The 123,323-nt window shown below is 42.3% G+C and overlaps 2 protein-coding genes across 4 annotated transcripts; both read right to left on the bottom strand.

Annotated features, from left to right (window-relative positions):
• Positions 1-20,757: 20,757 nt before the first annotated feature.
• Positions 20,758-24,812, bottom strand: RABIF (RAB interacting factor). Its single transcript, XM_073616070.1, has 2 exons — positions 24,617-24,812; positions 20,758-21,360 (listed from the first exon to the last, which is right to left on the bottom strand). The coding sequence occupies exons 1-2, from the start codon at positions 24,725-24,727 to the stop codon at positions 21,115-21,117; spliced, it is 357 nt and encodes a 118-aa protein (XP_073472171.1). The 5' UTR covers positions 24,728-24,812; the 3' UTR covers positions 20,758-21,114.
• Positions 24,813-55,524: 30,712 nt separating this feature from the next.
• KLHL12 (kelch like family member 12) lies at positions 55,525-121,122 on the bottom strand. 3 transcript variants are annotated; one of them, XM_073616072.1, is made up of 13 exons: positions 120,991-121,119; positions 106,536-106,599; positions 98,356-98,571; positions 96,720-96,873; positions 66,048-66,265; positions 65,494-65,643; positions 65,292-65,406; positions 62,567-62,673; positions 61,260-61,455; positions 60,140-60,298; positions 59,947-60,045; positions 59,672-59,858; positions 55,525-58,783 (listed from the first exon to the last, which is right to left on the bottom strand). In XM_073616072.1, exons 3-13 carry the CDS (start codon positions 98,551-98,553, stop codon positions 58,657-58,659), a joined length of 1,710 nt encoding a protein of 569 aa, XP_073472173.1. In that variant the 5' UTR covers positions 98,554-98,571; positions 106,536-106,599; positions 120,991-121,119; the 3' UTR covers positions 55,525-58,656. The 3 variants fall into 3 exon arrangements, with proteins under 3 accessions (XP_073472173.1, XP_073472174.1, XP_073472175.1); XM_073616073.1 differs by having other exon boundaries at positions 120,964-121,102; XM_073616074.1 differs by lacking the exon at positions 106,536-106,599 and having other exon boundaries at positions 120,991-121,122.
• Between the last annotated feature and the right edge of the window lie 2,201 nt (positions 121,123-123,323).

Here is a 123,323-nt window from a genome sequence, read left to right on the forward strand (position 1 = left end):
GTACCAGGCCACATGCCCTCAACATTGGGAGGGTGCTTTGGGGTAGCCCCCCAAAACACCTTGTCCCCATGTTGATGAGGACAAGGGCCTCATCCCCACAATCCTTGGCCGGTGGTTGTGGGGGCCTGCAGGCGGGGGGCTTATCGGAATCTGGAAGCCCCCTTTAACAAGGGGACCCCCAGATCCCGGCCCTCCCCCCTGTGTGAAATGGTAAGGGAGTACAAAAGTACCCCTACCATTTCACAAAAAAACTGTAAAAAATGTTAAAAATGACAAGAGACAGTTTTTGACAATTCCTTTATTTAAATGCTTCTTCTTTGTTCTTTCTTCTTCTATCTCCCTTCATTTTCTTCCTCCATCTTCTTCTCCTTCTGGTTCTTCCTCCGGTGTTCTCGTCCGGCATCTTTCTTCGTGGCGTTGGCGTCTTCTTCCCTTCTTCGGGACCACCCCTCTGACGCACGGTGACTTGACGGGACTTCCCTGTAGCGTCATGGGAATGCCACAGGGAAGTCCCGTCAAGTCCCCGTGCGTCAGAGGGAGGGGGTCACCGGGTGGCCCCGCCCCCCCATTATTTAAGTACCGTCAGAAGAGGAGAAGCGTCACACAGCGGGAGCCTCCCTCCATGCCATCATGGATGCGGAGCGGCCTGAAAAGAAGATGAAGACAAGAAGATGAAGACAAGAAGATGAAGAGAAGAAGATGAACAGGGAAGCGTCACACAGCGGGAGCCTCCCTCCATGCCATCATGGATGCGGAGCAGCCCGGAGAGGAAGGGAAGAAGACTCCGACGCCGCGGAGGAAGATGCCGGACGAGAACACCGGAGGAAGAACCAGAAGAACCAGAAGAAGTGGAAGATAGAGGAAGAAACCGAAGGAAGATAGAAGAAAGAAGAAAGAAGAAGCATTTAAATAAAGGAATTGTCAAAAACTGTCTCTTGTAATTTTTAACATTTTTTACACTTTTTTTAGTGAAATGGTAGGGGTACAAGTACCCCCTTATCATTTCACACAGGGGGGGGGCCGGGATCTGGGGGTCCCCTTGTTAAAGTGGGCTTCGAGATTCCGATAAGCCCCCCGCCCGCAGACCCCCAAAACCACCGGCCAGGGTTGTAGGGATGAGGCCCTTGTCCTCATCAACATGGGGACAAGGTGTTTTGGGGGCTACCCCAAAGCACCCTCCCAATGTTGAGGGCATGTGGCTTGGTAGGGTTCAGGAGGGGGGGCGCTCTCTCGTCCCCCCCTCTTTTCCTGCGGCCTGCCAGGTTGCGTACTCGGATAAGGGTCTGGTATGGATTTTTGGGGGGAACCCACGCTGTTTTTTAAAAAAAATTTGGCGCGGGGTTCCCCTTAAAATCCATACCAGACCTGAAGTGTCTGGTATAGATTTTGAGGGGGACCCCACGCCATTTTTTTTTTTTAATTTTGGCCGGGGTTCCCCTTAATATCCATACCAGACCTGAAGGGTCATTTTTTTTTTTTTAATTTTGGTTCGGGGGTTCCCCTGTGGGGAATTCCCATGCCGTTTTTATCAATGAACTTTTATGTGTATTGTCGGACCGGCAATTCATTAATAGCCGCGAGTAGTTTAAATTAATTTTTTTCCTTTGAAATGTCATTTTGCTGTCAGACTGTTCTAAACACGGGAAACATGCGCCCCTTTACAGGCATACTATAGACACCCCCCAGGTACGAAATTTAAAGGGATATTACATTTTATTGTTTCACTTTAAGCATTATTAACCACCTCAATACAGGGCACTTACACCCCCTTCCTGCCCAAGCCATTTTTCAGTTTTCAGCGCTGTCGCACTTTGAATGACAATTGCGCGGTCATGTTACACTGCACCTTAATTAAATTTTTATCATTTTTTTCCCCACAAATAGAGCTTTCTTTTGGTGGTATTTGATCACCTCTGCGGTTTTTATTTATTGCGCTATAAACAAAAGAAGAGGGACAATTTTGAAAAAACACAATATTTTGCGATAAGCGTATATTGATTGGTTTGCGTAAAAGTTATAGCGTCTACAAAATAGGGGATAGATTTATAGCATTTTTATTATTTATTTATTTTTTACTAGTAATGGCGGCGATCTGCAATTTTTATTGTGACTACGATATTGCGGCGGACACATCGGACACTTTTGACACATTTTTGGGACCATTCACATTTATACAGCGATCAATGCTATAAAATTGCATTGATTACTGTGTAAAGGTGACTGGCAGGGAAGGGGTTAACACTAGGGGGCGATCGAGGGGTTAATGTATGACCTAAGGAGGTGATTCTTACTGTGGGGGGAGGGGACTGACTGGGGGAGGTGACCGATCGCTGTCCCTATGTACAAGGGACACGCCATCGGTCTCCTCTCCTCTCTGATAGGACGTGGATCTGTGTTTACATGCACAGATCCACGCTCCTGCTCTGTTACCCGGCAATCACGGGTGCCCGGCGGACATCGTGGCCGCCGGGCACGCGCACCGGGTCCCGAGTGACGCAGCGCGCGCCCCCTAGTGGCTCGGGAGGGCGAGGACGTCATATGACGTCCTCCCAGAACAACAGAAGCCTCGTCCAGCCGTCATATGACGGTGGGCGGTGGCTTAGTGGTTAAAATCACTGCTCCCGAAGAAACAGCCGTTTTTAAAACTTTCTTTTGCATTGATCCATGTCCCCTGGGGCAGGACCCAGGTCCCCAAACACTTTTAATGCAATACCATGAATATATGCCTTTAAAATTAGCACTTTTGATTTCTCCCATAGATTTTTAAAGGGTGTTCCACGGCATTCGAATTTGCCGCGAACACCCCAAATTGTTCGCTGTTTGGCAAACTTGCTAACAGCAGATATTCGAGTCGAACATGAGTTCGACTCGAACTCGAGGCTCATCCCTAGCCAAGATCGGTAACTGAAATCAGACGTAGAAGACACAGCAAGTCGCAGACAAAAGCTAAACACACAATGGTTGATCAGCAGGGCTGGCTTGCAGTGCACAGGTTAACCACTTGCCGACCGGGCCATAGCCGAAAGACGGCTACAGCGCGGTCGGCTAGTTCTGGGTGGACGTCCATGGACGTCCTCCCAGAATACTGCTCTCGCGCGCCCCCTGGGGCGCGCACCCGAGAACTTCCGTGACCGCCGGGTCCAGAGGACCCGGCGCATCACGGTAAACGGCCGCTGATCGCGGCCGTTTACCATGTGATCGCTCCGTCAAATGACGGAGCGATCACATGTCAACAGACCGGCGTCATGTCATGACGCCGGTTCCTCCCTCCCCTCTCTGTACCGATCGGTACAATGTGAGGGGAGAGGGGGAGGGATCGGATGGCAGCACCGCTGTGGGCTGCATGTGTAGTGCCCACAGCGGTGCTCAGTGACAATTGCTGTCACATCCATCCATCCCTCCATGCTCAGCCATCCCTGCAATACTCTGCATAATACCCCGCAATACTCTGCATAATACCCTGCAATACTCTGCATAATACCCCGCAATACTCTGCATAATACCCCGCAATACTCTGCATAATACCCTGCAATACTCTGCATAATACCCTGCAATACTCTGCATAATACCCCGCAATACTCTGCAATATACCCGGCACTACTCTGCAATATACCCGGCACTACTCTGCAATATACCCGACAATACTCTGCAATATACCCGGCACTACTCTGCAATATACCCGGCACTACTCTGCAATATACCCGGCACTACTCTGCAATATACCCAGCAATATACCCTGCAATATACCCTGCACTACTCTGCAATATACACAGCAATACTCTGCAATATACCCGGCACTACTCTGCAATATACCCCGCAATACTCTGCAATATACCCAGCAATATACCCTGCACTACTCCGCAATACTCTGCAATATACCCGGCACTACTCTGCAATATACCCAGCAATACTCTGCAATATACCCCGCAATACTCTGCAATATACCCTGCAATATACCCTGCAATATACCCTGCACTACTCCGCAATACTCTGCAATACCCCGCAATACTCTGCATAATACCCTGCAATACTCTGCATAATACCCTGCAATACTCTGCATAATACCCCGCAATACTCTGCAATATACCCGGCACTACTCTGCAATATACCCGGCACTACTCTGCAATATACCCGACAATACTCTGCAATATACCCGGCACTACTCTGCAATATACCCGGCACTACTCTGCAATATACCCGGCACTACTCTGCAATATACCCAGCAATATACCCTGCAATATACCCTGCACTACTCTGCAATATACACAGCAATACTCTGCAATATACCCGGCACTACTCTGCAATATACCCGGCACTACTCTGCAATATACCCAGCAATATACCCTGCAATATACCCTGCACTACTCTGCAATATACACAGCAATACTCTGCAATATACCCGGCACTACTCTGCAATATACCCCGCAATACTCTGCAATATACCCAGCAATATACCCTGCACTACTCCGCAATACTCTGCAATATACCCGGCACTACTCTGCAATATACCCAGCAATACTCTGCAATATACCCCGCAATACTCTGCAATATACCCTGCAATATACCCTGCAATATACCCTGCACTACTCCGCAATACTCTGCAATACCCCGCAATACTCCGCAATTTTTAACCAGTTCCCGCCCACAGTCATATGACGTCCTTGACTTTGAGCGGGGATATCTGAATGATGCCTGCAGCTACAGGCATCATTCAGATATCAGCTTTTTTAGCCGGCGATTTCCTACACCATAAGAATGATCATAGCGGCTGTTCCACTGCTTGATCGTTCTTATGGGAGGCGAGAGGGGACGCCCCCCCCCTTCCCGCCACCCTCCGGTGCTTCTACCGACTCACCGCTACGATCGAAGCCAAGATCGTTTTTTTTTTTTTTTTTATTTCAGGCACAGCCTAGAGGTGAGATGTGGGGTCTTATTGACCCCATATCTCACTGTAAAGAGGACCTGTCATGCCATATTCCTATTACATGGGATGTTTACATTCCTTGTAATAGAAATAAAAGTGATCAAAAATTTTTTTTGGGGGGGGGAAAGTGTCAAACTAAAATAAATAAAGTAAAATAAACAATAAAAAAAAAAAAAAAAATTTTAAAGCGCCCATGTCCGTGTGCTCGCATGCAGAAGCGAACACATACGTAAGTCCCGCCCACATATGAAAACGGTGTTCAAACCACACATGTGAGGTATCACTGCGAACGTTGGAGCGAGAGCAATAATTTTGGCCCTAGACCTCCTCTGTAATTCAAAACATGTAACCAGTAAAAAATTTTAAAGCGTCACCTATGGAGACTTTTAAGTAGTGACGTTTGGCACCATTCCACTAGAGTGTGCAATTTTGAAGGGTGACATGTTAGGTATCTATTTACTCGGCGTAACTTCATCTTTCACATTATGCAAAAACATTGGGCTAACTTTACTGTTTTGTTTTTTTTTAAAGCACAAAACTGTTTTTTTTCCCCAAAAAAACGCGTTCTAAACATTGCTGCGCAAATACCGTGCGAGATAAAAAGTTGCAACAACCGCCATTGTATTCTCTAGGGTCTTTGCTTAAAAAAATATATATATGATGTTTTGGGGTTCTATGTAATTTTCTAGCAAATAAATTATTATTTTTACATGTAGGAGAGAAATATAAGAATTGGCCTGGGTGCTCCAGAACGCCTGGAGGTGCTCCGTGCATGTTGGGCCTCTGTATGTGGCCACGCTGTGTAAAAGTCTCACACATGTGGTATCGCCGTACTCGGGAGTAATAGCAGAATGTGTTTTGGGGTGTAATTTGTGGTATGCATATGCGGTGTGTGAGAAATAACCTTCTAATATGACAATTTTGTGAAAAAAAAAAGAAAAAAAAAAATCTTGATTTTGCAAAGAATTGTGGGAAAAGATGACAATTTCAAAAAAACTCACCATGCATCTTTCTAAATACCTTGGAATGTCTTCTTTCCAAGTAGGGGTCATTTGGGAGGTATTTGTACTTTTCTGGCATGTTAGGGTCTCAAGAAATGAGATAGGCCGTCAGTACTTCAGGTGTGATCAATTTTCAGATATTGGCACCATAGCTTTTGGACTCTCTAACATTCGCAAAGACCAAATAATAAACACCAAGTTGTACTTATTTTTACCAAAGATATGTAGCAGTATAAATTTTGGCCAAAATTTACGAAGAAAAATTACTAATTTGCTAAATTTTATAACAGAAACAAAGAAAAATTCATTTTTTTACCAAATTTTCAGTCTTTTTTCTTTTATAGCGCAAAAAATAAAAAACCCAACGGTGATTAAATACCACCAAAAGAAGGCTCTATTTGTGTGAAAAAAGGACAAAAATTTCATATGGGTAAAGTGTTGTATGACTGAGTAATTGTCATTCAAAGTGTGAGAGCACCGAAAGCTGAAAATTGGTCTGGTTAGGAAGGGGGTTTAAGTGCCCAGTGGTCAAGTGGTTAATATAGAGTACCCTGATAGGGGCTGGGGTGGAGCCATGCTTTGAGGAGAGATTATTTAAGCAGCCAGGTGAGAGTGGATGGCCTCTTAATCTGAACACATGGAGAGGTAAGCTGACAGACAAACACTGCATAACCATGACAATTCTTTTTTGCTTTGACCACTTGAATCAGTTCCTTTATGGCATTGATCTTTGCCTGGGGCAAGAATACCTTTTTCTGGTCTGTATCTATGATCAGACCCAAATATTCTAATCACCTTGACCGTTTTAAGGAAGATTTCTCTAGTTTGAGAATCCAACCTAGGTATTCCAGGTAGTTGACTGTGGTGACCATACTTTAGTCTAAGCGGGCTACCGACTGGTCTATCAAGAGCAGATCGTCTAGGTAAGCTATAAACGTTATACCTTGGCCCTTAATCTGGCTAGAGGAGGGGCCAGGACCTTTGTAAACACTCGAGGTGCAGTAGCTAGACCGAAAGGCAGAGCTACAAACTGAAAATGAAGATTTTCTTCCTTGAAACGTAGATATTTCTGGTGAGCGGGGAAAATAGGCACATGGGGGTATGCATCCTTGATGTCGATTGACGCCACAAGTTCTCCTCCTTGTAGGATGGAGACTACTGATCGGATTGACTCCATGCGAAAAGAGCGGATATTTAGGAACCGGTTTAGATCTTTGAGATCTAGAATGGGTCTGACATCTCCATTTAGTTTTGGCACTGTGAAAAGGTTTGAATAAAACCCCAATCCCTTCTCTTGCATGGGGACCACCGAGATCACTTTTTGAGACAAAAGACTCTTCAGTGCTTGAAAGAGAGACTTCTTTTTCTCTGGATCCTTGGGAACATTTGATCTGAGAAAACAAGGAGACGGGGACTCTCGGAACTCTAGCTTGTACCCTAGAGTTATTGAGGAAGTCTCGACACTCTTCCTGCCAGACCCTTGAGAACTGCAGAAGTCCCCCCCCCCCCACTGGAGCGAATGGGGGCGCCCCTTCATAAGAAGGTTTTAGTATTTTGTTTTGTAGGTTTCCTCCCCCAGGACTTCTTTTTTTCCCCTGGGGTTGACCCTGAGGTTTGAACTTGACGGCGGAGGCCGTCGTGACTACCTGGAGGCTAATGCCCGTGGCACTGAAGAAGGAGCTCGTTTAAATGAAATATGTTTACTGGGTACTTTTTCCACTAGAAATTTTGTGGATGTATTTATCCAAATCATCCCCAAAAAGCCGTTCACCGTGGAAAGAAAAACTAGCCAGGAGCTTTTTGCAAGGTGCTTTGGCTAACCAATTTTTCAAGCATAGTATTCTACACATATGTACCAGCCCAAGCATAAGGCGCAAGGCCTGAAGAATAGAATCTCTCATAACGTCTATTGCAAAACATAAGGCACCTGGTAGCTTGGCTAAATCCTGGGCCTGCTGATCAGGGATAACCTTGAGCACCTGTTTAAACTGGTTTTTCAAGGATTGACATACACCAATTGCTGCCACCGCAGGTTGAGTCACTGAACCTGCCAGAGAAAATGCGTTTTTTAACAGGAATTCCAATTTTTTATCCGTTGGATCCCTAAGCATTTGAGCATTGTCTACCGGACAAGTCAAACTTTTATTCACAGAGGATATAGCAGCGTCAATTGCTGGTATCTCCCACTTTTTAGTGAATTTTTCCTCCATAGGATAAAGTGTTGAAACTTTTTGGGAGGAAAAAATGCTTATCTGGGTAATCCCACTCAGAATACATAAACTGTTCCAGCAATGAATGGACAGGAAAGGCATGCACAGCTTGAGGAGGCTTTAGCGAACCCAAACAAGAAGTGGGCTTATCAACCGACTCAGTTAAGGGTAGCATAAAAATGGAGCGGACCAACTCAGTAAGAGATTGCACCATCAATCTTTCAGATTGTGAAGCTGAAGGAGGTCATTCCGCATTTGACCCCTCAGAAGAAGAGTCATCAGCCTCTTCACGGTTCCCTGAGGGAAATTCGTCTTCTCCCACCCCCAGTTCCACTGTTTGAGGGTCCTGGGTAGTGGAAGGGGACTGACGTGTTTTGTCCCAATCTGGGAAGATGCGATTAAAGCCGCTAACCTTTCCTTCAATCCTATCATAGCTGAGGAAAAAACCTCTTCAGTAATATAGACAGGGGCTGCAGTGTTGGAAACAGTTGCAACATTTGACAGCCCCGATAGCTCACTCTGACCAACCACCTCAGATCTCTCAGGGGAGGATGCCATTGTAGAGATGAGACTAAGCTTCTTATGCCACGTACACACGAGCAGACTTCTCGTCGGACTGAACTCTAAAGGACTTTTTGACGGAGTTCCAATGAAACGGACTTGCCTATACACGATCCCACCAAAGTCTGATTGTTTCAAACATGATGACGTACGACCAGACTAGAAAAGGAAGTTCAAAAGCTAGTAGCCAATAGCTGCCCTTGCGTCGTTGTCGGTCCGTCGGACTAGCATACAGACGAACATTTTTTTCGATAGGAGACGAGTCCGTCGGAAAGATTTGAAACATGTTCTATTTCTAAGGTCCGTCAGATTTTTCGACAGAAAAGGTCCGATGAAGCCCACACACGATCGGAATGTCCGACAGATTTGTTCCGTCTGACCTTTTCTGCAGGAAAGTCCGGTCATGTGTACGCAGCATTAGAGCTTGAGGGAGACACTTTTGAGCCCTTTTTTGGGGTGTTTCTACCTCCCCTTCTGACCATAGCCTGATGCACAAATGCAGAGGTACTACCAGAAGAAATTGCACCCACTGCTTGAGCCAATAGTCCAGCAATCTCAGTAAATGTGCCAAGGGAATGCCTGTGTCACCACTTACATGCCCCCTTCTGCTCGTGTCCCTCTGTCAGCTGCAGTCAGCAAAATGGAGCCTTTTAAATGCACTCCCACGCTGGATGTTGCCGCACGCTAACGCAGCGCCAAGCCACACCCCTCCGTCTTCCCACTGCGTCCCCCTCCTCTTTTCAAAAAAGTTTTCCTGCATGATCGCGGGCCTCCGATTAGACGGGATCAGCATGTGTGTGTGTGTGGTGGGGAGGGGGGCGAAGAGGAGGAGAGCTGGTGACAAACTGCCATGCAGAGGTGGTGGAGAATGGAGCGGCATCCGCCGATTGTTCTGGCTTCCCCTACCTATCCAGGGAGAGCTTCTGCCCAGGTAGGGGGTGTTTTTAGAAAAACATTCCCCCCCAACATCTTACCGGAGGCCTGGGACTGCTAGTCCGAGGGAAGTCTGCAGCTTCTGCTGGCACAGAGCGATCTAAGGAAAGCATGAACAAGGTACGTGCTCTATACAGCCCCCAGTGGTGACTTTAGGCATGACAACTTACATTTACCCATAAGAAAATTTAAAATTCCTTAGAAATCTCCACTTACCTCATCCCGCCGCAGGGATTCTGTGGTAAAACCAACAGACCCAATCTTCACCCCTCAGGGTGGGCCCCTTTTTTATCGGGGGTTCCACTCCCCTGGACCCATAAAGCACCCCGCAAGGAAACTTTATGGCTGAAAAAAACCAAAGCACTGGACCCCGGGGTCCAGCTCTCTAAAAAGAGAAGCGTTACGGGCTAAACCTTGTTTCTTCCACCACGAGGCCTGGGTACCATTCAATTCGGCCTTAAAAGACACTTTGAATGGATCCGGTTGCATAGCTTGCCCCAGCAAAGGAATATTCCAGTGGAGCTCAGCATAGCACTTTACTTGTGACCAACACCTAAGACACTGGCAAAAAACTGAGGTACTCCCAGTAGTGGGAGGGGTTATATAGGGAGTGGACTTCCTGTCTTAGGATGTGCCAGTGTCCATCACCTAAAGGTGGCCTATAACCCGCATAGTAACTACTATGGCTCTCTAGAAGAAAATTATTTTGGGTAGAGTGTTGTATGACCGCGCAATTTTCATTCAAAATGCGACAGCGCTGAAAGCTGAAAAATGGCCTGGGCAGGAAGGGGGTGAAAGTGGCCAGTATTGAAATGGCTAAAGTCCCAAATATTTTTTCTATGTATTAAGTCACTGTTCAGGATGCTGGTACAGAACAAAAGCTCCTATTGATTTATTTTCCATAACCCAACAACATGTCTCCATGGATTGCATTTTGAAATAAATGTTTTTCTTATAAAAAACACAGCAGTTAAAAATCTTACTTTTTGTTTGTAATGCAGAATCATTCTTGCAGTGATACACATGCTTTACATTTAATTAAACCTGGATAACTTCTTAACATAGAAAAAATGATTCCATACTCATAAAACTACCCCAAAGCAGATCTGAGGAAGCAGTCCCCTAGCTTAGCAAGAGTTTCAGATGCTGGCTTAAACATACTGACTTTACTGTCATGTCTTAGAAACTTTTCATATGAGGGCACTTTCGGACAACGCACACTCATTCCTTTTTCCCCTCACCCCTGATCTAAACTATCCCACCTTCCCAATCCACAAATACAGTATACAGGGGGTCCCCGGGTTACAAACAAGTTAGGGACTGTAGGTTTGTTCTTAAGTTGAATCTGTTTGTAAGTCGGAACAGGTCAATTTTTTAAGTGTAGCTCCAGCCAAAAAAACTATTTTTGAGCTTTTTGGATAGCATAGGGAAGGGTTAACACCCCTGTAACATTTGTTTTGCTGTGTGTGCCCCTGTTCAGAAGATTTCACCTCACTTTCTGTCCCAATGACAATTGGATTTTGAAAATTTTGGGTTGTTGTGGAATAAAGCTTTGGTGATAAAGCATCAGTGGAGGTACCTTTTCCCCATAATAGCTCTTACAGGAGTGAATTTCCCTTCCTAGGGGTCGATTTCCTCTCACTTCCTGTTGTTTCCCTCCGTTTGTAAGTAGGAGTTGTTTGTAAGTCGGATGTTTGTAACTAGGGGACCCCCTGTATACTTACCGAGATCCGACTGCCTCTGCCTTTGTTTACATCCAGTGGCACAGAGCAGCCTCTCCTGGCGTGCAGAGGGAGCCTTTCAACACTTAATGTAAACAAAAAATGGAGACTGTGGCTGTCTGATCACAGTAGGTATACACCATAGGAGAATGGGATTATTTAGGTCAAGACAAAAGGGCCAAAATTATCGTGTACTTCTTCTTTAACCACTTGTCGACCACTGCTATACGTCGGTATTCGTTATACGGTACGATATACGTCGGCACAGTGGCATCGGTGGGCAAATGGACGTATCTGTACACCCCCTTTAATTGGCGGGCTAGTGGGCGCACGCCACGTACAGTGTGACTGCGCCCTCGGGCTCCATGTCCCGCGATCGTGTCATGGGGCCGCACAATGGGGAGATGCCTAGGTAAACAAAGCATTTCCCCATTCTGCCTAGTGACATGACAGGGATCTACTGCTCTGTCATTGGGAGCAATGATCGCTGTCATGTCAGTGGTAGCCCATCCCCCCCACAGTTAGAATCACTCCCTAGGACACACTTAACCCCTTGATTGCCCCGTAGTGTTTAACCCCTTCCCTGCCAGTGTCATTTACACAGTAATCAGTGCTTTTTTATAGCACTGATCGCTGTATAAATGACAATGTCCCAAAATAGTGTCAAAAGTGTCTGATGTGTCTGCCATAATGTCGCAGTCACGATAAAAATCGCAGATTGCCACCATTAATAATTTTTAAAAAGCCATAAATCTATCCCCTATTTTGTAGACGCTATAACTTTTGCGCAAACCAATCAATATACGCTTATTGCGATTTTTTTCCCCCAAAAGTATGTAGAAGAATACACATTGGCCTAAACTGAGGAAAAAATTTGTTTTTTATATATTTTTGGGGGATATTTATTATAGCAAAGAGTAAAAAATATTGCTTTTTTTTTTCAAAATTGTCGCTTTTTTTTTGTTTATAGCGCAAAACATAAAAACCGCAGAGGTGATCAAATACCACCAAAAGAAAGCTCTATTTGTGGGAAAGAAAGGACGTCAATTTTGTTTTGGTGTAACGTCACACAGCCACGCAATTGTCAGTTAAAGCGATGTAGTGCCGAATCGCAAAAAAGTGCTCTGGTCAGGAAGGGGGTAAAATCTCCCGGGGCTGAATCGGTTAAAGCAGAACATCACCCAACATCCTCCCCTACTTCTACCATATTTGGCTTGTGGTTTTTTTTTTTTTGGGAGCCCCCCCCCCCAAAAAAAACAAAAAAAAAACCCCACAAACCAAATATGGTAGCAGTAGGGGAGGAGGAGGAAAAGAGGAACTTCCATTTTTGGGTGAGAAGGTATCTGATTTTGGCAGGTACTCGCATCCCCTTCCGCTCTGACCTAGGAGATCGGAGCAGAAGTTCACCCTCCCCACCTCTCATGACATGTCACAGGTCCCAGGGGACTGCAGAACCATTCGCGAGGTGCAACACGGCTCGTGCATGCGCAGCTGGCTACCTACAGTTAAGATGCCGGTGCTCCGAAGACTGACAAAAAGCTGAGGACATGTATTTGCAGCTGCTGACTTTAACTCTTTAAATCACTGATGATATGTTCTTACTATCTGAATATGCATGCAGGTACCAATAACGATATTTTAACATTGTCATGAGATGCACGTAAAGATTTCCTAGCATTGTTAAGAGATGCACCTATTCGCACCCTACATTTGGCTCCTGGAGATGTCACCTGACCTTCTTCATTCTATACCCACTTCAGCTCCAGCAACGTACTGATACGTTGCTGAGGTTTGAGTAGTTATATCGGGATGATGCCTGCAGCTTTGGCAGTCATCTCTCTTGCAAAAGCAATTCTAGTGGCTAACTAGTTCCTGAATTGCTTTTACAAGCACCAGGAGAAGATGCACCCACTACTGCCACCTTCCGTGGCTGTACTGGGAACTCCTTTTCAACTGGGTGTCCCGATCAAGCAGCCGGTGCTTACGCTAGCTGATTATAGAGCTGAAAATAGACCGGATTGGCTTTGTTGGACTCTATGATATAGTAACCCGGAAGCGATGACAGCACTTCCAGGTTAGAGAGGGGTAGAGAAGGAAGTGCCACCTGAGTGTAGTATTAACAAATGATGTTTAATGACACCAGGTAAAAACACACTTACAGGATAAAAACATATAAAAGGCTCATCTGTATAGGTATGTGGTCCTCGGTGTTCCCTCTGATCCTGTGGTGGTGACGCTGCAGGGATGCTGGGCTGCAGAAGGTGGATTACCAGCCGGGAGCTCCTTCTGTGGCCATCAGGAAGAGACTAGGGGCCGGCGTGGAGCGCACGTGGGGCATGCATGACGTCACAGGTCGTCCGTCTGCTTCTGGGTTCGGTATCCAGGGGAGGGATCGTCCAGGACGATCCCTCCCCTGGATACCGAACCCAGAAGCAGACGGACGACCTGTGACGTCATGCATGCTCCACGTGCGCTCCACGCCAGCCTGTCCCCTATGGACTAAGTTGCTCAGCCTTTTATATCTCCTGTTATATATGGACTTGTGTGTTTGCGCTTACAGTTACCAATACTCTGTTTGTCAGCACTTCCAGGTTACTCTAATGTATACAGTGCCATTTTTAAAAATCAAAAGCATTTGATCACACCAATCCTGGTGTGATCAAATGGTTTAAGGGCAGAGGAGGGATCTGAGGTCTTACGACCCCAGATCTCTCCATAAAGAGTACCTGTCACATGCCTATTGCTGTCACAAGGGATGTTTACATTACATTCCTTGTGGCAGCAGTAAAAGTGATTAAAAGGAGCAACAGTGTAAAAATTTTAAATAGAAATATTTGAAAAAAAAATGTAAGTGCCCCTGTCCACCCGTGCTTGCGTGCAAACGCGAACACACGCATCAGTCCCACACATCTGAGGTATCACCACAAACGTCAGATTATGGGCATGAATTCTAGCACCAGACCTCCTCTGTAAATCTAAAGTGGCAACCTGTAAAGACTTTTAAAGCATCGCCTATGGATAGTTAAATTTATGTAATTTGTCTCTGGTGCATGGGCGTATGCAATTTTAAAGCGTAACATGTTTGGTATCTTTTTACTCGGCGTAACAATTTTTTTATATTTTACTAAAACATTGGGTTATGTATTTTTTTTTTTTTATTAAAAATTAAGCTTTTGAAAAACCGCTGTGCATTTCCCATGTGACATAAAAAATAGCAAAACTCACCAATTTATTCTCTAGGGCCTCTCTATTTATATATATATATATATATATATATATATATATATATATATATATATATATTTATATATATATATAAAAAATATGTAATTACTGGTTGTTACATGTAAACAAAAAGTGCCAGGAAAGACCTGGTCTTCAAGAAAAAAGAAAAAATTATATTATATATAATGTGATCCATATTTTCAGTGAAAGAACAGCGCTTGCTTATGAAACCTTGTTGACAATGATAAAGATATAAAGAGAGATGCACAAATACCATTTATCTTACAGCGAGTACAAGTACCAATTCTTTTTTTTTTTTCTTGTCAAAAGAAGTTTATTGAGTATACAATGTTAAAAAGATACATAAAGTAAGTTTACAAGGATCTATAAAGTAAGCTCATTGTTTTACAGTAGGGTTTATATAGGTAAATATCATGAAATTTCAAATATTAAACATTGGGTTCACGTAAACCTAAATTAAAGATATATATCAGTTACTTTTGTAGGTATTTAAATGATTTATACCTACTATACATATTGTTTACAAGTAGAGTGTATATAGGTCAAATAAATTCTGATAATGAGCTTTAATCGTAAGGTGGAGAAAAGGAAAGAGAAAGAAGAAAAAGGGTTGAAAGGTAGAGGTATGGTCCACAAGGTTGTCCCGCTCGTCAGTTTATTATTCTTTTTAGTTCTCTTTGAAGTCTTAGAATGGGTGTCTCTGTAAGTCACTTAATCTGTTACCATGGCAACAGGACAGAGTCATTGAAGTTTGACAGGAACTGTTGTTTTATCCAAGGATGCCAAAGTTTTTCAAATTTTGGAATTTGATTTTGATCGATGGCTACCATCTTAGCATGGGACATTGTATTATTCCTTCTGTGAATTGTTTCTGCTAGTACCAATGTAGGAGATTTCCATGCCTTGGCCACTGTTTGTTTTGCAGCCGTTATTAGTTGGATCATAAGTTTGAATTGAGAGAGTGTTAACCATTCCGGTTTTAGATTAAGTAAAGTTAAATATGGATCTGGTTGTATTATTTTTTTAAATATTTTAGATGCAATCACGAAGACTTCCTTCCAGAAGGTTTGGATTACTGGGCACGTCCACCATATGTGTAAATATGTGCCTATTTCTGGGCATCCTCGAAAACAAAGAGCTGAGGTATTAGGTGAATATTTTGCCACTCTAGCGGGTACAAGGTACCAGCGAGTTAGGACTTTATAATTTGTCTCCAGTGCTAAGATGTTGGGTGAAGATGACTTAGATGTGAGCCATATGTTAGACCAATCCGTGTCTTCTAAAGTTCGTCCCAGGTCCTCCTCCCACCTCTGAACATAAGAGGGTCTATTAAGATTTGCTACTCCATATAATTGATTATAAAGTGATGAAATTGTACCTTTAGCAAATGGATCTTTTGTACAGATTGATTCAAAAATGGATAATTGGGATAATGGTGTATCCCCCTTTAGGAATGGTGTATAGAAATTTTTGATTTGGAGATATCTAAATATCTCAGAGTTTGGTAGATCATATTTTTCTCTAAGCGATGGGAATGAAAGTAATGATTTAGATGCTATGAAGTCATTTAGTGTCTGAATGCCTGATGTTGTCCAAGCTTTAAAAGAATTTGGGTAGATCCATGCCGGATAAAAGGCCGGATTTCTGATAAAAGAAAGGAGAGGATTGTGTGGAGATTGTAACTGATATTTGGTTTTTAGTTTATCCCAGAGAGATAAGAAGTGTTTAGTTATGGGATTATGAATTTTAAAGCGGTCTTTAGGATCAAGCCATAATAAATTTGATATTAATAGAGGGTTATTTTCTGAAGCCTCTATAAATACCCATAATGGGATTTCCTGTTTTGCATGGTATTTGGACAGACTGGCCAAATGTGCTGCTCTGTAGTAGTTAGTAAAATTAGGGTATCCCAGGCCTCCTTTATTTTTGGGAAGATGTAGTGTGTGTATAGGTATACGTGGTTTAGAAGAGCCCCATATAAACAAAGTTGCTCTTTTTTGTACTATTCTCAAAAAATAGGAAGGAATTGGAATAGGGAGGACTCTGAATAGATAAAGCAATTTGGGTAGAATAGTCATTTTGATTGCATTAATCTTCCCTATCCAGGATAAAGGAAGTTGCGACCATTGTTTTATTAGATTTGTGATCTGTCTTAATACAGGAGGATAATTGGTTGAGAATAAGTCAGAATGAGATGCTGTTAAATGAATTCCAAGATATGGGATTGATTTTTCTGCCCATGTGAATGGGAGTGCAGCCCTAGCCGGGATCAATTCCATGTTTGTGAGTGAAATATTAAGCACTAGGCATTTCTTAGGATTAATCATAAGGCCGGATAGGGCTGCAAATCCATCAAGAGCTGGTATTAAGTTAGGACCAGAGACCTGTGGTGACCAATTCTTTTTTTTAACCACTTTAAGACCAGCCTCGTTTTGGATTTTAGGTGTTTACATGTTTAAAACAGGTTTTTCTGCTAGAAAATTACTTAGAACCCCCAAACATTATATATGGTTTTTCTTCTAACACCCTAGAGAATACAATGGCGGTCATTGCAATACTTTTTTTTGCACCGTATTTGCGCAGCGGTCTTATAAGCGCACTTTTTTTGGAAAAAATTCACTTTTTTGAATAAAAAAATAAAACAACAGTAAAGTTATCCCAATTTTTTTTTATATTGTGAAATATAATGTTACGCCGAGTAAATTGATACCCAACATGTCATGCTTGAAAATTGCGCCCGCTCGTGGAATGGCGTCAAACTTTTACCCTCAAAAATCTCCATAGGCGACGTTTAAAAAATTCTACAGGTTGCATATTTTGCGCTACAGAGGAGGTCTAGGGCTAGAATTATTGCTCTCGCTCTACCGGTCGCCGGGATACCTCACATGTGTGGTTTGACCACCGTTTTCATATGCGGGCGCTACTCGCGTATGCGTTCGCTTCTGCGCACGAGCTCGTCGGGACAGGGGGGTTTAAAAAATTTTTTTTTTTATTTTTATTATTTATTTTACAATATTTTATTTATTTTTACACTTTAAAAAAAAAAAAAAAATTGTGTCACTTTTATTTCTATTACAAGGAATGTAAACATCCCTTGTAATAGAAAAAAGCATGGTAGGACCTCTTAAATATGAGATCTGGGGTCAAAAAGACCTCAGATCTCATATTTACACTAAAATGCAATAAAAAAAAAAAAAAGTCATTTAGAAAAATGACATTTGAAAAAATATGCCTTTAAGAGGCGTGGACGGAAGTGACGTTTTGACGTCGCTTCCGCCCAGCAGTGTCATGGAGACGAGTGAGCGCCATCTTGGCCTCATTCGTCTCTATAAACAGCATGGCAGAGGACGCGATCGCCTCCGCCGCTACCGACGGCTCCGGTAAGCGGCGGAGGGCACCGGATCGCGGCGGGAGGGGGGGGGGCCCCTCTCCCGCCACCGATAAAAGTGATCTCGCGGCGAATCCGCCGCAGGGACCACTTTTATCTGAAAGCCGGCCGCCGCACGAAAACGGGGATACCGGGGTTATGGCAGCTAGCTGCTGCCATAACAACGATATCCCCGTTCAAACTTAGGACGTACATAGTCGTGCGGTGGTCGGGAAGCGGTTTAAATTGCTGATACCAATTACCAATACCTGCCAGCAACTGTTTTGTTTACACTTCAGCTGTCTGCAATAGTACAAAGCTAGAGCTGCACGATTGTCAAGAATCGTTATCTCGATCTTGACTAAAGTGTTTTCCCGATTCTTTCTATGCAAAGAATTCTCTCTGCTCTTCTGAAGCCACAAAAGGAAAAAAACAGGCAGTCTGCCAAGAATCAAAACATTCTTTATCAGTTGAACTTAAAGTATAAACATTGTAACAATTTGTCAATGACTTAGCCTCGGTTCACACTGGGACGACTTGTCAGGCGACCTAGGTCGCCTGACAAGTAGCGTCCCGTTCAGTACAATGGAACCGTTCTAAGGGGAGCGACGCAAGTCGCTCCGACTTAGAAAAAGGTTCCTGTACGACTTCGGGGGCGACTTGGGGCGACTTGCATAGACTTCTATACAGAAGTCGTTTTGCAAGTCGCCCGGGCAGTCGTGTGCAGGTCGCCTCGGTGAGGCGACCTGCAAGTCGTGCCGCCTCTGGTGTGAACCGAGGCGTAGGGGGGAAGTGAAAAAAGTTTAACTACTTAAACACTGAACCTTTTCCTGACATTTGTTGGGAAAAAATTACTTTAATGAATTTAAAAAAAAAACAGTAAAGTTAGGCCATTTTTTTTTTTTTTTTTGTATGATGTGAAAGATTTTACATTGCGAGAATCTTTTTACGTTGCGTAATCTTTTTATTCTAAGCAAAAAAATTGTGATTCTCATTTTGGCCAGAATCGTGCAGCTCTATACAAAGCATTGAAAAATTACAGTGAAACCTTGGTTTGCGAGCATAATTCGTTCCAGAAGCATGCTTGTAATCCAAAGCACTCTTATATCAACGCGAATTTCCCCATAGGAAATGAAATAATGGAAACTCCGATGATTCGTTCCATAACCATTTATTCATATAAAAATGATTACGGCAAAAAAAAAAAAAACAGTATAAAGTGTACTGTAAACATAAAACTGCACTTCAAAATACAGTACTGCCTAGTAGTAAGAATACTGTACCTCTGTGTTGCAAATGTTTTAAAGGTAAAAAAAAAAAAAATGTGCACAGTGACAATGTTAAGGAGTCTGGTGCTCACCTATTTAAAGCCTCTGTGTATAATGTATGTAGAGTAAAGCCGCTGGTGTACACAGCTCTGTATGCGGCCAGAGGTTGCTGCTTATCTATTTAAAGCCACTCTGTATACAGTACTATATGTTCAGTAAAACTGCTGGTGTACGGTACAACACTGTATGTGGCCACAACTGTTGACATCACCTCCGAGTACGCCCGCTCCTGCTGGGAGTGTCTCCAGGAAGCGCTGGGAGCCACCAAATCTCTGACCACATACAAAGCTGTACTGTATGCTGTACACCAGCGGCTTCACTGTACACAGCGGCTTTACATGGATGAGCAGCAGACTCCTTTACATTGTGAGTGCAATTTTTTTTTTTTTTTTACATAAAAAAAAAACGCTCGTATATCAAGACAGCGCTCGCAGATCAAGCCAATTTAAAAAAAAAAAGTTGCTATTCTTTCAAAACACTCATAAACCAAGGTTTCACTGTATTTACAAGTAAAATAAATGTATATATTTTTTTCATTTTGTACTTTTTTTCAATGTGAAATGTGTAAATATATGTTACTGAACAAAGCAAACAAAAAAAGTTTTAATTATTAATAGTTCAGTTTATAAAATAGAAATGGGAAAAAAAAATCAGCAGGAAAATAATAATTAAATGGAGGGTTAATAAGGGGTTAAACAGAGGAACATTTAATTAACTTGATAGGTTGCTTTAAACTGACGAAATCCCCAGATTAAAGTTTATCCCTTTGATCTGTAGATGTACAAACAGAAAGATATAAAAAACATGGTTTCATTTTGTCTTTCTGTTTTAGGCTAAGCAATGTTGTTAACATTGTCAGGTTGCTTTATTTATTTATTTTTGACAGCTCCAATTGCCAGGACTTTGTTTACACTTCAGCTGTCAAAGGAGAACCCTGCTGACAGCTGAATGAGTCATCAGTTGTTAAGGACAGGTGGCTCTGCCCCTTAACTACCAGTAATTGCCAACTTTTTTTTTTTGTACAGATCAGTGGGGGAATCCCGCTGACAGCTGTAAGAACTGAGCCAGAAAGTATCGGTTTCAGGCATTGGAGCATGAAGATGGATAGGAAGTCACTCCTAATCACATACCTGTCTACTGGACAAAACTATATTTAAAGCCTGGTGCACTTGGGGATGAATATCAGCCAGTTCAACAGAAACTGGCCGACGTTCAACCCATGTGTATACACCAGCCTGGCTGGCTTCTGTCGAACAGGCATGCAGGAAAACCAGCGCTGACCGGTGTGCTCTGAATCCCTGCCAGAACACAATAGCTCAGTGGTGAGATCGCTGTACTAACATAGGATAGTTAGTACAGTAAGCATTTCCCAAGCTCCTTAGTTTTTATATTCGTTCTGCGCGCTGGGTTAAACAAAAATAAACTGATAGTGTGTACCAGCCATTGGAGTAAATTCAGTAGAAGTGTTGCGGGTGGATAGGATATGTATTGGATCAGTACTACTAGGTTTACAGTGGTCTTTCAACATACACACAAAGACATGCAAGTGTCAAAACAAGTTAAATCTTGTAATATTAAACCATTTCCAAAAATCAAAAAATGGCAGGTTGGAGAGGTTCCTCTTTATCCTTTGAATACAGTAATCAAAACACTAAGACAACCATGTAACATATTACTTTGAAAAGACACTTTGGACTTTGTAAACAGTATTTTAAAACAAACATGGCACTGATGTATAGCAGCCCCTCTGTAATTCATCAGATATTATACGCTATAAATTTCAGTTTTTATCCTGGCAGTTCCTTATGGGCAGTGGTTGTCTCTCACTCATGTCGAACACGTTCCAGTGCTACATAAAAGTTGCTCTTTTCCTCCAGACTGTGCCAACCGATAGGTCCCACTTCACAGTCCGCACATACCAGGAACTTTACACTTCCCACGTCTTTGGTGAATCCCACATTCTCAAAAGTGAACATGTCATGTACCAGCCAGTGCTCAACAAGCAGCTCACAATCGGGACTGGAATCTCCAGCCAAGGAGGATTTCTTCTTCATTAGGGGTAGAAGCAACTATATACATGAAAAAAAAAAGAAGAGCAGGATTACAAAAACTTGGCTTGTGTATGACCAACCAAATGAAACAAATACGTATTGCGCATACCATATTAACAAACGAGCAAATAAGAAGGCCCTCAAGCACCGTAATTTCAGAGGTAGGAGGAGGGAGGGGTATCCCTGCACAAATGGTTTCTACAGGATCCAGTTGTCTGCATGACATGAGACATCCTTCATTACAGGTAAGTTAGCCGACTAAAGCTATAGGAATTTTTTTCTGCCCAAACTTCACCTTTAAAGATGCAAGCTTTTGGGGTGCCTTACATCCTATTACTTCCTTAGACTTCATCCCATTGACAGTTATATACAGCCTGAAGAAGGGATCCAAGGCATCTTGAAAGCTTGCAATTGTAATAACTTAGGGCCCATTAACACATAGTGTAGTAATTGGCCTTTTTCTGCACTGGAAGAACACCAGGCACCCCCACAACAACTGTTTCCTGTGTGTCCTATTTTTGCTGCAAAACAAGAGGTATGGGGCAGGGAACTTACAACGTGCTTTCGGGCTGTGCACCCACACGGATGGCAAACTGGGACCAGTGGCTATGTCCGTGCAGCCGCTGTGTCCTAACTGAAATCAATGGGACTGCCTGCATGAGGATGTATAGAACACCTGAGCTGCCCTGTGTGGGCAAACATGGCCCTCGCATGGGCCTGCATATTCATACGCCCCATGTGAAGGAGGCTTATTGCAGTGTATGGACTGCTGCTACACTGGCAATCCAGGACATCACACCCACTATGTGCAGTGGGGTGGCCAGGTTATTTGGACTTTAGTACATGGTTTAATTATTCATGAAAAGTTTGAACTTACTCTTTAAAGCGTTTGTTACCCCAACATTTCATATTCCTGATATGTGCCTGTTGTACCATGTACTTGTATGAAAAAGTATCCTGTTCTCTTTGTACTGCTTTCTTTCAGTGAAATCCCCTGGTGTTCCTGCCAGTCCCTCTGCTTTCCTATTAGAAACTGACCACACTAAACAGAAGAGCATACCGCGGTCAGTTTTCCAGAACTTTGTGTGCTCTGCTCCATTGATCAGACTTGTCCTGACATGCCCCCCGCTGCACAGCCATTCACCAGGAAGATCAGCGTGCTGCTGTTTCACTTTCTCTGCAGACCCCCCCCCGCCCAGCTCTTATGCAGCTAAGAACTGAGGGAATGTGATCACTTAGAAAAAAAAAAAAAAAAAGGAGGGGGGGGGAGGTATTTATAAAATTGTCTATTTAAATCTGAATGGGTTGTTTTACAAGTTGATCATTTACAAACACTTTAACCACTTCCCACCCATAGGTCATCATATGATCTCCTGGACTTTGAGTAAAGATATCTGAATGATGCCTGCAGCTTCAGGCATCATTCAGATATCTTTTTTTTTTTTTTCAGCAGGCGATTCCCTGCAAAGTAAAGGCCATCATAGCGGCCGCTCAGCCACTTGATTGCTTTCACAGGCGGTGGGAGGGGACACTCCCGCCCCCCCCCCCCCCCCTTTCAGTGCTTCTCCTGGCTCACCAATGCGATTGGGGAGTTAGAGAATGACTCCACCAAAGGCAGAGGCGATTTACCATGGATCTGGCTGTGGACCAGATGTTCCCTGCCATCTCTATGACTTATAGGGCTTATAGCCCCCAGATCTCTCTAACAAGGACCTGTCATGCCCTATTCCTATTACGAACGATGTTTACATTGTGACCAAAATTTTTTTAAAGGAAAGTGTAAAAATAAAAATTAAACAATAAAAAAACAAAAAATTTTAATCTATAGTGTCCCCATCCCCTCGTGCTTGCACGCAGAAGCAAATGCATGCGTAGGCTGCACCCGCATATGTAAACAGCGTTCAAACCATATATGTGAGGTATCTCTGTGCATGTGAGTGAGAGCGATAATTCTAGCACTAGGCTCCTCTAACTCTAAACTGGTAACCTGTAAACAAACTTAAAGCGCAGCCTATGGAGATTTTTAAGTACTGAAGTTTGGAGCCATTCCACATGGGTGCGCGTTTAAAAAATTGCTGCGCAAATACTGTGTGACATAAAGACATTTTTACGATCGCCATTTTATTCTCTACGGTCTCTGCTAAAAAATATATATATATATATATATATATATATATATATATATAAAATGTTTGGGGGTTCTGAGAAATTTTCTGGCAAAAAAAAAAAAAAAAAATTATGATTTTTACATGTAGGAGAGGAATGCCAGAATTGGCCCGGTATGAAAGTGGCTAAGGGTACATTCACATTGGCAATTAGGGCCGGTTTCCACTGCTGCGATGTCAGACATTGCATGTGATTCGCACCGCACTGCTGTGCAGATCACATGCAATGCGAATTTAGCCATACAGATTGACACCGGTTCACAGATGTCAGTGTGAAGCGCTGGCAGGTGACATGCGATGCAGGAACCTGCACTGGAATAGCACTGGTTTCCGCATCGCATATTTGTGAACCGGGACTAAAGCTTAGTACACATGGGCCGAATGTCAGGCGACATCAGCTGGTGTGTATGGCAGCTGGGCCGGCTTTTGTCAGATGAGCATGCTGGAAAACCAGCAGCTGACAGTCTCCCGATCAGCGCTCTTAGCCAATGGCTAAGAGCGCTGACTGGAGTGTTCTGGGGAGGGGGGGCCACCCTGTCAACATAAAAGAACAGCAGGGGAGATCATTGTACCAACGTATACTTAGTACTGTGGCTCAGACCACTGGGTTGAACGAAAAAAAAAAACCCTAGTGGCCACCCAGGATCGTTCCCCGCAGTGGGTACAACTTTGCACGCCCGCGCAATTGTCAGTTAAACCTATGCAGTGCCGTATCACAAAAAAATGGCCTGGTCAGGAAGTGGGTAAATCCTTCTGGGGCTGAAATGGTTAAAGCCCTGCTATGGAACCCCCTGTGAGTAAGAATTTATGGAGGTCTTTCAGCCCCACGGCTGGCCTTTCCCTAGATGAAACTCCAAGCCTAGACAACTTGCCCTGGGAATGGCGGACCTATACTGGCCCACACCACCTCTGCACTCTCTATGGGCAGCTTTACATGATGCCTATACAATGAGCAGCCTATACAATGGGCAGCCTGCACGCTGCTACTGCCCTCGGCTGGTCAGGAGGACTGTACAGCTCCCTGTCCAGTCAGCGAAGAGCCGATAGCACAAGGCAGACTCCTCCCTGAAAGAACGCGCTGTACATGAACAGTCGTAGCGGCCCCTGACCTCTCTCTTCGCCAGGGTGGCCATTCCCTCCGCCAAGACCCGGCAGCCGCACCGCTGACACAGCACAGCCCGAGAATTCTTCCCGTCCGCGGACACCAAAGACTCCTCCATTCTATAGCGTGCACAAGAAGGCCGGAGAAGACACCGAGGTCATGTGACCGGCCTCTTAGGTGACATCACCACGTCATGTGATGTTCTCCAGAGAAGGCGGGTTCGCTATTCTGACAGAACACCGGTCTGTTCAGTCAGGTGTGGAAGGCGGTTCTAGGGAAAAGGAGCTGTGGTGGTTTGAATCGTTACCATTCCGTTTTTTTCCCCCTAGGACTGTGTGCTTTGCTATGCTTTGAATACAAAGAAAGAAATTAGCAATTTTACCGTATTTATGGTGGAACGGCCCTGTTTACACAGAATAGGCAGCTGAGTTGCAGGTTTTACCACCTGCCAAAGAACCCTTTCACACTGAGGCGGTTTTCGGGCGTTCATTGCAGTGTGACTTTTCACACTGGGGCGGTGTGCTTGCAGAACGTTAGGAAAAGTCCTGCAAGCAGCATCTTTGGGGCTGTATACAGCGTTCCCAAAACGCCCTGCCCATTGAAATAAATAGGCAGCACTTCCAAAGCGCCCGAAAAGCGTTTTGGAAGTGCCGCAACACGGGTGCTTTTAACCCTTTCTTTGGGGTTAAAAGCGCCTCGCTAGTGGCCGAAAAGTGCTGCCTGCTGTCGTCTAATAATGGAGGGGCGGTGCGGCTCTCACTCCGGGATGACGTTATATGACGTCGTCCCAGAACAGCCACGATTGCGGCGGCATGAGTTGCTAGGACACGGCGCTACCCAGATCTATGTATAGAGCCGCAGCTCTTTAACTATGTGATAGACTGTGTCCAAGCACAGCCGGTCATATGTAAACATGGAAATGCCAGTCTCTTATCACCTCTCACAGCGGCATCTCCTCGCAGGGGACATCAAGACATGTAATCAGGGCACTGATCTTCAGTGCCCTGATTACAATAAAGTGCCACCAGTGCCAACAGATCGCTCTCCTCACCCCTGACCCCTTGAACTGAGAAAGTGGCTATTTAAAGCCATGAAACACGTTTTATTTGGTGAAATAAAGTAATTTGATGTTTTACTAAAGCCAACGAATCATGCCTTTGAATACCCACATTGGGCACCTCTGCAAACTGAACTGCTGACAGGCTTTTTTGCGGCTGACGAGTCTTATCTGGCTGGCCATGTTGCTTTCACTCTGGACATCTTACTCAGCTGTCCTTTTTTTATCTCCTTCACCTCTGTGTTTCTGTACCATAATGTGCATTATCCAAAATGCTTTTGGGCTTCTGAAACCTTCAGACCCCAGTTTTTCATGATGATTCTAGGTTGTGGTATTGTATTGCGTCTAAAGGGCAGTGCCTATTTTGGTGTTCATCTTTCCTGACAGAAAATTTGAAATACATGGTTGTCATTGTGACAGACCCAACTGACAGAGGCTTTTGGAGGGGACTAGGGGCAAGCCTCCTTCCCACTGATTATGGCTCATGGAGGAGACCAGGGATTTTGTCTGCTTCTTCATAGTAAAGAGCTCAGTTTAGCATCTGATCCCATGGAGAGAGCAGATAATTCTCTAATGATGGGCAACAACATGATGAACGCTAAGAGCGAGGCTTGGATTGATTCTCGGACAATAAAGCTTCCCTTCTGGAGTGGATGGATGTGTAATACTAATCTTGTACAAGTTAATGGCCAAAGGAAATATGATGGTCCACCTGCAGACTGAGTTGGAGAAGCCCCTTCACTATATATATATATATATATATATATATATATATATATATATACAAATATACACACACATATTATATATAAAGTAGCTCACAAAAGTGAGTACACACCTCACATTTTTGTAAATATTTTATTATTTCCTTTCATGTGACAACACTGAAGAAATTACTCTTTGCTACAATGTAAAGTAGTGAGTGAACAGCTTGTATAACAGTGTGAATTTGCTGTCCCCTCAAAATAACAACACACAGCTATTAATGTCTAAACCACTAGCAACAAAAGTGAGTACACCCCTAAGTGAAAATGTCCAAATTGGGCCCAATTAGCCATTTTCCCTCCCCGGTGTCATGTGACTCATTAGTGTTACAAGGTCTTAGGTGTGAATGAGGAGCAGGTGTGTTAAATTTTGTGTTATTGCTCTCACTCTCATACTGGTCACTGGAAGTTCAACATGGCACCTCATGGCAAAGAACTCTCTGATGATCTGTTAAAAAAAATTGTTGCTCTACATAAAGATGGCCTATTCTATAAGAAGATTGCCAAGACCCTGAAACTGAGCTGCAGCACAGTGGCCAAGACCATACAGCAGTTTAACAGGACAGGTTCCACTCAGAACAGGCCTCGCCATGGTGGACCAAAGAAGTTGAGTGCACGTGATCAGCGTCATATCCAGAGGTTGCCTTTGGGAAATAGACGTATGAGTTCTGCCAGCATTGCTGCAGAGGTTGAAGGGGTGGGGGGTCAGCCTGTCAGTGCTCAGACCATACGTCGCACACTGCATCAAATTGGTCTGCATGGCTGTCGTCCCAGAAGGAAGCCTCTTCTAAAGATGATGCACAAGAAAGCCAGCAAACAGTTTGCTTTACACAAGCAGACTAAGGACATGGATTACAGGATTCATGTCCTGTGGTCTGATGAGACCAAGATAAACTTATTTGGTTCAGATGGTGTCAAGTGTGTGTGGCAGCAACCAGGTGAAGAGCACAAAGACAAGTGTGTCTTGCCTACAGTCAAGCATGTTGGTGGGAGTGCTGCCGACACTGGGGAGCTACATTTCATTGAGGGAACCATGAATGCCAACATGTACTGTGACATACTGAAGCAGAGCATGATCCCCTCCCTTCAGAGATGGGTCCGCAGGGCAGTATTCCAACATGAAAACGACCCCAAACACACCTCCAAGACGACCATTGCCTTGCTAAAGTAGCTGAGGGTAAAGATGATGGACTGGCCAAGCATGTCTCCAGACCAAAACCCTATTGAGCATCTGTGGGGCATCCTTAAACGGAAGGTGGAGGAGCACAAGGTCTCTAAAATCCACCAGCTCTGTGATGTTGTCATGGAGAAGTGAAAGAGGATTCCAGTGGCAACCTGTGAAGCTCTAGTGAACTCCATGTCCAAGAGGGTTAAGGCAGTGCTGGAAAATTGTGGTGGCCACGCAAATTATTCACACTTTGGACCCAAGTTGGACATTTTCACTTAGGGTTGTACTCACTTTTGTTGCCAGCGGTTTAGACATTAATGACTGTGTAATAAGATACAAGAAGAAATGTTTGTTGGGACTTTAGATGAGGATTTATGGGGTCGTTCAACTCCCCTCCTCCATCCCAATTTTGGTACAAAAAGAGAAAGAACGTAGGGCGGGACTTTGAATGAGGCACACGGAAGCATTAGATATGGGGCAAGAAACAAATTTAATTGTAAAAAGGTAATACATTTCCACATGGTATTATACGAGGTCAATATAAATATTTAGTATTATATCATAATAGGCGGTCCAACATGGACTCATTTACACATATGTAATATATAGCTGAGAAAGCACAATATGTGTAAACAAGTCCATGTTGGACCGCCTATTATGATATAATACTAAATATTTATATTGACCTCGTATAATACCATGTGGAAATGTATTACCTTTTTACAATTAAATTTGTTTCTTGCCCCATATCTACTGCTTCCGTGTGCCTCATTCAAAGTCCCGCCCTACGTTCTTTCTCTATTAATGGCTGTGTGTTGAGTTATTTTGAGGGGACAGTGTTATACAAGCTGTACACTCACTGCTTTACATTGTAACAAAGTGTCATTTCTTCAGTGTTGTCACATAAAAATATATAATAAAATATTTACAAAACTGTGAGGGGTATACTCACTTTTGTGAGATACTGTATATACAGTGCCTTGCAAAAGTATTCACCCCCTTGGCTTTTTACCTATTTTGTTACATTACAGCCTTTAGTTCAATGTTTTTATAATCTGAATTATATGTGATGGATGAGAACACAATAGTCTAAGTTGTCGAAGTAAAATTAGAAAAATATATACATAAAACTATTTTTCAGAAATAAAAAACTGATAATTGGCATGTGCGTATGTATTCACCCCCTTTGTTATGAAGCCCTTAAAAATCTCTGGTGCAACCAATTACCTTCAGAAGTCACATAATTAGTGAAATGATGTCCACCTGTGTTTAATCTAAGTGTCACATGATCTGTCATTACATATACACACACCTTTTTGAAAGGCCCCAGAGGCTGCAACACCTAACCAAACACTGCCACGAAGACCAAGGAACTCTCCAAACAAGTAAGGGACAATGTTGTTGAGAAGTACAAGTCCGGGTTAGGTTCTAAAAAGATATCAAAATCTTTGATGATCCCTAGGAGCACCATCAAATCTATCATAACCAAATGGAAAGAATATGGCACAACAGCAAACCTGCCAAGAGATGACCGCATACCGAAACTCATGGACCGGGCAAGGAGGGCATTAATCAGAGAGGCAGCACAGAGACCTAAGGAAACCCTGGAGGAGCTGCAGAGTTCCACAGCAGAGACTGGAGTATCTGTACATAGGACAACAATAAGCTGTACGCTCCATAGAGTCGGGCTTTATGGCAGAGTGGCCAGAAGAAAGCAATTACTTTCAGCAAAAAACAAAATGGCACATTCTGAGTTTGCCAAAAGGCATGTGGGAGACTCCCAAAATGTATGGAGGAAGGTGCTCTGGTCTGATGATATTAAAATTGAACTTTTTCGCCATCAAAGAAAACGCTATGTCTGGCGCAAACCCAACACATCACATCACCCAAAGAACACCATCCCCACAGTAAAACATGGTGGGGGCAGCATCATGCTGTGGGGATCTTTTTCAGCAGTGGGGACTGGGAAACTGGTCAGTGTTGAGGGAAAGATGGATGGTGCTAAATACAGGGATATTCTTGATCAAAACCTGTACCGCTCTATGTGTGATTTGAGGCTAGGACGGAGGTTCACCTTCAAGCAGGACAATGACCCCAAACACACTGCTAAAGCAACACTTGAGTGGTTTAAGGGGAAACACATAAATGTGTTGGGTTGGCCTAGTCAAAGCCCAGAACTCAATCCAATAGAAAAATCTGTGGTCAGACTTAAAGATTGGTGTTCACAAGCGCAAACCATCCAACTTGAAGGAGCTGGAGCAGTTTTGCCAGGAGGAATGGGCAAAAATCCCAGTGGTAAGATGTGGCAAGCTCATAGAGACTTATCCAAAGCGACTTGGAGCTGTGATAGCCAGAAAAGGTGGCTCTACAAAGTATTGACTTTGGGGGGGGGGGGGGGTGAATAGTTATGCACATTGAGTTTTCTGTTATTTTGTCCTATTTGTATGCTTCACAATAAAAAACATAAAAAATCATCTTCAAAGTTGTGGGCATGTTCTGTAATTTACATGATGCAAATCCTCAAACAATCCATGTTAATTCCAGGTTGTGAGGCAACAAAACACGAAAAATGCCAAGGTGGGTGAATACTTTTGCAAGGCACTGTATATACATACACACACAGTTGTGCACATAAGTTTACATACCCTGGCAGAATTTATGATTGCTTGGCCATTTTTCAGAGACTATGAATGATAACACAAAAACATTTCTTTCACTCAAGGTTAGTGTTTGGCTGAAGCCATTTATTATCAAATCAGCTGTGTTTACTCTTTTTAAATCATAGTGGCAACAAACTACCCAAATGACCCTGGTCAAAAGTTTACATACCCTGGTGATTTTGGCCTGATAGCATACACACAAGTTGACACAAAGGGGTTTGAATGGCTATTAAAATGTAACCATCCTCACCTGTGATCTGTTTGCTTGTAATTAGTGTCTGTGTGTATAAAAGGCCAATGAGTTTCTGGACTCCTGACAGACCCTTGCATTTTTCATCCAGTACTGCACTGACATTTCTGGATTCTGAGTCATGGGGAAAGAAAAAGAATTGTCAAAGGATCTGCGGGAAAAGGTAGTTGAACTGTATAAAACAGGAAAGGGATATAAAAAGATATCCAAGGAATTGAGAATGCCAATCAGCAGTGTTTAAACTCTAATCAAGAAGTGGAAAATGAGGGGTTCTGTTTAAACCAAAGCACGGTCAGGTAGACCAACTAAGGTTTTAACCACAACTGCCAGGAAAATTGTTCGGGATGCAAAGAAAAACCCACAAATAACTTCAGGTGAAATACAGGACTCTGAAAACATGTGGTGTGGTTGTTTCAAGATGCACAATAAGGAGGCACTTAAAGAAAGATGGGCTGCATGGTCGAGTCACAAGAAGAAAGCCATTACTACACAAATACCACAAAGTATCCCGCTTACAATATGCCAAACAGCACAGAGACAAGCCTCAAACCTTCTTGCACAAAGTCTTTTGGAGTGATGAGACCAAAATTTAGCCACAACCATAAACACTACATTTGGAGAGGAGTCAACAAGGCCTATGATGAAAGGTACGAAGGTGGATCGCTGATGTTTTGGGGATGTGTGAGCTACAAAAGGCACAGGAAATTTGGTCAAAATTGATGGCAAGATGAATGCAGTATGTTATCAAAAAATACTGGAGGAACATTTGCATTCATCAGCCAGGAAGCTGCGCATAGGACGTACTTGGACATTCCAACATGACAATGATCCAAAACACAAGGCAAGTCAACCTGTCATTGGCTACAGCAGAATAAAGTGAAGGTTCTGGAGTGGCCATCTCAGTCTCCTGACCTCAATATCATTGAGCCACTCTGGGGAGATCTCAAAGGTGCAGTTCATGTAAGACAGCCCAAGAATTTACAGGAACTGGAAGCTTTTTGCCAAGAGGAATGGGCAACTTTACCATCTGAGAAGTTAAAGAGCCTTATCCACAAATACCACAAAAGACTTCAAGGTGTCATTGATGTTAAAGGCGCAATACACGGTATTAAAAACTGGGGTATGTAAACTTTTGATCAGGGTCATTTGGGTAGTTTCTGTTGCCATTACGATTTAAAAAGAGTAAACACAGTTTGATTGATAATAAATGGCTTCAGCCAAACACTAACCATGAGTGAAAGAAAAGTTTGTGTTATCATTCATTGTCCCTGATAAATGGCCAAGAAATTATAAATTCTGCCAGGGTATACAAGCTTATGAGCACAACTGTGTGTGTATATTATATATATATATATATATATATATATACACACACACACACAGTGGGTAAAATAAGTAATTGAACAAGTCACAATTTTTCTAGGTAAATATATTTCTAAAGGTGCTATTGACATGACATTTGCACCACATGTCGGTTAACAACCCATGCAATTCATACATACAAAGAAACCAAAAGAAATAAGTTTAGAAATTAAGTTATGTGTAATAAAATGGAATGACACCGGGAAAAAGTATTGAACAGAACACGCTAACTGAAATGTATTTAATACTTCGTACAAAATCCTTTGTTGGTAATGACAGCTTCAAGACACCTTCTGTATGGAGAAACTAGTCGCATGCATTGCTCAGGTGTGATTTTGGCCCATTCTTCCACACAGTCTTTAACCACTTCAGCCTGACCAGAGCACTTTTTACAATTTGGCACTGCGTCGCTTTAACTGCTAATTGCGCGGTCATGCAATGTTGTACCCAAACGAAATGTGCGTCCTTTTCTTCCCACAAATAGAGCTTTCTTTTGATGGTATTTGATCACCTCTGCAGTTTTTATTTTTTGTGATATAAACGGAAAAAGACTGAAAAATTTGAAAAAAAATAATATTTTCAACTTTTTGTTATAAAAAAAATCCAACAAACTCAATTTTAGTCATACATTTAGGCCAAAATGTATTCAGCCACATGTCTTTGGTAAAAAAAAGTCAATAAGCGTATATCTATTAGTTTGTGCAAAATTTATAGCGTCTACAAACTAGGGTACATTTTCTGGAATTTACACAGCTTTTAGTTTATGACTGCCTATCTAATTTCTTGAGGTGCTAAAATGGCAGGGCAGTACAACCCCCCCCCCCAAATGACCCCATTTTCCCATTTTGGAAATTGCTGAGAGGCATGTTGAGCCCATTGAATATTTTATTTTTTTGTCCCAAGTGATTGAATAATGACAAAAAAAAAAAATATTTTACAAAAAGTTGTCACTAAATGATATATTGCTCACACATGCCATGGTTATATGCGGAATTGCACCCCTAAATACATTTTGCTGCTTGGGACTGCTGGGACTTTTTGGGAGCCTAGCCGCATACGGGGCCCCCGAAAACCAATCATCGCCTTCAGGGCATACATTTTTGATTTCACTCCTCACTACCTATGACAGTTTTGAAGGCCATAAGATGCTAAGATGGCACAACCCCCCCCCCCCCCCAATGACCCCATTTTGGAAAGTAGACACCCCAAGTTATTTGCTGAGAGGCATAGTGAGTATTTTGCAGCTCTCATTTGTTTTTGAAAATGAAGAAAGAAAAGAAAAATGTATTTTTTTTTATTTTTTCAATTTTCCAAACTTTGTGACAAAAAGCGAGGTCTCCAAAATACTCACCATACCTCTCAGCAAATAGCTTGGGGTGTCTTCTTTCCAAAATGGGGTCATTTGGGGGGGGGGGGGTGCCATCTGGGCATTCCATGGCCTCCGAAACTGTGATAGGCAGGGAGGAGTGAAGTCAAAAATTTACACCCTTGGAAACCCTGAAGGTGGTGTTCGGATTTCGAGGTCCCGTACGCAGCTAGGCACCCAAAAAGTTTCACACATGTGGTATCCCTGTACTCAGGAGAAGCAACAGAATGTATTTTGGGGTGTAATTTCACATATGCCCATGGCACATTTGAGCAATATATCATTTAGTGACAAGTTTGTGCAAAAAAAAAAAAAATTTGTCTTTTTCCCGCAACTTGTTGCACAATATAAAATATTCCATGGACTCGACATGCCTCTCAGCAAATAGCTTGGGGTGTCTACTTTCCAAAATGGGGTCATTTGGGGGGGGGTTGAACTGTCCTGGCATTTTATGCACAACATTTATGTCAGCTTATGTCACACATCACTCACTCTTCTAACCACTTGAAGACAAAGCCCTTTCTGACACTTTTTCTTTACATGAAAAAATATTTTTTTTTTTGCAAGAAAATTACTTTGAACCCCAAAACATTATATTTTTTTTTAAAGCAAAGGCCCTACAGATTAAAATGGTGGGCGTTTCATTTTTTTTTTCACACAGTATTTGCACAGCGATTTTTCAAACGCATTTTTTTTGGGGGAAAAAACACACTTTTTTAATTTGAATGCACTAAAACACACTATATTGCCCAAATGTTTGATGAAATAAAAAAGATGATCTTAGGCCGAGTACATGGATACCAAACACGACATGCTTTAAAATTGCGAACAAACGTGCAGTGGCGACAAACTACATACATTTTTAAAAGCCTTTAAAAGCCTTTACAGGTTACCACTTTAGATTTACAGAGGAGGTCTACCGCTAAAATGACTTCCCTCGATCTGACCTTCGTGGTGATACCTCACATGCATGGTGCAATTGCTGTTTACATTTGACGCCAGACCGACGCTTGCATTCGCCTTTGCGCGAGAGCAGGGGGGTATCATTTCTATTGTTATCTCAGGGAATGTAAATATCCCCTATGATAGCAATAGGTAGTGACAGGTACTCTTTTTTTGAAAAAATTGGGGTCTATTAGACCCTAGATCTCTCCTCTGCCTTCAAAGCATCTGACCACACCAAGATCGGTGTGATAAAATGCTTTTCCAATTTCCCAATGGCGCGGTTTACATCCGGCGAAATCTAAGTCATGAAATGCTCGTAGCTTCCGGTTTCTTAGGCCATAGAGATGATTGAGGCCATTCTGGTCTCTGATCAGCTCTATGGTCAGCTGGCCGAATCACCGGCTGCATTCTCGGGTTCCCTGTTGGGACAGGAGAGCCAGAGAAAACCATGGAAGACGGTGGGGGGGGGGGGGACATTCCCTCCCACTGCTTGTAAAGGCAGTCTAGAGGCTAATTAGCCGCTAGGATTGCTTTTACATGAAAGCTGACCACTGGCTGAAAAGAATGATACCAAGATGATACCTAAACCTGCAGGCATCATTCTGGTATAACCACTCAAAGTTCAGCAACATACCCGTACGTTGCTGGTCCTTGTTGGGCATATATTGTAATCTTTTTTTTCATGCAGCCTGTGGGCTGAACAAAAAAAAGAGATTGATCGGTGGGTGTGCCCACCATTAGAATACCTCCCTTCATCCACCCACTTCTAATGATGTGCATACATGCACCATTTATATATGCCAAAGCATGGGGGCATCCGCCCCAAAAGTTAGGAGCAAATTGCTCCTCCGCCCCTGCTGCCCCATGCTTTGGCATATATGCTCTTTTTTTTAACTGTGGTGGTGAAGTCACCTCCAAAAGCACTGGAGTCACGGCTTTATGTATCGTGGGAGCAAACGCTGTTGCTGTCAAGATAAATAAATCCGCGATGCAACTGAATGGCGTACCTGCTAAGCAAATGATGGTTAACAATAAAACAAAGTAACATCACAGTATAACAGTAAGACTTACCATACCTGCAAAACAAATACAAAAAAACATAGTCAAAAATAAAACATTTTTTAACGCAACCTGTGCCTAAAATATATATATATGCCGAAGCATGGGGGCATCCTCCCGCAAAAGGTAGGAGTAAATCGCTCCTCCGCCCCTGCTGCCCCCATGCTTCGGCATATATGCTGAAGTATGTAACTGTGGTGGTGAAATCACCTCCGACAGCACTGGAGTTACAGCTTTATGTATTGTGGGAGCAAACGCTGTTGCTGTCAAGATAAATAAATTCGTGCTGCAGCTGAATGGTGTACCTGAAAACAAAAAAATGGTTAACAATAAAACACAGTAAACAGTAAAGTATAAAAAAATTACATACCTGAAAAGCAAACATGATAAAACATAACAACAAAAAAACATTGTAGAATAGAATACAGTAAAAAAGAGCAGAACTATAGAGAGAGAATAGAGAGAGAGAGAACAATAAAAAAATTATTTTTGGTTTTTATTTTATATTTTTTTGTGTATTTTTTTTTCACTTTTTTTTTTTTTTTACATTTTTTTTTTATAACTGTAACTTTTGTAACTGTAACCGGTTCCAGGTTTGGGTCTCTCAAAATGCGATGGCATCTTGGGAGACCCTGTGAAAGTGTGCCTAGTCTGTGCAATGCTGTACCCTACGCTAAAACTCAACTAGTGTATGGTAGCGCTCAAAACATTCACCGATGCAAGCACCAGGATTGCCAGGACAAGAGGGACAATAATAGCAGGTGTCATGCCTATATCTGCACTTTCTGCAGACGCGACATTTTTTTGGGGGGGCTCGTTGGGTAGGGGTACGCGGGAGGACATAAGGAAAATGCCTCTCATTCAGCCGGCTTACTGTATTTGGATTGGGAAGGTGAGGTGGAGCACCGTCTGGAAACAGAAGGGCTCTGACAATCTCTATCTGGAATTTAAGGAAGGATCCAGTCCGTCCTGAAGCTCTGTATAGCACATGAGCGTTCAGCAAAGCCAATTGAAATAAGTATACAGACACTTTTTTATACCAGCGTCTGGCCTTACAGGCAACTAGGTACGGCACCAACAACTGGTCGTTGAGGTCCACCCCTCCCATATTTTGGTTATATTCGTGGACACAGAGGGGTTTCTCCACAACACCAGTCGCCGTAGTAATTTGGACCGTCGTGTCTGCATGAAGGGAGGGAAAACATTCTTATTATCCCTCCACTTCATAGCGAGCAAATTATTACACTACGAGCAGGCTCTCTCCCCCAGCCTAAGACGTGAATCTACAAGCCGCTGGGGAAAGCCCCGGCGATTAGGTCGCACGGTGCCACATGCTCCAATCTGATGATCAAAAAGGTGACTAAAAAGTGGCACGCTCGTGTAATAATTGTCCACACATAAGTGGTACCCCTTTCCGAATAAGGGTGACACCAAGTTCCACACAATCTTGCCTGCGCTTCTTTTGTAGTCAGGGCAGTTTGTCGGCTCTACGTGACTATCTTTTCCCTCGTAAACCATAAAACTACATGTATAGCCTATGGCCCTGTCACAGAGCTTATAACATCTTGACCCCGTATCTGGCACGCTTGCTGGGAAGGTACTGTTTGAATGACAAGCATCCAGAAAACTTAATCAGGGACTCATCAACGCAGACAACTTGATGGGGAGTAAACAAGTCTGCAAAACGTTGGTTGAAGTGGTTTACGAGGGGCCGAATTTTGTAGAGCTGATCGTATCCAGGGTCTCCACGAAGACGACAGAGTTCATTGTCATTGAAGTGCATGAACTGCAAGATCTGCTCGTATCGTGCCCTGCTGATGGAGGCAGAGAACAAGGGCATATGGTGGATTGGGTCAGTGGACCAATATGATCGCAACTCACTCTTTTTAGTTATGCCCATGTTAAGGGAAAGGCTCAGAAAGAGCTTAAATTCAGAGACCGTAATTGGTCTCCAATCTCTGGCAAGGGAGGACTGGGGAATAGTGGCGATGTGTCGTATCCAGGGTCTCCACGAGGACGACATGGAGGCAGAGAACACGGGCATAAGGTGAATTGGGTCAGTGGACCAATTTGATCGCAACTCACTCTTTTTGGTTATGCCTATGAGGAGGGAAAGGCCCAAAAAGATCTTAAATTTGGAAACCGTAATTGGTTTCCAATCTCTGGCAAGGGAGGACTGGGGAATAGTGGCGATGTGTTGACCAGTGTACAAATTGCTTTGGTCCACAATAGATCTATAGAGATCTTCGGTGAAAAACAGCGAATAAAAATCAAGTGGCGTAAAATCAACTGTTTCCACATGAATGCCAGGTTGGCCAGTGAATGGGGGAAGTACGGGTGCTGCAGAAGTGGTTGGTTCCCAATTAGGATTGGCGAATGCAGCAGGAAGGGCACTATGGGCACGACGGGCCTGTGTTTGTCTTCTTGGTGGCAGTGGGATACTACTTGTGCTTGCCACCTCACCAGCTTGAACTGCACTTATGGGACTCGCCACGTCACCAAGTGTTACCAGTCACCAGTGCTGGATGTACGACCAGGGTGTACTAGGCCGCTGGTGCTTGCCAGTTCACCAGAAGAAATAGCGGTGCTAGTACTGCTCTGCTCCATACGAGAACCCTGTGGTTCTTGCTCTCAACAGCAGAAGTAGTTCGGGGTCTCTTACGCCTGACCTTGGCAGGGACCACAACTCCGTCGTCAGAGCTATCTGTCATGGAGCCGCTGCTGTCTACTGGTTCATATTCTGAGCCTGAATCTGACAGATGAGTGACTTCCTCTTCACTATCTGTCATGCACAGAAATGTGTAGGCCTCTTCACTAGTGTACCTTCGATTTGCCATTTTGGGCTCTAAATTTAGTGGTACACTAGTGAGACTCATAGGCAAAAAAAGCTCCTGTTAGCGACTGTATCAAAACGCTACCAAAAAACTGTTAGCGATCACAGGGATCAGGCCTGACTCTGCGAACGCTGCAGTTATGTGTTTAGTGTTTTGTAAGTGACAGTGATCGATCGATACTGCACTTGGGTGGGCTGGGTTGGGCTGGGTTGGGCTGGGCTGGGCTGGGCTGGGCTGGGCGGAGGGGCAAAACGCAGGTGCTAGCAGGTATCTGGGCTGATCCCACTAACACTGCGTTTTTGGGAACCCTAAACTGCGGGGGACGCTAGTATAGTTCTGATCGGATCAGATATTGATCCGTTCAGATACTATACCACTAAGGGAGGTGTATGCTGCGTGCATGGGTGTTAGCGGTACTGGCACTAATCTGCCTGGGGCGACGCAGACCCTAAAACTTAACTTATATCACCGTCGGACGATTAGGGGGTTAAACCTTTATTAGGTAATAAACAGCGGGTGCCCTGAAACTACAATAAACAAAACTAACTAACCAGTGTCACCCGTAACAGTTATACGGTGATCACTGGTGAAAGGGTTAACTAGGGGTCAATCAGGGGGTTAAAACCTTTATTAGGTAGTATATGGGGGTCCCTGATGCTATAAAAAGCTGACGGCGAACCTATATACTTACCTCCCTAACTAGCGTCACCTGTGACACTAATACAGCGATCAGAAAAACGATTGCTTAGTGACACTGGCGACGGAGGGTGATCACGGGGTTAAAACTTTATTAGGGGGGTTAGGGGGTACCCTAGACCTAAAGGGGCCTACCACTAACTACCCTACCACTTATAACTATCACAAACTGACATCAAAGCAATAATCAGAAAAAAAAACTGCTATTGGTGTCACTGTGACAGGGGGTACAGGGGGGTGACGGGGGGTGAAAAGTGTGCCTGCGTGTTCTACTGGAAGTGTGGTGTTAGTGCAACTCACATTGATGTCTTCTCTCCTCGGCGCCAGAACGAAAAAACCGGCTCGAGGAGAGATGACATCACTTCCTACGCTTCTGTTTACATTACAGAAGCGGAGGAAGCATTTCTTTCGCCAGGAGCGATTGCGAGGGGGTGGCCACAAATGAGTGGCCTCCCCCTCACCTCGGAGCGCTCCTGACGAGAATTTGACCGCCGCAGGCACCGGGGGGGGTCCTATCGGACCCCCCGCCCGCGGGCAGGCAGGGACATACAGGTAAGCCCTTATGCCTGCCAGTGCCATTGTGCTGACGTACATCGGCGTGCGGCGGTCGGCAACTGGTTAAATCTTGAAGGCTCCGTGGGGCTCTTATGAACTCTGATCTTTAGTTCTTTTCATAGATTTTCTATTGGATTCAAGTAAGGTGTTTGGACAGGACATTCTAGCAGCTTTATTTTCTTTCTTTGAAACCAACTGAGAGTTTCCTTGGCTTTGTGTTTGGGATCATTGTCTTGCTGAAATGTCCACCCTTGTTTCATCTTCATCATCATGGTAGATGGCAGCAGATTTTTATTGAGAATGTCTTGGTACATTTTTTTCATTCATCCTTCCTTCAAGGATATGAAAGTTGCCAGTACCGTATGCTGAAAAACAGCCCTACACCAGGATGTTCCCACCTTCAAACTTCACTGTTGGTATGGTGTTTTTGGGGTGATTTGCAGTGCCATTTGATCTCCAAACATGGTGTGTATTATGGCATTCAAAGATTCAACTTTGGTCTCATCTGACCAGACTATATTCTCCAAGTATTTCACAGGCTTGTCTATGTCAATGGCACACAAAGTCAATTCACTTTCGACTGTGATCAGCTGTGGTAATTTTGATTAGCTCAGCATGAAAAAAGCTTTCCTGGAGCATTTCAGTCCCTGGTATGCAAATAAAGCAAACAATAAACTATGGGTGACAAGGGACTGCAGATCTCCGGAATAAAGTTGTGGACAGGCACAAATCAGGAGATAGATACAAAAAAAAGTCAAAAGCTTTAGTAATGCATAGAAGCACAGTTAAGTCTATTATAAAGAAGTGGAAAGTATTTGGTACAACACAGACCCTCCCTGGATCAGGACGTCACTCCAAACTGGATGAAAGAGCCAGGAGGAACCTGGTCTGAGAGGCTACAAGGAGGACTACAACAACTCTGAAGGAGTTGCAGGAATTTATGACAAAAAGAGTGGTCATCGTGCGCATGTGACAATATCACAAATGCTCCACAAATGTGGGCGCTCACACTCCAGCACAAAATCACATTTGGACACGGGAGTGACGTGGTATGACGTGAGGCGTCAGACGTGGAGGGAGGAGCGTGAGGTGTGCCGGCCGGCGCGCTGGTGGGTACCAACGCAAACAAGACGCAGCCCGCATGGCGGAGAAGGAGAGGAGAGGTGCCGTGCGTGGCTTCGACTGTTACAGGCACTGACCGCGCTCCTGCTCGGGCGCTCGGAGGTCCAGATCCATGCGGCAGAGCACGTGCTTGACATAGTGCCGAGCGGGTGGTGAGGCTCACGGAGCGGCAGTACCATCCGTCCTCTCCCCCCCCAGACCCCGTTCGTAGAGGCTCCGGTATCCCGGTATGCTGGGACGGCCGAGTACAGAAGCAAACAGAGGAGCGGTCTGTCGGGGCATTCGTTTCATCTCCGGGCTGCATTGCTACACTGTAATTCCCAAGTACCCACCTGGAGGGCTCGTGGTAAGGGCTGCCTGACCTTTTGAAGCATCTGAGCACAGGTAAGAGTGGATCGATAAGGGGGATGTCCCCATTATGCTGAAGATTAGAAGCTGAGAGGTCGCTTCTGGACTATGTAACTGCATGTTGCTGTATCGCAAACTCCGTACATGGAGACACCTGGGAGGGACAGGGTGTATTACAGCCAATAGAGGAGGGTCTGAAGACTTAGAAGTGGAGCAGCCATTTATAGAACTGTAATTCCTCTTAAGTGCAGCCATCTATCAGCTCTGCTGGGCACCTGTGAGGGGCTAAAGCAGGGAGAGGAGAGAGGAGGAGGGAAAGAAAGGGTCTGTTTTGAACAGGGATCTTGCGGAGACCTCTCCCCGGGGCAGCACGCACCTATAGGACACAGCGAGTAAAGTTAAGCAAATTGTGGTGTAAAAGAATTTCCGCGCTCACAGACTGGAAGCAGGTTTGCAGCCTCCCCTCACACACCCCCAAAAGGGGTGAGATATAGTATTGAGAGCTTATAGATAGGGGCGAGTGGCGCTACCTGTATTGAATACCAAACTACGTGCTCGTGTATAAATATATAAAGGGTGTGTGCCCAGTAGGTTTATAATCCGTGCTACTCTATGTAAAAACCAGTGCCTCCTAATCCTAGGATATAAATGGTTAACCTTCCACCCAAATGTGAATTAATCAAGTAAATAATATACTAAAAAAAACAATAAACATTCCCTCTAGTGCGTGAAGGAGAATAGATATCTATGAATTACTAGATGCAGATTATCCTCTTATAATGATACCTGTGCATTAATAACATTGGTCTAAAAATGCATCTTGACACCCAATATTTCATACAACTCCCTGTGCTCTCACCCGTGTGACTGAGCAGGTGGAGAGTGTAATCAAAATCCAATACTACCACATTTAGAAAGTGCAATATTAGTGAATTATTAAAAAAACATATTTTTGAAAAAATGACACCTATAAAAATATAAAAATTAAAAAAAAAAAAAAAAATGAAAATTATCAGGAATAGGAATTAACAAATATGAGAAAGTCCCACATTAAAGAGTTCCAGCATAGATATAATTGCATAGAATTGCATAAAGTTCCACCATGAATAGGGTTCCTGTGGATAGTGACTTTTGTGATGGCATCAATTTTAAATCCAGTGACTTGCGGTGCTCCCCCTCAAGGATCCCCACTCACCGGCTCCCTATACCCCTGCAGGGGTAATAGGCATGTATTATCTGGCCGTGGATGACATCTGGGATTCCAGTAGAGTTGTCCCCGGGGATTACCCTCCAGATATGGTATCTCCTTAAGTGATCCTGGTTATCCTCATGAGAAAGAAACAGGGCTCTCGTAGTGTGATACCGTAAAAATTACTTTATTTAAAAAGCTATTAAAACCAGCACAAAAACGAAAACGAAATAAAAAGTTTAAAAGTTCCAAACTCCTGCTACAAGAGCCTGGCATTCACACTGCGTATAGAAATCAAGCCCGGATAGGAGCCCGTGGATGTATTTCCTCCGCTGAGCGGCGTGCGCCTCAGCTGCGCTCCAAGCTCCTTCCGACTTCCGTGTGTGACGTAAGTACGTAGCCCCGCCTTACATACAGTAGCACGGGTTATAAACCTACTGGGCACACACCCTTTATATATTTATACACGAGCACGTAGTTTGGTATTCAATACAGGTAGCGCCACTCGCCCCTATCTATAATCTTTCAGCAAATTGTGGATACTGAATTAAAAGCGCATAAGTCTTGCAAAGACGTTGAGTCCAGTTGATTAGTTTTTGATTTGCCCCTGTAGAGACGACTAAATTACCATGAGTAAATCAGCGTCCAAATCTGCAAAGGGGGGGGGCCCTAAAACTCCAAAAGACAGTGTCACAGGGAGTACAATTAAACAGTACCTGGCTCAGGGGGCAAGCCCTAAGAACACTAATTCTGAGACCCAAAAGACAGGCAAAATGGACAAAAAGAAGGGAGCAGATGGGAAGAGGAAGGAGACCCCAGATCAGTCCAGAGATGAATTAACAACTGAGAGTGAACTAGAAACATCTAGATCTGAAGATCATAGGATAGAGGCCCAATTCCCCACAAAAAATGAAATCCTAGAAATGTTCAAGAGCCTAGAAATCTCAATTAAAACTGAGATAAATATGCTGAGGATAGACCTGGGAAACCTGTTGACCAGAGTCGAGACGGCGGAGGATAAAATAGATAAACAAGTCCAGGAGCTTTTCGATTTAAAAGAACAAATCAAAATCACCCAACAAAATCAAATAAAAATCCTATATAGGTTAGAAGACCAAGAAAATAGAAATAGAAGACAAAACCTGAGAATCCGAGCGGTACTGGAAACGAGGGGGGAGGGCTTGAGGAAAGTCATAACGGCAATCTTCAGCCCCCTACTCGAAGTGGGAGTCGAGGAGTTCCCAAATATTGAAAGGGTACACCGGGTGGGAAGATCAGTCACTATGAGAACAGAAAGAACTCGGGATATAATAGTGAGATTCAGATATTATGAAGACAAAGCTAAAATCTGGGTAAAGTTATGAGGAAAAACCCCCATGCAATATGAGGGAGCAAAGATCCAAGTTTTTGCAGACCTGGCGTCGGAAACATTGGCGCTTTGAAACCCCTGTTTGAACAGATGATGATACAGAACATAAAATATAGCTGGGGGTTTCTGGAATGTCTATTAGCATTCAAGGATGGAAGATCGGCCAGGTTAAGATTCCCTGAAGAACTGGGGGATTTTTGCAAAAAATTGGATTTACATGTTCCTCTGTTGCCGGACTGGTCTAACGAGCAGAAGGTGGGCCAAGGGACGGGACATGGCTAGAAATGTAGAGCTTCATAAGTGTGGTGGTGGGAGTTTGGGAGGGGGGGGGGTCGGGGGAGTATGGAGAGGAATGGTCAGTGGTGGTGGGAGTAAGTGTTTCAGCGTGGGGTGCCCCCTGGGGAGACGGTTTGCCCCCCCAGCAACCTCCCTCTGTAACGGAGGTGGGGGGGAGGCACACTGTGAGCTCCACCTTAGGGGTTTGAGATCGCGAGAGGGCCACGATGTATGTGGTCCTCAAGGATCTAGGGGTCCGGATGGGACCAAGGAAGGAAGGTAGGGTTGAGGGGGGGTGGGTGGAGATGGGAGGGGGGTTGGAGAGGGTATGTGGAAGGGAGGGGGGACACCTCAGTTACAGTAGCCAAAAGAGTGGGTAAACCTCTCCATAGACAAAAGAAATGAGCCCCACATAGGATAGCGGAAATACAGTGATGACAACGATAAATTTTATGACCTATAACGTTAGAGGACTAAGGGTAGATTATGTGAGAGGGAGTATACACTGGCAAACATCTACGCCCTCAATAAGAACCCGATGAAATATTTTATGAACCTTCTGGAAAAGCTGAGGGACTTCAAGAAGGGACATACAATTTTGATGGGAGATATGAACTTCTGCATAGATCCTGGTTTGGATGGTTCAGCCCGGGCACAGGGGAGAGATAGCGTGCAATTAAAAAAGGTAAAACAAAAATTGTATGCCAGCCAATTGGTTGACATATGGAGGATTCAGCATCCTAAAACACAAGACTTCACGTTTTACTCCCCTACTCTCGGATAGACTTTATTTTTGTGGAACACAGAGACATTGATAAGGTGACAGACTCTAAGATAGGGATCTCTGCACTCTCGGATCATGCCCCAGTGACGATGAAAGTGACAGTTCCTGGGGAACAAGGTCAACATTTTAAGTGGTGTCTAAACGAGGAGCTGATCCGAGATGAGGAGGGGTCTGCCAGAGTCGGAAGGGAGTTGGAATACTATTTCACTGCAAACGACACTGGGAAAGTATCGGGGTCCACCCTGTGGGAGGCCCAAAAGGCCTACATCAGGGGGATCCTGATAGAAATAGGAGCTAGGAAGAAAAGGGAGAGAACTGAGAAAACCCAAAAATTAATAGAGGAAATAACTAGGGCAGAACAAGAACATAAAAAACAGCAGGGCCACCAGCAGGAATTATACCAAAAGGTAGTTAATAAAAGGGTGGAGTTGAAAATGGTTATGGAACAAGAAACAAGGAAAACATTAAATAGGATTGCAAGAGAAACATAACAGTGGGGAAATAAACCAAGTAAACATCTGGCGAGAATGGTATAAAAGAAAAAAGCCATTAACTTTATTGAGAAAATACAGACTAAGGGTGGACGTATGGTGTACTCATCAAAAGGAATAGCGGACATTTTTAAAAACTATTATCAAGAATTGTATTCTGTAAAACAGGGGGGTGCCCAGTTAGGAGGTAAGAGCAGGAAAAGCATTAAGTTCCTTTACCACTTCCCGCCCGGCCCATAGCAGATAACGGCCGGGCGGTGGTTCAGTTATCCTGACTGGGCGTCATATGACGTCAGCCCGACACACCGCTACACCGATCTTGGTAAAGGTCTCCTCCCCTTGTGCGTCCCCTCCCCCTACAGTTAGAAGCATTCCCTAGGAAACACATTTAACCGCTCCCCGCCCCCTAGTGGTTAACCCCTTCACTGCCTGTCACATTTATACAGTAATCAATGCAATTTTATAGCATTGATCGCTGTATAAATGTGAATGGTCCCAAAAATGTGTCAAAAGTGTCCGATGTGTCCGCCATAATGTCGCAGTCACGAAAAAAAATTGCGATCGCCGCTATTACTAGTAAAAAAAAAAAATATATATTTTTTTTTAAAAATGCCATAAATCTATCCCGTATTTTATAGACACTATAACTTTTGCGCAAACCAATCAATATACGCTTATTGCGATTTTTTTTACCAAAAATATGTAGAAGAATACGTATCGGCCGAAACTGAGGAAAAAATTTGTTTTTTAAAAAAAAAAATTGGGATATTTATTATAGCAAAAAGTAAAAAATTTTTTTTTTTCAAAATTAGCGCTCTTCTTTTGTTTATAGCGCAAAAAATAAAAACCGCAGAGGTGATCAAATACCACCAAAAGAAAGCTCTATTTGTGGGGGAAAAAAGGACGTCAATTTTGTTTAGGTACAACATCGCACGACCGCGCAATTGTCGTTTAAAGTGCGACAGCGCTGAAAACTAAAAATTGGTCTGGGAAGGAAGGGGGTGAAAATGCACGGTATTGAACCGGTTAAACAATATAAGCGGTCGCTGGTCCCTCACCTGATAAATGCAGCAAAGAGACTGATACCCAAAACTGGCAAAAGGAGGAGGGCCCCAGCAACCTGGGAGTTGATAGACTCGGTAGAAGAAACATATAATATGGAGTGTTTGAGGAGTAGTTTAGACAAAATTAACAAATGGGAAAGTTGGAAAAAATTTAAAAAATCTTGGAGTTACGCCAAGGAATTAAAAGTTCAGGTATAGGGCAGGGAGACGCGCCGATGTAGGTCTATGGAGAGGTGGGGGGTTTGATATGCTGAGGTCGAGTGGGGGGGTGGGTTAGTGAGGAGGGCTAAATAACTGTGTTAAGAGTAGCCCTTATCCTTTATTGTATGGGGAAAAAAAATGCTCCACAAATGTGGCTTGTATGGCAGGGTTGCAAGAAAAAAGACACTCCTCAAGAAAGGCCACATGCAGTTGCAACTGAGCATTGCCAAAACACACCTTGAAGATTTCGAGGCCACATGGAAAAAGATGTTATGGTCAGATAAGACTAAAATTAAATTATTTGGCCTCAACACCAAATGATATGTTTGGTAGAAATCTAATACAGCTCACCATCCAAATAACACAGTTCCTACAGTAAAGCATGGAGGTGGTGATATCCTGTTATAGGGGTGTTTCTCTGCAGCAGGGACTGAAGCACTTGTCAGGATAGAAGGAAACATGGATGGGGAAAAATACCATCAAATGCTTGAGGAACATCTGCTGACCTCTGCCAGAAAGTTGTCAATGGGAAGGTGGTTTACCTTCCAACATAACAATGACACAAAGCACACAGAAAAAATGACCGCACAGTGGTTAAGGGCCAGTTCACAGCATAGAAACGCAGTCTGGATGCGTTCCAGATGCTTTTCTGCATGCGCGTTTTTGATGCGTTCCAGTGCCTTTTTAATGTGTTTTTGGTGCAGTCCAGTGCTCCCCCCTTTTTTTTCTTAACGTTAAATTATTATTATTATACAGGATTTATATAGCGCCAACAGTTAACGCAGCGCTTTACAACATTAGGGCAGACAGTACAATTACAATACAATTCAATACAGGAGGAATCAGAGGGTCCTGCTCATTAGAGCTTACAATCTAGGAGGGAGGGTCAAGTTATACAAGAGGGTAACAGCTGTGGGGGATGAGCTAATGGAGAAAACAGTGCAGTTGTTGGAGGCAGGATAGGCTTCTCTGAAGAGGAAAGGCAGTCTGACAGGGTTAGGGAATTCCAGAGTATGGGCGAGGCTCAGGAGCTCGGAGGTCCTGGAGGCGGATATGGGAGGAGGTGATGAGGGAGCTAGAGAGCAGGAGGTCTTGGGAGGAACGGAGACAGCAATTAGGTTGGTAATTTGAGACTAGGCTAGTGATGTAACAGGGGGCAGAGTTGTGGATGGCTTTGTAACTTATTGTTAGCATTTTGAATTTAATTTGTTGGGTGAGTGGTAGCCAATGGAGGGATTGGCAGAGAGGGGTAGCAGACACTGAGCGGTTTGTAAGGTGGATGAGTCTGGCAGCAGCATTCATGATGGACTGAAGGGGGGATAGTCTATTTAAAGGTAAGCCAATAAGAAGGGAGTTGCAGTAGTCGAGGCGAGAGATAACCAGGGAGTGAATCAGGAGCTTTGTGGTTTTCATTGGTTAGAAAGGGACGTAGTTTAGAGATGTTGTGGAGGTTGAGGCGGCAAGCTTTGGAAAGTGATTGGATGTGGGGCCGAAAGGAGAGTTCAGAGTCCAGGATAACACCTAGCACCCTGACATGTGGGGAGGGGTGGATGGTTGTGCCATTGCTCTTGACAGACAAGTCAGGGGAAGAGGCACGTGGGGGAGGAAATATTATAAGCTCGGTTTTGGACAAGATGAGTTTGAGGAGGTGGTGTGACATCCATACAGATATGTCAGTTAGTAAGTTAGTGATGCGTGAGTTGAGGGGTGGAGAGATAGATTTGTGTGTCGTCAGCGTAGAAATGGATAGTAAATAAATAAATGTAGCGCTATGTGTAAAATTATAAATATAAAGTGCAAATCTCTAAAATAAATAAATCCTACATATAAATGAATAGTTCATAAAATGAAAAAATGAAGAAATGGTCACTATGACACTATGGTCTCTATACTTATTATTTACATGTCCTGAACTCATGGAATCTTGAGCCTAGCTGGGAGATGATCCGCTTCTTTGGATATTAATGAGCTGAGTTACCATTAAGAAAAGAGCCATCTGGATTACCCACCATTGATTGGGAAAAGGAAGTGAGAACAAAGAGCTTGTGGGGAGATCCGCATATGAGTTTTGACTCATCTGGGAGGTGAGCGCGCATTTTTACTGGTGGTGGTGTGCACTCCTTTTGAGGACGAACAATCACTGTGGTGGAATTGTGTGGATACACTGATCACAAGAAGAGTTTTTCATGTTTTATTTTTTCATTATATGGACTATTAATTTATATGTAGGATTTATTTATTTTAGAGATTTGCACTTTATATTTATAATTTTACACATAGCGCTACATTTATTTATTTACTATCCATTTTGAAATTAGTGTGGTGTACCACTTGTAATGTTTAGCAGCTGTGCACGTTTATTATTAGGTTATCTTATTTAAACATCACAATATTTTTTTACTTGTGGCGCTGATTGTTTCATCTTATAGTCAGCATAGAAATGATATTGAAAGCCGTGAGAGGCTATCAGCTGAGCCAGGGAAGATGTGTAGATTGAAAATAAAAGAGGTCCAAAAACAGAACCTTGGGGATCCCGACAGAAAAGGGAAGAGGAGTGGAGGAAGTAGAATTGTAAGTGACACTGACGGTGCGTTGGGATAGGTAGGATGAGAGCCACTGAAGAGCACAGTCACGAAGACCGAGGGAGTAAAGTTTTTTTTTTGAGGAAAAACTGTGTCAAAGGCAGCTGAAAGGTCCAGAAGTAGGAGTACAGAATAGTGTCCCTTGGTTTTTGTGAGTTTTAAAAGAGCAGTTTCTGTGGAGTGTTGAGGGTGAAATCCAGATTGAAGGGGATCAAGAAGGTTGTTCTTAATGAGGTAGTCACTCGGTTGTAAACCAGGCGTTCAAGGAGTTTAGAGGAAAAGGGGAGCAAGGAGATGGGGCGTAGGTTGTTAAGATTGGTAGGGTCCAAGGACGTCTTTTTAAGTATGGGGGTGACCAGTGCATGTTTTAGAGCATTGGGGAAGGTGCCAGAGGTAAGGGAGAGATTGAAGATGTGGGTTAGAGAGTGTAGGATGGAGTCAGAGGGCGACGGGAGCATTTGAGAGCGAATAGGGTCCAGGGGACAGGTGGTTAGGTGGGCGATAGAAAAGAGTTTAGCAACTTTGTCTGTAGTAGCAGATTTGAATAAGGGGAGTGTTGGTTGTTCCTGATTCCTGTAGAGTGGAGATTTCATCACGGATTGTATCAATCTTGTTTTTGAAGTGATTTGCGATCTCCTGTGCAGTGAGTGAGTCAGTGGGTGGAGGCGGTGGACTTAAATAAGGACATGTGTCTTCCAGTGCGTTTTCTGGTGTGTTTAAGTGTGTTTTTGATGCGTTTTACAGCATTCCAGTACAGTCCAGTGCAGGTAAAATGCAACATATTCTACTTTTTTTTCTGGAACTGGAACTGCAAGCACTGGTGTGAACTATGCCACTGAAAACCATATAACCTACTTTCCATGCGTTTTTGATGCAGAAAAAAATGCACTGGATTGCATGTGGTGTGAACTGGCCCTCAGTGAAGGAGAAAATCGGTGAATGTCCTTGCATAACATAGTCAGAGCCCAGACTTAAGCCCCATTGAAAATCTGTGGAATGACTTCAGCCCCGGAAGAATTTACCCCCTTCCTGACCAGAGCACTTTTTGCGATTCAGCACTGCGTTGCTTTAAACTGCCAATTGCGCAGTCGTGCGACGTGGCTCCCAAACAAAATTTATGTCCTTTTTTTTCCCACAAATAGAGCTTGCTTTTGGTGGTATTTGATCACCGTTGCGGTTTTTATTTTTTGCGCTATAAACAAAAAAAAAGCGACAATTTTGAAAAAAATGCATTATTTTTTACTTTTTGCTATAATAAATATCTCCAAAAAATATATAAAAAAACTTTTTTCCTTCAGTTTAGGCCGATACGTATTCTACATATTTTTGGTAAAGAAAATCACAATAAATGTTTATTGATTGGTTTGCGCAAAGGTTATAGCGTCTACAAAATAGGGGATAGTTTATGGCATTTTTATTGATAATTTTTTTGTACTAGTAATGGCGGCGATCAGCGATTTTTATTGTGACTGTGACATTATGGTGGACACATCGGACAATTTTGACACATTTTTGGGACCATTGGCATTAATACAGCGATCAATGCTATAAAATTGCATTGATTACTGTAAAATGTCACTGGCAGTGTAGGGGTTAACCACTAGGTGGCGCTGTAGGGGTTAAGTGTGTCCTAGGGAGTGATTCTAACTGTGTTGGGGAGGGGCTGTGTGACACATCACTGATCACCGCTCCCGATTACAGGGAGCGTGATCAGTGTCAGTGTCATTAGGGAGAACGGGGAGATGCTTGTTTACATTAGCATCTCCCCATTCTTCCTCACTGTGAGACGATCGCAGGTATGCCCACAGACATCGAGTCGGCGGGACCCGCGAGCCGCCTCTTAAAGAGCAATGTACAGGTATGTTAATCTGCCTGTACGTGCCCTTTTACCGCAGTGTATCTGCGTGAGGCAGTCGGGAAGAGGTTAAAGACTACAGTCCACAAACGGTCACCATTAAATTTGACTGAACGGGAGCAGTTATGCAAAGTTGTGTGGGCAAATATTGCAAAGTCTTGATGTGCAAAGTTAGTAGAGACATATCCCAACAGACTAAAGACTGTTTCCTACTGTGCATCCATGAGTCGAGCTGAGCCATGTGAATGGTCCTGTAGTCTTCTAGGACCTGTGATGTGTCCCAGAAGACTGCGGGGGAAGGAGGGGGGTCAAAAAAGTGCCAAATGTGGCAGTGGAGAGGGGTGGAGGAGGGTGCAAACAAGCAGAGATTCCCCTTTTGGCAGGAGCTTCGCTTTAACTTGCTCTTTCCCCTAAAGAGTAAAAGACCAACAAGAACAAAAATAATTTTAGCATGCAGTGGGGCTCTGCCCACACTGCATGGGTCAACTGCCCAGTCTAGGGGTGAGGAGTAAGCTTATACTTGCACAATTCTTTGTTCCACCAGAAAACGGTGCTCCACCATTGTCCAGCAGTGGACTGTTCTTGGCCTATGACATCAGGAACAGTCCACAACTCAAGAGCGCTGGAATGCAGGGGTACAGGGGTGTTGGACCGGTCTTGTTCTGGGTGGATTGGAGGTTTAGGCAAGTAAATCTCTTTCTCCTCTCCCCTAGGCAAAAATGAGCAGTTAACCTGTGCAGTGCAGGCACAATCCCACTGCATGGAAAAACTTATTTTTGCCCATAGTTGAGCTTTAACTTACACTTTCCTCTAGCGGGGAGGAGGAAGTCTGCAGAATGTTGTACATGTGAGTTGCTGACAGCTATTCCTGTGATTTTTAGATATCGTCCCATCATATTTACATAGGTTGCCTCATTTGAGAATACCTTTCTCGTCTTCACGGGACAACTTTTCCTTAGTTTACTGTTACATTTCCTATAGATATACTGTATATAGTATGCCGAATGTGTTTTCTTCAACTACCTCCAAAATATGTATCAAATTCTACACTAGTATAAATGGTGACAACCTGAATTACCAAAACTTCAAAAATGATGTGTGACAGCTGCCCCTTTAAGTGTGAAGCACACTTAACAACCCAAAACCTTATAATTAAAGTGGGCGCTAGTCCTTCTAAATATTAACTAGTACCTGTGTTTCATAAAACCATATATCTTACCAAATATCTGGTTAATAGCTCTAAAACACCATAAATATCACAATATTAAAAATACAATTGAAAACCTTGTGATAAATTATCAATGTACACATTTGTGGTAAAAAATGTGAAAAAACAAAAAAGAAATATCCTTATAATTAGAATTGCAAAGATACTAGTATCGGTACTGATACAGAGTATTTGCAGCTGTAAAAAAAAAAAAAAAAAAAAAGCAGCTGGCAATGTTTATTACCAACATTGCTCAGCCGTTAAACACTAAAATAAAAAGAAACATTGTTTCTTTTTGTGTATTTCTGTTTCTTCATCTGCAGATCAAAGGGATGAATAAATGTTCCTCTGTTTAAACCCTTAATAACCCTTAACTTACTCTAATCAGCCTTAATTAACTCCCTATTCTCCTCCATTTAATTTAAAGTTATAGCGTTTACAAAATAGGGGATAGTTTTATGGCATTTTTTTTAATTTTTTTTTTTTAAATGGCGGCGATCAGCGATTTTTATCGTGACTGTGACATTATGGCGGACACATCGGACATTTTTGGGACCACTGTCATTTATACAGCAATCAGTGCTATACAAATGCACTGATTCCTGTGTAAATGACACTGGCAGTGAAGGGGTTAACCACTAGGTGGCAGTGTAGGGGTAAAGTGTGTCCTAGGGGCGTGTTTCTAACTGTGAGGGGCATGGCTGTGTGTGACACGTCACTGATCTCTGCTCTGATGACAGGGAGCAGAGATCAGTGACACTGTCACTAGGCAGAACGGGGAGATGCTTGTTTACATTAGCATCTCCCCGTTCTTCCTCCCTGTGAGGCGATCAAGGGTATCCCCGCGGCAATCAAGTCGGCGGGACCCGCGACCCGACTCACGGAGCTTGCTGCGCGCGCTGGCCGCCCCTCAAAGGGGATTCTGCCTGTACGAGCCCTTCTGCGGCAGTATATCTGCGTGAGGCGGTCGGCAAGCGGTTAACCACTTAAGGACCAGCCTCGTTTTGGATTTTAGGTGTTTACATGTTTAAAACAGGTTTTTCTGCTAGAAAATTACTTAGAACCCCCAAACATTATATATGGTTTTTCTTCTAACACCCTAGAGAATACAATGGCGGTCATTGCAATACTTTTTTTTGCACCGTATTTGCGCAGCGGTCTTATAAGCGCACTTTTTTTGGAAAAAATTCACTTTTTTGAATAAAAAAATAAAACAACAGTAAAGTTATCCCAATTTTTTTTTTTTATTGTGAAATATAATGTTACGCCAAGTAAATTGATACCCAACATGTCATGCTTGAAAACTGCGCCCGCTCGTAGAATGGCGTCAAACTTTTACCCTCAAAAATCTCCATAGGCGACGTTTAAAAAATTCTACAGGTTGCATATTTTGCGCTACAGAGGAGGTCTAGGGCTAGAATTATTGCTCTCGCTCTACCGGTCGCTGTGATACCTCACATGTGTGGTTTGACCACCGTTTTCATATGCGGGCGCCACTCGCGTATGCGTTCGCTTCTGCGTGCAAGCTCGTCGGGACAGGGGGGTTTTAAAAATTTTTTTTTTATTTTTTATTTTACAATATTTTATTAATTTTTACACTGTTTAAAAAAAAAAAAAAATTGTGTCACTTTTATTCCTATTACAAGGAATGTAAACATCCCTTCTAATAGAAAAAAGCATGGCAGGACCTCTTAAATATGAGATCTGGGGTCAAAAAGACCTCAGATCTCATATTTACACTAAAATGCAATAAAAAAAAAAAAAAAAAAAAGTAATTTAGAAAAATGACATTTGAAAAAATATGCCTTTAAGAGGTGTGGACGGAAGTGACGTTTTGACGTCGCTTCCGCCCAGCAGTGTCATGGAGACGAGTGAGCGCCATCTTGGCCTCACTCGTCTCCAGACACACCAGAGAACAGGACGCGATCGCCTCCGCCGCTACCGACGGCTCCGGTAAGCGGCGGAGGGCACCGGATCGCGGCGGGAGGGGGGGGTCCTCTCCCGCCACCGATAAAAGTGATCTCGCGGCGAATCCGCCGCAGGGACCACTTTTATCTGAAAGCCGGCCGCCGCACGAAAACGGGGATACCGGGGTTATGGCAGCTAGCTGCTGCCATAACAACGATATCCCCGTTCAAACTTAGGACGTACATAGTCGTGCGGCGGTCGGGAAGTGGTTAAAAATCGCTAAATTAAAAAAAAAAAAATCAATTTATTTCATTTGTAAATAACTTTTCAATGCTTTGTACCATTGCTGACAGCTGAAGTTAAAACAAAACAGTTGCGGTAGGTATCGGCGAGTAGTAAAAAAAAAAAAAAAAAAAAAAAAAAAAAAATCGGTGGACACCTACTTATAGTGTTCAAACACAAAGTTCTGTGTTATTGCACTTGTTAACCTTCATCCCGTCCACCGTGCTTCTATAGAAGTTTTTCTGAAAGGTAGACACAAAAGTGCTCCACAGCCAGTGATGCCAATATTGCCCTCATCAGAGCCCTGAGGCCCTCTGGGCCAAACACGCCTTAAACCAGATGGAAACTTCAAAGCAGATTTTCTTCATCCAAAAAACACATTCTTCCCTCAATGGATCCACACCAGTCACCAAAAAAAAAGGAAATAACAGGGTAATCATGCAACACAGTTTTATTAAAAATAGCTCATTTAAAGCTCATCCCACAATTCATGGGCTTACACATTAGAGTGCCCAGACCAGCACCAACTCGATCAGCATATCTGGATACCAAACAACTGTAATCCAACCAGCACTGCCGTTCCTCTTAGCAAGCCTCGGCATGCGTTGCACTGATAAACGGATGTGACGTCACTTGCGGTCCACGGGTATGCAAGCAGCAATCCGAGCTCTATGCATTTCGCTGTATTAGCATCATCAGGGACTTCCCTGATGGTGCCAGTCTGGGCACTCTAATGTGTAAGAGCATGACTTGTGGGATGAGTTTTAAATGGGTTATTTTTAATAAAACGGTGTTGCACGATTACCCTGTTATTTCCTTTTTTTGGTGACTGGTGTTCATCCATTGAGGGGATAATATGTTTTTTGGATGAAGAAAAGCTGCTTTGAAGTTTCCATTTGGGTTCTCTCGCTAAATAATAAGGCGTGTTTGGCCCAGAGGACTCTGATGAGTGCAATATTAGCATCACTGGCGGTGGAACACTTTTTGTGTCTACGTTTCAGAATCACTTATATAGAAGCACAGTGAATGGAATGAAGGTTAACAACTGCAATAACACTAAACTTTGTATTTGAGCATTATAAGGATTTTTCTTTGTGTTTTTTTTCAATTTTTTTTTACAATTTTTCACACATTTTTTTCACAAATGTGTAGATTGATTGATAATTTATCACAAGGTTTTGAGTTGTATGTTTAATATTGTGATATTTATAGTGTTTTAGAGCTTATAACCAGATATTTGGTAAGATATATGGTTTTATGAAACACAGGTACTAGTTAATATTTAGGAGGACTAGCGCCAGCTTTATTTATAAGGTTCCAAAATAAATATATATGTATACTTTAAAAAGGCAATAACGATTATGCAAAAAAAAACAAAAAAAACAACATTCTTAATTCATTATCATTAGTGATCATTGACATCATTTTCATAAGGCGGTCCACAATGGCAGCCTACATATTTTTGCCAGTGCAAGAGTAGACCGTCAACTGCAAAACTCACTCAATGGACATGCTGCAAAATGACAGTGTTCCATAATTTTATTAAAAACAGGATTTTCATTTAAGACAAAAACAGTCAGTCACTTATGTGTTGCACCCTATGCCCATTATGATTCCAATTATAAGCCAGGCTGCAGATTCACTATTTTTTTTTCTCTTTAAAAAGGGATCAACCTTTATCTAGAATTGGACACAAACTGCAACCCTTTGTGTGGCAAACTGGAGGAGGTAATCCATTAACTCACTTTGCCATAAAATTGGCCAGATGCTGTTTTTGCAACTGAAATTGGTTGGAGCGCTTTTATATAGGCTTTGATAGACTAAGCCCTTCAAAACCATTGTAAGCAGCACCTTCTCACTTAATGAGTTTGCAAGGGACATGCTTGTGTTAGGAAAAGATAGTTTCAGATTTAAACCAGGTTGCAACACAATTGGGTTGATTTACTAATGTAGTAGAAGCTGTTTAGCTTGCAAAGCATAGGATATGAAAGTGTCACTAAAGGCATTTTATTTTTATTTTTTTAGTTTTAGATGTTAGAGTGATTTAGATTTAGAGTGAAAAGGGATTAGAACTCTTGTCAGGTTTTATTGCCGTCTGTACCCCTGTTGGGAAGATTCACCCTGCACTATTTTCCTGTTATCTAAAGTGAAAATAAAAGAAAATCCCAAATTTTGGATTGACACAAGGAACAGGAAAAGAGGGGAATCTTCAAATATTGACATTAGTTCTGGTGATACCCTGGCATTCCCTCACTTCCTGTTTTGGCTACTGGACAGAAATTGAGGGAAAAACTTTGCAATGGGACACGGGTTATTACTCTATTCAAAATGAAAAAAAAAAATTGACACTTTAAGAATGAACTCAAGTTCCTCTTATATTTAAATTGTGTGCGAGAGACATCTTCGAAAAAAAAAAAAAAGTAAGAAAGATTGCTTAGAAAAAGTGGTGTAAAAGAAAGGTGTTAAAGAAAAAAAAATTGACTCTGGCTTTTAACGCAAGTGACTTCACAGTGCCTCAACGTTACCTCCTAGAATGGCTAGGGTCTTGAACTCAATGCACTCAAGTCCATTGCAGAGGCACATTCTCATAAGATTTCATGTGCTCAACTATTCCAGAAGGCAGTAGTGACACATGGTGACTTTACCTGTGTTTTCTGGAAGCTGGAGTAATTTTTCAGTAACAGTTTTTTGTTTTTTTTAACCACCGCTGTGGGCAATCTGATTTTGGGGGGCTTTCAATACAGCAGACTTTTTTTTTCTATGGAAAGTCCACTTTAAGAAAAAAAAAGGGAAGGTGTAAAAACATGGGCTCTCACAATGATAGTAACAATGATAATGTATATACAGTATACACGCACCAATGAGAGGGGTAATTGGCATCTATAATAGATGACATTTGGAGTCTGCAAACTGTAAGGTTTTTTTTCTGTGTCCCATCAGTGAAAGTCTCCTTCACCGCCTGTCGCAGACACAAGACAGAAAAGTAAAAGGGGATCTCTCCAAACTAAGGGGATATGCCCTCTTATGCCGTGGTCCGATGGTCTTTCCGACGGACTTTCGAACGAATGGACTTGCCTACACACGATCACACCAAAGTCCAACGGATTCGTACGTGATGACGTACGACCGGACTAAAATAAGGAAGTTGATAGCCAGTAGCCAATAGCTGCCCTAGCGTCGGTTTTCGTCCGTCGGACTAGCATACACACGAGCGGATTTTTCGACCGGACTCGAGTCCGTCGGAAAGATTTGAAACATGTTCCAAATCTAAAGTCCGTCTGATTTTCAACTGAAAAAGTCCGCTGCAGGTCCAATGAAGCCCACACACGGGTCGGAATGTCTGACTGATTCGTCCCGTCGGACCAGTCCGGTCGAAAAGTCCGCCTGTGTGTACACGGCATTAGACAACGGTTACCAGAACATGTCTACCCTTTAGAAGATCTCCCCTGTATTCCTGTTTTGGTGACAATGGAAACAATGGCATTCCCAATCACTATGACCAATAGCAAGGATGAATTCTCCCCAGCAGGTTCTAACCCTTCCACACTTCTATAAAAAAACAAAAAAACAAAAACAAAAACAGCACTTTCGCTTCAATGCTTTAGAATTGGAGGTCGATTCATTTTAAATAACATTACAAAGTGTAAATACAGTAAGCCCATTATTTGACTTAATGAATAATCATTTATGCTTTTTTCAGTTATGTTAAAAGTAGACCCCTTCAAATTTTTTCTTTTTCATTAGGTTTGAATAGAGTGGGGAAGGATTACAGACTGTCATCCGGGGCTCCAATAGATAGATTTCCTGATCATGGTTATAAAAGTTTTACTAGACAAGAAATTAGAGGAAAGGTGAAACGGGGACAAAGAGAAAAAAAAAACGGTAAGGATATTTAATCTTCATCTACTCCACGAGAAATGCAATTGTATTTCTGTCGGAGTTGCTTTTTTTCACTGCCTGTCTGGCGAAACCCATTTCCACTGGACCAAAAAGTGAATAGAAAATTCTCCAACAAAGTCACAAAAAGTAAGGAAACTCATCAGGGGTTCTAATCCTTTACCACTCTATCCAAATTCAATAAAACAATGTGATTAACACACACTTCAAGAAGGATACTACAGGCAGTTTAGTCAAATTTGTAATAGACATTTCAGAATTTTGTTCACTTTACAACACAAAGTATTAATGAAATTGGAAATCCTGAATATTCCTGAAATGTAGCATTCCTCTCCAAAAGTAGAGTTCTTCTGAAGTCATATGGCAACTAGTGACAGATTTATACACAGCTCCGTCACCCACAGGTCTATAATATTCAGAGAACATTGTAAAGATGGTATATCAGCACTTTGAGCGTCTGTATACTGGACCCCTTATTCCATACTGCATCGTTCTTGGCATTCAAAATTAACTGAAGGCCCACTGGACACCCTTATGGCTGCAGATTAAAGCTCATGTGGTCTTTGTGGCACATTGGCAAGGCATCTCCTTCCTAATGTATAGCATCTTTTGCCAGTAAAAGTTTCTGTAAGGCCTGGCAGTGAAAAGGCATATCTGTATTGTTACAGTGACGTCAGTTTTCACATTTTCCTGTAGAATGCAGGCGGCAGCAGCACAGTTTCAAGTCTATTAAGCCCATTTTCACAGTTTTTGCTCTCACTTCTCCCGAAGTACGCAGACTCCAGCATCACACCGCTGGGTGGCCATAGATGTAACTACATCCCAACTGTCAATAACAGGGTCATAGCATTCAACACTATTCAGTAGAGAATTCCCATCATAACTGAAAAACAGAGAGCAAAGAAAAAAAAACAGTAGTTATTAAATATGCTGTCCATATTACTTTATGGAATCATGAAAAAGTGCTTGGATCCAAAATCTTTGCCATTACAGTAAAAAAAATAGAAGCTGAACGCCATCTTTTCATACACTTTACAAGTTTGTTAGGGCCAGCTTGGTCAATCACTAACATGTGAGGTTGTTGGATGTGCTGTATACACTGTATGTAGCTGCAGCTACATACAGAATACCGCTCTGTGTTTCAAGTTCGAGCTAAGACTTCCATCCACATCCCCGGAACACAGTAGCGTCTATCACTGCGGCGCTCAGTCATTCAGAGTAAGCGGTGTACCTATATCAATGAATACAAAGCTTCTTCTAAATGAGTCAGAGGTTGTGACATTAGCCTGCCTCTCTGACTCAGCCAGTCGGAGGAAGCTTTGTATTCATTGATAGAGTACATTGCCTACTCTGAATGGCTGAGTGCCACTGTGATAGATGCTACTGTGTTCCGGGTATGGGACTGGAAGTCTCAGTTCAAACCCGGAACACAGTGCGGTATGCTATATGTAGCCGCAGCTATATACAATTTATACCGCACATCCAGCGGCCTCACATGTTAGTGAGTGACATAGTTTGTTTGGGCCAAGCTGGCCCAAACTATGTAAAGTGTATGAAAAGATGAGAGTTGAGCTTTAAGAATGTTACTAAATTATATATTTATGAAATAATTTTTGCATAATAGGTTTACAAGTGACTATTTCTGTATAATTTATTTATATGCGATCAGGTTTTTGACACCCATACAAATTTCGAAAACATGATTTAGGAATGAGGCTTTTCTACCAATTCAAGATGAACAATGAAATTGAATGATCCTAAAAATACACACCCCGCAATGGCATAAAGTCTCCCACGGAGTACAGTGGCCCCAACATAACAGCGTGGAGTGGTCATGCTAGTCATCGTAGTCCAAGAGTCAGTACGAATATTATAGGCTTCTACAGAGGATAGATGAGATGTGCCATCAAAGCCTCCCACCACATATATGTGATCATTTAGCAGCGCCACACCAGCACCTGTGGTCATAAGAGACAACTGTAAGCTCTATAACAAAAGCAATATATACAAATTATGCAGGCAACTGAAAATGTTAGGTCTGACTACCTGAGCGCTTGGTTGCCATAGGAGTCACATGGCTCCAGTGGCCTGTATGTGGGTCATATCGTTCTACTGAGCTTAAAATGTTTAGGCCATCATAACCACCTAAAAGCCGCAAAACAAAAACTGTTAACTAAAATGTTAGAAAACATTGCTATTTATAAATGTAAAATGACATTAAATTGCTAGTGTCCCTCACCAAGGCAATAAATTACTCCATTGGCCACAACAAGACCTGCCCCTTCACGTGCTGTTTGCATGTCACCCAACATGCTCCATTGGTCAATATTAGGGTCATAGCGCTCCATACTTGTGTGTCGGCGGCTTCCATCAAATCCACCTGAGACATAGATCATGTCTTGGAAAAAGCAAATATGGCTCCATTAATACATGGAATATAAATAAACACTTTCACAATAAGTAATCAAGCATAAACATAGTGCTTTGAAAACACTATCCTTAAAGAAAACCTGTAGTGAGAGGAAAATGTACTGCCACCACTGGCTACTTTATGAAATGCTAGTTGCTTGGCTGCTTTTGGCTTTTATACTTTTTAGTTTCCACACGTAACAAATATACAGCCAGTGAAGTTTTTAAAGCAACCCCTATCACAAAAACGAAAACTTAAAAACAAAGTCACATTTAAAATAAGCTTCTTATAAACCTGTGCAGCCAGCTGCTATAGCTCTTTCCTGAGTTATTGTACGGACGGAGCAACCATTGGGACCAGCATCCCATAGCATCATGGGAGGAAGCGCCGCCCTGTTCTTTCAGTTACATGTGGGCAGCGTGCAACGATTCTGTAGAGCTCATCATAGGCAATAACAGGAAGTACAGGGCGCATGTTCAGCCAGAAAGAACAGGACAATGCTTCCTCTCATGGCACTACAGGGCACAGGTCCCAATAGCTTATCCTTCCTACAGTAACTAAGGTTGGAGCCATCGCAAACTGTGGAGGATTTTAGGAAGACTTCTTTAAATGGGATTTTGTACTACATTTTTTAAACAGAAAGGGAATCGTGGCTGGTAGGTTGACTAAGCTCAATATGATGTTATAGCCATACGGGACAGCATAATGTGCATTTTGGTAAAGCTGAACTTAAAAATGTATAGTTTTGGTCACTCAATACTGTAGGAATGTTTGATTATTGTGTTGGATATGCATCTTGAGCCTACCACACTGATTTTGCTTTTGATCTGATCCGTTTGATAAGCAAAACTCATTAAGGAGTGTAAAGTAGGTCTATAGAGAAGGTCTATTGGACTGGCTATATGTTTGAATTCGTCTAGATATAGGAGAGCAAAAATCTATTGCAAACCTCCTAAAGTGGTTGCTCCTGCTAGCCCTCTTCTTACATTCATTGGAGCCACAGAGTACCAAACACCATCTTCTTCAGAAGTGTAATCCAGACACTCTACAGAACTGAGTCGGGATCGCCCATCATAACCTCCTATTACATAGACGCGGTCCCCAAGGGATACTGTGGCAACATATCGCCGCTTACGGGTGATACTCTGTATATTGGAAATTAATAAAGAGTGATTCAAATTTTGTTGCTATATCATTATATACACATTATTACAAAAAGTTACAGATTTAAGATTTATCAAAAAAGTTGAAATGTACTCGAGTCTGAAATTCACCACTGGAGACCCTTAAAGTGAACCTGTGGTGCAGCTATTCAAGTATTCATATATTCTTATCAAGCAGTATATGAGCTTTAAAACAAGCACTTACCAACTGCTGTAGCTGCAGACACCATAAGACATTTCATAGCAGAAGCACTGTCTGTTATTTGCAGTGCATCAGTAATGAAGTAGGCTGACAACATGTGCTTTGGAATTCAGAGCCAAAAGTACATTGCGTTGTCATGACAGAGAGGGAGGCATGAGTTTATTATATTCTGGCACGTCAACAGTTACTTTTCTGCACTTGCTACATGTTCAAAGTGATACACAGAGAAATGTGCATGTATTGCAGAGAAGCAGGTTTGTTTTTCTTTTACTTGATTGCTTGTTTCAAAGCTCAGTTGTAAATACTTTAAACTCTATAGCCTGGACACAGATGCACTTTAAAGACATAAGGATCAAAAGAGCGAGTCTACTTGCCATCCTGTTGGACAAAGCAACCAGAAACATAGAACTATCGCTCACCGATCAACAACTTTCTCTAATCTCACTACTTCCTGCAATACAGTTATCTCTAATAACATAGGGCAAACATTGCAGAAGCACCTTTACTATGTATATACATTTTCTACATGACCAGAGGGCGCTGGGTAATAAGGACAGTCCAATCAGGAAAAAAAAATGTCAAGTATATGTAAACAACAGCTCCACAAAGCTCTCCATCTCTATAATATAGTACTGATGGGGCCTGAATGACTGACACTGCAGGGGAATGGCTGAATCACAGCAATGGGTATTTGACATCGACAGACCAAAAACGTGATACTGCATGCGTCTACAGTCCCACATCTACATCTCATCATAGAAGTCCTGGACACTACACATTTAAAATATACAGCACATTAGTAAACTTCAATGTCTACACAGTCACTATAATTAATATTTCAAATCACCAGAGAAAAAATAAATAATATTTAAAAAAAAAAAAAAAACTCACTGGAAGGAAACTCCACTCTTGGGTTTTCGGATCATATTTCTCCACTACATCTATTGGAGATTGCTGGCTACCAAACCCACCAATAACAAGAAGAACCTCATTCGCACCTTAAAAAAAAAAATTATATTATTATTAATTACATTAATATATATATATATATATATATATATATATATATATATATATATATATATATATACATACACACACACACACATATGTATGTATGTCCATGTACTCAGTAAAATAAAATTTCAAAAAAGTAAAAAATGCAGAAAGGTCTACCATATTAGTTATACTTCCAGCATAAAATACGCTCCGATGCTGTTCCCCAAACCATCCATTAGAGATAACAAGACATTTTTTTTATTTCAAATTGTCTCACGTGATCACAGATAAATCATTTATGTCCCTTTTCTATTGTGGTAGCTTTTAATTGTTTACAAACCTGGAAACCATAAAGCTCACCTTTGGAATATGTTACACCCGTTTTTAGGTGGAACATGTAACATGCTCTCACTCCTGCAGCCTCTCGTTGATCATCTGTGAATGAATGAACTACAAGTACCGACATGCTTTGCAGCCGATGGTGTGTAGTTCTCAAACTACCAGAGCGCTAGTGAGTGTTCTAGGTAGCTCACGGAATTTTCCTGTCAATGTGTAACTGCCTGTACAAGCAGACAGATACACTGACAGTCTGCAGGAGCCCGAGATTGCACCCATGTTCTGCTAATCATGGGTGCAATGCTTTACAGGCTCCAAAAAATTGCTTTACTTTAATTTTACTTCTAAACAACTAAAATGACTGACAGATTTGCTTTAAGGCACTGTTAAATACTACTTTGCTAATGCTGCTTCTTACATTTTTTTTAGACAATGCTAAAGAACACAAATCTTAATAGGTATATAACCCTTTTAACCCCATGTTAATTGTCTGCTGGGCAAACGTCATAAATCGCTCAGAGTCATGTCAGCTACCTGTGCCAGGGAACCACTAAAAGGTTCCTTTGGACTACTTATCTATTTATTCAAAACAGGAGGAAAAAAAATGCTTACACCTTAAAAAAAAAAAAAAAAGTATTTAATAGTAAAGTAATAAAGCCTCTTCCAGCTTGTGCATTGCTATACTGAAAGTAAATGAGCAAACATAAAATAAAGCCAAGCTGTCCACCCATTCTTAAAAATTGGATCGCAGTGTGTGGTCGGTGGAGCCCCATGGTGAATGGCGACAAACTTCAGTACTTAAAAATCCCCATAGGCGATGCCCTAAATTTTTTTACAGGTTACATGTTTAGAGTTACAGAGGAGTCCTTGGGCTAGAATTATTGCTCTCACTCTAACATTCGCCGCGATACCTCACATGTGTGGTTTGAACGCCGTTTACATATGTGGGCGGGACTTACGCATGTATTCACTTCTGCGAGCGAGCACGTAGGGACAGGAGCTCTTTAAATGTATTTTATTTTTTTATTGTTAATGTTACTTTTATTTGTCTAGTGTGATGCTTTCTTTTTACATTTTATTATCACTTTTATTCCTACTACAAGGAATGTAAACATCCCTTATAATAGGAATAGTGCATGACAGGCCCTCTTTACAGTGAGATCTGGGGTGTAAGTCCCCACATCTCACCTCAAGGCTGGGAAACCTAAAAAAACAAAAAAAAAAAAACAAACAACAACCATCTTGGCTTTCCAGCCGAGGCGGCGGCATTTTTTCAAATGCAGAGGCCGGGAGTGACATCATAACATCACGCCCAGCCTCTGGACGATCATAGAGACTTTGGTGTCCATCTGGCCTGCCGGAAATCTCTATGGTCAACATCCGGCATCGGTCAGTTTATTCTCCGGCTCACCTATCACAGAGGTGAGCCGGTAGAAGCAGAGTCCCCTTCCACTGCCTGTAAGAACGATCAAGCCCCTATGATTGTTCTTTTAGTGAAGGAAATCGCTGGCTCTAAAAGAAGATATCTGAATGATGCCTGTAACTGCAGGCATTATTCAGATATAACCACTCAAAGTCTGCAACGTCATAGGACATTGGGGGTGGGAAGTGGGTGGGAAGTGGTAGATTGGAAGCTCTTCTGAGCAGGCCACTCTTAATCCTCTTGTATTTTATTGTATTATAACTGTATTGTCTCCCTTTTATATTGTAAAGCGCTGCGTAAACTGTTAGCACTATATAAATCCTGTATAATAATAATAATAAATACCATTTGTAAAATGACTCCAAGAGCACCAAACCAGTACTACGGTTAGATGTTACAAGTAATCTTGGGCCACAGATGACTATATAAATATCATGATTTAGTGGCAATTTTTTTGCGGTTCGTGTCTTTCTGGCTGGCTCTACCCTATGGGGCTTTGGTTGTGGTGGCTAATGAGGCCATACGATGCCTGTGGGGCTTGACCGTTGACCTACTATGCCTCCCGCTACTACAAAGACAGTCAGTGTTAGATGATCTTCGAGATAAAGTGTCTTATGTAGGCCCTTTTTGAATACGCTGTAACTTGAGCAGTTATGCTGGTCTCAGTTCTTTTACCCTTAATTTAGTATGCAGGGGTTTTTTTCTTAACGTTTACTTAATTTCTTTGTTATTTTTTTTTTGTTTTGTTTAACACATTCTAATGCATTTATGTAAATGCATTTTAATTTGGGATACTTAAATTAAAAATTTATTACGACAAAAAAAAAAAAAAGTCATCACATGTAAGGTATAACTTACCCAAACGCATGCGAGTTCTAGGACCCTGCATTTGACACCTTAACTCTGGGCGGAGGTGAAATTTCTTGGCTTCATCTACTAAATCTCGGCACTGCAAACTACATTTAATCAAGGGCTGCAGAAAGAAACATATAATGTATGCAAAAGATAATCAGGAAGGCTAAACTAACAATCCAGCTACTGTGGAAGCTTTCTCATGTACCTCTGTGTCTATGACATCTGTGATATAGCGTGGTGTTAGCAGAGGCATGCGCACATACTGAAGAAGCTGTGAAAGCGATTTTTCCCTGTGCTGTTTGTTGTGCTTCACCCAATTTAGAACGGCCTCAAAAACTGGTTCTTCTGAATCTACCTGCAGGACAAGCAATAACAATAGTAATATTACTTTAGAAGCAAGAGCAAGTGTAAAAACCCATACGTTTGCCCCTGTGGTGCTGATCAGCTATTTACCAGCACTTATGAGCAGTCCCAAGGTTTGCTTTTGCTGCCCTTGGATACCTTGTGTTGCTGGTAGAAAACTTAGCCTATTCCTGCTCGACACAGGATGCCTTTAAAATCCAATTGTTTTCTAAAGCAGGCTGAACACTGCTGATTAGAACAGCTTTGCAGTACTATATAATAGCAGATTTTGGTTTTAAGAAAGACACCCCTTCCAATTAACAGGAGGGGAGGGCATGTGTACATATGCTCCTCTTTGAAAGTGGAAAGGCTCTTTAAACAGAGATCAAACAGGGTAACCAATTTACTATGTTGTACCTGAATCTCATCACATCGAATCAGTTTCTCCACCTCCTCCTGCTGCAACAGCATAAACTCTTCATGTTGCACCACTTCTGGAAAGTGCTTCTGACTGTAAACTTCAGCCGCCTGCATTAAGTCTAAGCAATTATGAGTCTCTGCAAAGTCACGGATTCCTAAGCAATTGGAAGGGTCAAGCTGAGATTCTAGAAAGTCACAACATGCCTGTTTTACACCTGGGGAGAGAGGCGAGATAACGAAGGCTTATTCAGAATAAACTACAACATGTAAAGAGGATAAAGTAATGGTTATTGGCTAGGCATATTTATTTCATTGCGAACGCGCGGTCCTATCAAAAGTAAAACTTATTTATGTACGATTACAGCTACTTATATATGGCCATCAATGTTTGCAGTGCTTTACACAATTATATATATATTGTACATTCACATTACTCCCTGCCTTCAAGGAGCTTACAATCTAGGGTCCTTAACTCACATTCATACATACACATACTAGGGCTAATATAGACAGGTGCCAATTAACCTAACAGCGTGTCTTTAAAGTGTGTGAGGAAACCAGAGAACCCGGAGGAAACCCACGCAGGCACAGGGAGAACCTGCAAACCCCATTCAGGTAGTGCTGTAGTTGGGATTTGAACCAACAACCCTACTGCTGCTAGGTGGAAGGACTAACCACTTATCCAATGTGCTGCTCACTTAAAGAAGATTTGATATTGAACTGAAGTTTTGAAAAAGAGAACCTCATCATTGTGAAACAATTCCATGTCACCACTTCAATCAAGCTAGTTAAAGTGAGCTGGTCCTATTAGCTGCACCTGAATTCTAATAGGGCGTACACATGGTCGGACTTTGTTCGGACATTCCGACAACAAAATCCTAGGATTTTTTCCGACGGATGTTGGTTCAAACTTGTCTTGTATACACACGGTCACACAAAGTTGTCGGAAAATCCGATCGTTCTAAACGCGGTGATGTAAAACACGTACGTCGGGACTATAAACGGGGCAGTGGCCAATAGCTTTCATCTCTTATTTATTCTGAGCATGCGTGGCACTTTGTCCGTCGGATTTGTGTACACACGATCGGAATTTCCGACAACGGATTTTGTTGTCGGAAAATTTTATCTCCTGCTCTCCAACTTTGTGTGTCGGAAAATCCGATGGAAAATGTCCGATGGGGAGGGGATGGGCGGATGGGCCTAGCGGAGCAGACATGCATTGTTAAAGCTCCGCACCGCTGAGGAGAGAAGAGAAGGACAAAGCGAGGCCTGCAGGCTCAAAAGGTATCCATTTGAACATTTTTGCCCCAGGGAACAAACTGTGAAAGTTTGGGCAGGAAATATGGTACTGGGAGGAAACAGTGGCAGAAATAAAAATCACCTCACAAAGAGCTCACAGGCACTCACTGCAACTAAAGCAGCTCCAGTCACCTCACAAGATACAGCATCAGGGCGCTCTCACAGACAGAAAATGTCACAGCAAGACTCTCCATTTGAGTCAGATACAGAACAAATCCTCTCACAAACTTCTCCACAAGCCTCCTCAGCATCCCCAGTAATATTGTTACAATTTGAAAAGATGCTTCATAAGGCTTTAAAACAAACCTCAGACCAAATAACAAAAAGCCTAACCAAAGAAATAAGAGAGCTGGGAAACCGCACCGCAGCCTTAGAAATAAAAATGGATGAAATTGAAATTACAACCCAAGTAAATATAACAGAATTGGAACAATTAAAAGAGAATTTAATACTTCAAACTAAGCTCGAAGATTACGAAAATAGAGCCAGGCGTTCAAACTTGCGCATAAGGGGAATACTTGAAACTGTGACAGACCTGCAATCTACTATTACTGCTCTATTACAAGAACTAAAGCCAGATATCCCTATTGAACGTTTAGAACTGGACAGAGTACACAGAGCCCTCACAGCCAAAAAGAAAGATGGACCCCCACGTGATATAATCACAAAATTTCATTATTACAGAACGAAAGAACAAATACTAATTGCTGCAAGAGAAAAAAAGGAACTTAATTTTCAAGGACACAATTATCAAATTTTTGCTAACCTATCCCAACTTACTATTACTAAAAGACGATCCATGAAACCCCAACTAATGGAACTGCAACGTCACAACATAATGTATCAATGGGGCTTCCCCTTTTCAGTCAGATTTAACTACCAAGGTACAATTTATAGAAGCAGATCAGCAGATGAACTACAACAAACCCTTTTAAAATTAAATCTGACAGAACCCACAAGCAGCAACTCTCCCACACGCAGAAGAATGGCATCATCTTCACCTTCAGGCAGCACTCAGAAAATTTCAGAACAAAATGGGAATCATCATTCTCACAAAAGAGGCCGTTATGCCACATCATCCATGGACCAAGAAGATTCAATAGACTGACATCCTAATTCCTGATATCTCTTCATTTATTATACTAAGAGATGGTTCTCTATAAAAAAAACCTGTATTTATAACTGAATGTAACTGCATTCTGATAGTCACACACTGTGTGGGATCATGTTACATTCCAGTTATATTTCTTATTACTTCTGATTCATATAACCTTAGAATATATAAGTGAAATAAGGAAATTCTTGTTCAGTTATATATTATCATCAGGTAATAACAATAGATTTATTACTTTTTAGGACAAATATGTTCAATAATCCAGAAGTAATGGAAGCTTTTTCTTTCTTTTCTTAAAACAAATATATCATTACCTAACTAGTTCCTAGAACTATGTTTTTGTTTATTCTAATCTGAAGCAATACAACCTCAATTTTATGAGTTAACATATCTAAACAGTTACATATGAATAAAATATGTAATTGTTTACTCTAAAAGGGTTAAAATCCCAAAATAATTCAAACTATCTTCATCAATACCAAAGTTATTAACAGTACCTTTCTAACTGAATTATTTAGCCTAGGGCAAGACTAACCATATACAACCACCCTGGAATAAATAATTTCAACAAAAACTATATTCTGCACTCCAATTAATGAAACATCATTTTGATGTCTTTTGACATAGCACTTCTCTCCTGTAAGCGGAAGATCCGTGTACCCCCATTAGCCCTCCTCATTCTCCCAACCATATTATGTGGGAGTGTGACGAAGGCACTTATTCCCCTGAGAGAGATATTTATTCTCTTTCACGGGAAAATTGTGATTACCTGCAAAAAATAATTTATACAATGTATCATCTAATCTCATATGTTTTTTGTTTACTCTTTACTCCAGTATTCACTGGTTTCTTTTCTATCTATTCATCTCTTCAGTCCACACAGGTTGATCTGCGCAGTCAGCTCTGCATAACAAAAAGTAAGTCAAAACTATTTGATCTGTTGCCATGGCACCACTGAATATACTTTCCCTGAATGTTCAGGGAATAAATGTCCCTCAAAAAAGGACCAAAGCCTTCCATACTTTCCATAACAAGAAGGCTAACATAGTATGCCTCCAAGAAACACACTTCACCAAAGATTCTACTCCAAAATATATTTCTCCTTTTTATCAACAAATTTACACGGCTTCTGCCTGTACCAAGCAAAGGGGAACTCTAATTGCATTTCACCGATCCACACCATTCACCTTATCATCAGAAATTAAAGACCCAGAAGGTAGATACCTGATACTCATGGGTTATATAATGGATACAGCAATCACAGTGATTTCCTACTACGCTCCTAACAAACAACCTACACCATTCCTCTCACATATATTACAAGTGATTAATACACACAAAATAGGAACAGTGATAATGTGTGGAGATTCGAACCAGGTCCTCCTCCCATTTCTAGATAAATCACCTTTTACACCATCCAAAATAACCTCTAGGTTACCTTTTTCTCAACTTCTTTCCAAATACAATCTGGTAGATTCGTGGAGAGAAAGTAACCCAATGAAAAAGAAATTCACTTATTTCTCGCACCCTCATCAAACCTTCACCAGAATAGATCATGTTTTTCTAACAATAGGAATGATACCAGAAATTATTGCATCAGATATAATTCCGATTCCGTGGTCTGACCATAATGCAGTATACACTACTATAGCCTGAGCCATACCAAAAGCGCATGACCCAACGTGGTACTTACCGGACATAATGCTCAAACACTCACTACATCAGATGGCCATTGAACAAGCTTTAAAGGAATACATATCAATTAATAATACAACAGACATCTCCCCAATAACACTGTGGGAAGCTCATAAGCCTGTCTTGCGTGGTACAATACAAAGACAAACGGCACTATTTAAACGGGAACGTAAAAATCTAGCAAAAAAACTAGAACTCAATTTTAATGCAGCCTACATATCATTTCAAGATAATCCATCTCAGAGTACAAAATCTCATCTGGAAAAATCTAGATTGGAATACGATCTATTTCTCACTGAGTCAGTTGATAAATCCCTCAAACGCTCCAAACACAATTTCTACATGAATACAAACAAACCAGGTACATATTTGGCTCGGACATTAAATTCAACTAACAAATCTTTCAAACCAATACGTTTGAAATTATCAAAAAATGTTTACACTTGTAATCCAGTTAAAATAGTCCATAAATTTCACTCACATCTCGCAACTTTATACAAGACAAACAATGAATTTAATCCTACAGAGGCTGAATCCTTCTTCTCAAAAATAACTTTACCTGAGTTATCTCAGAATCAAAAAAGCAGTTTGGATGAGCCTATAACTATAGATGAAGTTGCTAACGCCATAAAAGACCTAAAACTTAACAAAAGACCAGGCCCAGACGGCTACTCGGCTTTATACTATAAAACATTCTCAGAAATACTCTCTCCCATTCTCACTGAAACTTTTAACAAACTTCTAGATGGACATTCTTTTCGGCAAGAAACACTAATGGCAATTGTTTGTATGATCCCAAAACCCCTTTCTGATGATACTTCCTGTGTGAATTATCGGCCTATCTCTCTGTTAAACCTCGATATTAAATTATTAGCAAAAATAATAGCAAAACGCCTCAATAGCATTATAGGAAAATTAATACATAGAGATCAAGTAGGCTTCATGCCAAATAGACAGGCAGGCGATAATATACGCAGGGCAGTGTTATTGGCACATATTGCTAAAAAACGGAAAATCCCTTTATGTTTTCTATCTCTCGATATTAAGAGGGCATTTGACACAGTATCCTGGCAATATATGCAATATTCATTACAAAAATGGGGTTTTGGACCCCACTTTTTAACATGGATCAAAGCATTATATAATAAACCCAAAGCCTATATAAAATATGCTGGATACAAATCTGAAGCCTTTAATATCGAAAGAGGTACCCGACAGGGTTGCCCATTATCTCCCTTATTATTTGCCCTTATACTCGAACCCATGGCCCAATACATCAGAACAAACCAAACTATAACTGGCATTGAAGTAGGAGGTATTACACACAATGTATATTTGCAGACGATATATTACTTTTTCTATCATCACCACAGGTCTCTGGTCCTAACTTAATACTAGCTCTTGATGGATTTGCAGCCCTATCCGGCCTTATGATTAATCCTAAGAAATGCCTAGTGCTTAATATTTCACTCACAAACATGGAATTGATCCTGGCTAGGGCTGCACTCCCATTCACATGGGCAGAAAAATCAATCCCATATCTTGGAATTCATTTAACAGCATCTCATTCTGACTTATTCTCAACCAATTATCCTCCTGTATTAAGACAGATCACAAATCTAATAAAACAATGGTCGCAACTTCCTTTATCCTGGATAGGGAAGATTAATGCAATCAAAATGACTATTCTACCCAAATTGCTTTATCTATTCAGAGTCCTCCCTATTCCAATTCCTTCCTATTTTTTGAGAATAGTACAAAAAAGAGCAACTTCGTTTATATGGGGCTCTTCTAAACCACGTATACCTATACACACACTACATCTTCCCAAAAATAAAGGAGGCCTGGGATACCCTAATTTTACTAACTACTACAGAGCAGCACATTTGGCCAGTCTGTCCAAATACCATGTAAAACAGGAAATCCCATTATGGGTATTTATAGAGGCTTCAGAAAATGACCCTCTATTAATATCAAATTTATTATGGCTTGATCCTAAAGACCGCTTTAAAATTCATAATCCCATAACTAAACACTTCTTATCTCTCTGGGATAAACTAAAAACCAAATATCAGTTACAATCTCCACACAATCCTCTCCTTTCTTTTATCAGAAATCCGACCTTTTATCCGGCATGGATCTACCCAAATTCTTTTAAAGCTTGGACAACATCAGGCATTCAGACACTAAATGACTTCATAGCATCTAAATCATTCCTTTCATTCCCATCGCTTAGAGAAAAATATGATCTACCAAACTCTGAGATATTTAGATATCTCCAAATCAAAAATTTCTATACACCATTCCTAAAGGGGGATGCACCATTATCCCAATTATCCATTTTTGAATCAATCTGTACAAAAGATCCATTTGCTAAAGGTACAATTTCATCACTTTATAATCAATTATATGGAGTAGCAAATCTTAATAGACCCTCTTACGTTCAGAGGTGGGAGGAGGACCTGGGACGAACTTTAGAAGACACGGACTGGTCTAACATATGGCTCACATGTAAGTCATCTTCACCCAACATCTTAGCACTGGAGACAAATTATAAAGTCCTAACTCACTGGTACCTTGTACCCGCTAGAGTGGCAAAATATTCACCTAATACCTCAGCTCTTTGTTTTCGAGGATGCCCAGAAATAGGCACATATTTACACATATGGTGGACGTGCCCAGTAATCCAAACCTTCTGGAAGGAAGTCTTCGTGATTGCATCTAAAATATTTAAAAAAATAATACAACCAGATCCATATTTAACTTTACTTAATCTAAAACCGGAATGGTTAACACTCTCTCAATTCAAACTTATGATCCAACTAATAACGGCTGCAAAACAAACAGTGGCCAAGGCATGGAAATCTCCTACATTGGTACTAGCAGAAACAATTCACAGAAGGAATAATACAATGTCCCATGCTAAGATGGTAGCCATCGATCAAAATCAAATTCCAAAATTTGAAAAACTTTGGCATCCTTGGATAAAACAACAGTTCCTGTCAAACTTCAATGACTCTGTCCTGTTGCCATGGTAACAGATTAAATGACTTACAGAGACACCCATTCTAAGGCTTCAAAGAGAACTAAAAAGAATAATAAACTGACGAGCGGGACAACCTTGTGGACCATACCTCTACCTTTCAACCTTTTTCTTCTTTCTCTTTCCTTTTCTCCACCTTACGATTAAAGCTCATTATCAGAATTTATTTGACCTATATACACTCTACTTGTAAACAATATGTATAGTAGGTATAAATCATTTAAATACCTACAAAAGTAACTAAGGAAATGATATATATCTTTAATTTAGGTTTACGTGAACCCAATGTTTAATATTTGAAATTTCATGATATTTACCTATATAAACCCTACTGTAAAACAATGAGCTTACTTTATAGATCCTTGTAAACTTACATTATGTATCTTTGTAACATTGTATACTCAATAAACTTCTTTTGACAAGGAAAATGTCCGATGGAGCCCACACACAGTCGGAATTTCCGACAACACGCTCCGATCGGACATTTTCCATCGGAAAATCCGACCGTGTGTACGGGGCATAACAATTATCGATTCATAGTCTGTGTATCATTGGGTATGCCTCGGTTTTTCCTCAGAAGAAAAAAAAAAAAAAAATTACATTACTCTGAGCGCCCTTTCACAGGCCCAAAATGAAATATGAAATCATCAATCTAGTAGGTGGGGCCAATGCATGCAACCAGGAAGATGAACCCATGTTGAGTTGGATCTGCAATTTCAGAGAGTTCTCAGAATTTAACATTAATTCAGATGACAACCCCAGCCTAAAGAGGACTAAAAGCAGTATTAAACCCAAAAAACAAAATGTAATAAATTGCAGCCTGGATGATCCTAAACGTGATAGATGCGAACACCTGCAAGGATCCCAACTATCTATTATGGCACTGCCCAAAAACGTAGGAGATACACGGCAAGGGTTGAGGGTACTATAAAATGGCTTATTGGGTACTAGCTTCTCCATGGAACCACCTACATGCCTTTTAAGGTATTTTGACACTTCTTTGGATCAGCATTTGACACTTACTCTCTCTAGACTAGAGTTTTATTTGTGGCTGCAGAGTGATTGTCTTGAAATGGATTTTACCTCGCCCACCTACTCTGGCATTTCAGAACTTAACAAATGTATTTCTTATGAAAAACATATGTAATTATCTGAGTAATGACATGCAGAAATTTGATGCATATGGTCCCGATGGAATATACACTATATTGTCAAAAGTATTGGGACGCCTGCCTTAAAACAAACACACTTTAATGGTATCCCAGTCTTATAGGGCGTACACACGGTTGGACTTTGTTTGGACATTCCGACAACAAAATCCTAGGATTTTTTCCGACGGATGTTGGCTCAAACTTGTTTTGTCTGCACACGGTTGCACAAAGTTGTCGGAATTTCCGATCGTTCTAAACGCGGTGACGTAAAACACATACGTCGGGACTATAAACGGGGCAGTGGCCAATAGCTTTCATCTCTTTATTTATTCTTTACACAAGTCCAGTCCATGAACAGGGTGGGGAGGAGTTCATGGACCAAGAATTGGTTGCTCCAGCGTGACCAGTTCTCTCATATGCCTTTGCTCCGTGAGAATAATCCTGATGATTTCAGGAACTTTCTCAGGATGACGGACCCCGTGTTTCACCGTTTGTTGGCTTCGCTGACCCCCTATATCAGCAGGCAGGATACCTGCATGAGGCAAGCCATCACTCCGGAGCAGAGGCTCGTCGCTACCCTGCGGTATTTGGCGACAGGGAGAAGTCTGCAGGACTTGAAGTTCTCAACAGGCATCTCCCCCCAGGCTCTGGGGATCATTATCCCAGAGACCTGTTCTGCCATCATCCAGGTCCTGCAGAAGGAGTATATGAAGGTAAGATTTTTATCCTTTTATATCACATTTTATTGTATGATTGTTTGATAATATATTGTATTTCTTTCCTCATTCCCTAATTACCATGATTGGAATATGCTGTGAATGTCCCCTTTGTTCTCATGCATGCTGGATTTTTATGTAATTATTATTTTAGGTCCTTCATACATATTTGCCCTTCAATAACCTCCCCAGCATGGTGTCTCCTGGTCCTATATTCACTTCATGTAGTCACTTAATGTATTTTTTCTGCTCCATAGTAGTGCTTTACCCCAAACACCCCCTAAAATGTTTGGAAATGTTATTTTTGCTTTAAATTCAGGCAGAGTGCCAGAGCCTTTTTTTTTTGTGGTGTCCCCAAATAATTTTTAGTAACCCTCCCTCCCCCAACTGCTAAGTCAGCTGATCCCAATTCTCTATCCTCAATCATCTATCTGCTGACTTTGCCAAACCCATACACACTATACCCATCTATTTTGTGCTCTGATTTATGGATGAATTCCCCAAAGCATGTAGTGCAAGGGCCTGCCTGTATACTTTCAAATGGTACTGTTTAAAGTTTTGGGATCCTATTATTATCTTGATAGGTAATAGCAGAATGTCCAAATGTCCTCAAATGTGTACAGTGTGTATTTCTATCTTTGTATTCTGACACTTCTTACCTGTCCAGTGGGCTGCCAATAGTGTAACTAAGGAGGGGCTGTTCCAAGTAATACCTATTATTTAGGCATTCAGCTCTCAATGAAGTGAAGAGGGTTACCTGTCCAAGATTTCCACACACCCCCTATAATGTTAGAAATGGCCCATGAGGGGGGGGGGGGGAGGGGGAATATGATAGGTGTACCTTATACTTTGGCGTTGTTAAATTCCCCTTAGTAAATGCTATCTGGAGGTTGCCCCATAATGTTTGTGTCTAATCTGCTTGCCATGTTTCAGAATAAAAATAGTAATGTTTATTGTTTTTTCCTCAACAGTTTCCTTCCACACCACAGGAATGGCAGACTTTGGCCTCCCACTTTGCCGAGTGGTGGGACTTTCCTAACTGCGGAGGGGCAATTGATGGGAAACGCGTCCACATCGTCCCACCACCCAACTCGGGGTCGTACTATTATAATTACAAGGGGTTCAATAGTATAGTGATGTTGGCGGTGGTGTCGGCTAATTACGACTTCTTGTATGTGGACGTGGGGAAGAATGGCCGGATGTCCGATGGTGGAGTCATCGCCCAGACGGAGTTCTACAGGCGTCTCCAGAATGGCAGCTTGGACTTGCCAGCTCCAGAGGACAATGTGGAAGGACTCCCATTTGTGTTCGTTGCTGATGAAGCGTTTGCGCTGGGGGACCACCTGATGCGGCCATTCCCAATGAGGACCCTCACCCCGGAACAGAGGGTTTTTAATTACCGGCTGGCCAGAGCCCGAAAAGTGGTGGAGAACACATTTGGAATCCTGGCCAGCCGGTTCCGCATATTTATGACACCCATCCATATGGCGGAGTATAAACTGAACCATATTATACTTGCGTGCTGTGTTCTCTACAACTTTTTAAGGAAACATTCGGCAAACTATGCTGGCTCAGTTGGGCCTGAGGCCGGAATGATACATCAAACCACACTGACGGCGCTTGAAAGTGGCCGTCCTGGCTTGCCCTCCCTGAGTGCCCGTGATGTCCGGTTACGCTACCTGGAGTTCTTTGCGGGTAGGGGGGCTATCAATATGCCAGACAATCTGTGAAGCCTTTTTATAATAAAAAAAAAAAAAAGAAATTCTTTGTGGACATTTACTGCTTGTGTTTGTTTTAGCTGACCCTGACAGAAATGTGTTAAGTCCAGAAAATGTCGGGATTGTGTAACCTTATTATACAAAGCACTGTTGGCTGTTATTTACTAAATGCAAAAACACATTTCACTACAAGTGCACTTGCAACTGCACTGAAACTGCACTGAAACTGCACTTGTAGTGCCCTTAGGAAATAACCCCCATTTTTGCAGAAAACAGCAATTACATCATCCCAAAAGTGTTGTAGTGTTGAGACAATAATCCACACATTCTTGAGTAACCAACTTTTTTATACCTGCACAATCACATGTGCATTTACCAAAGGCTTTTAAAACAAACCAACATGTTTGTTGTATAACAATTTTTGGAGTAGCATTATCAAAAATCGAAATGTCCATTTAAGATAAAAACAGGCCTGTGTAAAACCAACAAGAAAGACAAAAAACTTGAACTTACAAAGTTCACATTAGGTAAAACCTGAAGGCTATATCAGACATCAGTATTTAGGAACTGGGTTTGATATAGCGTTCAGATTGGGGGAAATCACCCCTGCAAAAGCCAAATTTGGAAGATGCACACCAATTTACGAATGTCAACATGTGCTAGCTGCCATCAGGGGGGATCAAGGGACGTGTTTTGGGGGAGCAAGCCCTTCCTCACCGCTACTTTATAATTGAGGAAGGGGTTGCTCCCCCAAAACGCTTCCATTGATCTCCTGTGATGGCAGATAGCACATGTTGGCACACTGTGTGCATCCTCCAAATCTGGCTTTTCAAAACATTGCAAAAATATTTAAAAGATTGGACCACAATCCAAAAAGTGATTTTGTGGGGTTTTAAATTCGCCTCAAAACATCAATGATGTTATTATTTTTTTTAATCACATCATTGATTTTTTGCTGTATGTTTTGCAGTTCTACATTACACCCCATGATCTCCCCGATCAGGATCTGGGCACTTTCTGATGTGAAAGGATCTGGATCACGATCACCTAAAAAGAGAGAAACAAAACAAAAACAGGTATCAAAAATCTGCCAGCATCCATCTCTTACCTGAGTCTGTGGTCGCAGACACTCACCTGTTGTGGTGCTTCCTCCTCCTGCTCTTCTTGGGTTGGGGGTATTTCACCTTCTTCCATAGGTGGGGGGTCTGTGGTCTCCTCGGATGAGGGGTGTCCTCCGAGTCTTTTCTCTCCTATGTAAAACAAAAATGGTATAATTAGCACACAGATATTTGATGGCAGAACTATAAATAGGAAACATTGCTTGGAAGTGGGGTACAATTGTCAATTTTAGCCGAGTTCCAAGATGTCTTTTTTTTTTATTGCCCTTTGTCAAGCTGCAATACTTTACCTGTTTAGTACAAGCTTCACAGATGGAGACCCCCCTATAGTATACACTGGAGCACCTGTGTGCCCCCCCTAATAAAAATGGTGTTCTGGGGTCCCACACTAGTGCTCCAGTGTCCAGATGTGAAAACAGCTGCTGAGTGTCCTCTCCTTACACAGAATCTAGTTTGCATTTCATTCTAGTAACAAACCCATCTACACAAACAAATATTTGGCATCCAAGTAGGCCCAAAAAAATGTGGGAAAATGCATATGGCCTAAACAATGGTGTTTTAGAGGCCGAAAGAAAAATGTTTGATACGAACGAATAATGGGCCCATGAACATTAAAGTTGCCCTTTTAAACGTTACAATTAAGAAAAGCATATGGAGCAGCACGAACGGAATAAAGACAGATTAGGAACACAGCACAACTACTTACTTTTTTGCAGCACTCTCCGGATCTTTCGGTACTGCTCTGGCTCTCTTAACTTCAGGTCCGACCACCGATTCCTGAGCTGATCTTTCGATCGTCGTACCCCGAAATTCTTGTGAAGACTTTTGACCACTTTCGCCATGATCTTTGCCTTTGTGATGTTGGGGTTGGGGTAAGGCCCATACTTTCCGTCATAGTCGGACTTCTTCATGATGTCGACCATCTCCAACATCTCCCCAAAAGACATATTTGTGGCCTTAAATCGTCTCCTTCTGGATCGGGACGTGTCCGGATCTGGGCTTTCCTCCTCCTCGTTCCTGCAATTATCACGCACCTGCTGTGACTCCGCCATGTGCTCTTCCCCCACTGCGCCGAACGAAAAGGGGCGGGGAATAGACTAGAAAGAACGTCAGGGGCGGGCGGAGTTACACACATGCGCAGTGTGTATAAAGCGTAACACGCGTGCGTATTACGTACGATCTGTGAGCGGAGGAAGGAGCATTGGACGCGCCGATCGTAAGACCGAAGGTAAGAGACAAACTTGTGCCTATACTGCTTCTACATTGAGGCCTATATTGTAACAAGATTAGGAGAGTTTTGTCTGACATTAGGCTTTGTCTTGTGTTGTGTCTTGCAGTGAACATGGATATGCTACTGAAAGACAATGACTTCATGTCAGTATTCCTAGATATGTTAAGGAAGCTGCCATGTCTGCGGGAGATTAAACACCCCCATTTCAAGAACCAAGCAAAGAGGAAGGCAGCACTGGTGCAATTGTGTGAAATTGTGAAGCAGGTGATCCCCATGGCAGACATCACCTATTTAAAGATCTTAATTGGTGGCCTGAGGAGCACATATCTAAGGGAGCGCAAGAAGGTCCAGGATTCACAGAGATCCGGAGCAGCAGATGACATCTATGTCCCCAGGATGTGGTACTATGACAGGCTGCATATTCTGGCAGGCCAGACTGAACCCAGGCCATCCCTCTCCAGTCTTCCTTCCACGCTTCCTTCCCCCCGGCTGAGGCTTCTGACGCCCAACCTGGGCCTTCCAGGCCACATGTGGGAGGAGCCCAGATTGAGCCAGGTATAGCATTCCTCTAAATATTGCTGGTTGTCCAATCAATGATGTTAACTAGATGTTAGTTGGGAGTACTAATTTAGGATTGTGATTGATGAAGCAAAAACTAAAACCATGTCCCTTTTTCATACACAGGGAAGTCTCAGCCAGGAGGTGGCCGGGCCGAGCCGGCTGGCTGATCTGCAGGTCCCTCCACCCCCCCTGGAAAGAGAAAGTGGCAGTAGGAGGAGTGCCCTAGAGGAGGCTACCAGAGGACTCTTTTGGAGGGCTACAGAGGTCCTGGGAGCACGACAGACCGTGGAGGAGGACATTGCTGCCGTCATTGCATATAAAATGCAGAGGATGGAGGAGGGCCAAATTACAGCTCAGACACACCTTTGCGATGGTCCTCCTCCTCCTCCAGGTCCTACTAGTCCTTCTCCAGGTCCTACTCCTCCTCCTGCCACATCTCCAACAGCACAGCCACAGCCGGGAAGGAAGTGTGGAAGGAAGACCAGAAAGTGAGGACCCTGGATCCAGTCTGGTCGGCCAAAAAATGCAGCCTCTTGTGGTACCACAGCCTGGGGACACACATGTCATCTGCTGCTATCCGGATCTCTGTGAATTCTGGACCAGACTGCCCTCCCTTACATATGGAGTCCTCAGGCCACCAATTTTGATGTTCAAGAATTGATGTCTGCCGTGGGGGTCCCAGCCTTCGCTAATTTCTCATGTTGATCCAGTGTTGCCTTCCTCTTTGTTTGGTTATGATCCCTTAATAAAGGATTTTTGTTTTGAATTATACTCTATGTGTTTTACTAGTTTTTTTGTGAGGATTCAGGTACATTTCAAATATTCAATGTGAAATGAACAAGGGACACCAACAACAAACAATCTCCTTAAAATTAAATAATACAAGATATCAATGGTGTTGGGGTAACTTGACACACAAAACACACACAAAAATATTCTGGAGTAAAAATAAAAATAACATTGAACAAAGATCAGCCTTTGAAAAAATACAAACATTAAATTAAAAAAAAAAAGGCTTAAAATCCCAAAAAAAATTAAATAAAAAAAAAAATTATGTCAGATGTGACAACTAATAACAATATATTCAGGGAATCCCAATAAAAAAACAAAAATAAAACTTTGTGAGAAGTGTGTGTGAATATGAGCAGCAAAACTACTTAATTCTTGTCACATTATAAAAAAGAAGAGAGTGCGCTGTATTAAACCATTTTTAACATTGCAGCGTGACGAAAGTGCTGTATCCATTGCGAACGCTAAGTTTACCAGAACGAGCTGTTCCTGTCTTGGAATTTCTTCTGAGCATGCGTGGCACTTTGTGCGTCGGAACAGGCCACACACGGTCGGAATTGACGCGATCGGATTTTGTTGTCGGAAAATTTTATCTCCTGCTCTCCAACTTTGTGTGTCGGAAAATCCGATGGAAAATGTCCGATGGAGCCCACACACGGTCGGAATTTCCGACAACACGCTCCGATCGGACATTTTCCATCGGAAAATCCGACCGTGTGTACGGGGCATTAGTCTGTAGGGTTTAATATTGAGTTGATCCACCCTTTGCAGCTTTAACAGATTCAACTCTTCTGGGAAGGCTGTCCACAATGTTTAAAGAGTCTATGGGAATGCTTGATCATTCTTCCAGAAGCACATTTGTGAGCAAAAAGGCTTGGCTCGCAGTCTCCGCTCCAATTCATCCCAAAGGTGTTCTATCGGGTTGAGGTCAAAACTCTGTGCAGGCCAGTCAAGTTCCTCCACCCCAAACTCGCTCATACATGTTTTTATGGACCTTGCCTTGTGCACTGGTATGCAGGGAGCATGAAACTGTCCAAAATGTCTTGGTATGCCGACGCCTTAGGAGTTCCCTTCACTGGAAGTAAATGGCCAATCCCTAACCCTGAAAAACAACCTCACACCATAATCCCCCCTGCACCAAATGATTTGGACCAGTGCACAAAGCAAGGTCCATAAAGACCTTGATGAGCGAGTTTGGGGTGGAGGAACTTGACTGGCCTGCACAGAGTTCTGACCACACCCGATAGAACACCTTTTTGGATGAATTAGAGCGGAGACTGCGAGCCAGGCCTTCTCATCCAATATCAGTGCCTGACCTCACAAATGCGCTTCTAGAAAAATGGTCAAACATTCCCATAGACACACTCCTAAACCTTGTGGATAGCCTTCCCAGAAGAGTTGAAGCTGTTATAGCTGCAAAAGGTGGGCCAACTCAATATTGAACCCTACGGATTATAAAATGCCCACTCAGGGCATTTTTTAGTTCCAGGACAGGAACTGACCTCAATTCCCTCATCAAGCCTAGTTATAATATACATTCAAGAACTGTAGTCCCTGAACAAGATGATTTCTTAAATGATGTAAATCTGTCCCAGTATCCTCTCACTGATCTAGAGAAAAATATTTTAAGTAAGGGTCTTAGCTTTGCCCCAATGAAGATATTGACAAGTTCGAGGTGATCAAGGACATTCAATTGTTTGCAAGAAAAATCAAACAGCTGTATGCCAAAAACACAAAAGGAGGAACACAACTAAGACCCCAAGAAGTTGAAGCTATAGATAATCTTATTTCATTATTGGAAGAAAATGACCCTCACCCAGATCTAATAGATCGCATCGATCTTGAGCATCTTCTCCAAAAGCTTGATCAATCGTCATCCTCTAACTTTCAAGATATCCCCATCAAAAATAAAAACAAAAAGAAGTCTGACAAGTTTCCTGCACTGGCTCTCAATGCCAATGTTCAGGCATTTGTCAAACTTACTACAAAATGAAATCCAAGAATTAAACGCGATAGGGTCTCAAATCATTCAGTCGAGAAACAGGGCATACTACACGATCTCTCTACCAATCCTATGATCACTGTGAAGCCCTCCGATAAGGGGGGGCAACATCGTGATCATGGATAACGATCAGTACATACAGATTTGTACCAGAATTCTTAATAAATCCTGGTAAGCACGGGTCACAACAACTAAAATTGATCAATTCCAGCAGGAATTTTATCAGCTTGTTTATTCAGGGTTCTACCACAATATTCTGTCCAAAGATGAGTGGGAATTCGTCCGCATCCCCTTCCCCCGCACACCCACCTTCTACTCACTTCAAAAGTTGCACAGGAGTCTGTCACACCCATCAGGTAGGCCCATCATATCCGGTAACAGTTCTCTGACAGAAAATCTCAGCAAACTCATCGATGGCTACCTGCTTCCACATGTATTGGGCACTCCAAATTACATAAAAGATACTATACATCTACTTCAAAATATTGATGGACTGCAGATTCCATCGGACTCGATTTTGGTAACTATCGATGTGGAAGTGTTATACGGCTCAATCCCACATGGCAAGGGATTGGCATGTATCAGAAGAGTTCTGTTGGAGAAAAAGCAGATTTGAACGCAAGTTCAATGATTATATCATTGAAGCTTTGGAATTCATTCTATACCACAACTATTTTGTCTTTAACGGTTCCCATTTCCTCCGGGTACAGGGCGTAGCTATGGGCCCCTTCCTATGCCAATCTGTACCTGGGGGAGTGGGAACGAATGATCAACATTTCGGATGATTTGGTTCCATTTTTGTACCACGTAGTAGTGTGGTTTCGGTGTATCTACGACATACTACTAATTTGGAGCGGTCCTGATGGGTTGTTGCAGAGTTTTGTGCAACAATTGAACATCAATACATTTAACCTTACTTTAACCATGACATCTAATACCAACATAATTGAATTTCTGGATATCTATATAGATAAAGATACAAATGGCGTACTATCAAGCAGTCTATATAGAAAGCCAACGGCTGGTAATGGCATTCTACATGCCATCAGCTTTCATCCAGCCAATTTAGTTAAATCAATACCGTTTGGCCAATACCTGCGCAATAGATAAGGTTACGATTTAAGAAAGAAGCAGATGAACTTAGGTCAAGACTCCTTGCACGTGGATACTCTCATAAATGCCTTAAAAAAGCAAATCAAAAACTAGGTGAGAACTACTGTATGGAACTAAGACTCAGAAAAATGATGGTAACCAGTTACGGATTATCACTCGTTTTTTGAATCAACAAGAACGATTCAAGAACATCGTGCATAAATACTTGCATGTTCTATCATTGGATCCCATAGTTGGACCACTACTGCCAGAACGTCCAGCGTTTACTTTTCACAGGGCGAGGTCTCTGCGAGACAAACTAGTCCCCAGTGAATACAAGGGGGGGTACAAGGCATCCATGTAAGAGGTTGGGTACCTTCAAATGTGGAGGGTGTGGCTACTGTCAATACATGGATACTGGTACCCGAAAAATTCTTCCGAACAAATCAACTTTACCCCTAGGCACTTTTTGGAGACATTTGGAGTGGTATACCTCCTGCAGTGCGAATGCAAATGCTTCTATGTAGGCAAAACTAAAAATGAACTTTGGCAAAGAGCATACCGCCACATTCTAAGCATGAAATCATGTAATCCAGACTTACCACTGGGACGCCACACAATACACTTTCATGGTGGCACCTTTCCACATATAAAATTTCTAGTACTTGATAGGGTGCACCCAGGAATGGAGTGGGGGGTGACTGGAATAAGATTTTGTTACAGCAAGAACAATGGATATTCAAGTTGAATGCAACATTGTTTCCTGGACTCAACGAGATGATCTCCTTCAAACCATTATTGGAGGGCTTCGTCTCTGGGGGTCCTGAGTTGTACTAGACTCCATAAGCCCGTATACACATCCCCTCCCCTCTTTTGTAATCTTACCCAAGTTTTGTGCTTCTCCTTTTTCCTCCCCTGTTTTCACTTTAGGGGTTTAACCATTAGAGTTACACAACTGATGCAAAATGTTTTTTTTTTTTTGAAGAATCATTTTTATTGGATTTTCAGTTCTATTCAAAACAATAGTAGCCCACGCAGGGGCAAAACTTAGGCTACAGCAACATACCATAACTTGAATTCTATGTACAACTTAACACAAACTACTAACTACTACCCCAATGTGGGGAGAGGTTCCAGTTCAGGGGGGGGGGGATCTGTGCTCAAACTGGTGTTATCAGGATACTTCAAAATAAGAATATCTGGGCTCAATTCACTTTTAAATAGATTACCAATCTAGGTCTTGCGTACTTCTTCACTTACTGTGGTGGCATCTTCTAGCCGACATGTCCACACTTTATCAAACTTTTGTGGGCAACCCCTGTTCAAGTAGGTGGCCTTGTATGAGGGTAAACTGGTATCAGACTTTTCCAAAATCTAACAGGTGTGTCTAGGTCATTGTGATGGCTTTACGAGCGTAATACAGTAGTAGGGATATAAGTACTTTTTTCGTTCTAATCACTGACGTTTGTTCAACCAACCCCAGCAGACAGTATTTAGGATCATAGGGAACATTGGTCTTGGTTACCTTTGCAATTACCTGAATGACCTCTTGCCAGTAATGTTTAATTGCTGGGCAGCTCCAAAAAATGTGGAAAAACTCTCGGGGCTGGTGTGAGCAACGCCAACACAATGGAGAGTATTGCGCCGACATCCTATGGAGCCTGTGGGGTGTATAATAAGCCCTGTGTAAAATTTTGTATTGGACCAGTTTATCTCTTGCTGAGACCAGAGGGGGGGGGGGGGGAAGGGAAAGTCCCAAATCTCCCTCCAGTCATCATCATCCAGTTCCGGGATGTCCCCCACCCATTTTCTGCTGAGGGAGGACAACCCGGGATCGGCAGCAACAAGCCGGAACGTGGGTTTCTCAAAGTCCCTCACCCGGAGGGTAGATTCAAGCTCTGAGTATGATAACCCAACTGGTTGGCCTAGGAACTGGCACCTATAGGCATGAGCAATTTGAAGATACCGAAAATGTGCATGTGCAGGTACATTGAATTTGGTTCATAAAATGTGAAAAGGGGACAGCTCCTTGTTTGTGATGATGTGTTCTAGTTTCACCATTTTATATTTAGCTCAGGTCTGGGGATCTGGGACAGTGTTGAACTGCGAAAGGTTAGGGTTCAGCCACAGAGGGGTGTGAGGAGACCAGGAGATCGATTGGGGCGCCATCAGAGCTTCACTCACCTTCCATGCTTGTATGGTGGTACGCATGGAAGGAGTAAGATGATGTGGGCTTTAGTTCCCCTGAACAGCAGCTCCTGCAAGGCCTCCAGAGACCCAACTATAGCCGCCTCCAGCACCGTTGCAGAGTTTGTCAAGTCCGGCTGTAAACACCAATGGGCAGTCACAAGCTGGGTGACCAAGTAATACTTGTGACAGTGAGGAAGAGCCAACCCCCCATTATCCACAGGCCGGTCAGAGTGCTATATTTGAATCTAGGCGTTTGGGCCCCCAAATGAAGGAGGTGAAAAGTTGTTTAATGGAATTGAAGAATGTCTTGGTCAACCATTGTGGGGAGTTTCCAAAAATGTACGTGAATTTAGGAAGGAATTTTTAGCAGGTTGATGTGTCCAATGAGGGAAAGGGGTAGGATACTCCATGCCTTCAGTTTGGTCCTTACTTCAGTTAACACTGGGTCGAGATTGAGCTGCACAAAATCCCCACTTGAGATGATTATACCCAAATAGGTAAAATGGTCAACCCATTGCAGTAGGAGAGAGGGGGGTGAGGAGGATCTAGCCTCCTCATCCACTGGAAAGAGCTTGGATTTGTGCCAATTCACTCTCAGACCCGTGAAGGTGGAGAAGGTATCCATGATTTTGAGGGCGTCCTGCAGAGAGGCCCCAGCATCATTTAAAAAAAAGCAGCAGATCATCTGCGTAGAGAGCCACTCTCTCCTCCAACCATCCCACCCGGAGACCATTGACCTCAGCTAAGAGGCCGACTCCGCATTATGTGCCCAATATTCCTGTAGCTGAGGGGAAACTCTGTCATGGACTGACTCATTATTGATCCAGTGGGGTTGTAACCTCGAAAAGGGCTCGGTTACGCGACCTGGTAGTCCTAATGGTCAATTTGAGCCGGTTATGGTCAGAGAGGCCAGAGGGGAGGTATCATGCATCTTGAATGTCATTTAGAAGGGCTGCATTGGCAAAAGCCAAGTCAATACGAGAGGAGGTTTTAAAGGTGGTTGAGAAGCAGGGGTATGTTCTATCCTGGGGATGCAACCATCTCCATGTCTCGGTGAATTCAGTGGCTTGAGCCCAGGTACCCAATTCTGGGCTAAAATTGGATTGAGGGGAGGGCCTATCCAGGTCACGTGCTAATGTGGCGTTAAGGTCCCCCATGAACAGAATGAGGGCTGGGCAATGCACACACACACACACACACAGTGGGGACGGAAAGTATTCAGACCCCCTTAAATTTTTCACTCTGTTATATTGCAGCCATTTGCTAAAATCGTTTAAGTTCATTTTTTTTCCTCATTAATGTACACACAGCACCCCATATTGACAGGAAAACACAGAATTGTTGACATTTTTTTCAAATCTATCGGCTAGCAGCACTCCCTTTTGAGTGCTCTGTTTGTCTTACGTGAATCATTGTCGGTCAGTGATACCCTGGCCTGTTCATGCATGGCTCTGACGGACCATTGTCTCTCTTCATTTGTTGAGTTATTTTTTGCTGTTTGGGTGGAACACCTACACCTGGGGTCAGTATTTTCAGCTGATAATTTATTGGTGATGTCACAATATGCATGCATGATTTCTTTGTATGAAACGTAAGATGATTGTAATATTTATAACTTTGCACTCTCACATATTTCTGATGACATGTATTCTATCATCATAGACTTAAGCCACAGTTTTGGAAGTTTCAAGCCCTTTTAGTCCCTGAAGAAGATCTGCACTGCGTTTTTCCGAAACACGTTTGACGCTCTGTCGGCTTGACAGTTTTGGGCTTCCCTCTCAGCTGTTCCTATATCTGCCCCCAACATATGTGTTTGTTTTTATTATCTTGGAACATTGTGTTTTGTGCGATATGTATTAATACATTTTTACGATTGCTGTTTGTGGTCCGTTTAAAATCCCAACTTGAGGAACTTGTCTTTTACTATACGTATTAGGGATGCGGTCCGCAAACAGTACAGTCAGCTAGCTGTGGCAAACTCTTTTTTTCTACTAACTGGGATGCCAATAAAGTTCATGAGCGTGTAAAGGCAGGCGTCCCAATACTTTTGACAATATAGTGTATGTATATCCCTTTTCTTAGGTTTTCCTATAGTCCCTTTGTCCCTGTCTGTTCAATCAAGAATTTTTTAGCTTCTAAGTATAGTGGTTTTTAGATTGTCCTTAACTGTACAATAGAAGGTTGTTTACTGCGCGGTTTTAGACTTTCACCTTTTTGTCTGTCGTGACGATTGCCTTTTTTCTTTTTGTCTAACTGTCCTGCGAGGGGACTTTTCGCTTTGTTATTTAAAGATAAAAAATTATTTTGAAATAAAAATACAATTAAAAAAAAAAAAAATGCAGCTTACCAATTCTTAGATGTGGTGGCTGCATTCATTTCCTTTTTTGCCTTTATTCTCACCTAGCGATCTAGCCAACAAGTCTGTTATTTTTCAATTTACTTCAACAGACCATATTCTCCTGACAAAGTAGCAGTTAGAGGGTTGAGAAAGTATTTAACATTGACAGGGGTGCTTACAATGGCCAGCTTTTATTATTTTTTTTAAGACCTTTATCCCAAACACTGTTTGCTGTGGCCTGTAACTGCTTATAATACAAAGCGTTAGTTGGAGTTCAGCTTCAATTTTTTTAGTCAAGTCCCTCAAGTTTTTTTTAGTCAAGTAAACCTGCTAGCCCAATAGCACCCTCTCCCCAGACTGACAATGCTGCTGTCCAATGGTGTCCGCTTTACTACTTCATCTAGAATGGTGACACGCTAAGACAGGAAGTGTGCTACTGGTCAGATAACCAATTGAAATGCAGCCACCACATCCAAGGATTGGTAAGCTACTATAATGTATATTACATTACATTTTTGTTACTGGGTTCAATAGCTCTTTAAATTATGCTTTATATACCCCCAGACAAGCTGTAGTTAACATTGTTTATCTGAATTCAAATTATTGCCACTGTGCAAGAACAAGGAATATTCTGGAGGTCCTTGTACTTGCCACAGCTAAAATGGCCACTGGCATTCTTTCGCCTTCTGCCACCACCCATGCTTACCAATTGAATATAGGGCTGCAACTAACGATTATTTTCATAATCGATTAGTTGGCCGATTATTGTTTCGATTAATCGATTAATAACCTTAAAAAAAAAATATGTGGCGTATAATTTAGTTAATATGTAAAGTTTAAAAAAATGGCAATTTATTCTTAAATATCTCTATGCAGTGGTAAATATAAATAACCAACTATATGGTTAGGGAGCAAAATATCTAATCCACTCCGAGAATAACAGACAGAAGAGATATACTGTATATACTATTAGAGGAGATACACTGTATAAACTGTTAGAGAAGAGATATACTGTACATACTATTAAAGGATGAATCTGATAAATATTATCAGACTCAAAGATCAAATGCCTTCCTCCAAAAAAAATTTCATTTTAAGAACGTTCGTTCGATTTTCTAATCGTTAGTGGGGTCAAGTCGACGTTCATTTTCAACCACAGTGACGGGAAAATTTGGAAATTGAAAACTTCTTGGTCAAAGGAATTTTCAGACAGTGTATGTGGTTTTCGTTCAGAAATTACATTCATTTTAAAAACAGAATGTTAAAAACAAGTAAAAATTTCAAACAACATTCTTTCATTCAGCGAATGTACAAAGACTTTTCGTCTGAATATTCTCGTCTGAAAATTGATCCTTGTGACCAGAATAAGGCTCGCTACAGACCTAGGCAGTTTGCTTTCAATCTGTTTCTGCAGTGCTTTTTGCTGTGCGTTTTGATTTTTGCGCACGTGATTTTGCGGCGATTTACGTTTTTGCATTTTTTTTTGGCCAATTGGGTTAAAAAAACTAAAATTAGCTCTTTATAGTACAAAAAAAAAAAAAAAGCAGATAATCACTACTGTAAGGGGTTCATTTTTTTTTATTGTAGAACTGTGAAAGTAACATCTACAGTAGCGATTATTTGCTCTTTTTATACTATAAGGGGCTCGTTTTAGTTTTTTTTAACCCCATTATGTTACTGGCCGATTAATCGATTATGAAAATAGTAATCGATTAATTTGATAATCGATTAGTTGTCGATTAATCGATTAGTTGTTTCAGCCCTAAATTGAAAGCACACTGGGAAGCTGATATAGGGGAGATGCATGATGAACACTGGGGGGGAAGTCCTGGAGGCATGGAAAAAAGTTTCCCCCAAATTGTCGGACCGACTTACTCACCTATATATTCTTCATAGAACATACCTTACTCCGGCACGTATATCTAAGTATAAAACAAACACTGACCCAAACTGCCCTAGATGTGGCGATAAGGATAGTACCTTTTACCACCTGATGTGGTCCTGTCCACATACAGTGCTACTGGTCGCAAATAGTCAAATTCCTTCACGATTGCATGGGTTCCCCCCTAACATTATGCCCTCGCCAGTGTTTGCTTGGCCTTCTCCCCCTTCCAGAGGAGGAGAAGTACTTGACGATATTTTTGCAGGAGACCTTATTCACGGCCAGAATGCAAATAGCCCAATTATGGCTTAGCTCTACTCCCCTTAACATTCAGCAATGGAAAAGGGCTGTGAATCTCACTCTCCCGTACAAAAAAGTTCTGTACTTGCACCGAGGTTGCCCGGATAAGTTACATAAAATAGGGGATAGATGGATGGATGACTCCTCCAAATGCACTGATCAATGCTGAAATACTCCTCCAAATCTGTTATCATAGCTAAAATTGCCGGTATTATGGACACGTACTTCTAATATGGTTTTGTATATGCATACTCCCAGTGTAAACAGCAATGCTTACCAATGGTCCTGCAGTTACAGCAATAAGTCAAAAGAATTTATGTGAAAGTAGCACTTTATATGACTGGTGCTTGTTGCACCGTGTATTTTGAACGTAAGTACCCGATTGGATTTTCATGCTCAATAAACTTATTTTGGATCAAAAAAAAAAAAAAATGGCCACTGGCAGCCTTAATACTATGCCAGAGAACTTTGCCTGTTGCCGACAGATTTTAGAGAACTCCCTAAACAGCCTGACAGCACAGACACTCTTAGATGAAAACAGAGATGAAACTTACAGTATGTTAAATGATAAAATTATATGGGTAATCTTAATGACACAGCTCAGAAATGTATAAAAAGACATAGGGTCATGGACTGAGCATTACCATCTTGCAGGACTGGTGCAAGGTTTTTTGACACCCTAGGCGAAACCTCATTTTGCACCCCTCCCCCCCCCCCGACTCCACCCCCTTTGCCCTGCCCATGTATACCCCATCTTTTTAATGAAGCGCCCATCAAATGCAGCCTCACCAGTGCCCATCAAATGGAGTGGCGGCTGCCTGCTGATGCTGAGAATTAGTTGCTTGCTGCGGGAGAGTAAGAGAGTAGGAACACCAGTGGCCGGGCGTCCTAGGCGGCTGCCTAGTTTGCCTAGTGGTAGCACTGGCCCTGCCATCTTGCAAACTTTGATACTTCTGTTTGTAAAATGCTGTTGGGTGGTTTTGCTAAAAAGGTTGATCTTCAAGCAAGACATTTTACCCCATTTTTACTTCATCTTTTCATTATTGTTATTACTGAAACCCCCAGGGTATTTGTCCCTGTGCTAGGCTAGTTGCAGGGTTTGTTGTGATCCCTAAACCATGTAATGATCTGACCTTGTACCTCTTACTGTCCTATTTTTCTTCTAGCTGTAGGTGCTAAGATTTCCATCAAGGTGCTGGCATGAAGTTGACTGCAGTTATTTTCACTCTTGTTCACGAGGCTCAGACTGGCTTTATGCGAGGAGAGGACCAACATTAATCTCATATGACTTTTTACGATTATCTCAATGTCTAACTCGAGAGGACGCTGGTGTGTTTGTGTCACTTGATGCTGAAAAGACATTTGATTCCTAAATAAAATTTGAGTTTGGACCCATCTTTATTTCGTGGCTCCAAAAACTATAATAAAAACCTAAAGCCTGAGTATGCACTAATGCCACTCCCCCTCCCCCCCATTTCTACCAAGGAGAGGTACAAAACAAGGCTGTCCACTTTTGCCAGTCTTTTTATCTTTTGCAATAGTACCACTGTCAATCTGCATCAGGGGCGTGACCTTGGTCAAAAGTACAGGAGGAAAAAGTTTCCATTTAGACAGAAGATACCCTGCTATATTTACAAGATAGGTAAAAAATAAATACTGCGCTTACACTGATTAGAGAAAAGCTGCGACTAGAAAGTAGTAAGCTGAAAATAGTGTAAGTCAAAAAAAAGTCGCGCTGACAACTAAAGTGACAAAAGGCAAATGCCTGAAAAATGATGTGAATGTGGAGATTGAATGTGGGTCATTGAGTGAAAGTGTCAAACACTATAAAAGAAATTAAAAATACTATTAAGTGAATAAAATATAAATGAGAATAATTGTGTATATGACAAAAAAACAGATATTGCATATCACAATCAGTAAACAATATATACCTCTAGTGTCAATATGTACATTAATACAGCTTAACTGTAACCACAGAGCCAAACCATAATAGTGTAACATAAGAAACTGAAAAACTAAAGAAAGTCCGTGATTCAAAAAAGCAGTATTAAATAAAGTCCATCCATATTACATTGACATGCATAGATTAAAACTGATCTCCAGGTGCTCTGTGAAGTAATGTAACAGGATCTCGCTGTGATAGGATATAAGGTGCGTAGATAAACCTCCACCTCCAAGAAAAATTGCTGCCTCTTACCAGATGGAAATGGTCTCTAAATTACAGGAGACCCAGGAGGCAGATGGCTGTACCCCAGCCAGGGATCCTTAAGCAGGCACTCAGCGTACGGGACCTGGGACTCACTCCACACAGCCTCAGCATTTATGGAAATATTGCCATGTAAAAGATAAATTGCTCCACATAGTGTAAAATCCAGCGATTTATTGTATAATATAATATATTGCAACCTCTATATTTTTTATACAATAAATCGCTGGATTTTACACTATGTGGAGCAATTTATCTTTTACATGGCAATATTTCCATAAATGCTGAGGCTGTGTGGAGTGAGTCCCAGGTCCCGTACGCTGAGTGCCTGCTTAAGGATCCCTGGCTGGGGTACAGCCATCTGCCTCCTGGGTCTCCTGTAATTTAGAGACCATTTCCATCTGGTAAGAGGCAGCAATTTTTCTTGGAGGTGGAGGTTTATCTACGCACCTTATATCCTATCACAGCGAGATCCTGTTACATTACTTCACAGAGCACCTGGAGATCAGTTTTAATCTATGCATGTCAATGTAATATGGATGGACTTTATTTAATACTGCTTTTTTGAATCACGGACTTTCTTTAGTTTTTCAGTTTCTTATGTTGTTACACTATTATGGTTTGGCTCTGTGGTTACAGTTAAGCTGTATTAATGTACATATTGACACTAGAGGTATATATTGTTTACTGATTGTGATATGCAATATCTGTTTTTTTGTCATATACACAATTATTCTCATTTATATTTTATTCACTTAATAGTATTTTTAATTTCTTTTATAGTGTTTGACACTTTCACTCAATGACCCACATTCAATCTCCACATTCACATCATTTTTCAGGCATTTGCCTTTTATATTTACAAGACACTGGCCCCTCTTTACAATCTGCACTGGAGATTGACTCCTTTAGTTCCTTTTCAGGTATGAAGGTAAATTGGGACAAAGCTCTCCCATTTACGCTTAAGCTGCATTCACACCTGAGCATTTCAAAGTCGCACGTTTTTACCACATTTTTGTTCAGGTCACCAATGTAAAAGGCAGAAAAACGCCTGTAATCTGCCCCAAAGAAGCTCATGTTCTTTCTTTCATGTTCTGATGTGAACAGGTGCCTTTGAAATGAATGGGATTTTGCTTGTTGGGCCTTTTCCAAGCGTTTTATGAGCTGAAAACGCTCAGGTGTGAATGCAGCCTTACTTTGTCGACCACCTCTCCGGACTTCTCCATTCCTCTGCGATGGGTAACTAAATTTACATTTTTATGAATCAATCTCTCTCATAATCCTAAACCAACATTGGGTCAATTTACCAAAAAAATAACACATTGTCATCTCCCTCTCCCGACCCTGTAGGGCGTGTGAATCTTATAAAGATGGCCTTGTGATCGTATTGTGGAAGGGGAGCCCCAAAAGGCTGTGTGAGAGGGCCAGGCAACCATGCCATTCATGAATCCTAGGTAGGCCATGACATATTTGTAGAATAGGAACATAGAACAGCAGTGAATTCCTTTCCATAATCTCCAGAGTGCAACTCCATAGCCTTTTAAGTTAAAGGAGAAGTACAGCCAAACCTCATTTGGCTGTATTTCTTCTATGGATCACAGGAGTGCAGTTCGTTTTGCACTACTGTTATCCGTTTTCAGCAGAAAGCAGGCTGAAGTCTGCTCTCTGCTGACGTCACAGTGGTCGGTCTAGGCACTGCGTCATCAGGACCACAGAGTCAGGATCCGCCAGATCCCTGGACCGACAACCCGGCCGCTGAGAGCCTGAGCCGGCTGCCCCGCTCCCTCCACAGCCCATCGCTCCAGTGAGCGAGGAGGGGGCAGAGCAGAGAGCGGTGACTGACCGTCACCAGCTCTCTGCTCGGGGAGCTGGGAGAACTGAGCGTTGAGCGGTGTTCGATTGCTCGGTTCTCAGTGCAGAGGCACCGGGGGGACAGGTGCAGCATTGGACTGATGCTGCATCCACCTAGGTCAGTATAAATCTGCAAAAAAGCTGTACCCCATACTTCTCTTTCAGGTCAAACAAGGGTCTACAAGGGTCTGGAATTTCAAAAACGACCTGCTATCTCAACTCAGGTATAATGATGAGCTTCGGCGTGTTCGCACAGCCCACGTGTAGAGCCCGCCAGGAAGTCGGCATAGCGCTGCGCTAATCACAGGCAGTGAGACATTTCCCAACCTCTGTGCACTGCCCTAGCAATCTCTGTGCACTGCCCTACCTAGTACTGACCCCTGTGCACTGCTCTACATACTACTGAGCCCTGGACAACACCCTACAAACTACTTGCACTGGCCAAAAAATTAGAGCAGATAGCCAGGCCTGAAATTAGTCAAGAAAATCAGCCTGCATGATGTTCTGCTTTCATGAGGAACTCCGATATCACACTTGTGGGGGTAACCAATTACTCGCCAGACATGAAAAAAAAAAAAAAAACGTGAATGAAAGTGAACGCAGAGTTTATCACTGAAGCTAAGTTTATAGGTTTTACAGGGACATTAGTTTTAGTAGATTTTCTAGGTTTTTAATGCTCTTTACTTTTTATTGGGGGCTTGCTAGTTAATTATTTTTTTAAAGGGGGGGGCGCTTCACCCCGGTGATCTTTGATCTCTTCAATGTTGTCCAGGAAGATTTCCATCTCTCAAAGTTTGCCTACCCCTGATCTAACATATCACTGATGATTCCAGAATTTATGTCTTGGAGTTGGCTCTACCTCATCACTGAATTGTTGCTATTGTACTTGACCACTATATCTGTACCCCAACCACTTCTGGACCGCCGCACGCCGATGTACGTCCAAACTTTGAAGGGGGATATCGTTGTTATGGCAGCAGCTAGCTTTCGTGCGGCGGGCGACTTTCTGATAAAAGTGGTCCCTGCGGCGAATTCGCCACAAGATCACTTTTATCGGTGGCGGGAGAGGGCCCCCCCCTCCCACCGCGATCCGGTGCCCTCCGCAGCTTACCGTAGCCATCAGTAGCGGCGGAGGCGATCGCATCAGTCTCCCTCCTGTGCCTGGAGACGAGTGAGGCTAAGATGGCGCCCACTCGTCTCCATGAAACTGCTGGGTGGGGATTTCCGCCCACGCCTCTTAAAATGCATATATTTTTCAATGCCATTTTTTAAAATTACTTTTATTTTTTTTTTTATTGCATTTTAGTGTAACTATGAGATCTGGGGTCAAAAAGACCTATTTAAGAGGTCCTGTCATGCTTTTTTCTATTACAAGGGATGTTTACATCCCTTGTAATAGGAATAAAAGTTACACAATTTTTTTTTTTTAAACAGTGTAAAAATAAATAAAATAATGTAAAATAAATTAAAAAAAAATTTTTTTTTTTTTTTTTTAAAACCCCCCTGTCCTGACGAGCTTGCGCGCAGAAGCGAACGCATACGTGAGTAGCGCCCGCACATGAAAATGGTGGTCAAACCACACATGTGAGGTATCACCGCGACCGGTAGAGCAAAAGCAATAATTCTAGCCCTAGACCTCCTCTGAAACGCAAAACATGCAACCTGTAGAATTTTTTTAAACGTCGCCTATGGAGATTTTTGAGGGTAAAAGTTTGACGCCATTCCATGAGCGGGCGCAATTTTGAAGCGTGACATGTTGGGTATCAATTTACTTGGCGTAACATTATATTTCACAATATAAAAAAAAATTGGGCTAACTTTACTGTTGTCTAGTTTTTTAATTAAAAAAAGTTAATTTTTTCCCAAAAAAGTGCGCTTATAAGACCGCTGCGCAAATACGGTGCAAAAAAAAGTATTGCAACGACCGCCATTTTATTCTCTAGGGTATAAGAAAAAAAACAATATTTTAAACATGTAAACACCTAAAATCCAAAACGAAGCTGGTCCTTAAGTGTTTAAAGATGTTTGCAATGAATAGTTTGAATTTGTACAATGATTCTTGCTGACCATTGTGCCTTATTGTCTGTTACGGTACTGTTGTACCGTGTCTTTTTAATAGAGGTCTAATAAATTTCAATCCGAAAAAAAAAAAAAAATGCTTGAAGTCATATATTCCCTTTAAGTAAACATCGTTTCACTTGTCAGATTATTTGCCTTGCAGTTGCTGCCCAAACAATTTAAACTGTGGTTCTTTGAGTATTTACTACAGCACATTAAAATTTCTGAATAAAAATTTTCACAAAAAAAAAAAAAAAAAAAAAATCAATATCAATATCAATATTTTTGCAGAAAGTTTTGAGGCATTCTCACCTTTAAGCTGAAGTAAGCATGCAGCCGGAAGAAGCTCCTGCACATTCTCCACCGTTACATGAACAGTCTCTGTGTACACAAAATCAAGTAGGATTTCCATGGTGGAGGAAGTCAGTCCCTGTATATCAACATATGGTTTTCCTTTCTCAGACAGCTGTAGGTCAAAAAAAAAAAAAAAAAAAAAAAGTATTTGGCAAAAACATTAACTATGAGGCTGTATTAACATCTCTGCGGTTTCTGCACATTTTACATGCCGTTCTACTTTATTCCTATGCAAATTGTATTTTGTTAGAAACTGCAACAAAAAATACAGCAAACAGGGTTTTATTTTTACCGTATTTAACCCACAACAAAACACAATGGATGTGAATGCACCTTAGGCCCCTTCAGAAGGGCGAACTCTGCCAGCAGATCCCTCCTGCCCAGCGGGGAATCTGTCTGCTGATCCCCGCTGAGCAGGTGGGTAACAAGTCCATGTCTGCTCCGCTTATGCACAGCGGACATGGAGACAGTGCGCTTTCCTATATGGTCAGTCTGTTTCCATCCGAATGTTATCCGATCCACCAGACGGATGGGAAACAGATCCCCCATCTGTCTGTTTTTTGCCGTTTTAGATTTAGGTTTTAGGATCAGATCGGATGTCGGCGGGTGTCAAGGGACACATGTCCGTTGACATCTGCCTTTCCATTAAGAGCAATGGAGGTCTGATCAGGTCCTTCTAAAAAACTGACAGGCAGACCCCAATCGGTCCCCCTGTGTAAAAGGGGCCTTAAAGTAACAGTTCTTAAAAGGGATCAAAAACATATTCACAATCTAAAAAGCATCGGGGGTCTAATAATCTTAATGACCTTCAGTCAGTCAGCAGAGAAAGCTTTGCTGCCAATAATTTGGCCCGCATAAGAGCTGCTGGAAACTTCTACGGTCTTGTAATATATGCTCAACTGCCAACGAAGACAAGGTTCAGGGAAGACACATGTGGCCCAATACCATAATATTAGAGCCAGATACATTTATTAGGCCACCCAGATGTCCCCTAGTGCCAATAAAGAGCACAGTTACCCACAGATTTTGTATAACTTGTTAGGAGAATTGACCCAATTCCATACAGATATTATAGCCAGATGCATTTAATAGGCCCCACAGATCTTCTCTAGTGCCAATATTGAGCGCGAGTCACCCACAGAAATGTTATAACTCGGAGAATTGGCCCACTTCCATACTGATATTATAGCCAGATCTTCCGTGGCGCCTATAACGAGCTCTGTCACCCACAGAAATTTTAGAACTTTGAGATTTTCCATGCAAAGTATTTAAATACAGGTGTGGCTTCCAATCACTGGTAAAGCTGCATGCTAGAGTTAAGTAGGCTTTATAGCGTGTTGCTGGTAAGGACTCTATTCAGATTATAGTCAGCCTTAGAAATGGTGAGGACTAAGAAACTCTCATTGGACACAAACAGCAAGACAAAAAAATAACTTCAGGATTTGCAATCACTATTTTCTAGTGGAAAATTACTACCAGAAAATAAATAATATAGCATTATATACTTCAGATATTACCCCAATTCCTACAACTGTTTTTTTTTATTTAAAATAGTGTAACAGTAAAAACTCTGTCAACTAAAAAGATAGCTTACCTCACTAGTAAACATAGCACAAAAATAGTCACTGCAAGCAGCAAGAACAATGCGATGAGCAGGAAAATCCTTCATATTTACACGAAGGGTCACGTCACACAATGTTTGGCTCTTGCGTAATGAGTTCATAGTGTTTAAGATTGATTTGGCATGGGAGTTTGTCATGATGTCTTTGGGAGCCATGATGTCAGCAGGCATCGCTATGTCTGAATAGACCTTTTATAAAGAAAAAACAAAAAACCATCATTAAAATGTTTTCCCAAAAATATGGAAAGAAAACAATTTTTGTGTCATTTTAACCACTTAAAATGTGCCCGCTTAACTGGTAATTGCGCGGTCATGCAATGTTGTACCCAAACAAAATTTGCATCCTTTTTCTCCCACAAATAGAACTTTACTTTGATGGTATTTGATTGCCTCTGCGATTTTTATTTTTTGCGATATAAAAACGGAAAAAGACCGAAATTAAAAAAAAAAAAATGCTATTTTCTACTTTTTGTTATAAGAAAAATCCAATAAACTCAATTTTAGTCATATATTTAGGCCAAAATGTATTAAGCCACATGTCTTTGGTAAAAAAATGTCAATAAGCGTATATTTATTGGTTTGCACAAAAGTTATAGCGTCTACAAACTAGGGTGCATTTTCTGGAATTTACACAACTTTTAATTTATGACTCTCATTTCTTGAGGTGCTAAAATGGCAGGGCAGTACACCCCCCCCCCCTAAAGTGACTCCATTTTGGAAAGTAAACACCCCAAGGAAATTGCTGAGAGGCATGTTGAGCCCATTGAATATTTAATTTTTTTGTCCCAAGTGATTGAATAATGACAAAAAAAAAAACTTTTACAAAAAAAGTTGTCACTAAATGATATATTGCAGAAACATGCCATGGGCATATGTGGAATTACACCCCAAAATAAATTCTGCTGCTTCTCCTGAGTACGGGGATACCACATGTGTGGGACTTTTTGGGAGCCTAGCCGCGTACGAGGCCCCTAAAACCAAGCACCGCCTTCAGGATTTCTAAGGGCGTAAATTTTTGATTTCACTCCTCACTACCTATCACAGTTTTGAAGGCCGTTTTTTCAAAACTTTGCGACATAAAGCGAGGTCTGCAAAATACTCACAATATCTCTCAGCAAATAACTTGGGGTGTCTACTTTCCAAAATTTGGTCATTTGGAGGGGGGGGGTGCCATCTGGGCATTCCATGGCCTCCGAAACTGTGGTTTTCGGGGTCCCTTACGCGGCTAGGCTCCCAAAAAGTCTCACACATGTGGCATCCCCGTACTCAGGAAAAGCAACAGAATGTATTTTGGGGTGTAATTTCACATATGCCCATGGCATGTTTGAACAATATATCATTTAGTGACAACTTTGTGCAAAAAAAAAAAAAAAAGTGCCCTTTTCCCCACAACTTGCAGGAAAATATAAAATATTCCATGGACTCAACATACTTCTCAGCAAATAGCTTGGGGTGTCTACTTTCCAAAATGGGGTCATTTGGGGGAGGGGGGGTTGAACTGTCCTGGAATTTTATGCACAACATTTAGAAGCTTATGTCACACATCACCCACTCTTCTAACCACTTGAAGACAAAGCCCTTTCTGACACTTTTTGTTTGCATGAAAAAAAATTTTTTTTTTTAAAAAAAAAATTACTTTGAACCCCCAAACATTATATATTTTTTTAAAGCAAAGGCCCTACAGATTAAAATGGTGGGAGTTTCATTTTTTTTCACACAGTATTTGTGCAGTGATTTTTAAATGCATTTTTTTGGGAAAAAACACAGTTTTTTTAATTTTAATGCACTAAAACACAATATATTGCCCAAATTTTTGATGATATAAAAAAAAGATGATCTTAGGCCGAGTTCATGGATAATAAACACGACATGCTTTAAAATTGCACACAAACGTGCAGCGGCGACAAACTACATACATTTTTAAAAGCCTTTACAGGTTACCACTTTAGATTTACAGAGGAGGACTACTGCTAAAATTACTGCCCTCGATCTGACCTTCACGGTGATACTACACATGCATGGCGCAATTGCTGTTTTTGATGCCAGGGGTGCTTTATTTTTATTTTTTAATTATTTATTTTATTTTTAAACGGTTCCTTTCATTTCTTTTTTTAATAATTTTTATTGTTATCTCAGGGAATGTAAATATCCTCTATGATAGCAATAGGTAGTGACAGGTACTCTTTTTTGAAAAAATTGGGGTCTATTAGACCCTAGATCTCTTCTCTGCCCTCAAAGCATCTGACCACACTAATATCAGTGTGATAAAATGCTTTCCCAATGGCGCTGTTTACATCCGGCGAAATCTAAGTCATGAAATGCTCGTAGCTTCCAGTTTCTTAGGCCATAGAGATGACTGGAGCCATTCTGGTCTTTGATCAGATCTATGCTCAGCTGGCGAAACCACTGGCTGTATTCTCAGGTTCCCTGTTGGGACAGGAGAGCCAGAGAAGACCATGGAAGACGGTTGGGGGGGGACGGGACATTCCCTCCCACTGCTTGTAAAAGTAGTCTAGAGGCTAATGAGCTGCTAAGATTGCTTTTACATGAAAGCCGACCGCTGGCTGAAAAGAATGATACCAAGATGATACCTAAACCCGCAGGCATACCAGTCCTCGTTGGGCATATATTGTAATCTTTTTTTTCATGCAGCCTGTTGGCTGAATGAAAAAAAAAAGATTGATTGGTGAGTATGCCCACCATTAGAATACCTCTCTTCATCCACCCACTTTTAATGATGGGCATACATGCACCATTTTGTTTTTAACTGTGGTTGTGAAATCACCTCCTACAGCGCTGGAGTCACGGCTTTATGTATCTTGAGAGCAAACGCTGTTGCTGTCAAGATAAATAAATCCGCGCTGCAACTGAATGGCGTACCTGCTAAGCAAATGATGGTTAGCAATAAAACAAAGTGACATTACAGTATAACAGTAAGACATACCATACCTGCAAAGCAAATACAAAAATAAAACAATTTTTTAAACGCAATCTGTGCCTAAAATATATATATATATATATATATATATATATATATATATATATATATATATATATATATATATATATATATATATATATATATATATATATAGAGAGCAAATCGCTCCTCCACCCCTGCTGCCCCCATGCTTCGGCATATATGCTCTTTTTTTTAACTGTGGTGGTGATATCACCTCCTACAGCACTGGAGTCACGGCTTTATGTATCGTGGAAGCAAACGCTGTTGCTGTCAAGATAAATAAATCTGCAATGGCGTACCTAAGCAAATGATGGTTGACAATAAAACAAACATTACAGTATAACATACCATACCTGCAAAGCAAATACAATAAAACATATTAAAAATAAAACAGAGAGAACGATAGATATAAAACAATAGTGAGTAAACAGTGGAGCAGACAGTAGAAAGCGAACATAAGAGAGAAAACAACAGAGAGAGAGAAGAAAAATACAACCACAACTATTTTTGGCTTTTTTATTTTTTTGTGTGCGTTTTTTTTCACTTTTATAAAAACCGTACAAATAAACTATAAACTGCACATTGCAGATTAGGGTCTCTCAAAATGTGATGGCCATCACATCTTTCGAGACCCAGAGACCCTGTGTACGTGTGCTTATGACTGTGTGGTGCTGTACCCTGCGCTAATACACAACTAGTGTGTGATAGCGTTCGAAATGCAGTCACCAATGCAAAGACCAGGTTGGTCAGGACAGGAGGGACAATAAAAGCGAGTGTCACGCCTAAATCCACGACATCTTCTTTGGGGTGTTCTTTGGATAGGGCTCTGATGATCTCTTCCTGGAATTTAAGGAAGGATCCAGTTCATCCTGAACTCTGTATAGCACAGGGTTTCTCAACTCCAGTCCTCAAGGCGCCCCAACAGGTCATGTTTTCAGGATTTCCCTCAAATGAAATAGCTGTGGTAATTACTAAGGCAGTGAAACTGATTACATCACCTGTGCAAAATAATAGGAAGCCTGAAAACATGACCTGCTGGGGCGCCTTGAGGACTGGAGTTGAGAAACACTGGTATAGCACATGAGCGTTTAGCAAAGCCAATTGAAATAAGTATACAGACACTTTTTTATACCAGCGTCTGGCCTTATGGGCAATTAGGTACGGCGTCAACAACTGGTCGTTGAGGTCCACCCCTCCCATATTGGAGGTTATATTCGTGGACACAGAGGGGTTTATCCACACCAGTCGCCGTAGGAATTTGGACTGTCGTGTCTGTGTGAAGGGAGGAAAGAACGAAAACATTCTTATTATCCCTCCACTCCACAGCAAGCAAATTATTACATCTCAAGCAGGCTCTCTCCCCCAGCCTAAGATGTGAATCTACAAGCCGCTGGGGAAAGCCCCGGCGATTAGATCACACGGGGCTACAAACAAGTGACTAAAAAGTGGCACGCTTGTGTAATAATTGTCCACATACAAGTGGTACCCCTTTCCGAATAAGGGTGACACCAAGTCCCACACAATCTTACCAGTGCTCCCTATGTAGTCAGGGCAGTTCTCCAGCTCTACGTAACCATCTCTTCCCTCGTAAACCATAAAACTACATGTATAGCCTGTGGCCCTGTCACAGAGCTTACATCTTGACCCCGTATCTGGCACGCTTGCTGGGAAGATACTGTTTGAATGACAAGCGGCCAGAAAACTTAATCAGGGACTCATCAACGCAGACAACTTGATGGGGAGTAAACATGGCTGCAAAACCTTGGTTGAAGTGGTTTACAAGGGGCCGAATTTTGTAGAGCCGATCAAATTCAGGGTCACCCCGAGGACGAGAGTTCATTATCGTTGACATGCATGAACCACAAGATCTGCTCGTATCGTGTCCCGAGTGAAAAAATAAACTCCACTCCAAATTTAGTAAAAAAACATAAATAAAAAAAAATAGCATTGAAGCTGCTCCAATGATTGCACAGAGTGATCAATAAGAATTGGTAGTAGATAGGGGGCGCTAGTGACTAAACTAGTGATAATAACAATGGTGAAAATGAAAACTAGTGATTAGACAACTGACTAGGTGAAATAAAGATACTAATATAAAAAGATAATACTGTGTAAAACATAGGTGATGAATCACAACGTTGAACAGTGGTAGTCTTAGAGTCCCAATTGCAAAGAAAGCAACCAGAATTCAATTGTAAACAAAAGTGATCTTCTAGATGTAGATAATATCTTCTGTGTGGAGAGTGGAAATTCCTTCACCAAGAAGTACAACCCACAGTGATAAGTGAAAAATCTGCTTACCAGATACAAATGACTTCTTTAATTAAAAAGAAAGTCATGAGCGCTTGTGCAGGATTGTGCCTGCTCACATATGGAGACTGGATAGCAATAGGCAAAAGACTTCTTCCCCAGATGGTTAACCATGGGACATAGAAAAAACAATGGATGCTTCCATAGCGTGATACAGTTTTCATTTTCACCATTGTTATTGTCACTAGTTTAGTCACTAGCGCCACCTATCTACTACCGTATCATGTCCTGGTCATGGAGGCAGTGAACACAGGCATATGGTGAACTGGGTCAGTGGACCAATATGACCGCAACTCACTCTTTTTAGTTATGTCCATGAGGAGGGATAGGCCCAGGAAGGTGGTCCCCGGCCAGCTCTATGACCCTTGGAGGCCGGAAGTGATGTCATGTCACGTTCGGCACCAGCAGATGTAAACACTGCCTTTTTTTTTTGCTGGAAAGCCTGAGATCGATTTTTTTTTTATTTATGATCTCAGGCTTTACAGCATAGAGGAGAGATCTGGGGACTTATAGACCCCAGATATCTCCAAAAATAGAGGACCTGTCATGCCCTATTCCGATTACAAGGGATGTTTACATTCCTTGTAAAACGGATGAAAAAAAAAAAAAAAATTGTTATTTTAAGCGCCCACTTTCCCTCCTGCTCGCATTCAGAAGCGAACGCATACGTACGTTGCGCCCGCATATGTAAACTGCGTTCAAACCACACATGTGAGGTATCACAGCGAACGTTAGAGTGAGAGCAATAATTTTAGTCCAAGACCTCCTTTGTAACTCTAAACTGGTAACCTTTAAGAAAAATGTAAAAGCGTCGCCTATGAGGATTTTTTAGTATCGTAGTTTGTCGCCATTTCACAAGCATGCACAATTTTAAAGAGTGACATGTTAGGTATCTTATTTACTCGGCATAACATCATCTTTCACATTATACAAAGAATTGGGGTAAATATGTTTTTTTTTTTTAATTCCTGAAAGTGTTTGTTTTCCAAAAAAATTGCGTTTGCAAAATTGCTGCGCAAATACCGTGCGACTTAAAAAAATTGCAGCGACCGCTATTTTATTCCCTAGGGTCTCTGCTAAAAAAAAAAAAAAAACAAAACTAATATATATATATATATTTATTCTCACAAAAGTGAGTACACCCCTCACATTTTTGTAAATATTTTATTATATCCTTTCATCTGACAACACTGAAGAAATGACACTTTGCTACAATGTAAAGTAGTGAGTGTACAGCTTGTATAACAGTGTAAATTTGCTGACACAGGAGCCTGCAATGTCACCGCTGTCCCCTATGCTATGGAGCGTCCATCTTCTTTCCGGGTATTGTGCCTCTGGCGCCGTGAGGACGTCACTCCCGCGCATGCGCACGTGAGCCGCCACTAACGGCATATCTCCTTTAGCAGTGGCATGCTCAGTGCGCCTGCACGACGCTGTCTACGGCGCATGAGCCGTAGACAGCAGTGCCTGTCTTTTTGCTAATATCTTCTAAACAGAGTAGGTTTAGGAGATATTTCTTGGACCTACAGGTAAGCCTTAATCTAGGCTTACCTGTAGGTCAAAGTGGTCTGTAAGGGTTTACAACCACTTTAATGGCTGTGTGTTGAGTTATTTTGAGGGGACAGCAAATTTACACTGTTATACAAGCTGCACACTCACTACTTTACATTGTAGAAAAGTGTCATTTCTTCAGTGTTGTCACATGAAAAGCTATAATAAAATATTTACAAAAATGTAAGGGGTATACTCACTTTTGTAAAAGAAACTGTATAATGTTTGGGGGTTCTAAGTAATTCTCTGGCAAAGAACATACTTGAGTATAAGCCGAGTTTTTCAGCACTTTTTTTTGTGCTGAAAGTGCCCCCCTCGGCTTATACTCGAGTCAAGCACTTTTCTGGTGCAAAGAATGACATTTTCACAACCGACTTTGAGGCCCCGTATCTCAGGGCCACTTGGTGCCAAGAACCCCAGCTTTGGATATATTGTAGTGCTAGTTCCACTGGGTTTGCACACCAAAGTTGGGGTTCCTAGCACCAAGTGGCCCCGAGATATGGGGCCCCAAATTTGGTTCAGAAAATGTCATTCTCTGCTGCAGAAAAAGTGCTTGATATTTTCCAAACCAACTTTGGGGCCCCGTATCTTAGGGCCACTTGGTGCTAGGAACCGCAACTTTGGTGTGCAAACCCAGTGGAACTAGCACTACAATATATCCAAAGCTGGGGTTCCTAGCACCAAGTGGCCCCCCAAGATATGGGGCCCCAAAGTCGGTTCAGAAAATGTAATTCTCTGCTACAGAAAACTGCTTGACATTTTCCGAACCGACTTTGGGGCTTCGTATCTCGGAACCACTTGGTGCTAGGAACTCCAGCTTTGGATATGTTGTAGTGCTAGTTCCACTGGGTTTGCACAGCACAAAGTGGCCCTGAGATATGGGGGCCCAAATTTGGTCAACTGTGTCCATCTGCAGCAATGTCATTTCGGGACCTTTGGGTCCAGAGACCCCAAATTTTGGCTGCAGCTAGGGGGCATCTAGGAACCCTTAACTACCTAGTATGAAGTTCGAGGGACCTATGGCTGCTAATGGGCACAGTGAGGCATGCAAATGGGCACAGTAAGGCTGCAAATGGGCACTTACAGTAGCTGCGCATTTCTCATCCTAGGCTTATACTCGAGTCAATAAGTTTTCCCAGGTTTTTGTGGTAAAATTAGGTGCCTCGGCTTATATTCGGGTCGGCTTATACTCGAGTATATACGGTATATGAGAGAAATGTCAGAATTGGCTCACTTGGCAAGTGGTTAAAGTATGCATTACTTGTTATTGTGACGAATTACAAAGCTATCACTAAATAAACATGACCATAGCAGAAATGTAAAAACTCACCCAGTGTCAGCAGTGATTGGTGTAATTTCCAAGTCATTTACACAGGGGCTTCCTGTCTTAGTAGCTAAAAGTAGTAGCAGGGAAGTGAAGTAAAAAATAAATTTTATTGAAGGTGGAAGTCCAGGCAGCCACAGTAAAATTCATAGCAGACATGCAATGAGCATTTGAAATCGATCTGTATTGTTCAAACTTGTCAAAACCCCTCCTTTTACCCAATTTAGTTGCTAAATAGCACCAGTCACAGTCGTCCTTCCCCAGCTACCTCCACAGTTTACAGCAGCTATGCGTGCCATTAGTCTCCAGCTGCTGGGCGTGTTCCTTATTGAATATCCAGATTCCGGAAGTGACATTATACCCAGCCCAAGGCACACAGGGAAACTGAATTGTAAAAGGAAATGACGCTGCACGCAGGCTGTATGGCGGCATAATTTCCATGACAACCGGGGCGCATTAGACTCAATCCCCGATCCCATGCGATAAGTGAGTAGGGCATCATCTATTTCAGCCTTCTCTGGGACCATGCCATTTCGGTTCTCATCAAGGGGCATATGTGACTATGTGTCTGTCCTATGTTCTCAGCTCTATCAGATGTGTGCAGTATGGACTTAATTCATGAGAGTGCGTGTGGTGCATGCATGACACTGTGTGTTCGTTTGTGATGCGAGTGTCTGACTGAGGATAGGAGGGATGGGGGCAGGGCTGGGCAAGACAGGGATGGTTTGATTAAATAGTAGGCATGCCTGTGTAGGAGAGACCGACAATATTTTCAGGAAGTGAGAGGCTGCATGCAGAATTCAGATAAAGGAAGATAGCGTTGTCAGTCAACAACAGGAAGAAGCCGATTGTCTAGCTTAGATAAGACTTTCTAAGCTAGACAATCAGCTATCCAAAAAATGTATTTTGATAAAAATATTTTACATAGAATAGCAAAATTTTCATTTTTGACTGGACTTTAACTTCTTAGCCCTCGGTGTCTGAAATCAGGGCCGTCTTTAACGCAGGGCAAACAGGGCACCTGCCCTGGGCCCAAAGCATTAAGCCCGCGCTACCCACGAATTGGGGCCCCTATGACGCTTTGCATAGTCCACAGAGGACACTGGAGGCTGTATTCCTGAGCTAGCCAGCCAGGAGCTCCTCTGACCCCGCTCTATGCAGCCTGTATGCTCGGAACAGAGCAGAGTGACTGTAGTGAGAGCAGTCATCGGAGTTGGAGCGTCAGTGGGGCTTCAGGCCCCACCCCTTCTATACTGGCTGGGGAATACAGAGGTCCAGGGGTGGGGCCGGGAGCTTCACTGATGCTCTAACCCAGCCCCATGCCTGTATGCTCAGGGTGGAGCAGTTGTAGTGAGAGTAGAGAGTGGAAGCCCTGCCCCCGGACCTCTAAATGTATGCAGTGAACTCGGCTGGCCAGGTATGTCCTTACATCCATAAAATGCCTGACTACTGAAACCCTGAGCTGTGTTATTCAACTGTAAATCTGTGCATTGCTGAAAGTTCTCCGACCATCTCCTGTAGCATGTCCGCAGTCTCCGATTGTTACCTGTAGCATGTCCGCAGTCTCCGATCGTCTCCTCTTGTATTTGTATTAATGTGCCGCTTTACTTGCTCAATTATTTGGAATTGCTCCACTTCTCAGTGAGTGGTAATAATGTGCATTAATCTGTAGCAACCAATGAACAGTAGTGATCTGCTGTAATCTTTAGCAACCAGTGTGTGGTAATGGATGTGCTGTAACCCCTAGCAACCAATCAGTGAGTGCTAATAATGTGCAGTAACCTCTAGCAACCAATCAGCAAGCAGAAATTATGTGTTGTAACCTCTAGCAACCAGCCAGTGAACGGTAAGGATAGGCTGTAACCTCTGGCAAACAATTGCAATCGCGGCGTGATCTGCTGCAGTAAACAGATTCTGAGTCCACCTGCTATTTTTTGTATGTCTCAGAAAGGGGGGGGCCCCCCCTTCCCAAGAAAAGGTTTGCCCAGGGCCAAGTCCATATTAAAGACGGCCCTGCCTGAAATGATCCATGAAATATCCAAGTATGCCAAGATTAGTACTAAAACATGTGACTCTTATGCCGCGTACACACACAAGCGGACTTTTCAAACGGACTGGTCCGACGGTCTATCCGACGGACTTTAGACGGACTTTCCGAACAAACGGACTTGCCTACACACAATCACACCAAAGTCCGACGGATTTGTACGTGATGACGTACAACCGGACTAAAATAAGGAAGTTGATAGCCAGTAGCCAATAGCTGCCCTAGCGTCGGTTTTCATCCGTCAGACTAGCATACAGACGAGCAGACTTTTCGATAGGACTTGGGTCCGGCGGAGTTCCGACGTAAAGATTTGAAACATGTTCCAAATCTAAAGTCCGTCAGATTTTCGACCGAAAAAGTCCGCTGCAGGTCCGATGAAGCCCACACACGGTTGAATTTTCCACCAGACTCGGTCCATCGGACCAGACCGGCCGAAAAGTCAGCTCGTGTGTACGCGGCATTAGAGGAAAAATGGACACTAGGAACATAAAATCCGAAGACCAGCCCCCTAAAGGCTATAACCTTTAACATCTTGCCAGTTGCAACAAGCAGTACAAGGAAAAAAAAAAAAAAAAAAGGAAGGACAGCATACGAGGGGAGGGATCGGTGTCTCTCAATATACTCTAAGAAAAGGATTTTACAGAGTACAAAAAAAAAAAAAAAAAAAAACAACCCTATATTCTCAATTGTCCACTGAGAGACACAGCTTGATGGTAAATAAAGTGTCACATCATAAAAAAATATCAATAAATGCTGTATTACATTCTGTTGATACTCAGTCACTATGAGATCCATTTTCTGTATAAAAAAACTGGTTGATCCTGCTGTTCTCTATCTCCACCTTCTGTTCATGTCCCCAATTCAGCTAGGGATTTTACAGCTGCAGTGGTAACTCTGTGCATGCTCAGTTTTCAGTGAGTTTATATGCTAAACATTTCCTCCCTATCACATCTAAGCTGCCCATGTGACTATAGGGTCACACGTGGGTGTAAACACAGTGGTAAATGACAGCCCACTCCCTCCCTCCTCCTCCTCCATGCCCACTAACCAGCTAAACACAATAGGGTCAGCATATTACATGCAGATTCATGGAGGCTTCACTTCCCTCTTATTCTAAGACACAGGCTAGAGGGGTGTGACAGTCTGTGACTAACAGAAATCTGCCCACATGGGGCCACCATGTTAGTTATTTTCACAACATAAAGATTTAATTTCAAATATATATTTGTATGACAATTTAAAACAGTTGATTGACATTTATTTTTACTCTGTATTCCAAAGGCTGTTTTTTTTTTCTTTTTGAACATGTGACCAGCAGCAAAAGACTAGAAGCTCCTCCTGCACTGTACTTATTTTACGAAATAAGTGTCTGCAGGGAAAGATCTGGTCACGTGACAGCTATATATCGATTAGGAAAAAAAGGTACTTTTTACTTAAAATAATAGATATGATAAGATACTAATAAGATACTTAAAATAATTACAGTGCCATCATCCATACACAGACATAGAAGGGCCAATGTAAATTAAACAGTGTGTGTTTAGTATAACTAAGTAGGGATTTCCAAAAGCAGTCAAAACACAGGAACAGGCACACCAAGCCTACACAAGCAAACTAGCCCAACAAGAAAAACTCAAAAACAAGGGTAATAAACAGCTGTTTGCAGAACTTTACAGGTCAAAGCTAGCACCTGTGAAGGCAGATACATCAAGCTTATAAAATGTATAATAAACCTGTGAAATCTGGAGGTTGGGGGGGACCTGTTTTATCTACATTATTGAATAACAAAATATTCTATTTGCCTAAAAGAAGTAGTGATCTAGATAAACCTTGACAACATTCACCACATCCAGACAATGGGGAGATACACTATATTACCAAAAGTATTGGTAATATAGTGCTTTTACACGCACATAAATAATAACCCATCCCAGTCTTGCATGGTCTTCCCTGTTTGTTACCCAAGCACTATACATTTTTATATTTGTTTGTTTATATGACACATTGCACTTTACTTGTCATTCACAGTGGCGTCTATTTGAGTGTAATTTAATTACTGTATTTATTGGCGTATAACACTCACTTTTTCACCATGAAAATCGGGTGCAAATAGCGTGTGCGTGTTATATGCCAATACTTCAATTTTAGCTGCCTCAGAGGGGACAGGGAGGGGGGCGGGGCGAGCGCCGTCAGATTACATACAATGAGAATCTCCTGTTTACTTGGCGGCCTCTGTAATAGGAAGTCCCATCTCCTGGGCTGCCATTGGACCACTGTTCTGTCTATCATAGGAGATTCTCACTGTATGTAATCTGTCGGCGCTCATCCCACCCCCCTCCCTGTCCCCTCTAGAGATGGGCATCGATCAGGCAGCACTGATGGCAATGGTGAGGCTGCTGCATTGAAGGCATTGATGAAGCTGCTGCATTGATGGCAATAGTGAGGCTGCAGATGGGCATTGATCAGGCTGCATTGATGGCACTGGTGAGGCTCCAGATGGGCACTGACCCTTATTTTGCTTCAAAGTTCCTTATTTAAAATGTAAGATTTTTTCCTGAAACTTCCCTCTTAAAATGAATGTGCGTGTTATACGCCGATAAATACGGTACTTTGTTTCACATTTTTACAAATCAATGATATGGTGCGCCCTCTACACTGCATTTAAATATTATTAAGTATCACTGCTTTATCAGGGGAGCAGCCGTTTATTTAATTTCACTAATTGTTTTATTCATTGGCGCGGAGTATACCACATTTTCACATATCCCAGTCTTATGCCCCGTACACACGGTCGGACATTGATCGGACATTCCGACAACAAAATCCTAGGATTTTTTCCGACGGATGTTAGCTCAAACTTGTTTTGCGTACACACGGTCGCACAAAGTTGTCGGAGTTTCTGATCGCCAACCACGCGGTCACGTACACCATGTACGACGAGACTAGAAAAGGCCAGTTCAGAACCAAGCGCGGCACCCTTTGGGCTCCTTTTGCTAATCTCGTGTTAGTAAAAGTTTGGTGAGAGACGATTCTCGCTTTTTCAGACTCGTGGCTTTCAGATCGTTTTCAGCGGTTCAGTTTGTGCTTGTGAGTTTGTATCTGCTCTTTAGTGCGTGCAGTCAGTTCGTATTGGAGTTTTCTGTGCGATCTTGCTGTTTTTCAGGTCGCTCTTCACAGGCCTTTCTGTTCTTCAGTGCGTTCTGTTACTTCGTTCTGAGCAGCCGACCGTTTTCTACCCATGTTGCGTATACGTACTCCTCGTAGAGTTTGTGCTGTGCGGGGGCTTGATGTTGGGGTCCTGACCTTGACACAAGTCCAGTCCATGAACAGGGTGGGGAGGAGTTCATGGACCAAGAATTGGTTGCTTCAGCGTGACCAGTTCTCTCATATGCCTTTGCTCCAGGAGATCCGTGAGAATAATCCTGATGATTTCAGGAACTTTCTCCGGATGACGGACCCCATATTTCACCGTTTGTTGGCTTCGCTGACCCCCTATATCAGCAGGCAGGATACCTGCATGAGGCAAGCCATCACACCGGAGCAGAGGCTCGTCGCTACCCTGCGGTACTTGGCAACAGGGAGAAGCCTGCAGGACTTGAAGTTCTCGACAGGCATCTCCCCCCAGGCTCTGGGTATCATTATCCCAGAGACCTGCTCTGCCATCATCCAGGTCCTGCAGAAGGAGTATATTAAGGTAAGATTTATCCTTTAATATCACATTTTATTGTATTTAATGTTTGCTAATATATTGTATTTCTTTCCTCATTCCCTAATTACCAGGATTGTAATATGCTGTGAATGTCCCCTTTCTCCTCATGCATGCTGGATTTTTCTGTAATTATTTTTTGTTGTCCTTCATGCATATTTGCCTTCACTTACCTCCCCAGCATGCTCTCCTGGCCCTATATTCACCTCATGTAGTCACTTAACAATGTATTTTATCAGCTCCATAGTAGTGCTTTACCCCAAACACCCCCTAAAATGTTTAGAAATCTGATTTGTGCTTTAAATTCAGGCAGAGTGCCAGAGGCTTTTTTTTTGTAGTGTCCCCAAATCATTTTTATTAACCCTCCCTCCCCCCAACTGCTAAGTCAGCTAATACCAATTCTCTATCTATCCTCAATCATCTATCTGCTGACTTTGCCAAACCCATACACAATATACCCACCTCTTTTGTGGTCAGATGTATGAATGAATTCCCCAAAGCATGTAGTGCAAGGGCCTTCCTGTATACTTTCAAATTGTACTGTTGTAAAGTTTTTGTATCCTATTATTATCTTGATAGGTAATAGCAGAATGTCCAAATGTGCTCAAATGTGTACAGTGTGTATTTATATCTTTGTATTATGACACTTCTTACCTGTCCAGTGGGCTGCCAATAGTGTAACTAAGGAGGGGCTGTTCCAAGTAATACCCTGTATTTAGGCATTCATCTCTCAATGAAGTGAAGAGGGTTACCTGTCCAAGATCCCCCCCCTATAATGTTAGAAATGGCCCATGAGAGGGGGGGGGGGTATGATAGGCGTACCTTATACTTTGGTGTTGTAAAATTCCCCTTAATAAATGTTATCTGGATGTTGGCCAAGAAGGTTTGTGTCTAATCTGCTTTCCATGTTTATGTGCAAAAATACTCATTTTTTTTTTTTTCCTCAACAGTTTCCTTCCACGCCACAGGAATGGCAGACTGTGGCCTCCCACTTTGCCCAGCGGTGAGACTTTCCTAACTGCGGAGGGGCAATTGATGGGAAACACATCCACATCGTCCCACCACCCAACTCGGGGTCGTACTATTATAATTACAAGGGGTTCAATAGTATTGTAATGTTGGCGGTGGTGTCGGCTAATTACGACTTCCTGTATGTGGATGTGGGGAAGAATGGCCGGATGTCCTATGGTGGAGTCATCGCCCAGACAGAGTTTTACAGGCGTCTTTACAGCTTGGACTTGCCACCTCCAGAAGAGAATGTGGAAGGACTCCCATTCGTCTTCGTTGCGGATGAAGCATTTGCGCTGGGGGACCATCTTATGCGGCCATTCCCGATGAGGACCCTCACCCCGGAACAGAGGGTTTTTAATTACTGGCTGGCCAGAGCCAGAAGAGTGGTGGAGAACACATTTGGAATCATGGCCAGCCGGTTCTGCCTATTTCTGACACCCATCCATATGGCGGAGTATAAACTTAATAATATAATCCTGGCGTGCTGTGTTCTACATAACTTTTTACGCCAATATTCTGCCAACTATGCTGGCTCAGTTGGGCCTGAGGCCGGAATGATAAATGAAACAACCCTGACGGCGCTTGAAAGTGGCCGTCCTGGCTTGCCCTCCCTGAGTGCCCGTGATGTCCGGTTAAGATACCTTGAGTTCTTTGCGGGTAGGGGGGCCATCAATATGCCAGCAAATTTGTGAAGCCTTTATCAAATAAAACCAAAAAAAAAAACCAAATCTTTGTTGACATTTACTGCTTGTGTTTGTTTTAGCTGACCCTGACAGAAATGTGGGGAGTCCTGAAAATGGCGTGATTGTGTAACCTTATACAAAGCACTGTTGGGTGTTATTTACTAAAGGCAAATACACTTTGCACTACAAGTGCACTTGAAACTGCACTGAAACTGCACTTGTAGTGCAAAGAGGATTTGCCCTTAGGAAATAACCCCCATTTTCACAGAAAGCAGCAATTACATCACCACAAAAGTGTTGTAACGTTTAGACAATAATCCACACATTCTTCATTAACAATCTTTTTAATACCTGCACAATCACATGTGCATTTAGAAAAGGTTTTTAAAACAAACCAACATGTTTGTTGTATAACAATTTTTGGGGGGGCATTATAAAAAATATAAAATGTCCATTTAAGATAAAACAGGCATGTGTAAAACCAACAAGACAGACACAAATCTTGAACTTACAAAGTTCACATTTGGTAGAACTTGAAGGCAATATCAGACAAGAGTATTTAGGAACTGTGTTTGATATTGCGTTCAGATGGGGTGAAGTCACCCCAGGAAAAGCCAAATTTGGAAGATGCACACAAATTTCCCAATGTCAACATGTGCTAGCTGCCATCATGGGGGATCAAGGGACGTGTTTTGGGGGAGAAACCCCTTCCTCTCAGCTACTTTATTATTGAGGAAGGGGTTGCACCCCCAAAATGCGTCCATTGATCTCCCGTGATGGCAGATAGCACATGTTGGCACACTGTGTGCATCCTCCAAATTTGGCTTTTCTAAAAATCGCTAAAACATTTCTAACATTGTAGCACACAAAAAAACAAAGTGTTTTGGAGGGGTTTTAAACTTGCCCCAAAACATCAATGATGTTTTTATTTTTTTAAATAACATCATTGATGTTTTTCTTGAGGTTTTCCAATTGTAAATTACACCCCATGATCTCCCCAATCAGGATCTGGGCACTTTCTGATGAGAAAGGATCTGGATCCACAACAACACGATCACCTAAAAAGAGAGAAACCAAACAAAAACAGGTATCAAAAATATGCCAGCATCCATCTCTTACCTGAGCCTGTGGTCGCAGACACTCACCTGTCGTGGTGACAATTTCCACCACGTCTTCTTCCTCCTGCTCTTCTTGTGTTGGGGGTATTTCCCCTTCTTCCAGAGGTGGGGGGTCTGTGGTCTCCTCGGATGAGGGGTGTCCTCCGAGTCTTTTCTCCCCTATGTAAAACAAAAATGGTATACTTAGCACACAGATATTTGATGGCAGAACTATAAATAAGAAACATTGCCTGGAAGTGGGGTACAATTGTCTATTTTGGCAGAGTTCCAAAATGTAGCATTTTCAGTGTCCTTTGTCAAGCTGCAATACTTTACCTGTTTGGTACAAGCTTCCCAGATGGAGTCACCCCTATAGTATACACTGGAGCACCTGTGTGGCCCCCCTAATAAAAATTGTGTTCTGGGGTCCCACACTAGTGCTCCAGTGTCCAGATGTGAAAACAGCTGCTCAGTGTCCTCTCCTTACACAGAAACTAGTTTGCATTTCATTGTAATAACAAAGCCATCTACACAACCAAATTAGTTTCACACAAGTAGGGCGTAAAAAATGTGGCCAAATGTATATGGCCAAAACAATGGTGTTTTATAGGCCGAAAGAAAAATGTTTGATACGAACGAATAATGTGCCCATGAACATGAAAGTTGCCATTTTAAAATGTACACTTTTAAGAAAAGCACATGGAGCAGCACGAACGTAATGAACACAAAAAGAATAGGAACACAGCACAACTACTTACTTTTTTGCAGCACTTTCTGGATCTTTCTGTAATGCTCGTGTTCTCGTAATTTGAGGTCCGACCACCGTTTCCTGAGTTTTCCTTGGCCTTTCTGACATTGGGGTTGGGGTAAGGTCCATACTTCCCATCATAGTCGGCCTTCTTCAGGATATCGACCATCACCAAAATCTCCCCAAAGGGCATATTTGAGGCCTTAAATCTCCTTCTGGATCGGGACGTGTCCGGATCCGGGCTTTCCTCCTCCTCGTTCCTGTAATTAGCACGCACCTCCTGTGTATCCGCCATGTGCTCTTCCCCCACTGCGCAGAACGAAAAGGGGCGGGGAATAGACTAGAAATAACGTCAGGGGCGGGGTTACAGCAGCAGCAGATGGTAGGGTCAGAATTTGGCATCAACAACACGAAAGCATAGATTCATTCTGCCTTGTATCAACAGTTCAGGCTGGTTGTGGTGGTGTAATGGTGTGGGGGATATTTTCTTGGCAAACTTTGGGCCCCTTAGTACCAACTGAACATCGTTTAAACACCACGGCCTACCTGAGTATTGTTGCTGACTATATCCATCCTTTTAAGATAAGATATACTTTATTGTCATTGTATACATTAGGGTTGCACCGATGCCACTTTTAGGCCTCATACACATGGAGGTTTTAACAGAGGCTTTTTGAGCTTTTTTGCTGCTTAAGAACACCACTCCATGTTATTCAATGGGCTCATACACACCATGGCGTTTTTTGAGCTGTAACAGGCATGGTCGTTTTTAAGCTTAAAAAAAAAAAAAAAAAAAAAAAAAAAAAAACAAGGACTAGCGCGTTCTGAGGCTCCAGCGCTAGAGCTGTTTTGATGCAGACAAAATGCTCAAAAACACACATTAGTGCTATATAGAGGTCGACCGATATATCTGGCTTTTTTTACTTAATTGGCATCGGCCGATTGTGCTGATAAAAAAAGCCGATTATACCTTCAGCGGGACTTGCAAATGACTTCTGTAATAGAAGTCAATGCAAGTTTTCTGAAGTTTTCTTCTCTCCTCCTCTGGGCAGCCTGCCAAGTCTGATAAGAAGATACATTGTATCTCTTTCAGGTTCTTTTATCAATAGACTGAACTCCGTGGAGAAGTTTTCAGTTTAACCATTTAAAAGACTAAATCTTTTCTGACACTTGTTGCTTACAAGTAAAAATCCTTTATTTTCTGCTAGAAAATCACTTAGAACCCCCAAACATTATATATATTTTTTCTAGCAGAGACCCTAGGGAATAAAATAGCGGTTGTTGCAATATTTTATGTCACACGGTATTTGCGCAGTGGTCTTTCAAACGCAATTTTTTTTGAAAAAATACACTAATGAAGTAAAAAAAAAAAAAAAAAAAAAAAAAAGCAGTAAAGTTAGCCCATTTTTTTTCGTCCAAAAGTTTTGATTACCTGTTTTTGTGTATTTAATATTTAAGATAGTTATTTTTTTTTTAATCTAAATTCTACATACAAGTGAACTGATTGGAGGTTTGTTTTGTTTAATAAATGTTTAAATATAAAAAATTTTCTGTATCACTTAAGGCTGCTTTCACACTGGAGCGGGCATGCGTTGACGGTAAAACGCTGTTAGTTTTAGCGGCGCTTTACCGTCATTTTAGCAGCGCTATTCAGCTGCTAGCGGGGCGCTTATAACCCAGCTAGCAGTCGAAGAAGGGGTTAAATGCGCCCCTGAAGCGCTGCTGCCGAAACGCTTTGCAGGCGCTTCGGCAGCGGTGCGCATTCATTTCAATGGGCAGGAGTGGTGGAGGAGCAGTATACACCGCTCCAAAGATGCCGCTTGCAGGACTTTTTTTTTAACATCCTGCCAGCGCATCGCCTCAGTGTGAAAGCACTCAAGCTTTCACATAGACTGCAGGGGAGCCGTTTTACAGGCGCTATTTTTAGCCCAAAAGCACCTGAAAAACGCCCCAGTGTGAAAGGGGTCTAACTGTTAGATTTTATGCGATGAAGGGGAAAAAAAAAAAGAAATCGGCCTAATATATCGGCCCCAAAAAAATCGGCATCATATATCGGCCATCGGCCACCGCGATTTCTAAATATCGGCTTTGGCATCGGCCAGAAAAAAACCCATATCGGTCGACCTCTAGTGCTATACCGACGTTTTTTAGCGTCAGCATTTTTAAGCTGTAAAAGTGTTTATCTGGGTAATTTGGGAGTGGAAAACAGCAGAGGGATGTTTAAAAAAAAAAAAAAAAACGCGCCTTAGTATTAATGCTTACAAACGACGTTAAATGCGCATTGACGCCAAATCAAAACACTAATAAAATTGCATTTTTAACGCTGCTTTTTTTCCCAGGTGTTGTTACTAGCATTACAGCCCGTTTTTTAAAACGTCCGTGTGTATGAGGCCTCAGACTCAGAAATGCGATACTTTTTTTTAATGTCATGTGACAATGGCACATGGGTTAGTAGTTTTTTTTATTTTATTTTTTACAATTATTTTCTTCTTATCCGCGTTGTTGGGAGAGGGTTTGGCGAGATGTCAAGGGTCTAAACAAATCCCTGAGATCTCCCCTTTGAGACAGGGAAAGGGCCTGGGCATAGAGATTCCCCAGTCCCTTTCTCAACAACCTCAGCTGCACCGAAGAAGAATGGACAGGAGGCAGCGGCTCATCTCCATTCATAAACTGAAGCATCATAAACACAGGTTACTATGTTTCAGTTATGAATGGACAGAGTCAGTGATCTGTGTGCATTCGGAAAAGGAAGGAGCTGGTAAATTACAGATTTACCGGCTCCTTTCTCCACTCTCCATCCAGAAATATCCGGAACGGGGGTACTGGAGGAGGACACGGAGAGCCAGGGAAGACGCAGGGAGACCCAGAGAGGATACAGAGGGGGACCCGGAGGACAAAATGGATTGGGACCCGGGGAGCACAGAGGGGGACCCAGAGAAGGACTCGGGGAGTAGAGGGGGACAGCCGGGGGTGATTGGTGCAGCGGTGGGGGCAGTTACAAGCACTGATCTCCCTGGCAACCACGAGAAGGAGAGGAGGAGAAGCGGCTGTCAGAAAAGCTATACAGGGAGATCAGTGCTTGTAACTCCCCCCCCCCCCCCCCCCCCCATACACCGATCATCCCTGAGGCTGCCCAGGTATCTGGACGAGAATCCGAGCATTTGCAAGAGTAGAAGTACTCATTCAAATGCCCGGTATCGGTGCAACCCTAGTATACATACAACAAAATGCATCAGGATTCTCTTTACAACGGTAATAAAACACTTCTCAACAAAACCACACACACATACTCCTAGCACATGCCCACAACTCTGTTTAATATAAAATGTTATTTAAAAATTTAAAATTTCTAAAACGCTGTACCTGGTGGGGTTATTGACAATACAGCCCTATGGCCAAGACAGCCCTGACTACAGTGTACCCATCTTCTGATGTCTACTTCCAGCAGGATAATGCAACAGGTCACAAAGCTTAAATCATCTCACCACTGGTTTCTTGGACATGACAAGGAGTTCACTGTACTCCAATGGTCTCCACAGTCACCAGATCTCAATCCAATAGAGCACATTTGAGATGTGGTGAAACGGGAGATTCACATCATGGATGTGCAGCCGAAAAATCAGCAGCAACTGCGTGATGTTATCATATCAATATGGACCAAAATCTCTGAGGAATGTTTCCAACACCTTGTTGAATCTATGCCACAAAGAATGAAGGCAGTTCTGAAGGCAAAAGGGGGTCCAACCCAATACTAGCAAGGTGTACCTAATAAAGTGGCCGGTGAGTGTATGTGTTTAGCTAGAGGTTAACATGTAAATGCCAAAAAAAAATAAAAACAAAGACATGTATGTGTAAGGCCCCTTTCACACAGGGAGGATCCGCTCAGCGGACTCTTCCAGCTCAGTGCGAGATCGCTCCGTTGATCCCCGCTGAGCTGGCGGATGACAGGTAAGTTCTCTGCTCACTGTGCAGGGACGGACCTGTCAGAGCCCCGCTGTCCTCTATGGGAGATTGGACGAAAAAAAGGATCCGCCTGTCCGTTTTCATCCGATCCGCTGGACAGATGGCGAACGTATCGTCATACATATGTTTTGAGCGGATCGGATGGCAGGCGTCAGCGGACACATCTCTGCTGACACTGCCTGCCTATACAAGTCAATGGGTGGCCTGCTCGGATCCGCCTGAGAAACGGACAGGCGGATCCAAGCGGGCCTATCGTGTGAAAGGGACCTAACTCATGTGGTTTTGTAAATTGACACTGCAACTGCCACTTACTCCATAAAGTACAAACACTGCTAAAATGGTTAGGCTGACCTTAGATGGATAGAATTTCAAACAGAAAGTCTTAGGAAAAATGCTTTCAACACTTGATTTTTGGAACGAATGGACTTTACTGAACAAAACCCACATACACGGTAAAGCTGCCCATAGATTAAACTATTTTGGTCGCAGGACAGAAAAATTTCTTGATTTGCCCATCAACACAGTGTTGATTGGGGATCCCTGCTGCGGAGCCATTGTGTACTCCTGGCAGGGGATAGGTACCCACCGGGAGGACACAGTGATTACTGCTACCAGCTATAATAGCCACTAGCAATAATCATATGTAAGATCCGACAGGCTGGTTATATCCAAGTTGATCGATCAACTTGTTTACATTCAGCCTGCCCATACACAGTTCGAATCTCAGCCAGCCCCTGCTGAATCATCTGAGATTCGAACTGTCTATGGCCAGTTTTAGTAAAATGTTTATTACATCCTGCTCTTTCGAATTTTCTCATTACTGCAGTCGAAAAAAAAACATCAATTGACCCCCTAATGATTAAAAAAAAATAAACTTTCTTAGGACATTCTTTTCCTAAGAATTTTCATTTGAATTTCTTACCCATCTATGGCCAGCTTTACCTAACACAGTGGGAAAAATCAGCAAGAGCATCATGCAGCAGGGTTGTGGTCTCTCTACATTCTACTACACAATCTGTCTGCATCTGCCATAGACCCAACAACTGTAAATACATATGTGTATTCCATACAGACACCTTCCTAACTGTCCCGCCGGAATATAACTCCCTGTAAGGCTACCAAGTAGTCCATTAACATCAAGCTTTCACCTATAGCACTATAGAACAAAACAACACACACCGCAATTACATTCGCCTTTTAACTTACTCCCAGTCCTGTCCTGTCTGGCGCTTCCTGATGACATCGCTTTGCTGTCCATATAGCGCATGCTATCGACGATGCAGATTGTAGTGTCTTCAGAAGAGCTCATAGGACGCCATTTTTGTGGAGACAAACTACATTGTCAGCTCAGCATTTCACAGCCACCCGGAAACCCAGGACGATTACAGGAAACAGTCTGCCTCTAGTGTTTAGCACAAGAATGGAGTTCAAGTCATCTTCTTGCTCGGGAAATAAACAGAAAGCTTACAAGTAGCAAAATAAGTTTTTCCTGGTTCTTTGGAATTTAGGAAGACTGGCTTGTGTTAATGGGTAACACTAGAAACAAAAGAATCCTTTTTAATTCATTGTGGAATTTGTTCTTTTAACCACTTCAGCTCCAGAAGGATTTACCCACTCCCTGACCAGGCCATTGTTTTTTGCGATACGGCACTGCGCTGCTTTAACGGACAATTGCGCGGTCGTGCGACGTTGTACCCAAACTTAATTGATGTCCTTTTTTCCCCACAAATAGAGCTTTCTTTTGGTGGTATTTGATCACCTCTATGTTTTTTATTTTTTGTGCTATAAACAAAAAAAGAGCGACAGTTTAATAAAAAAAGAAAATAATTTATTTTTTACTTTTTGCTATAATAAATACCAAAAAAACGAATTTCTTCCTCAGTTTAGGCCGATATGTATTCTTCTACATATTTTTGGTAAAAAAAATTCCTAATTAGCGTATATTGATTGGTTTGTGCAAAAGTTATCGCATCTACAAAATAAAGGACAGATGTATGGCATTTTTATTATTTATTTATTTATTTTTTTACTAGTCATGGCGGTGATCTGACTGCAACATTTTTCTGCTACAAAAATGCACTGATTACTGTATAAATGACACCGGCAGGGAAGGGGTTAACACCAGGGGCGATCAAAGGGTTAAATGTTCCCTAAGGAGGTGCTTTCTAACAGTGGGGGGGAGTGGACTGACAGCGAGTACAGAGAGATCGCTGTTCCTGATCACTAGGAACAGACAATCTCACTCTACTCCCCTGACAGAACGGGTATCAGTTTACACTGGCAGATCCCCGTTCTACCTCTCTGTGGAGCGATAGCGGGTGGCTGGCGGACATTGAGTCCACAGGACCCGTTGATTGACTCCTCCGCTAGCGAATGGGCACGCATGCGCCCACAGATAGCCGTGTACGCGCCCAACGTATAATGACGGTGATTCGCGCAGGAGAGCCAACCTGCTGCAGTACAACTGCGGCGGCTGGTCAGTAAGTGGTTAAAAACAAATCAAATAATATTTGCATGGACACAGAACCTTTACATAATGTGCTTCCTTTGAAGCGGAAACACACTTATGCGGTGGGGGTGTGTTAAGTGACGTATTGCAATGCCATTCATTTTAACCGCTTCAGCCCCGGAAGATTTTACCCCCTTCCTGACCAGAGCACTTTTTGCAATTTGGCACTGCGTCGCTTTAACTGACAATTGCGCGGTCGTGCGACGTTGCACCCAAACAAAATTGTGTCCTTTTTTTCCCCACAAATAGAGCTTTCTTTTGGTGGTATTTGATCACTTCTGCGGTTTTTATTTTTTGCGCTATAAACAAAAAAAGAGCGTCAATTTTGAAAAAACGCAATATTTTTTACTTTTTGCTATAATAACTATCCCCCAAAAATATATGCTGTGCAGGGGAGATGACAGATCGCTGTTCATACTCTGTATGAACAGACGATCTGTTCTCCCCTCAGACAACCGTAAACCGTGTGTTTACACACACAGATCCCGGTTCTCCGCGTGCCCTGAGCAATCGCGGGAGCCCGGCAGTGATCGTGACCATTGGGTACTCGCATTAGCTTCGTGGGCGAGCAGGGGGGGAGTGTGCGCGCCCCCTAGTGGCCACAGGGTGAAGCGACGTTACATAACGTTGTTTCGCCCAGCCGTGCCATTCTGCCGCAGTACAACTGCGGCGGATGGTCGGCAAGTGGTTAAATGATACCCCAACAGCCAACACACTAGGCTTAAACTTGCACCAGGGAAAGGAGGAGGGCGATGGTTGACCCATGCCCCGACCACCGACCTTCACTTTATGTGGCCGATAGATAGGGTGGTACGCATGCCAAGGCAAATTTTGACCCCATGTCAGGTTTGGGCTGCCAATCCCAACCCATTAGAAGAAAGAGGGCCATGCGTAATGCACGCAATTGTGGGGCAGTGAGCTTTCAAGGGTTAAAAGAGGCCTACAGGAGGTGACATCGCCTGTTAGCTGCCTATCACCTGCTTTTGGGAAAAGAGATCCACCGCATATCACTTTTCAGAGGGCTGTCAGT

This window comes from Aquarana catesbeiana, linkage group LG02 (assembly GCF_042186555.1).
Source record: "Aquarana catesbeiana isolate 2022-GZ linkage group LG02, ASM4218655v1, whole genome shotgun sequence".
NCBI lineage: Eukaryota > Metazoa > Chordata > Amphibia > Anura > Ranidae > Aquarana > Aquarana catesbeiana.

What these genes read in the sequence shown, in the direction of transcription:
- RABIF (XM_073616070.1), bottom strand. Translation starts at nt 24,727, where the DNA reads ATGGAGGAGTCTTTGGTGTCCGCGGACGGGAAGAATTCTCGGGCTGTG. An exon ending in CCACCCTGGCGAAGAGAGAG is followed by an intron (nt 21,361 to 24,616) that starts GTCAGGGGCCGC and finishes TCATGTATATAG; the next exon opens with TTGCTTCTACCCCTAATGAA.
- KLHL12 (XM_073616074.1), bottom strand. Translation starts at nt 98,553, where the DNA reads ATGCCTGCTGACATCATGGCTCCCAAAGACATCATGACAAACTCCCAT. An exon ending in TAGAACTCGCATGCGTTTGG is followed by an intron (nt 62,674 to 65,291) that starts GTAAGTTATACC and finishes TTTTTTTTTAAG; the next exon opens with GTGCGAATGAGGTTCTTCTT. An exon ending in TGGAGTAATTTATTGCCTTG is followed by an intron (nt 60,046 to 60,139) that starts GTGAGGGACACT and finishes TGCGGCTTTTAG; the next exon opens with GTGGTTATGATGGCCTAAAC.